Below are 120,252 nucleotides of genomic sequence, written 5' to 3'. Positions count from 1 at the left end.
GCTTCTTCTGTATGCCCTCTGGGAAAGAGCCACTGAAGGGCTTGGCACGTTTTAGCATCAAGAGTTAGGCCCAGGAGGAAGGGGCAGCCAGCTCAGATGGAGTGCTATGATCATATCCTGGTATGCCAAAGACTATACCTGCCTAAGTGGCCTATGAACATGTCCTTGTCGTACATCTAAGGTACCTGGTAGGGCCTTACCCATTTCCCAAACAAGCCCAAAGATTGAAACCTCCTCAGAGAATTTTTCACCTTTAGGGCTAGTGAATGGAGCCCTAAGCTGGTCACATAGCCAACTGAGTTCTCACAAAGCTCATAATAACCCCCACCCAAAAGCAATATTGAATAAGGGATACAATTCTGATATATCTTTGCCTCATATTTTTATTGTTAGGAAAGTGAAAATAAATTGATATTTATGTGTATATGTGTGTATGTGTGTGTCTGAATGACAGGGAAATTTGTTTAAGAGGAAAACTTGTGAAAGTGGGATCTGCACAGGGAAATGCTTTCTTTTTGACAAATATCTCCTAGGATATACATAGAAAGCAATAAAAAAGACACAGAGACTCTGCATACATCTATGTTATTATTTATGGTCAAGGAAACTGTGAAGCAAGAAGAATCAGCTGCTACACTGCTAAGGAGGGACAAGAGGCCCAGTAATGTTCAAAGTATGATGATGCCTATAAAAATGAATAAAAAGAAAGCTCAAATAAAATAAAGCCAGGAGAAGTAGGAGCTCTCACACCCTACAACCACAGCCAAAAGGAAAAGGAAGAGGATAAGACTTCCTCTTTTTGCCTGGTAAGTGTTCAGCCAATGAGAAGCCACTATACTTTGACCTCTCAATTCCTCCAATGAACTCTTCGTTTACTAAAACCCTCCAAACTTCCTTTTCCCCTCTATAAATGAGTTCTTTGTTGTGAAAGACTTGTATGTGGCTTTAATAGAGCAAGAGAATTAATACAAACAATTTCAAAGCAATCTTGAAAAGAAGAATAAAGCTGGAGGCATCATGCTTCCTGAATTCAAACTTACTACAAAGCTATAGTAATAATACACTGGAAGGAATCAATAGCAGAATAAATAGGGCAGAACAAATAAATGAGCTGAAAAACAGACTGATGGAACTCACTTCCACAGAACAAAGAAAAAGAGTTAAAAAATAAGGACAATCTAAGAGATCTCTGGGACAACATTAAATGTACCAAAATTCACATTATTAAGGATCCCAGAAGGAGAAGAGTAAGAGAAAGGGACTGAGCAAGTATGTGAAGAGATATTAGCCAAAAACTTCCCTAACATTGGCAAGGAAACACTCACTCAAGTCCAGGAAGTGCAGAGAGTCCCATACAGGATAAATGTAAGAGAAACATGCTAAGACACATATAAATCAAATTGACCAAAATTAAAGACAAAGAGAAAATATTAAAAGCAACAAGGGGAGTTCCCTGGTGTCCTAGTGAGTTGAGGATCCAGTCTTTTCACTGCTATGGCTCAGGTTGCTGCTGTGGCAGAGGTTTGATCCCTGGCCCAGAAACTTCTGCAGGCTGTGGGTGTGGCAAAAATAAATAAAAATTTTAAAAAACTAATAATATACAAAAGAATCCTCGTAAGATTACAGGCTATTTTTTTTTTTTTTTTTTAGCAGAAACTCTGCAGGCCAGAAGGGGGAGTGCAGAGTTTAAAGTTATGAAAGAGAAAACCCCACAACCAAAATTTCTCTACCCAGCAAGGCTCTCACCCAGATTCAATGCAAAGATCAAAAGCCTTACAGACAAGCAAAAGCTAAGAGAATTCAGCACTACCAAACCAGCTTTACAACAAATGTTAAAGGAACTTCTCTAGGTGGAAAAAAGGCCACAGCTAGGAACAAGAAAATTATGAATGGGAAAACTCACCAGTAAAGGCAAGTACACAGTAAAGGTAGGAAATCATCCACACACAAATATGATATCAAAACCAGCAATAGTTAGGAGAGTATAAATGCAAGATATTGGAAATACATTTGAAATTAAAAGACCAGCTTCTTAAAACAATCTTGTATGTATACAGACTGATATGTCAAAACCTCATGGTAACCACAAAACCAAAAATCTACATTAGATACACAAAAAAGAAAAATCAAACACAACACTAAAGATAGTTATCAAATCACCAGAGAAAAGAACAAAAAAGGAAGGGAGGGAAAAAGACCTACAAAAATCCAAAACAATCAACAAACTGGCAGTAAGAACACACATATCAATACTTACTTTAAATGTAAATGGATTAAATTCTCCAACCAAAAGACATAGACTGGCTGAATGGATACAATATATGGTAAATCGATTTCAAACAATCTCCATCTCATAACCTGTACATTTTCACACTTCGCAGATAGGCTACTGCCCCTTCTGTAGGTAAAATCCTTTTGGAAAACATTATCCCTACCTGGAGAACTCTTCTCTAACTTCATGGTGATTGAGGAATCAATTTTACTGGCCAGGTACTTTGGTAAGTCTGCACTGTTTGACCAATTTTACAACATTTTCACTGCACTTACCACTTTCAATCTTCTGGCTTAGCTGAATGCACTAATAGCATTATTAAGACTCGCCTGGCAAAATTTGTAGAGGTCCTTCAAACACCTTGGCCAAAAGCATTGCCATTGGTCCTTCTAAATCTCAGATCCACTTCTTTTGGAACTCATAAAACTTTCACTCTTTGAGATAGTCACAAGATACCCGATGAACCTGCCTTCTGCATCTTTCAATCCACAATTGATAAAAGTAAAAATAATCCAGTATTACAAAAAGGCCTAGTTGCTTCTATAAAAAATAACCACGTTCAGAGCAATCTTTTTACAGTGCACTCTTAGGAGACAAATAGTTTAAGCATCACACCTTGCTTGAAAAAAAAAAAGGTATCTCCACAAGGACTCTCTTCAACCTTGCTGGAAAAACCCCTAATGGGTACTGCTAACCAACTTTTGTGCTGCCAAACTCCAAGGCATAGACTCTTGAATTTGCCTGAACCATCTAAGAAAGCACCAAAACCTGGATAGACCTGCACATCATCTGATGACTTGAAAGTAAAGATTTCCCAGGACTGAAGCAAATGACATCTGATGAGAGATTCCCAGATTTCTGGACCAGGCTTGTTGGAAGTGTATCACCAAACTTTCGATAATTATATAATGCTTCAATGCCTATGCTCTTGATAAAATATGTACTTTAGATAAGAAGTGCCTGGGAGTTCTTCCTTCTATCCCTTTTTTTACTCAAATGTGCTTCTCTGACATGGGACATTACACCGAGGGAGGGTCCTTCCTGGCTTTAAGGGACAAAACGTTGTTGAAACCAGAAAACCTGACTCTTGACCAGTGATACTTTCAGAGAAAGATCTTGATCAAAAGGGAGAAATGTAAAAAAATTAATAAACAGAAACCTCAATTAAAATAAAGTTAGGAGACCAGAAGGGGGAGCTCTTATGCCCTGTAGTGATGGTGGAAGCCAACAAGGAAGACCTCTTCTTCCCTGGCAATAACTCAGCCAAAGAAAAGTCATGGGCTCTGTTTACTACAGGCTTCCCAACATCCTTTTCTCCTTAATAAAAGAGTTCTACTTCCCTAGCTGTGTGGGGGACTTGTATGTGACTTGCCATGGTTGTACACCCTTAATTGTAATCCTCTGCTGAATAAACCCATTTTTTTTTTCCCAGAGAAATAACCAACAGCCTATTTTCAGTCAACACAATTCAGTGACATTTAGTGCAATCATCTCCACTATTTAGCTCCAGAACATTTTCATGATTTCCCCAAGAAAATCTTGTACCCGTTAAACAGTCACTCCCCATTCCTCTGTCCCCAGCCCCTGGAAACTGCCAATCTACTGTCTCTTGGATTTTCCTGTTCTGGGTATTTAGCACAAATGGAATCATACCATACATGTTCTTTGTGTCTGACTTCTTTCACTTAGCACAATGTTTACAAGGTTCATCCATGTTGTGGCATGTATCAGCACTTTATTCCTTTTTGTTTCTAAATAAAACTTCATTGTATGAGCATCCTACATTTAAAAACCATTCATTAAGTAATGGATACTTGGGTTTTTTCAAGTTTTGGCTACTTTAAACGGTACTTTTACGAATAGTTGTGAACAGTTTTTTGTGTGAAAAAATGTTTAGATTTTTTTTGGAGCTGAGCTTCCTGGTCTGTTGTAATTATGTATTTAATACTACCAAACTGTTTTCAACAGCATCTGTACCATTTAACATTTCCACCAGCAATGTGCAAGGGTTCTAATTTCTCCACACATTACCAATATCTGTTATTTAAAAAAATACCCATCCTAATGGGTGTGAAATGATATCTTATGGTGTTTTTGACTTGCATTGCTTGCATTATGACTAATAATGTGAGACATCCTTTCATTTGGTTATTGGCTGTTTGTGTATTTTCCTTGGAGAAATGTCTATTCAATTATTTTGCCCCCTTTTAATTAGATTATATTACATTATGAGTTTTTTTAAAAAATATTTCAGATATGATCCTTTTAGAAGATATTTGATTTGCAAATATCTTGCTCCATTCTGTGAGCTGTCTTTTTAACTCTCTTGATAGTGTCTTTTGATACATACAATTTTAATTTTGATGTCCAATTTATTAACTTTTCCTTTGTTTCTTTCTATTTTATGTCATATCCAGGAAAATGCTGCCTAATTCAAAGTCATGCAGATTTTCACCTATGTTTCTGAGAATTTTACAGTTTAAAAAAATAGTTTTAGTATTTACATTTAGGTTTTGATTCACTTGGGGTTAATTTTTGTATTCATTATGGGGTAGGGGTCAAGATTCATTCTTTTGCATGTAGATATCCAGTAGTTTTAGCATAAGTCGTTGAAGAGATTATTCTTTCCCCATTGAATGGACTTTTTACCCTTGTCAAAAATCAATTGACTGTATTTAGGCTCTCAATTTGATTCCATTAAGCTCTAAGTCCATCTGTATGCCAATATTGACACTGTCTTGATTACTCCAGCTTTGTAATAAGCTTTGAAACTGGGAAGTGTGAGTCTTCCAAATACGTTCTTCAAAATTGTTTCAATTATGTGGGATCCCCTGCAACTGCATATGTATTTTACGATCTGCTTTTCCACTTCTGTGAAAAAGGTATTAGAATTTTGATAGTGATTGCATTGAATTTGTAGATCATTTTGGGAGTATAGTCATTTTTAACAATATTTTGTCTTTCAATCCATGAATGTCAAATGTCTTTCCATTTATTTAGGTCAAGGAATTCTTTAATATATTTCAGCAATTTTGTAGTTTTCAGTGTACAAGGCTTAGACTTCCTTTGTTAAACTTAAGTATTTTATTCTTTTTGATGCTACTATGCTATCATATTTGAAATTGCTCTACTTTCCTTTTCAAATTTTCTTTTACTAGCATATACAGATAAAACTGATTTTTGCATATTGATTTTGGACCCTGAAACATTGCTAAAACAATTTACAAATTCTAATTAGTTTTTGTTGGTTGCTTTGCTTTTCTACATATAAAGTGATGTCATTTGCAAATTGAGAAAATTCTTCCTTTCTAGTTTAGATGCCTCATTTCTTTTTCTTGGCTACCTGCTCAGACTACAACTTCCAGCACAGTGTTGAAGAGAGTTGGCAAAATCAGGCATTGTCTTGCTCCTAATCTTAAGGGGAATGCTGTCAGTGTTACACAATTCAGTATGATGTTAACTGTGGATTTTCACTAATGTACTTTATCAGGTTAGGGAAATTCCCTTCTATTCCTAGTCTGTTCAGTAACTGTATCGTGAAAGGGTATTGGATTTTGTGAAATGCTCTTCCTGAATCAAAATGGTTCTGTGTGTTGTTCTGCCTTCATTCTACTAGTACAGTGTGTTATATTCATTGATTTTCTTATGCTGTACACAACTTTGATTTCTGGGATAAATCCCACATGGTCATGGGGTCTTACTCCACTAGATTTATGTTAACTTGGCTAGGAGTTGGGCAACCATAGGTTCCAGAGGTTTCAAATTGCTCTAGTATCCTTGTTTTTGTCTCCACTCTTGACTTTAGGCTTCCCTAAAACACTCCTCAAGGAGAGTGTGTACCTTGTAGCTCTTTCTGCTATAATCTAGTATCGGTATTGTGGCAAGCTGTGGGAGTGGGAGTAGGGATAGATTCTATGACCTAATTACATCTCAGTCTTAGTGGGCCTATGTCTAAAGCAAGTGTTTCTTTAGGGATACAGCTTTTTGCCAGGCTTCTTGTCCTGTTTCCCTTCTCTGGTGCAGCATTCCCAATCTATTTCCTTTAATCCATCCCCACCCCTTTGACTATGTTTTCTCCTCCTTAGTTAGAGGGGACTAAAATGAGAGGAATGTTCTTACCTCAGCTAGAGTGAGATTCTGATAAACTCTTTCCTCCAGGAGAGTAGGCAATTTTGGTGGAGAAGACTCTGGGAGTGTTTCACAACAATTACCCTTCCCCTGCTTGAGCCCTGAGGGAATATTTCTTAGGTTAACACCATGAAAATCCAAAGGGGTTTCTGGATCCAATGGCAATGGAAATGTGGGGGACCTCTTAAGACTGTGGCTGCCCAGGAGTTTCTCATTCTCAAGCCAGGCCACACCCAACCTTCAGCAGTTTATCAAAATGACTATTTAAAAGTTCCTACCGGTTTATGGATCCAGCAGCTTCTATTCCAGGTAAGCAGATCTCAGCAATAACTCTGGATATGCCTGTCTCTCCATATTTCAGTGTGGCAATTTGCCCAGCAACCTCTGTTCTCAGGAAGATTAAAGAAAAGGGTACGAGTGACCACTTCCAAGTTGTTCACACGTTGTAGCTGAAACAGGAAGTCCAAACAAGTTTTTGAATGCTAAAGAATTGAAGATTATGAAATGTAAACAAAATCACAAAAATTCCTTAGCTGCTCAAATGTTTAAATGCTCAAGAAATGCAACAATTTCACAATAATTACTCCAGTCTTCAACAGAAGAGATGTCAGATATCTGTGCAGGATTATGCAGAAATGCAGACTATGGGCAGGGGAGCCAACAGCTTGCATAGAATCCATTATACTTTGATTCAGCTTTGAATAAATTGTTTGCACAAATTTGCGTTTGTATGAGATAATGAAAACAGTACATCTCTCATTAACTCAAGTGAGTTTCTACAAAAATTTTATACTGTTTCTCAGGTCTCATCTGGAAGAGGTTTTACTTGCAGTAGTCTTAGCAAGACTTTTTCATGAGAAAAACATTATGCAAGCAAAGGGAAAATTTTTTCAGTATTGTGATTACTTCCACCTTGGGCTATGTTGTAAAAAGATGAGGAATTTCAGATCTTTAATAATCTCTGTAACAGTAAATAGAACTATTACATTTTAAAATTATTGCAGGAGTTCCCGTCGTGGCGCAGTGGTTAATGAATCCGACTAGGAACCATCAGGTTGCGGGTTCGGTCCCTGCCCTCGCTCAGTGGGTTGAGGATCCAGTGTTGCCATGAGCTGTGGTGTAGGTTGCAGACGCAGCTCGGATCCTGCGTTGCTGTGGCTCTGGTGTAGGCTGGTGGCTACAGCTCTGATTGGACCCCTAGCCTGGGAACCTCCATATGCCGTGGGAGCGGCCCCAAAGAAATAGCAAAAAAAAAAAAGACCAAAAAATAATAATAATAAAAAAAATAAAATTATTGTGGTATTTTATCCTGACATTTAAAATTTTAGAATCAGAAAATATTCCTAGTATGTTTGATCAGTCGTTTGTGCTAAAAAGATTGATGATGATGATATACAGTGTGGACAATCATTACAACTTCTGCTGTGGTTATTTTATTTTCATTTGAATTTGTTTTAATCAGAAAATTTGATACTTTATCTGTTTATAGCTATATCTTAGGTTTAGCTGTTAGTAGATACTGATTTATATCTGACTTTCTATCATTTTTTATTTGGAATGAACAGTTTCATACTGTGGAAAAACTTGCAAAAGGATTTTTTTCTCATTTAATAAATACCCAATATTCTGAAAATTAATCATCAAATTTATGCTGCACTTGGGATTCAAACACTCAAATAAAAAACAGATGATACCAATCACCTTAGGAATCAAAAATATTGAATGTAATAGTCTTATGGCATCATTAATGCATTTATCCCTCACTAGACTTAAGTCATAACAGTAAATTGGGCTGAACTGTTGAAGCAGTTGCAAATTAACAAATTAAACTCTGACATGTGATGCAGAAAAGGTGAACTTCACGTCTGGCTGCAAATGTGAGCTGTATTTGCAAGGAACAACCTCCCCAAAGAAAGCCAGAGCTGACCTTATACAAGGTTTTGGGAAGCTCGGTCCAAGGCTTGGTGGATTTTCTGAAGCAGAAGTGTTTATGGACTGACGAACTTAGAACTGTGTTAAGAGTGATCACTGGAATAAGGCTGTTATTGGCTGGCATACTTTCAGAAGTATGGTCCTGGAGTGAGGCATTTGCTGATTGACCTGTTTACAGGCTTAGAACTGTCACCAGTTTGCTGACTCTCAGAACCTGCAGTCTGTCATTAACTTACTTTTAGAAGCATGGCTGTTGTTGCTGATTTTCAGAGCATGTGTACTGATTCACTTATTTCTAACTAATGATGATTACTTGCTTGCAACTTGAGACTTTGGCAAAGGAAGTTTTTCCCTTTCTTTAATATGGAAAAGATTTTCAATTCTCAGTTACCACCCCTGGCTTTGGTCTTTCTTCAGTCAAATATATAGAAGACCCTAAAGAATTGTTCAGATCTTTGTGGAGATACAATTTTCGACTACTGCTGCATTTCAGTAATTTCAGTGCCAACTACTGAAGAAAAAAAAAAAAAAAAAAACTCCAACTGTTGAAATTGTCATTGGAAAGAAACAGCTGATTATATTAAGGGTAACTTGACAAACTCAATACAGGATGCAGTTCAAAATCATTCCAGTACATACAGGATATCTAACAATCCTACCTTCTTCAGCATAGCCTTCTTCTCACTCACCAACCTCATTCATTTGCATATGAACACCATGTCATATTTCTAATACATTATCTTGTCTCCTATTCCCCATATATGCAGTCTCTGCTTGAGTTTGTAACTTTCATCCATCATTTGAGTCACAGTGGCCCAGACTTCTAGGCATCAGTCTATACAGATTTATTCAACACCCTAAACACAGCCTCTAGACATTGTTAACAAAACAATGTCCCTTGCCTACTGTTTTTAATTGAAAGCATCAATTTCAGGATAAAATCCAAACTCCTTAGCATGGCAAATAGGCCTTTTGTCATCTGGCCTGTGCCTTCTACTCAAACTTTAATATCTGCCATTCTCTTCCTCATTAGTTCTACACTTGAGTCTCATATTACCAAGTTTCACCTTCTTATTTGGAATGCTTGCTTACCTCATCCTCTGAAGAGTTCCTATTATTCTTTCAAAACCTGATTCAGTTATCACTGCATTTAGAAGGCTTTCTCTGAAGTCACCAGATTTCTTTGGTTAGGTTCAACCTTTCTTCATTGTGTCCAAATCTCTACAACATGCACTGCAACATACTGTCACAACTATTTGCCTGTTAAACAAAACAAACACATTTACATATGGTGACATAGCAATTTGCTTTACTCATCCGATGGTCCCTCAACTCCATCCTCTTTCCTCCATTCATAGCTTCTTAAAAGCCTGTGTCTTTTTTCTTAAAACTCCCAGTGTACAGGCTAATACCTGCCCTAAAGCTGAGCCAAAAAACAAGAAACTGAGTTGTTATAATTATTCCTTTTGTTTTTGTGAATTGACACTAAAGAACAGTGTCAAAGTAGGAAAACCATACTTTTTATTTCATGAAATGACTGATGTACCTTTCAATGTTTTGGCACACATTGGATTCATTAAACAAATTTTTTTTTTTTTTTGCCATATCTGTGGCATGTGGGAGTAAAACCTCCAACAGTAGTGACAACACCAGTCCTTAACCTGATGTGCCACAGGGGAACTCCTCATTAAACTCATTAAATTACTTTTGATAGCTCCTTCCATTGTGAATTTAGTATAAAATATTTATTTAAATAGCTTTAAACTTGAAAACTTGCTTGCTTTTCTGTTTCATATACCTAAGAAGATATCTCACAGTGTATTGCAGGTATACTTTCATAATAAATGACTTCAGAGAAAAAAATTCTGAAAATAGTATTAAGAATTGAGTAGAAATTTTACAACTTACAGAAATTATTAGAAGAACAAAGAAAGATGAGAACAGACTTTTATTTCTATTTTTAAATGCTATCCATGCATAAAGTTTGACATCAGGTCAGGAAAAGGACAAACCCCATAAAGTGAGAGGTAGTTTACAGTTCATCTTTATTTTTTATTTGGTCCTTTTCTCTAAAAAAATGTATAATCTCTTAAACAACATCTTTTATATGCTATTATAATGTTAGTTATAAAAAAAGTGTTAACAGTCTATAGTTTATTTTAATGATAAATCCAGTGCACACCTCCCCTCATCACTCAGATATTTATAACAATTACATATGATATGTAGCATACACTGCAGTAGAGAGAACACAACTGTTTAACAAATGCCCAAAGTCAATGTCTCCAGCCATTAATTGTTCATCTCAGGTTATTATAAAAGTGTCTGACAGGCTTGAACACTTTTCACTTTCCTCATTATTACATAATCAAGATTTATCCTTGGAATTTAATACTTGATGAGGACTAAATTATAGAAAGGTTTTTCATATACATTACACTTACTACATCACTCTCATGTATTCTGATGAACTTTGGTTTCAGGCTTTCACACATGCAAACCTACTTTCTAGGGGTTCTCTTCAATATGAATTTTATAATGATTAGTAAGTGATGATCTGTGATTGAAAAGTTTCCCACATGTGTTACATTCATAAGGTTTCTCTCCAGTATGAATTCTCTGATGGGCAATACGTGACGAGCTTTGCCTAAAAGTTTTCCCACATGTGTTACATTTGAAGGGTTTCTCTCCTGTGTGAATCCTCCGATGCTGAATAAGAGCTGAACTTTGGCCAAAAGATATCCCACATTCTTCACATCGATATGGTTTCTCTCCTGTATGAATTCGCTGATGATTGCTAAGAGATGAGTTACACCTGAACGTTTTCCCACACTCATTACATTTATAAGGTCTTTCTCCAGTGTGCATTCTCTGATGTTGAATGAGCGCTGAACTTTGTCTGAAGGCTTTCCCACACACTTTACACTTACATGGTTTCTCTCCAGTGTGAATTCGTTCATGAATAATGAGTGTTGAATGGGAACTTAAGGCTTTACCACATTCATTACAATTATAAAACTTCTCACCAGTATGAATTATTCGGTGTCTATTAAGTCGTGAAATAGAAGTGAAGCCTTTTCCACATTCATTACATCTATAGGGTTTTTCTCCAGTGTGAATTCTTTCATGCTGGATGAGAGAGGCACTCTGACTGAAGGCTCTCCCACACTCACTACATTTAAAAGGCTTCTCTCCTGTGTGAATTCTCTGATGATAACGAAGAGATGAACTAGACTTAAAGGTGTTGCCACATTCATTACATAAATAGGACTTCTTTCTGGAATGAATTCTCTGACATCCAGGAAGGGATGTGCTGCAACTGGATGCCTTCCGACCTGGGTTATATTTATAGGGATTTTCTCCAGCATGGATCTTCTGATGTATAAAAAGGCCTGACCTTCGGCTGAAGGATTTACCACATTCTTTACATCTATAGGATTTTTCCACAGTATGTGTTCTTAAGTGCTTATAAAGGGATGTACTGAGAGTGAAGGCTTTCCCACATTCTTTACATATATAGGGTTTTTCTCCAGTATGAGTTATCTGATGTTGAATAAGAGCTGAACTTTGGTTAAAGGCTTTTGAACAGTCTTTACATTTAAATAATTTCTCTCCACTATGGTTTTTCTCATGTTTACGAAGAGATGAAGTATTGATGAAGGTTTTCTCACACATACTACAGTTATACCGTTTCCCTGCTGTGTTGTTTTTTTGTTGATTAAGTAAATTTGAATTCTGTTTGAAGCTGTTTCCTTGTATTTCACATTTTGGTGGTGTTTTTTCTCTGGGAACCATCTGTGGCCTAACAGGGACTGACTTTGGGCTGATGTTTTGGCCAGATTCAGTATTTTTATGTTTTCTTTCTACAGTGAGGATTTTATTTTGAGTAGCTGAAACTATCTGAACACTTTCTTTTTTCTCCTGCTTTTTCTCTAATCTGTCTTCGTATATACAGGGTTTTTCTGATTTTAAGTCCCAGGGTCCATTCCTTTTGGATCTTTTCATTATCAGCTCCTGAAATGAAGAATCTTGTGTCTGAGTTGACTTTGTAGTTTTATAACTGCTCTTCCATCCTAGAGGGGAAAGAAGAAAACCAAAGATGTTTCATGTGAAATGGCATTTGGCTACCGGGACTAAATGTACAGAATGAATATTGATGGTATTTAAGTAACGTCTTGGTATCTGGCCAAAAAAATAGCGAATAGAAAACTTAGGAGATTTAAGCAGTACAGTGAAATAATCAACAGGAGAAGATTAAATAAACCCATTCAAAGAGGGTGAGTGTAAGAGTGACAAGGAGAAATGGCTAATGGAGAATAAAGAAAAGAGATAAAAGGGGAGCCATGAATTAGAAAAGGCAATCTGGAGTCAGAATCCAAAGTCCATGATAAGTATATTTATGTTATTTCTCTTTGTGTTATCATTCCTTATCTGAAGAGTTTTTTTAATCTCTTTTCCCTCATGCCAAACTCCTCTGTATCCTTCAGATTCAGTTCAAAAATAAACTGAGTCCTGTCTTTTTTTTTTTTGTCTTTTTGCTATTTCTTGGGCCACTCCCACAGCATATGGAGGTTCCCAGGCTAGGGGTCGAATCGGAGCTGTAGCTGCCAGCTTATGCCAGAGCCACAGCAATGCAGGATCCAAGCTGCATCTGCAACCTACACCACAGCTCACAGCAACGCTGGATCGTTAACCCATTGAGCAAGGGAAGGGATCAAACCCGCAACCTCATGGTTCCTGGTCGGATTTGTTAACCACTGCGCCACAACGGGAACTCCAACTGAGTCCTTTCTTGACTGTGAGTTTCCAATAGTCGATTCTTCTTATTATAGACACTTACCATAGGGCTAAAAATACACACACACACACACACACACACACACAAATATATTCTGTACTATATATGTAATTATATTTATCTATAGTTAAATACATTTCACTTTCCTTTTCTACCCTAAGTGTTTTTTGCAAGCAGATAAGCATACTCTATTAACCTAGAGATCCTCCTAATGGCAATTGAACTACACACAAAATATGTGTTCTATTAATCTTCCTTAATTACTTACATATTCTTAATTTAAACAATAAACAACTCTCAATTACTTATATGTTAACTTCACACACATACACACACACATACACAACTCACATAGAAGTTGCCTTCTAGGACAGTACATTACACAGATAATGGGACAGTTTCAGAGTTAGTATGAAAAGGAAGGCATTACTGAATTTATCTACAGAGGTGCCACAGGTAGGCATGACATCAAAAGTTGCAAGACAGGAAAGCAGCCTTGCTCATGAATCAAGCAAGCAGGGTAGAAAAGAGTCAAAGATCAGCAATATCACAGGCATAAATATAAAAAGAAAAAAAAGGGCTAAAATAACAACATGGTAAAGAACAGAATTAAATTCAATAAATATTAAAATTGGGTAAAGATAGGATTCACTGATTATTAAATTTGGCCAGGGGAATATGTGTGTGCATACATACAGTTTGGCATTTTCTTCTGCACTAGAGGTAACCATTTAAAGGGACCCTTTGCATCTCATTATATTTGAGATTCCTATATGATAGTCACTTTTTACCTGTGTACACATTCCCCATGCTTGGGAATACATAATATATTCTGTTTTTCCTTTTTCTTCTATCAGTGTTAACATCTCAGTTTCCTTCATAGATAACTTCTTCTGCTCCCCCTTAAAAAAATTGGTATTCCCAGGGGATGTGCTTGGGTTATGGGATGGAAATCCTGTGAAACTGGACTGTTATGATTATAAAAAAAAAAAAAAAAAAGATTGGTATTCCCTAGAGTTTGAGATCCCCCCAATTCCACCCTCACCTTTGACTAATTTTATATGCATTCATCTTTACTATTTTTTCTGTTCAACACTTTCCTAGTTCCTTATCTATCTAATTCTTGGTAAACAATCAAGCTTCAATAACATTATTTGGGCAGAAGTATAGGAAGCAGTCATAAAAATGGAGTATTTTCCCTGTGAACATCAGTCATTTGTTCTAGGTTACTAGATGTGCTGGGAAGAGAACAGCCAAGATTCCAAAATTTTGGACTGTAGCTTAAAAGGCAAAGTTAGAGACTCTGCCTTAGGCTTATATGTAAAGACTGCAGTTTTGTTTTTTGTGTTTTTTTTTTGTCTTTTTGCCATTTCTTGGGCCGCTCCCGCAGCATATGGAGATTCCCAGGCTAGGGGTCAAATCGGAGCTGTAGCCACTGGCCTACGCCAGAGCCATAGCAATGCGGGATCCAAGCCGTGTCTGCGACCTACACCACAGCTCACAGCAACACCGGATCGTTAACCCACTGAGCAAGGGCAGGGACTGAACCCGCGACCTCATGGTTCCTAGTCGGATTCATTAACCACTGTGCCACGATGGGAACTCCTGACTGCAGTTTTACAACCAACAACTTCACTAGAGCTCAGGTACTGAGCTCAAGAACCTAAATGGTACTCTGTTTCTCATGCTTTACTGTTTCCTCTATGGTCTCCTAACTAATCTCCCTGCCTCAAGTCTTGCTCTCTGCCAGTTCAGTCCCCACCCTGTAAGCAGAGTAATCTTTCTATTTTTTTTTTTTTTTTTTTCTGGCCTTGTCCACAGCATGCTGAAGTTCCTAGGCCAGGGATCAAACCCACGCCAAAGCAGTGAACCAAGCCACAGCAGTGACAGAACCAGTGCTTCATCACTAGGCCACCAGGGAACTCCTGCAGGTAATCTTTTTAAAATCTACACCTTACCATGTTGCAAACTTCTTAAGATCCTCCACCTTATCTTCGATGACTCACATATAAGGTCCAGAGTACTTAATATAGTGAATAAGGTATTTGACCTGGTCTGACCTTTGTCCACTCTGCAGTCACCTCCCTCCTCTGGCTTCTTGCCAGGCATGCTGAACTACACACAGTTTCTGGAGTATTGCATGTTTTTATCTTATTCTTTATTTCTGCATATACTGGAGACATTCTTTCCATTCACAAATATTTACTATGTGCCTCCTGTGGGCCAGGTAATATTCTAGGGAATGCAGAGAATGTGATGACTAAGACAGAGTTCCAGCCTTTAAGGAGCATAGACCTTGGTTCTGTGTGTGTGTGTGTGTGTGTGTGTGTGTGTGTGTGTGTGTGTGTGTGTGGTAGGGGTGGGAGGGACAAAGTGACAAATAATAAGTAAATGAATTAAAAAAAAATACAAACATGTGAAGCAAGAGCTTCCCAGGCAAAGGAAGCAGCAAACACAAAAGTGTGGTGACTTAGAGTACACTGAGCAAAAGAAAAAATAGCAAATAACACTGGAGCAATAGATAGAGGCAAGTCATATAAGGCCTCATAGGTCATGGTAAGAATTATGGAATTTTATTCTAAATATGATGGGGATTTGCAGGGCAATTACATGCTCACTCAAGTTGGCTACAGTGTACAAAATAGATTGTTGGGGCACAAGTGGAAGCGGGGAATGGAGAAACCACTTAGGCTCCTGTGGTTACGTAGGTGAGAAAGGGGGTAGAGGTATATGGTGACTGCATCTTCACCATATACTAACAGAACTGGAAATGCTGGTAGACTGTATGTGGGGTGCTGAGAAGAGGGAATAAAAGAGTTAAGGATTCTCCTAGGTTTCCAGCCTGAAAATGATGAATGCTGATACAAGTCACTGAGAAGACTAGGAAAAAAGGCAAGTCTGTGGGGCTGTTCTGTTTCAGATGTTTGTTATGGCTAAGATGACTTAATAGACACTGAAGAAAATATTGAAACAGTCAGTTGTATATATTATTTGGAGATATTTTTAGATTACTTTGGAAAAGCTTAGAACTACATTTAGGTATTTAGGAGTCAAAGCTGTCAAAACTATAGTTAGGTATTTATTTAAAGCTGAAGAACTGAAAGAAATCACTTAGGCACTGCAATATTAGGGTCAAGGAAAGGAAAAAAAGCACAACTGGAGTATGGTGTTCCAGAAGCCAAAGGAAGAAAGTACTTCAGGGGGTGTAAGTAATCATCTTTGGCAAATAATTTAAGAACTAAAACTTCAGCCCTGATTGTGCCAAGCTAAAGACTGCCTGGGATTTAATAAGTACTTTTCATGGCATGGTAAGGAAGAAAGCCCCCAATGGAGTGCACAGAAGAAACAATGGGAGGTGAGAACATAGAAATATCAGGTATAGAAAAGCTTTTGAAAAGTTTTGTTTAAAGGAGAAGAGAGAAATAGGACATAGGGAGTTTATATTTTGTAATGGAAGTGTTAACATACCAATACTGGGAGACTCACCTCAACTCTGCTTCAAGTGCCAATTCCTTAGTCCAGAATTCATGTTTCCCAGTGAAGGGGACACGAGTCTCGGATTGTGGAATCCTAACTGTTCCTTCTGATTTCTTTAAAGTTTTCTACAGGCCTACAAATTTGTCTCCTGTAGTTCAACTTCTGCTCTGTCCCAGAATCAAGTCTGGGCCTGAGCTACCTCATTAACAAAGTTATGACTTAGGTCAGAAGTTTAGAGACCAGGTGATCTTGCCAGTGACCACCATACCTGACTAGTTCCTGTAATTAGATCTAGATTTTCCTTTCTTGGTGCTTATGACACCCTGGGAGTCTCCTTCAATCTTCTCTCCCTAGATGATTTGATCCACTCCCACACCTATCTGAATGACTATCCTGCTCCCCTCAAAGTACAGAGCTTTTTTTCCCAGCTGCTTGATAGACTCTCCAAGTATCTTTCTTTTTAAATTCAGTTCCTCCAAATGTGAATCCATTGCCTTCCTTTCAAACTTCTTCCCTGTGTATTCCAGTTCAGAATTATATCATAATCACTTCAACTCCTGTGCCATAAATTCTTGGTTTCATCTCAGAGTCTTCTTTCCCCTGCATTCCAAGCCTAATCAGTCATCAAAATCTCTTAAATCTCATCACTAAGATGTCTCTAACAATCATTATTAATATATCCAAGTTCAGGATCTCCTTACTCTATAATGACTATTGCTACTGACCTTCAATTTGATCCTTTGACCCCAATTTCTCACCTTTCCGTATTATTTCCCATCTAATTTACCCTTCTTGCTATACAGAACTCCTCTTATTATTTCAAAATTGATCATTCCTCATTTAATTCACTCATTGGAATATTTAAAAAGCACCTACAACATGTCAGGCTCTGTCCTAGGCGCTATGATCCATAAGACATTCCTGACCTGGTAATGAAAAGAAGCAGTTAACTTCCTTAAGAAGTTCAGGGTTTGGCATTAGAGACAAAAAAGGAGTAGGCAATCACATCATGATGTGATCATTTCTAAAACAAAAACAGACAGGAATGGATGCAAATGTGAGCTTAGAACAGCACCCAAACTACTCTCAGATAGTGGCAGGTGCAAGCAGGGAAGATTTATGGGTGGTGATCAAAATTTGGGGGAAGAAACATCTAAAGTGAGATTTTAAAGGATTAGCCATAGATTAGATGGTAAATTTAAGCCAGCTTTATAGATCTACATGTTCCCCACCATATCCTATAGTTGGGCAGATTCAAAATTATTCCTATAAAAACATCACATGCCTTTGCATGTCTCACAAGATCTTTCAGAGTCAGAAAAGTGAGGGAGCTACAGGTTGAGAATCATACATAAGCCTCCAACTGTGAGATAAACTTGTTGTTTAAAGCCACAAAGTTTGTGGTACTTTGTTGGAGTGGGCTGAGAAAACTTACACAACTCGCTTACATCTTTTCCATTAGAGTATGCTAAAGTAAATTCTGTATTACCTCATCAATAAACATTTCAGAACACATCTATCAAAGAACTCTACTTGTAAACATAACCATATACTTTAATTATACCCACCAAAATAAACATTAATTATCTGAGGTTATTTTTGCCTATAAGATATTAAATGTCCTGTAACCAATTCCAATATGAGGATGTTCTCCACATCAATGATGAGCAATTCTTAGACACCAACCAAGTATCCTACAATTCAGCTCAATTCTGACACTATCAGTGTCAGATCACACAGGTTAAGGGCTTAGTTCTACAAGACTGCCCCCTGCCTCCTTTAGACACTAGCAATAAGCCCAGATTATCTGTACTTCTGAACAACTGGCTATAAATCAGAGGTTCTCACAACCCCTTCCTTAGGTTTGATTAATTTGCTAGAATGGCTCAGGGGACTCAAAGAAACATTTTGCTTACTAGTTCACCAGTTAATTATAAGAGGATATGACCTAGAAACAGCCAGATGGAAGAGAGGCATAGGGCAATGTACAGGGATAGGGTATGGAACTGTTAAGCCCTCCCCCAGTGCACCACTCTCCCCAAATCTCTATTACATTCATCAACCCAAAAGTTTTCTGAACCTGTCCTGGGTTTTATGGAGGCTTCATTACATGAGCATGATTGATTAAAACACTGGCCACTGGCAACTGGAGGTCAAGGGGTGGGACTGAAAGTTTCAACTTTTGGGCTGCTCCCGCGGCATATGGAGGTTCCTGGCACCCCCTTGCTGGAGGTCAAAGGGTGGGACTGAAAGTTTCAACTTTTTTTTTTGTTTGTTTGTTTTTTTGCTATTTCTTGGGCCGCTCCCACAGCATATGGAGGTTCCCAGGCTAGGGGTCGAATCAGAGCTGTAGCTGCCAGCCTATGCCAGAGCCACAGCAACACGGGATCTGAGCCACGTCTGCAACCTACACCACAGCTCACGGCAACGCTGGATCCTTAACCCGCTGAGCAAGGCCAGGGATCGAACCTGCAACCTCATGGTTCCTAGTCGGATTCGTTAACCACTGCGCCACGACGGGAACTCCTTAACTTTCTAATCATATGATTGGTCCTAACAACCAGCCCCAAGGCAGAGTCCAAAAAAAACTTCATAAATACAACAAAGACATCTTTGTAGCACTCATCACCTAGGAATTTCTAGGGTTTTAGGAGCTCTGTACCAAATACATATTTATTACAGTCCTAATATCATAGATATAAACCACTAAGGATCTTTATTCAAACTACTGTGATTTAAAGGTATTTGAGATAATTCTTCTTTATGTGACTAAGCTACCAATCTGAAACACAATTAGGGTCATCTGTTTCCTTTTTCTTTCAATATTTATGGAAAACTTTTTCATTTTACTCAATCCTGTTTTATAATTTTATAAAATATTTTATGGTTTCGTAGTCAACATTATAAAAACTAAGATACCTTATAAAATTCTATATTCTATCCTTGTTCTCTTAATCATTTTTCTTTTTCTTCCTTCCCTTATAGGTAACCATTCTTATTGATCTGCTTTTAATTTTTATTTTTAAATATAAGCAAATACACACCTTTTCTTTTTTGGTATCTCTTCCTTTCTTAGATAAAAGTACTGTTCTCATTGTCCTGTTTTGCACTTTTCCCCACTTATTAATATATTACGCCACGGTGGAATTTATAGAGGTGCTCCTCATTCCTTACAGTTGAAAAGAATTCTATTGTGTGAATGTACCTCACTTTATTCAACCAGATTCCTTTGACAGGCAGTTGGATAACTCAAATATTATATGGGTACATGACAAAGGCATAGCCTTTTTTTTTTTTTTTTTTTTTCTGTCTTTTGTCTTTTCAGGGCTGCACCTGTGGCATATGGAGATTCCCAGGCTAGGGGTCAAATCAGAGCTGCAGCTTCCAGCCTACTCCACAGCCACAGTGATGCCAGATCTGAGCCACCTCTGCAACTTATACCACACTCTCAGCAACTCCACATCCTTAACCCACTGAGTGAGGCCAGGGATTGAACCCACAACCTCATGGTTCCTAGTTGGATTTGTTTCCACTGTGCCACTATGGGAACTCCGACAAAAGTATAGCTTTAAACCAATATCCTCATTGCTAATTAGCAATCATAGTGTTTATAAAATTCTAGCCTAAATTAAATCCATTGGGCTAACATCATCCAAAGCCACATACAACCAAAATCATCTCTCATCTGCAGCCAAGAAGAGAGGCAGCTGAAGGCCTTAGAACTACTCCTTAGAAAGAGAGGAGGTTCATCCCATCCAGAAGGTCAGCTGTGATGTCCTTACTAACTCCAGACACCCACTCGGAGTTATTCCTTCAGGGATAAACATGAGCAGGACTCAACACCACCACTAGGAGGCTTCAGGGTCGCTCTGGACAGCTGTGGGCTCCAGGCATACTTTCTACTCTACTGAGCCCAGGAAAGGGGATCCCCATGGATCTGAGGCTCCCCGAGGGGAAGGGAAAGGGAACAATTCTTCCTTCTCTTCCTTGGATCTTTCACCCAGACTCAGCCCACACCTGACAGGCTGTGACACCCCACTTCCTAACCCTTCACTGCTTCCAGGCTGCCCGTGTCCTCGGTGCACTTTGTGGTGGTCACAGCCGTCCCCACAAAATCAGCAGAGTTCTCCCAAAACTCCCAAAATCAGCAGAGATACCCAAGTATGGCTCCCCCCTCACCTTGTACGGGGAAGAAAGTGCTCCCCTTCACAGATGGAGACAGCCTGGTCCCAGACTCTCTGCTGGGCCCACATCGGGAGAGGCCATCACTGGCTCCTCTGGACCCCACGACAGCCTCAGACAAGCCCTCCCACATCTGTGCCAACTGGCTCCACGCTGGCTGCAGGCTGATCCTTGCAGAACACACCTGTGCCTGTGGTCAGGCAATCTCAGTGCCTCAGAGGCTGTGCCCGGCTCTCAGGCACAGACCAGGTGCTGTGACCGGGTTCCTGGCTCAGGGGGATCTGGTCCCTGCCTCCCTCTCCCTGCTCCTGTCTCCCTGTGGCTTCCTCCCTCCAGACTCCGACACACACCCTTTCCAGTGTCTGAAGGCTTCTCACATCCAGGGAGCTGGCCCGTCCTCAGGGAAGCTTTGCCCACACCCGCCCTCCTGTTCCAGGTCCTCACGGCCCTGGGGCCCTCCCCTGAGGTCCCCACCACAGTCTGTCCTTCCACACCCCCTGTGCCCTCAGCTGGGCTCCAAAAGGGCAGGACCTGCGTCCTTCAGTCCAAGGCGGCACCACCAGTGCCCGGCCTGGAACTCGCTCCCCATTCATCACAGGACAGGAGAGCAGTGGGTGGGGGTTCGAACCTGGCTCCCCAGAGCCCAGGCCTCCCCGATTCAACACCTCTCAGCCCCATCTTCCCGAAAGCCTCTGCCATTTCTCTCCTCTGATGGCTTCTTCTTGGGATCAGCCACAGATTCCTCTTCCTTAACCCACCTTGTAAACCTTGAGGTTTCCTGGGACTCTGTCCTCTGCTCGTTCCCTCACCTGCTCAGCTCAAGGCTTCAAATGTACATCTGCACTGAGGGCTCCCTGACCTCCTCATCGAGTTCCAACCCCGCACACCCTCCGGAGCTGCCCACCGGCACCTCTACCCACATTCCACTCACCCCTCAAATGAAACCCGTTCCACTCCCAACTCATCCTGTACCCTTAACAAGGGGCCCTTCCCCTGCCCTCCTGAACCCGCTGCACTTTCCTTCCTCCACGCCTGGGTTATAGCATCTTGCCTACATCATGCAACAATCTCCACACGGTTCCCACCTCTACTTTTTCCTCACTTCAAATCTAAGCCCAACGATGTGACCATTTTTACTAAATTCAAATTACACAATAAGGACTTCAGGAATATATTTTCGGTGGAAATTTAGAAACATCCCATGTAAATAAAGTCCCTTTTCATCACTCCCGTTCTGGACTTCATTCTTTCTACACGTAAGTAGTTACCAGCTTAGGTGTCCCCTGCCTTTCCTCTTAGCACTTACACACACAGTATGCATACAGACAAACACCCACGAGATTTTCTTTACACAGAAATGGTGACAGGTCATAATAAGGCTCCCTAACTTGCTTTAGTCCTTCCCATGCCTTGGAGTTCCGCCCACATCAGGGCTCTTCTTTCTGACAGTGGCGCTGTGTGCAAGACTAGGGGTCCTCAGCTTCATTAGCTATGCCTTTACTCAAGGACATTTAAAGTGTTTCAGACTCAGACCAATTTTTCTAAAATATCAAGGACCATACAATTCTGTTTAAAATCTGTGAATTGTTTCCTGTCATCCACGGATAGTTCACATCTTCAAGAACTGTACCAAAGCACTTCACAGTATTCCTCCACCCCCCTGCCCTGCCCCCCCGCCCCAGCTTTCTAATTTCATTTCCCTCCTCATCTCTTTCCCACATACCCTGTGCTTCAGTCAGGATGAATCATCTCCAATTCCTTAAACGCACTATGTCTGCTGAATGAATACATGAAAATGTATTCTTTCTCTGAAACAACAGGAAAGAAGGAGAAAAAGTCCTGAGAGAACCACTTGTAAATTGATTACCAGAGACCAAGAGGAGTCTCATGACGGGACCTAAGCGTGCCTACTCCACCACTTCCTGAGGACCTGCAGAAACGTCCCTAGCAACACCTCCAAGCCGCATCCCAGCTCCTTCACCACCCTCTGCCTGCAGAGTCCTCACCCACTCACCTGGGGAGAAGCCTCCAGGACTTTCTTTCTCTACCTTCCAGGGATCTTCTCCTTGCTGCAACAGGGAGATCACCTTGGGTTTGGAAAATGGGAGTCCTGGTCACAGTGAAAAAAAAAAAAGGAAAAAACGGACTTGATTTTGCTTTGACACTAAGAGGTATCCAGATCTGAGTGGAAAACTCAAAGGACGATACAAAGAACTTCTGTGGGGTGCCCAAGCTGTGCCCCTACGATGTGAGGCAGTGTGTCAGGGAAGAGCTAGGAGTGATATAACATTTAATTGTATGTTAGTGAAATATGGTAAACATACTCCCTTGATTAATAGAGTGTCATAAGCTTTCTATAGAAGAGGAAATACTTATAGACTGTCAAATGTTGTTAAATGTATAAAGTATATTAATATGTGTAAACAAGTATCTATGGAAAGGATTATGTACCAAGTAGCTTGTTAAAAATGAGAAAACAATATCTGACTCCCTTTGAAAGATGGCAGCAGTGAGCAAAGTATGGGACATAGGCTAAATCTAGGCCACGGTGTGTTTACATATGACCCTTGAACAAAGAATTGTTGAAAAAAGACAGAATATGTTACAGAGACCATATGTGTCCACAAAGCCTAAAATTTTACTCCCTGGCCCTTTACAGAAAAAGTTTGCTGAGCCCAGAAAAAGAGAATTGGAAAAGGCAAAAGAAGAGAACAGAGGAATGTTCTCTGCTGAGATGAGCAAACACATCACAGAACAAGCACAGTGCAAAGATGCTGCCTGAACCAGGAAGGAATATCTCACGTGCAGCTCTGTGCACAGTCCCTTCCATGGGCCAAATCTGTGCCTATCGGGGGAAAATATTTGGCAGATTTATTCACGAGAGCCAATCTGTACCAAGTTAAGGCAAAACTCAGCTCAAGTTTTGATGCCCCACAGCTTTCATGTAGGGAACCAGGTGCTGAGTTATCCCCATCTCCGAATTCTGTACCTACAGGGGAAGCATCCTTACCCAGTGAGACCAGGTTGCTATAGTTCTCCAGCATCACGTCTTGGTACAAGTTCCTCTGAGAAGGACCCAGCTTTCTCCACTCATCCCGTGAGAAGAGCACAGCCACGTCCTCGAACGTCACTGTCACCTGCAGAGACAAGCCATCCCAGCTCACCCAGGACCACCCACAGGGTGAAGAAGGTGGCAGTGGGGAGGAGAAGGGCTACCATGGAATGCTTCTCTATTATCCTAGCTCCTGAAGGTTCCAGGCCATTTGCTGAAGGAGTAACTGACCTGTGATGAATATATATTGCGTAGCCGGAAGGATGAACCAGGCCCTGTGTTAATCACTTACAAGAGACATGCGCAGGTATTAAGCCCATTAGTAGGAGTGTTCATTAAAATCACTCTTCTAATGGCAATTTGATAATACACATTGAAACCTTTAAAATGTGCATATTCTTTAACTCTCCAATTGCAATATTTGTTTTATAATGAACCGTGCACAAACCCGCATACGCAAGGACATTTATCATGATGTTAGTAGCAGTAAAAAACCAGAAACAACCTAAATAATCACTCACAGAGGCTAGGTTAAATCTGTGTGCTCCCTGAAACGTGAGGACAATAATAATGGAAACTAAATAAATAATAATGGAAACTAAATAATGAGAAATTTACTCACTTATTGAATGATATCTTTAGGCCAAGTAATATTCCTAGAGCTTTACATTAATCTTTAGTATAAATTTTTATTTTATCTTTACAACAACCCTAAGAAGGTACTACTGTTGTCACCATTTTACATAAGAGAAAAAGAAAAATTTATCCAAGTCGTACATCTAGTATGAAAGAAAAACTCACTCCTCCTGTGGGTCTCCTTTCTCTCTTCCCTCCCCTGTTTAAAAAAAGTTTAGAGCTTCATCCGGGGGATATGGAAGTTCCTGGGCCAGGGACTGAATCTGAACCATCACTGTGACCTATGCCTGCATTGCAGCTGAGACCCACATTGCAACTGTGGCAATGCCAGACTCTTTAACCCACTGTGCCAGGCCAAGGATTGAACCTGAGCCTCTGCAGTGACCAGAGCCACTGCAGTTGGATTCTTAAACCACTGCACCACAGCAGGAACTCTTCCTTCCCTTTCAATTCGATATTACTTCATTTCTGACACCAGATGTGGTGGGGGAGGGGTCCTTCCACACACCAAGCAATTGGGTGACACCAGCTGGGTTCCATAGTTAAACTCAATTCTGACATCTGGAAATGTGTCAGATCCCACAGATTAGGGGCTCAGTCCCCTAAGACTAGCTGCCCTTCAATGCCAGTCACAAGTCCAGGTTGTTAGCTATGCTGCTGACTGCTGACTATAAATAGGAGATTTTCAGGACCCCTTCCTTCTGATTAATTTGCTAGAGTGGTTCACAGAACTCAGGAAAACATTTACTTACTAGATTAATGGTTTATTATAAAAGAATGTAATTCAGGAAGTGGCAGATGAAAGAGAGGCACAGGGCAAAGTATGTGGGAAGGGGAGCAGAGCTTCCACACTCTCTCAGGATTCGCCACTCTCCCTGAATCTCTACATGTTCATCAACCTGGAAGAACTTTGAACCCTTTGGGTTTTTATGTAGGCTCATTATACAGGCATGATTAATTCAATCACTAAACATTGGTGATTACTCAACTTCCTAAGACAGTGGTGGATGGGTACCAGGGGGTTAACAAAAGGGGGTAAGACTAAAAGTTCAAGCCCTCTAATCAGGGTTGGTTCCCCTGGCAATTAGTCCTGGGCCTTAGGTGGGATCCAAAAGTCACCTAATTAACATAAACTCTGATGTGGATGGAAGAGTTTTTTCATAAATAACAAAACAACCATTTTGCCTTTATTGCTCTGAAGTAATTTCAGGAATAAAATCCAAATATTACTAATCACTTAGGAAATCACAAGGGTTTTGGAAGTTATGTGCCAGGAACAGGGACAAAGACCAACTATAGATGTCATATTATAAATCACAGTATCACAGCTAGTCAGTGGTAGAGGTGGAACTCCAGTCCATGGACCATCCAAGGCTCCATTCCTAACCACTCTGCAAAACTGCCTCTCAATGCCTACCTCACAGGGTTGAGAAATAAATGAGATAATCCATACAATGGAGATGAACAGTAGTGGTAGTAGCACAATGTTAATTTAGTGCCAATGAATTATATGCTCAAAAATGGTTAAAGTGGTAAATTTAATCGTATGTATTTTTTATCACAATAAACAAGTTAAAATGGTAAAATAAATACATATCTATCTACTCAAGTAAATAATAAAGGCGTATAGAAAATTATCTTGAGGGCTGAATACCAAAGGTAGGACCATGATTATCTCAAGATGCTGGGGAAGAGTGATTTTACTTCTTTATATATACATATTTTTTTATTCTCTGTAATTTTTAATATTAACATGCAATACATGCATAATAAAATAACTTACTGGCATACTTCGGGAACACAAGAAATGATCTTGGCCCTCAAAAGAATTTATAATCCAAATGGCAGACAAAAAAAATGCATGAAATAATTTGAACAACTAAAGAAAAAAGTGTTGCTGGACAGGACCATCTATCATTTCCAAGTTCAGTCACCTCTTTAGAGATGAGGAACACAAGGTCCAAGGCAGTCAAGACACCGGGTCACATACTTTATTAATGGCAGAGACAAGACGCTAAGTTTTAACTCAGTACTTGGTGGGAATATTCTTCCTCTGGTCTTAAATCTTCTGTCACTGAGTTTTACACACAAGTCGATGTGGTACTCACATATGGGCAGCAGGTGAGGTTAAATAAATACATATAGGAGAAATGTCATATAGGTCTTACATGTAGGGATGGAGAAGATTCTGGGCGAGAGAGCAGCCTGGCTTTGTTGGAGTGGAATGAGAAAGCCTTAGGAAAGAGCAACCCAAAATGCAATGGCAGGTCTTAGCCACAGTCTCAGAATATCAACCATCACGTTTCAAGTGTCCAAAAGATACACAACATCACACTGCAGAAGAGGTCCAGTAACACCGGGGCTGGGCCTGCCCTGTGTTCTGAATGATGCACCAGAGGCATGGCTGGACGATAACCAGCATGAACTTAGAGGCCAGACATACCTGGGTTTGATTTCCAGTCACTTGACTTCTTTGAGCCTCAGTTTCCTCAAGTGTAAAATGGGGGTAATAACTACTGCTTTGCTATGAGAGTGAGAACAAATATTCCTGCGCAACATTAACCATTACTGTTAGATGGAGATGAGTAAAGAAATGATAGTATTTTCTTGGTCCTAAAAACACTGTACAGTAATTCCTATCTACCAACAGTATTGTATTATGTTCTACAATGACATTGTTCAGCTACCACAACCACGATATATTGAATGTCTACTATGTGCTTGACCTTGATGGAAATACTCTGGATGTACTAACTCATGTGACCCTCTCATCTACCCTATGAAGTAGGCAGGGCTTTTGTTTTCATTTTACAGATGAGGAAACTGTGGCACAGAGAGGTGCAGCTGCCTAGGGCCCATAAATGACAACAGAAGATATGGGCACAAACCCGGCCATCTGGCTCAAAAGCCCCACTTAGTAACCCCCGTATACAATGCCAGTATCCCATGAAACTCTCCCTGCTGCTTCCTTATGAGTCTTCTCTCTGCCCCTGGAGTCAAGTGACCTCTCCATCTATGTCCTCTCCAACATGGCTACCCTTTGTTCACACACTGGCTCATCTGGATGGGGTCCCCACTCATTTTCCCAACATAAAGATGAAAATTATGGGTCGAAATCAGTTTTCAAAAGAGTGGTAAGAGCAAAGCACATGATCCAGAATGTAAAGAGGAAGAAAACAAAACAAAACAAAAATATGGACTAGGAACAGCTTGATGAAGATATCATGAAGTTTCTCAGGGGTGGAAAGAAAAAAAAAAAAGCATTCTGGCCAAGGGTTGGTGGGGGGACATGAGTAAGCAAAGGAGGCAGGTCAGAAAGGAATTCTGCCAGGAGTGCATGTTTGCTTGTTCTGACCCTACATGGTATAAGACATGTAGCATCTTATTTGTCAAATCAGTAATCATACAGTGGATTGAGATTAATGAATAAAAGAGTGCCTATTAGGAAGATAAAAGAGAAACACTAGCCAAAGGGTAAGGGGTGGGCTGGAAACAAGCATTTCCTACAGAACCCACCATCTACCAGATGAGCTAACTCTTCAAAGGGAAAAGAACCTGGGCTCCAAATCCTGGCAAAAATGACTGGGTAGGGGAGTTCTCCTCATGGCATAGCAGAAACGAATCTGACAAGGAACCATGAGATTACAGGTTTGATCCCTGGCCTTGATCAGTGGGTTAAGAATCTGGCATTGCTGTGAGCTGTGCTGTAGGTCGCAGACTTGGCACAGATCTGCTGTTGCTGTGGCTCTGGCGTAGGCAAGCAGCTGTAGCTCCGACTGGACCCCTGGCTTGGGAACCTCCATATGCCGTGAGTGCGGCCCTAAAAGGACAAAAAGCAAAAAAAAAAAAAAAAAGACTGGGTAGAAAACATTAGTTTGAGGGAAAAAAAAACAAAAAAACCCAACTGTCCCTAAGACCTGAGATGGTGACAAACTCACCTGAGACCTTGCTTTGTTCTGTTCAGTAGCCATGTTCTCTTTCTGTCCTTTCCCCTGAGAATGGGCAGTCTCCAGAAGCCAGACCTGAGAGAAAAAAAGGGAGCCAAGAAGACGCCCCTTCTGCTTTCCACCCCTCAGAATCAGCAATTCTGAAATCCTTACACCATCTGAGAATGATGTCATGTGCCCTCAGGGAGGTAAGCTGGAAGGAGCCAGGAGCAGACAGGACCAGAGAGAAGGGCTGGACCAACCTGGCTCTCTCCCAGGCTCAGAGGAAAAGAACCTAGGACTCTATCAGCTGCAGTAGCGATTCCCTGAGCTTCACCAGGTCTCAGGCATGGACCACATCTTCAGTCCCACAGCACAGCTGGCACTGTGCTGTGGGACTGAACTGAGTAAAGAAATGATAATATTTTCTTGGTCCTAAAAACATTGTACAGGAGTTCCTGTAGTGGCCCAGTGGTTAAAGAATCCGACTAGGAACCACGAGGTTGTGGGGTTCGATCCCTGGCCTTGCTCAGTGGGCTAAGGATCTGGTGCTGCCCTGAGCTGTGGTGTAGACTGCAGACACGGCTCTGATCCCACATTGCTGTGGCGTAGGCTGGCAACTACAGCTCCGATTAGACCCTTAGCCTGGGAACCTCCACAGGCCACGGGATCGGCCCTAGAAAGGGCAAAAAGACACAACAAAAAAAAATTGTACAATAAGTCTTATCCTCCAAGAATATAGTATTACGTTCTAGAATAACATCGTTCAGCTACCACAACCACAGCCCCATTTTATAGATCAGGAAATTGAGGGTACTGTGGGAGCCACTAGCCCCGGTTCACACCGTCAGTTAGGGTGGCACCAGGATTCCAACTAGGGCAGGCTCCAGAGCACCTGCTCTAACCTGCCTGTGCACCTGTGACAACTTTTCTCCACCTCAAGTCTTTCCACCCAAGTCTTCTTCCCCCACCCCCCGCCTCTGAAAGGAAATAATTTTCAGATTTTTACAGAAAGCTCCTTTATAAAGGAAAAACAGCTCTTCTGTGGCGGGGAGGGGGCTGCTGTTTTGACCGGGAACAGAAACCAAAGACCTGGGTTCCAGTCCCGGCTCTGCCAGTGGGGGAAGCCGGCGACTCACTTTCCGTTCAAGACATCATTACGCCTGTCACCCAAGAAGGCAGTTGCGATGGTAAGGGAAAGCAGTGATTTTCTCACGTTCACTGCCGGCCGGGAGCAAATTCAAACGCCTGCCGGGGCCGGGAGGGTTAGCGCGCCGGTTACAGGTCGGGAGGAAGCAGGAGAGTGGCTGTGCCCGGCCAATGGGGAGGAAGCGCCCAATCTGCTGAGTTCCGGGACGGCTGGTGGGGGACAGGCGGACAGGGGCGGGGGTCCCCGGTTCTCCGCCCGCCAGCGCCCACAAAGGCCCCGCTCGCGCCTCTTGGGCCTGTGCCCCGCGCCCCGGCGCTGCATCCTTCCGAGGCCCGGTTCTCCCTACCGAAACCCTCCGACCCTCCGCCGCTCACCTTGCCCAGACCTCGGGGATTCCGGGAGGCTCCAGAACTGCCCTTGCTGGACAGCAGCTTTGGGTAGGGACCCCTCCCCGGGTGTTGCCCGGGCAGACCTTATACCGTGAAGCCACTCACACCAGCGGCAAACACCCGGCGCCCCACGCAGGTCCGGGAGGGGCGGGTGTGGGAGGCCGCTAGGCCCTCTGGGAAAAGTAGTCCACGCGAGAACCCCCAAGAATTCTGGGAAGTGTGGTTCTCCGCGCATGTCTGAGAGGAAAGGTCCTGCTGAGCCTGTCACGTGTCCAAAACACATTCTGTGATCGCCTCGAGCTTTCTGAGCTGCCAAGTCTTGGGTACTTGGTTCTCCTGGAAGGAAACGGAGGTTCTCCGAGTACAGTGTCTTGTAGCTCTGCATCTGCGTAATTTATAGAAAGGCAAGTAGACAACCAACAAGAACAAACCTGTTTCCCCTTCGTTCTTTCAACAAAAGTGTATGGAGTACCTGTTAAGGTGGCAGTCCCTTATTGTTAAAGATTTGAAATACCTCTGTAAAGCAGAGATCATTGCTCTGGAGAACTTTTTTGGGAGATAGGGAGCAGACAATAAGAGGCGAACGTAATTATATAACTTTTTAGGAGGTAAGTGTTATGAGAGAAAGCTGAAAGGAGAATAATGTGGGAATTTGGGACCCCTTTGCGAAAAGTAAGTCGGCCCCTGACAGACCTCACTAAGAGGGTGAGAATGGAGGGAGCATGCCAAGGCAGGGCCGCAGGGGATGGCCATTCCAGGCCCTGAGAAGCCAACAATTTTTCTTCTTCTTTTTTTTTTTTTTTTGGCAGAGAAACACAGGTTCTATATAGAAGGTTTGATAAATACAGATAAAGGGGGGAAAATGCCACCACACAAAAATAAATGCTTAACATTTTGGTAAACATGTTTTAACAGCCCCTTGTACTCCATATTAATCTCTCCTACAGTCACACCAATCTGGTTTTAACGAAGTGGAATATTGCAGACAGCAATTGCGACCTATTTTGGTTTTTTTACCCCCTTAAGACCATGCCTTGAGTATTTGAACTTGCCAGTAAATATTCTCCCTCAGTAGTGTTTTCAATGACTTCAGTACCTTCCATTGCATTTAATTAACTTTTTTAATTAAATATATTTGTTTATTTATTTAAATATATTTACCTAATATTTTACCCCTACTGTTATATTATTTCTAGTGTTTTGCTCCATTAATATCTTCATAGCTATATCTTTGAAGATTCTTTTCTTAGTTTAAGTTCCTTGAAGTTGAATTTCTGGATCAAGAACGGTAGAATTCTAAGTACATTACTGGTTGTGTTCCTGAAAGATTTTACAATTTATATTTCCATAAGCAGTTCCTGACACTTATGCCTACTCTGGGTTTTTTCTTTTTAATGATTTAAAAAAATGCTTTTGGAGTTCCCGTCATGGCTCAGCAGAAAAGAATCTGACTAGCATCCATGAGGAGGCAGGTTAGATCCCTGCCCTTGCTCAGTGGGTTAAGGTTTTGGCATTGCCATGAGCTGTGGTGTAGGTCATAGACACAGCTTGGATCCCGCATTGCTGTGGCTGTGGCTATGGTGTAGGCTGGCAGCTGCAGCTCTGATTTAACCCCTAGCCTGGGAACCTCCATATGCCATAGGTGTGGCCCTAAGAAGACCAAAAAAAAAAAAAAAACTAAGATAAAATAAAATAAATTTTTACATGTTTTTGTTTACTTAATAGAACAATTTTTATAGCTAATTTGAAATTAAATATAATGTCTTATTTATTGAACCATTTAGATATTTTCTAACAAGAAGGCCAGAGAAGAGGAACAAAAGAATGAGAAGCATGGAACAGAAAATAGAGTTAAATAAAATCCTTTCTCTCTCATTAAGCAAATGGCTCATAATAAACACAATACTCAATTTCAAGGTAGGTTTATTTTTCATTTTCAGGTAAGAGTCATAATAGCTTTAAAATACATGCTGCTGTAATAAGCCAGTCACAAAAAGACAAGTATTGTATGATTCTACTTATATGAGGTACTTTGAGCAGTCAGAATCATGGTGACAGTAAGGTGGTTACCTGGGGCTGGGGAGAGGGGCAGTGGGGAGTTATTGTTTAATGGGTACAGAGTTTTAGATTTATAAGATGAAGAGTCCTATGGATGGATGATGGTGATGGTTGCACAACAACGTGAATGTATTTAATACCACTGAACCATACACTTGAAAGTGGTTAAGATGGTAAATTTTATGTGGATTTTACCACACTAAAAATTTGGGGAGAAATTGCTGCTGATGTACCTCTTCATGAGTTTTTCAAAGGTTTGCAGGTGCCTGTGGATACATTAAGCCTTTCTCGGAAGTGCATAATTACTGATAGTTTTAAGGGAGTGAATGTTTAGGGCACAACTTCCATTTGTGTTCTCCTGAGCAAGGAAGGTTCTCATCTCTTTTCATTCCCTTCAAAAAGCTCTCTACCGCCTCACCAGAGGACTCTTAAGTTGGTCCATTGCCCAAAAGTGTAGCTCTCTGGGGTTTCACACTCTGGGACAACTGACATGAGTCTTTTCTAGGAAGACTCCTTTCCTGATTAATGAAAGACCCTACACATGGGACTTCTCTGTTTATATTAGTCATATTTCTTTCTTTTTTTTTTTTTTTTGTCTTTTTGCTATTTCTTTGGGCCGCTCCCATGGCATATGGAGGTTCCCAGGCTAGGGGTCGAATCGGAGCTGTAGCCACTGGCCTATGCCGGAGCCACAGCAACGGGGAATCTGAGCCGCGTCTGCAACCTACACCACAGCTCACGGCAACGCTGGATCCTTAACCCACTGAGCAAGGGCAGGGACCGAACCCGCAACCTCATGGTTCCTAGTCGGATTCGTTAACCACTGTGCCATGACGGGAACTCCTATATTAGTCATATTTCTGTTAGAAATGGGATACACGGGCCCTTAAAAGGCTCTAAAAGCAAATACAAAACAATGTCCAAGTCATGGTAATTTAATTGTCCTTGCTCATCTAGTCAGCAAACACTGTTAAATAATGTACTGCTTTTGAGAGAGAGGATATGGTGAGAACAAAGCAATTTAGGCTCTGGTTAAAAAAAAAATTATGTATATATATGTGTGTGTGTATGTATAACGCTTAAAATGGCATGTACACACACATAGTTTTTAAAAAGTAAGCACAATTCTTCTAGAGATGATGTGAAAAATACTTCAAAATGGATGCCAACCCAGAGAATCTTTTTTCTTTTTCTTTCAATTATAGTTGATTTACAGTGTTGTGCTAATTTCTGTTGTACAGCAAAGTGACTTAGTTATACACATATATACATTCTTTTGTTTGTATTCCTTTCCATTATGGTATATCCCAGGAGATTGGATATAGAACCCTCTGCTGTGCAGTAGGACCTTGTTGTCTATCCATTCTAAATGTAATAGTTTAAATATACTACCCATACATTCCAAGTCTATTCCTATTCCTCCCCTTTCCGCCTTGGCAACCACAAGTCTGTTCTCTTTGGCCCTGTGTCCATTTCTGTTTTGTAGGTAGTTTCATTGGTGCCATATTTTTGATTCTATGTAAGTGATATCATATGGCATTTGTCTTTCTTTTTCTGACTTACTTCATTTAGTATGGCAATCATTAGTGTATCCATGTTGCTGCAAATGGCATTATTTCATTCTTTTTTATGGCTGAGTAGTATTCCACATATTTATGGGCTTATTCATCAATGTCAACTTTGCCTTCAGCTCTGCTCAATATTCATCTATCCACAGGAGGGTGCATTAAATGTCCAACCTGTGTCCTTCTGCTCTTCCTCCCCCCCACTTCTTCCTTCCTTCCTTCCCATTCCCCTAACATACAGAAGTTCCCACGCCAGGGATTGAACCTGCACCATAGCAGTGACAATGCCACATCCTTAACTTCTAGGCTAACAGGAAACTCCCCCAATCTGTGTTTTTTCTACTACTGCTAAGCAGTTAACTCAGTTCTGACACTGTCTACCTGGAGATGGCATAAGATGCCACAAGGTAAGGGCTCTTTCCCACAGAACTTCCGCCACCACTGGCCCCACCCCCATGTCAGACACCAGTCTCAAGTTCAGGTTGTTATCTATGTTTCTGACCTACTGGCTCTAAATTAGAGGTTTCTACAACCCCTTCCTTGAGTTTGATTAATTTGGTAGAGCACCTCACAGAATTCAGGAAAACATTCTACTTACTAAATCAGCAATTTGTTATAAAAGGATATAATTCAGAAAGGGCCTGATGGAAAAGATTCTTAGGGCAAAATATGGGGAAAGGATGCAGAGCTTTCTGGCTCTCTCTGAGCACCACTTTCCCAGCACCTGCACAGATCACCAACCTGGAGGATCTTAGAACTACAGTCATTTTGACACTTTATGGAAGCTTCATTACATGGGCACAGTTGATTGAGTTATTGGCCATTGGTGATTGGACTCAATCTCCAGCCCCTCTTCTGTCCATCAAAGGTAGGGGAGTGGGGCTGGGGCTTCTTTCAACACTGTCATCACATGGTTGGTTCCATGGCCACCAGTCCCCATTCTTAGGTATTCTCCAAAAATTATCTTATTAGCATAAATTCTGGTGTGGTTGAAGAGGGTTTGATGTGAATAGCAAAAGATACCTTTATCACTCTTACCACTTAGGAAATTACAAGGGTTTTGGGAGCTCTGTGCCAGAAACTAGGTGAAGATCATATATATAGTTCTTATTATAAATCGCAATATCAAAAACTGGCCAAAACAGCAACTTTATTTTCTGTTCATTTTTTAAAAATTTATTGACGTGTAGTTGATTTACAGTGTGTTAATTTCTGCTGTATGACAAAGTAATTCAATTATACATATACACATATCCATTCTTTTTCAGACTCTTTTCCCATCTAGGTTGTCACAGCATATCAAGTGGAGTTCCCTATGCTATACTGCAGGCCCCCATTAGTTAACCATTCCATATACAATTATGTGCAATAATGCCAATCCCAAACCCCCAGTCCATTCCTCCCCGCCCCCCACCTTTCCCATCTGGTAACCATAAGTTTGTTTCTGAAGTCTGTGAGTCTGTTTCTGTTTTATAAATCAATTCACTTGTATCATTTTTTTTATATTCCACATATAAGAGATAGCATTTGATATTTGTCTTTCTTTGTCTGACTCACTTCACTTAGTATAATAACCTCTAGGTCTACCCATGTTGTTGCAAATGGCATTATTTCATTCTTTTTATGGCTGAGTAGTATTCCATTATACATATGTACCACATCTTCTTAATCCATTCATTTACTGATAGACATTTAGGTTGTTTTGTGCCTTGGCTGTTGTGAATAGTGTTACAGTGAACAGAGGGGTGCATGTATCTTTTTGAATTACTGTTTTCTCCAGATATATGCCCTGGAGTGAGATTGCTAAATCATATGGTGGTTCTATTTTTAGTTTTTTGAGGAATTTCCATACTATTTTCCACAGTGGTTGTGCCAATTTACATTCCTACAAACAAGTGTAGGAGGATTCCCTTTTCTCCATACTCTCTCCAGCATTTATTTTTTGTAGACTTTTTGAAGATAGCCATTCTTACTGGTGTGAGGTGACACCTCATTGTAGTTTTGATTTGCATTTCTATCGTAATTAGTGATGTTGAACATCTTTTCATGTGCCTATTGGACATCTGTGTGTCTTCTTTGGAGAAACATCTATTTAGATCTTCTGCCCATTTTTTTGATTGGGTTGCATAATAGCAACTTTAAATAGTCATGTTAATAATGCTTCTTGTTTTATTTTCCCCCAATACTCTTTTTTCAATGCACATTTTTAAATGTACATTTTCATAAATGTTGATAAATTTGTTTGACCTCAAATAAAACATGGACCATTCTCATCATCCCCCGAAAGTTCCCTAAAACTATTTCCCACTCAAAACCACCCACCCAGAAGCACCCACTGTTCTAATTTCTTTCTCTATAAATTAGTTTTGTCAGCTGTAAAATGTCGTATAAATGGGCATATGGTATGTACTTTTGGTGTCTGACTTTTCACTCAACATATTATTTATGAGCTTAATTCCTTATGTTCTGTGTATCAGTACTTCTTTCCTTTTCATTTCTGTGTAATATTTCATTGCACAAATGTATGGCAATGTTTATTTATTCATCTGTTGATAGACATTTGGATTGTTTCTAAGTTCTTATGAATAAAGCTGCCATGAACATTAGCGCACAGATATTTTGGTGGTCATTGATTTCATTTCTCTAGTCTCCTAAGACTAGAATGACTGGTTGTGGAGTAGGTGTATTAGTCTGCTTGGGCGGCTATAACAAAATACCACAGACTGGGTGATTTAAACAACAGAAGTTTATTTCTCACAGTTCTGGAGGCTAGAAAGTCCTGAGAAGTTCTGAGAAGTCTAAGATCAAGGTGCCAGCAAGGTGGGATTTCTTTTGAGGCCTCTTCTCTTGACTCATAGGCAGCTGTCTCCTTACTGTGTGCACATATGAGCTCTTCTTTGTGAGTGCAGGAAAGAGAGAGAGCTCTCTGGTATCTCTTCTTATAAGGGCTCTAATCCTCATCTAGTCCTGATTCCTTCCCAAAGGCATCTTATTGCACTTGTAAGTTGTGTTTCCTTGAAGAATAATGATTTTGAGCCCTTTTTCATGTGCTTGTTTGTGTATCTTTTGTAAAGTGTCTGCTCAAGTCTCTTTTAAGTCACTATTACAGTTTTCAAGGTCTCTGTGAAGTATGATTTCTTTGGTACCAAAGGATACAAACAGGTCTGAAGGGATTCGAGAATTGCAGTGATGTGAGTTGCCCTCCATTAGAGCTGTTTTTCTTATTGTCCCATAAATTTAAATTCTATTAAACTTCTAGAGACCATATAAACTTAAACTGTCCCTTAGTCTTTTGGCCACATTAACTTAATTTAGCTGCTCTTAGACTTTCCGTGGCCAATTTAGTTGTCTCAGCAGTGGTTCTGCCTGTAGGGAATGCCTCTGAAAGGCCTGACTGGATTTTATCAAACTCAGGTTGATAAAATTAATGTCAAAACTGATACCAGACTCAGTTTACTTATTTCATGCTGTTAACAACTTTTATCCTGAACTCACAGGATAAAAGTTGGTTATAAAAGTGTGGTGCAGTGGGTTAAGAATCTGACTGCAATGAGATATCACCTCACACCAGTCAGAATGGCCATCATTCATAAATCCACAAATAACAAGTGCCGGAGGGACTGTGGAGAAAAGGGAACCCTCCTGCACTGTTGGTGGGAATGGAAACTGGTACAGCCACTATGGAGAACAGTTTGGAGATACCTTAGAAATCTATACATAGAACTTCCATATGACCCCGCAATCCCACTCTTGGGCATCTATCCGGACAAAACTCCACTTAAAAGAGACACATGCACCCGCATGTTCATTGCAGCACTATTCACAATAGCCAGGACATGGAAACAACCCAAATGTCCATCGACAGATGATTGGATTCGGAAGATGTGGTATATATACACAATGGAATACTACTCAGCCATAAAAAAGAATGACATAATGCCATTTACAGCAACATGGATGGAACTAGAGAATCTCATACTGAGTGAAATGAGGCAGAAAGACAAAGACAAATACCATATGATATCACTTATAACTGGAATCTAATATCCATCAGAAATGAACATCTCCTCAGAAAAGAAAATCATGGACTTGGAGAAGAGACTTATGGCTGCCTGACGGGAGGGGGAGGGAGTGGGAGGGATCGGGAGCTTGGACTTATCAGACACAACTTAGAATAGACTTACAAGGAGATCCTGCTGAATAGCATTGAGAACTTTGTCTAGATACTCATATTGCAACAGAAGAAAGGCTGGGGGGGAAATGCAATTGTAATGTATACATGTAAGGATAACCTGACCCCCTTGCTGTACAGTGGGAAAATAAAAAAAATTATTAAAAAAAAAAAAGAATCTGACTGCAGGGGCTTGAGCCACTGCAGAGGTGTGGGTGCCATCCCCACCCAGCGCAGTGGGTTAAAGAACCCAGCATTGCCACATCTGTGGCAGCTTAGATTAATCCCTGACCCTGGACTTCCATATGCTATAGGTGCACCATTAAAACAAACAAACAAACAAAGTCTCTGCTTTTATCCTGAGAAGAGACTCTGCATTCTCACTATATGCCTTGTTTGTCATTGCTCAGCTATGCACCTGAGCTGTGGCACAGCTTTGTGTTTTCAGATGTTCAGGGGTCACACTGCACATCATGCCCATGATTCCAATACTAACATCATTATCTTTAAACTTTTTCTTATAATAAGTTTAACAGTAATTGCCTAATAACATGGCTTATATTTGTAATTAATGCTGCATGTCATTATACCTATACCAATTAATAACTAATTGAAATCCAAATCTAATATGTTATACAAGACTAAGATTATTGGTTATATTTAAAGCGTGCGTATTTTTAAACATTTACAGTTTATCCAGTTCTAGAAAGTAATCCACACTTACTCAAGTCTAATTCATGTTATCCATGACATTATATTAATACTTTTATTTCTTGGTGACTTAGTGGTGCAAAGATCAGCAAACCATTCTAGTTTTAAGTCACCTCTAATAATCCTGTGGGTGGCACTCTTTCAATCTTAGCCACTTCTAGTACAAGAATGATATTTTCAAGAAGGAAAATTCAGAAGCATCTTAAGAGCTCCCCTCATTAACAAAAATCAAGTAGTAATAACTTGTTTAGCAAACATCAAGTAGCAGCAAAACTGTGGCTCATTAATCTCTTGCTTCCATAGAATATATTTTTTAAAGATTCAAGGTATCCCTTATAGATTTCCTCCTGTGCCTAAAGCAGTGTGTCCATAAGGCCTGTGATTCTGTGCAAGAGGTGATTTGTGATTCTGTGTGTTCTAAAGGCCTCTAGACACCAGGTAGCAATGGCCTGCACAGAAGGACAAATCTGAGCTTGCCTGTAAGTTGAAGTGAGTATTTTCTGTCCCAAGAGGGAAAGGTCAAAAACATGATTAATAGACATACCCATATACCCATTGTATTGGTACATAGAAAAGTTTAGATCTTACATCTTCTGTCCAAGAGCATATAGCTAAGATTAGATAGGCCATCATCCTCCTGACCAAATGTCTGTAAGTATCTCCTGATCCAGCAGCCGTAATTTTACCTGGATTCACACCATTATATTGTTTCATTTTTATTTGTTTTGGATAGATACAAGGAGCACAAGCTGGTCTTTGTCAGACATTTCTCCTCAGTGGGAATGGATTTTTCACAAGTGCATACAGCTATTCAGCATCTCTTTCCTCTGATGTTTCAGGTGACAGCTGTTCAGCATCTGTTTCCTCTGATGTTTCAGGTGATATCTTAAGTACAGGGACTCAAGACTCATGACGGCTTTGAAGCCCTAGGCCCTGTCAGATCTAATGTATCTGCAACAGCCTATGAGCATAACTTTGTTTCCAAGGTTCCTGCAAGGGACTGGCCCAGTCCAATCAGGAGTAATTTTTACCTTAAGCAATATTGTCTAGTAATGCAGCTGATGAATCTTTTTTAGCAGGTTACCAAGGCAATCAGAACCATAAATAAGATTTTTTAGGAACACAGTTGACATACTTTCTTGGGTGGTTACCAGGGGAACAGAGCTAGAATGCTAATCCAAGGTCAAATTCTTTCACAGAGAAAAAGAATTTTGTTAGCTCATTGCCTATTATCCATTCCCTTGTTATTTTTTTAAATTAAACTGTATTTAGAAATAATTATCAATTCACAACCAAGTGTAAGAAATAACACAGAGGTCCTGTGTATACTTCAACCAGTTTCCCCAATGTCAACATTTGCAAAGCTGTGGTACAATAATGTGCTTATAAGCTTTTTTAGACAAGTTAGTATGTACCTGGTCACCAGGACCTATATTGTAAAGTGGGGACCATCAACAACCAATTTATTTATTAAATAACCAGGTGATTTTTAAATCAAAATAATTTCTTAGTATCCCTAGTATTTTTATAGGCAATTTTCTACCAAATAACTGTATGACAATACTTAACACACCAAACATAGTGTTAATTGACAGAGTTAACAGTGTTGCTTTCATCCTCTCAGCAAGTGTCTCTTTCAGTATCTCAGTTTTAGTATGTTTTAAATTGTGTATTTTATCTTTGCCAGACCGGTTTTACCAACATGTTTAATAGACTTAACATTTTTGCCGTCAGTGTTAGGTTCATAGCAAAATTGGGCAGAAAGTGCAGAGAGCTCCCATGTACTTCCTACCTCCCCCTCCATGTGCACAGCTTCCCCCCCCCCCCATTAAGATCTGGAACCCGAGTGACACATTTGTTACAATTGGTGTAACTACATTGACACATTAACATCACCCAAAAATCTAGTTTATAATAGCATCCATTCTTGGCATTGTCTCACATTTAAAAGTCTCAGTTAATGGCAACTCCATCCTTTCAGCTGCTCAGATTAGCAATTTCAGATTCTCTTTAGTTTCTCTATTCTTTCTCATATCTCGCACTGATCCAATAATAAATTTAGGACTTTTCCAAATCTCACAGCACAACCCTGCTTCAGTCACAAAAGAATAAAATTAGTGCTTTCTGATTTGGATTGTTGAAATACCCAATATTTTTATTGCCTCTCAAGTAGCCTCCTTAATCGTCACACTTTAGGAAAGCTTTGTTTTTCTTAGTCTGCATCCCCAACATTTTCACTTAGATTATAGCACAGATTATTGGTCAGTTTCTAGTATAGGTGTAAGTTAGCAATGAGCTTGTACAGCCTTGAGCCAACTTTGCCAGTGGCCGATTTTGTCAATTGTCAACTTGACGAGCAGCTCATGGTTCCCCTCTATCCAGGCTGAGACACCTTTGCAAAGGTTTCTACCTGTGATGTCAGGGTCACATCAAGCTGATGTTTGTGTATGGCATGAGGTATAATTGGTGTTCACTTTTTTCCATGTCAAAATCCAGTTGTTCCACCATCATTTGTTATAGGGACTTTCTTTTTCTCAGTGAATTGCCTTGACGTCTTTGTCAAACTTGGAGAAGAGACTTGTGGCTGCCTGATGGGAGGGGGAGGGAGTGGGAGGGATCGGGAGCTTGAACTTATCAGACACAACTTAGAATAGACTTACAAGGAGATCCTGCTGAATAGCATTGAGAACTTTGTCTAGATACTCATGTTGCAACAGAGCAAAGGGTGGGGGAAAAAATGTAATTGTAATGTATACATGTAAGGATAACCTGACCCCCTTGCTGTACAGTGGGAAAATAAAACAAACAAACAAACAAACAAACAAAAAAAACCCCATTCAATTCTAGTCAGGACAGAGTAACAGAGACTCAATTTATCTTCCTGCTAAAAAATGGATGAGATCTAGATCTGAGCACTGAATATGCTTATTTATATTGGAATAACACTGCTTATAGCCTCTTTCAGTAGACAGAAGAAGGTAATAAATGTGTGTATACTAATGCTATCTATCTATATTTAAATTAACGTGAGTTCATACTGACATCTCTAATTTTAATCTAGCACTGTAGTGTTCATTCTAGCCTTCCTCCCAACCTCTGTTTATTTATAACTTCTTTACTTGACAGTGAGGAACTTTAATTCCATCACCTACAATTAATTTGCTTATTGTTCATGCCCAACATGCAGGTAAGGTAGTTTCAGAACTGCTAATTTGTCACCCTGTAAGAAACAAATTTACTAATTGCAATTCCATGTTAGTGTACAAATCCTGTTTCTTTAGCCTAGTAATATGCAGATAAAATACTGTTTTCTAGAGTTACTTAGGACAGCTCTTTTTCCCCAACCCTCTTCTGTGTGGTTATATCATATTTGTAAGACACTTAGATCTACTTGTTAGGTTGCATTCCATCCTATAATCCTCTGAATCCTTGTGGTTATTTTTTTTTTAAATATTGCAAATAGTAAGTGTATTTGTTAGTTAGAGCTGCCATAACAAATACTACAAACCAGGTGGCTTAAAAAATAGAAATTTATTTTATCACAGTTCTGGAGTTAGAAGTCCATGATCAAGGTGTCAGCAGGGTTGATTCCATTCTGAGGCCCTTCTTCTTGGCTTGTAAAGGGCATCTTCTCCCTTTGTTTGCACATGGTCTTTCCTCTGTTCATGCACACATCTGTATGTCCTAATCTTTTTTTTTTTTTTTTTGTCTTTCTGCCATTTCTTGGGCCGCTCCCGCGGCATATGGAGGTTCCCAGGCTAGGGGTCCGATCGGAGCTGTAGCTGCCGGCCTACGCCAGAGCCACTGCGACGTGGGATCCAAGCTGTGTCTGCAACCTACACCACAGCTCACAGCAATGCCAGATCCTTAACCCTCTGAGCAAGGCCAGGGATCGAACCCGCCACCTCATGGTTCCTGGTCAGATTCATTAACCACTGTGCCATGATGGGAACTCCTGTATGTCCTAATTTTTTTATTATAATGACACCAGACATTGTCCTCATTTTACCTTAATTATTTCTTTAAAGGCCTTATTCCAGATACACTCACATTCTGAGGTCCTGGGGGTTAAGAATTTAACATATGAATTTGGAGGATGGGCACAATTCAGCCCATAAGAGTAAGGTTCACTATTTGTGTTGTATATTCTATAGGTTTTTGATGAATACATGATTATGTCTTTGATCCATTTTCAGTTAATTTGGTATAAGGTAGGGGTCCAGTTTACTTCTTTGACATATGAATATACAGACATCCTTTGTTCTTTCCTCAGTGATCTTGGAAGCCTTGTTTAAAAAAAAAAAATCGGTTGACTATAGACAAGTTCTATAAAAGGGCACAAAGGGCCAACCTTGTTTTGGCTGCTCCCCCATGGCAGCCCTTTTGTGTCTGATGGGGGCAAGGAGTCTGATAGAAGACATACAAAGTGCTGAGGAGGCAGTGGCCCAGGAGAGTGATTGAATGCAGAAAGCAAAAAAAATGTTAAAAATCAATTGATTATATGTATAAGGATATATTTCTGGTCACTCTGTTCTAGTCCATTGGTCCATACATCTGTTGTTTTGCCAGTACCACACTGTGTTTATTATTGTAGCTTTGTAGTGACTTTGAAATCAGGAAGGATGGGTCCTCCAACTTTCTTCTTTTCCAAGATTGTTTTGGCTCTCCAATGTCCCTTAGAATCCCATATGAATTTGATGATAAATTTATATGAATTAGCTTTTATATTTATGCAAGAAAAAAAACGCTATTGGAATTTTGATAAGCAATGCTTTGTAGATCACTTTGGTCATATTTTCTTCTTAATAATATTGTTACCAAGTCCAAGTTCTTACTGCTTTCTTCATGTTAGGCCAAAAATCAAGAGACAAGGTGTTAGGGCAAGGAATACTGACTTGATTTTCAAAGCCAACAGACTGAGAAGATGGCCAGCTAGTGTCCAAAGAACTGTCTTATCTGAGTTAGAATCCAAGCTTCTTTTATACAAAAGGGGAAGAGGGGTAGCTTGTCGTTGCATTCTTCTTGGTACCGACCAGAAGGAGATGTGATAATCCTTCGTTCTTAGAGCAGCCCCACATAGGTCTGCTCATTGATGTTCCTGTAAACCTCCAACAAGACAGTTGTTATTTTCTTTTCTGCAGCTTTTAATCTCTATATGAATCTTACTCTTTTTGATGCCATTGGAAATAGAATTTTCTTAATTTTCAGACTGTTCAAGGCTAATGTATAGAAATAAAACTGATTTTTGGTGTTGATTTTATATTTAAATTTGATCTTGTTGCAACTTTGCCAAATTAATTTATTATTTCTAACAATATTTTGTGGATTCCTTGGAGATATCTGCATATAAGATCATGTTATTTGTCAACAAATATATTTATACCTCTTTTTGTATGATTTCAATGCTATTTATTTCCTTTCTTGCCTAATTGCTTTTGCTAGAACTTCCATGATCATAGAGTGGTAAAAACTGCTATCCTTGTCTTCTTCCTGATCTTAGGAGAAAGCATAATTATTGCATATGATGTTATCTTTAGCTTTTTCATATACGGCCTCTGTCACGTTGAGGAATTTCTCTTCTATTCCTAGTTTAATTAGTGTTTTTATCAGGAAACTGTATAGGATTTTGTCAGTTTTTTCTTTTTTTTAAATTTCTCTTTATTTCTATCACTTTTTAAAAATTTCTCTTTATTTCTACCACTTTTTTTATTACTCAAATGAATTTATCACATCTGTAGTTGTATAATGATCATAACAATCTGATTTCACAGGATTTCCATCCCACAGCCCAAGCACATCCCCCCAAGTTTTTCCTAAACAATTGAAATAATCATGTGTTTTTATTCCCCCTTAATTATATTAGTGTGTACTTTTACTTTGATTGGTTTTTATGTGTTGACCACTGTAGCATTCAGAGGATAAATATCAGTCGATCATGATGTATAATCCTTTTTATATGTCGTGGTATTAACTTGCTAGTATTTTCTTGAGAATGTTTGCGTCTATACTTATAAAAACATTTGTCTGTAGTTTCTTTGTAGAGTCTTTGTCTTTAGTATCAGGGCCTTAGAGAATGAATTAGAACATGTTTTGTTTTGGTTTTTTTCTTTAGTGTTTTGGAAAAGTTTGAGAATTGCTGTTAATTTTTCTTTAAATATTTGGTAGAATTCACCAGTGAAGCTCTGGGATTCTGGGCTCTTTTTTAGGAGGTTTCTGAATACTTATTAATCTCCTTGCTTGTTATAGATCTAGTCAGATTTTCTGTTTTTTCTTAAGTCAATTTTAGTAATTTGTGTGTTTCTAGGAATTTGCTCATTCCATTTATGTTATCCACTTTGTTGGCATACAATATTTCATACTATTCTATATATTCTCTTTTATTTCTATAAAATTAGTCATAGCGAACCCATTTTCACTTCTGATTTTATTAATTTGTGTTCTCTTAATGTATCTTTCTCAATCTAGCTAAATGTTTGTTGAAACCATACCCTGTGCCTTACACACTCAAGACCTATAAGATAGGAACAAAGTAGAAACAAAATGATAACACCAAGAACACCAAGCTTGTTTTGCAGAATACAGGGGAAAATTCAGATATGGAAACAATTGGTAGATACCCTCTCCAACTGAGCATCACATGAGCTCTTTCAGAGACCAAGATAGTGAACTTTCAGAGACTGATTGTGAACTTAAGACATCAAAGACCAAAAATCCACTGCATGCAACATATAGAACCCCCAGTTATTTGCCAAGACCCATAAAGAGGCATGAAAAGTTGAACCTATGCAGAGAACTCTTGAAACTTACAAATTGCTCTCCACCAGTCATTTCTGAGCCCCTTCCCCATCTTTCCACTTTCACTATAAATAGCCTACTTGATAGCCAGTCAGAAGACAGATCCAGCATTGCCTCTTGTCTCATGCTTGGCTGCCCTGGAATAAAGCCTTCTCTCTTTCTGAGAAAGACCATTGCCTGAGTACTTGGTTTTTCCATTGCATCATGGGCAGCAAGGCTCTTTCTTGGTTACATTGTCAATTTTATTGATCTTTTCAAAGAAACAGTTTTTGCATTTGTTGATTTCTTTTATTTTTAATGTGTTCATTTTGATATAATCTTTATTATTTTCTTCCTTCTAATAGCTTTGGGTTTAATATGCTGTTCTTTTTCTCATTCCTTAAGGTATACAGCTAGATTACTGATTCAAGATCTTTCTTTCTTTTTTAATACAGGTGTTTACAGCCATCCATTTTCCTCTTATCATTGCCTCTTCATTGCATCTGGTAAGTTTTTATATGCTCTGTTTTCATTTTCATTCATCTCAAGATGTTTTCTAGTATCCCTTGTGATTTCTTCTTTGACCATTTGGTTGTTTAAGAGTGTGTTCTCGGATTTCCCTAGCGGCTCAGCGGGTTAAGGATATGGTGTTGTCACTACTACAGCCCTTGTTACTGCTGTGGCTCAGGTTCAATCCCTTGCCAAAAAAAAAAAAAAAAAAAAGTGTGTTATATAATTTCCACATACTAGTGACTTTTCCAGTTTTCCTTCTATAATTGATTTTTAGTTTTTCCCTGTTTCAATCAGAAAAGAGCAAAATGTTTTTTTTTTTTTTTTTTTTTGGCCACACCTGCAACACATGGAAGTTCCTAGGCCATGGATGGAACCTATGCCACAGCAGTGACCCAAGCTACTGCGGTGACAGTGATGCACCACAAGAGAACTTTAACCCGCTGCACTACGAGAGAACTCATAAAATGATTTTTTCCCCTGGCTTATTCAAGTTTGTTTTGTGACCTAACATGTGGTCTATACTGAAGAATGTTCAAAATGCACTTGAGAATGTCTGCTCTGCTGCTGTGGGTGAAGTGTTCTGCATGTGTTTGTTATATCTAATGGTTTATAGTTTTATTTGAGGTCTCTGTTTCCTTATTAATCATCTAACTGTTTGTTCTATCTGTTATTTAATGGGGGTCTTGAAATCTCCAATTACATGCAACTCAGAGATATTGTGGATTTGGTTCCAAACTACAGCAATAAAGCAAATATTGTGAATTTTTTTGTTTCCCATGCATAAAAAAGTTTTGTTTACACTATACTATAGTCTATTGGATATGTAATAGAATTATGTCTAAAAATGTGTACTTACCTTAATTAAAAATACTTTATTGCTGAAAAATGCTAACCATAATCTGAGCCTCTAGTAATTCACAATCTTTTTGCAATAGTAACCCCAAGAGTCACTGATCACAGGTCACCATAACGAATGTAATCATAATGGAAAAGTTCAAATTTGGCAAGAATAGCCAAAATGTAACACAGAGACAAGAAGTGAGCAAATGCTGTTGGAAGAATGCTATGTGTTCAGCACAGGATTGCTGTAGACCTTCAATTTGTAAAAAAAAAAAATGCAGTATCCGTGAAGTACAATAAAGCAAAACACGATTGAGGCTTGCTTGTATTAGTATAGAATTGTATATTTTTCCTTTCAATTCTGTCAAATTTTGTTTCGTATACTTTGCAGCTCTGTTGTTAGGTATGTGTACATTTAAAAGTATTAGATCTTCTGGCTAGATTGAACCTTTTATTAATGTTTAATGTCCTATTTGTCCCTTGTACCTTTTTTGACTTAAAGCTGATTTTTTTTTTTTGTCTTTTTAGGGCTGCACCCACAGCATATGGAGGTTCCCAGGTCAGGGATAGAATTGGAACTCTAGATGCCAGCCTACATCACAGCCACAGAAATGCCAGATCCAAGCCTCTTCTGCAACCTACATCACAGCTCATGGCAATGCTGGATCTTTAACCCACTGAGCAAGGCGAGGGGTTGAACCCACATCAATGTGGATACTAGTCACGTTCATTACCACTGAGCCACCATGGGAACTCCCTATATATTTCTTTTTCTGTTTCTTTTCCATTGCAGGTTATTACAAGATAATGGAGAGAATTCCCTGTACTGTACAGTAAATCCTTGTTGTTTATCTCTTTTGTATATAGTGGCATATAGTGGTTAATACAATATTGCTAATTTATGTCTACCCATAATTTCCCCTTTGTCAAGCATAAATTTGTTTTCAATGTCTCTGAGTCTGTTTCTGTTTTATAAATAAGTTCATTTGTATTGTTTGTTTAGATTCCACATATAAGTGATAGCATGTGGTATTTATTTTTCTCTCTCTGACTTCCCTCACTTAGTATGATAATCTCTAAGTCCATCCATGTTGCTTAAAATGGCATTATTTCATTTCTATGGCTGAGTAGTATTCCATCGTATATATATCTTCCTTATCCATTCATCTGTCAACAGACATAAAATCCAGTTTTCAGATCTCAGTTGACCAGGCCCTTCCTGATCTGGTTCCTGTTTACCTCTCTGACTGCCTCTGCTACCAACCACATGGGACCTCATACACTGCCTGTGGTCTCAGGGTCTTTGCACTGGCTGTTCTTGGCCTGGCCTTCTCTCTGCCTAGACCTAGGCTGTCCTTGTATCTTGGAGTTTGTGATGTGGGTTCACCATGAGGCTGTGCCCTGCTGGGAACAGGGCATGTGCATCCCATTCACTGCTAGGTGCCTAGTGCCTGGAACAGTACCCAGCAATGGTCAGTGCTCAATAAAGCAGTGAAATAAAAGAATGAACTTTCACAAAGATACTGCACACCCAAGTCATCAGTGTAAAATGAAGACCCTGTGTTGGATAAGAAGTGTTTTGTGATTAATGAATGCATTTAAAACAACAAAATTGTGACTTCAAGCATGAAATACAGGCTTTTCTAAGGGAGCAGAGTGGAGAGGAGGTGGTGTCATCATTGTCAACATGGGTGCTGTACCAGTGGGAATTTCCTGGACTGTATGAGTAAGGAGGAGGAATTGTGTGTTTGGTCCATGTGACCCAGGATGTGTGTCTGCTATAGACTAGAGGGGGCCATCTGGCTCCTGTGAGCCAGGTGCAGCCTGCAGGTATACTTGGTTTGGACCCTTAATATTTTATGGAACATTTCTTATTTGCTGACTTTTTAAAAAATTTTATTTTATTTTTTGCTGACAATTTTAGAAATAAACAATTTCATGTAAAATCTGGAATTATACCTCCTCTAGAAAAGTTAGCAGAACTGGAGCCTTTGGACTCCTGTTGTTGAAGGGCAGCAGTCAGCTGGAGAAGGAGAAGAGCTAATACTCACTGACCCTGCACTCAGCCCTGGACCAAGATGCCCAGGGGTCTCTCGGAGCCTCCCTGTGCAGTCAGGGTATTCATGTCCCCATTCACATGAGGCAGGGGCTGTGCAGAGGAGCAGAGTAGTGGTCCTACTCTCTGGGCTGCCCCTTGTCATCTGGTTTTATGGTTGTTGTCGCCTCCTGGTCTGTCCTCTGGAATCCCTTGGGAAAAGTCTACTCATTTCCCATCCTCTGTAGTATCTGCTGGAAGCTCTCACTTCTCAAAATTTTCTTAGCCCCAGACAGTCTAAACTGTGAAGGAGTTTTGACATCTGGAATGAAGAATTTGGGCAAAGTTCTGTAGGCTATGAAAATCTGACTTTGATTTTAGGTACGGAGTTATTCAGTCTAACTTTGAACAGAAAGCCAAATAAAATATTTAACGTAACATCACCAGTATTACACACCACCCCTGTCTCCTCCCTCTTGATCCTCTACTCGACAATAATGTAGTAATAAGTCATTGACTTAAGCTGTTTGGCTTTGAATGATTTCTTGACCAAAATATAGTATTAGATATGATTCCTCAAGACTTATTTGTTTATTTATTTATTTATTTATTTTGCTTATTATGACAAACTTGAAGTGTCCAGATGAATTTATTTATGATACAATTTCTTGAAAGAACTGGATCACTAGGCAGTTCCTTATAGGTGCTATAGAGAGTTTGTGTTGTCATCATGTTTTGTATTGTGGGATTTGATCTGCATCATCAAGTCTGAATTCTTAAGGGACATTGGCAGCCACTTTCATGTAGCAAAAATACCCCTCTCATCCTTCCTGGCAAACAGAGTGACAATATAGGGACAGGTTTGTGCTTAAATATCAGTTGTATCTCACATTTAGAAATTACGATGAGCCTGAACCAGTAGTTTTTGACTCACAGCATGATATGTCTGAAGTTTAGAATGGATAGAAGATGGCCTGTTTTGAAAATGGGTGTGGCAGTACACTGAATACCTCTGTATGTCTCACACATGAAAAGTTTGTCTAGGTAACCATATTTATTAGGAGTCATAGTTCATCAATTAGACGACATCAACTTTCAGTAGTCAGGTGATGAAAGGTCAATATTAAGAACAAAGTCGTCTGCTGAAGGCCAGTTGACTCTGTGAGAGATAAAGTCCACATGAGGTTTAGCTTTCTGCCCTCACACCTGGGGAGACAAGATATTCCAGGCAGGACAGTCAGAATCTCTACGAGGCTGCATTATCCAGGGAATGGCAAGAAGAGACGCTCATGAGCGTCAGCGCTGGGCTCTTCTGGAAGGCTCCCTGGCTGGCATGGCCTTGGAACAGATGCTTGAAGGACAAGTTAGAAGGAAGTGGTCCCATGTACTTTGAAAATACCGGCAGTGGCCCTGCCATGGAGCAACCCCTGCTCCCTCCAGGGACAGCAGTGCCTGGGGAACTGTCAGGAAGAAGGATGAGTTTCTGCTTCAACTTTCACTGAGCTGAAGTCAAACTTTTCTCCCTAAGTGGTTTTACTTGGCTCACAAAGAACTGTCCCCATTGGTTAATTAGTGCTGGATGGAAGTTGCCTGTGGGGAAACGGAGGGGGTGCCTTTGGGGGAGTCCCAGCTGCAGAAAAGGGGCCCCTGACCAGGTCTCTGCTAACTCGGGCCGTGGAGGGTGAATTCCCAGACCCAGTCCTGATTTCCTGGCTGTCCCTGGGGAGGGTGCTGCCAGCCTGTTCTGCTTCTAGAGCAAGAGGGCACTAGAGGCCCCACGTGATGCTGAGCTTTAATTTATGATCAGTGCATGTCCTCTGAGTACTTCCCATGCAGGAAACCACAGCAAAGGCTGATTCAACCTGGGCCCCTGAAGTAAACTATATATATTCAATTATGTCTTTGTGTGTGTGTGTGTGTGTGTGTGTGTGTGTGTGTGTGTGTGTGTGTGTGTTAGGGCCACACCAATGGCATATGGATGTTCCCAGGCTAAGGGCAGAATTGGAACTGTAGCTGCCGAACAGCGCCAGAGTCACAGCAGTGCGACATCCAAGTAGTGTCTGTGACCTACACCGCAGCTCACAGCAGTGCGGGATCCTTAACCCACTGAGTGAGGCCAGGGATGGAATCTATGTCTTCATGGATGCTGGTCAGGTTCATTACCTCTGAGGCACCACAGAAAATCCCTCCAATTTTGTCTTGTCCTGAGTTTTTGCGGCCTGCTAAATGAATGTTTTCGTATCACACTTTTATGTAGATGACTACTTAATGGTTATATGAATTATGAGCATCTGTCATACCAGCTTCATATTGAAAAGCACAACTATAATCACATATCATTTAATTAGAGGGATAGTCATGGGTACGTTTACACCTACAGGAACTCAGTGTCTCTGTTTTTAAAATGAAAAAAAATGTATGCTATCCAAGAGTCCTCCCTGCTCTAAAATTTTTAAACTATTGAATCTGATATTAGTTTCCTTAAAGCTCTCTTCATGTCACGATTTCTCAGGCTGTAGATGAAGGGATTGACCAGGGGAGTCACCGCAGTGAAGATGACAGTGGCCACCACGTCTTGTACTGAGTAGGAGGATGAAGGGCGCATATAGACCCCCAGGATTGCCCCATAGAAGAGGGAGACCACAGTGAGGTGGGATCCACACGTGGACAGGGCTTTCCTTACTCCGTGAGCAGATGGCAGCTTCAACACATTAGAGAAGATGAAGGCATATGAAACAATGATGCACGTGAATGGTGTCATAAATATCAGTCCACCCACAGTGAGGACCATTAGGTCATTGATGAAAGTATTAGAGCAAGACAGCTTTAGAACTGTATAGGGATCACAGAAAAAGTGATGGACAGCATTATTGGAACAAAACATGAGCTTCCCCATGAGAAGAGTGTGTAGGAGAGCATGCAGGTGGGTCACGACCCAAGAGGCAGCCACCAACAGGACACAGAGCTTGGGCCTCATGATCATGGTGTAGTGGAGTGGGCAGCAGATGGCAGTGTAACGGTCATAGGCCATCACACTCAGGAGGAACCCGTCCATGTTGGTGAAAGTGATGAAGAAGTAGATCTGGGTCATGCATTCTGCATAAGAGATGGACTGGCTTCCCAGGATGTGATTCACCAGCATCTTGGGGATCGTGACTGATGAAACGCAGATGTCCACACAGGAGAGGTTGGCCAGGAAGAAGTACATGGGCGTATGGAGATGCCTGTCACAGCCAATGGCCAGGACGATGAGAAGGTTGCCGATGATGGTGATCAGGTACATGCACAGGAAGAGCCCGAAGAGCACCTCCTCCTGCTCTGACTGCCCAGAGAGTCCCAGGAGAAGGAATTCTGTGACCCTGGTCTGGTTGTCTCTGCCCATGTCTGCAGGGGAGAAAATGTCATCGCAGGGTAGTAGGATCATATGCAAACAGGGGAGCCCATTTCATATTCTGGTACGGTTTATTCATTTGGTTGAGAATTACCTGCAACTGAAACATCTTATGGAGTCTTTGTAGAGAAAAGGCCGTGTTAATTTCAACAGTGTTTGATGACCAGAGGCTTTAGTTTTGTTTATTCTAGTCTGGTTTGCTGGGTCGCATTTGTAGATACTTTTGTGTATGGTATTTAACTTGGTCCAATAATTTGAGGTGTTTGTTGTATTTCACTTTGCAGATGAAGGAACTCAGGCTCAGGATAAATCAGTGATGTTTCCAAATCACAGACCAGTCAAAGTTAGATATCCAAGCCAGATAAAATGCTTTTGTCTGTACACTCTTTTTTGACTCGCTGGTAGTTATTAATTTACAACGTATTAACCAAGTGGCAGGCTCTGTGTTAAGTGCTGAATTAACGTACCTGTGAATTTTCTTGGGCATTTGTATTTTCCCAGAATGTGTAAACCCTGTGGGTTTTGCAAGACCTTCTTGGCGGTTCGCCCTCAACATTGTAATGACCTCGTGTCCACTGTGTAGTTGTCCTCTCACCATAGGTGACCGCTGTTGGGAGGGCTGACCTGAGCATGCTGTTCAGGTTTCCCTGTGAAGCATTTTTTTGCTTTCTGCCGGTCAGAAAAAGAAAGACAGTCAGGCAAAACATCGGGATTATGTTCTGCTGTTGGACACAGGGATCTCGTGAAGGCTAAGGAACAAATTCAGGTGGTACACCCAGCAGATAACCCCAGGACTAAGAAATCAGTCTAGGCAGGAAGTGGGGGGCGGGGGGGAGGTCAGTCAGGTAAAGCCATGTGAACACGATGCTCCTGGAATAATGTATGGTACCTGGTAGTAAAGGAGAGGAGGAGCATCCCCGGTGAGATTAAAGGGCTGAGGAAAAGGGACGAGAAAGAGGCAGGCACCTGCTCTGTGAAGTGGCCTGAGTGGGTGGGGCAGGGGGTATTGTCAGGAATATGTCTAGGAGGTTGGTTGTAGCATTTTCATAAGATGAAGGCAGGTATTTGTGCATCAGTCACTGAGAGATTTAACTTAGTAAAATTCAGGGGAAAGTGCTGAGATTTGACATCATTTCCGCCCCCCCCCCCCCGCCCCCAGGACCATTTCCAAGAACAAAGGTAGGTAGAGTGCTAGTCGACAGAAGCTAGAAGATGCTCCAGAAGGAGACGCTTAATGTAGAAGCTGACGATGAGGGAGGTTTGTCATCAAGACCAACATGAGAGCAGCTGTCCAGGTAGATGTGATTATTCTGGTTCTAAAGAGAAGTGGTTCCCTGGAGTGGAAATGAGGAAAAGCTGAAACAGCATGACAAGTGGGCTATCTCTTTAGATGTCTGTGAATTGCTGCTAAGGCCAACTGTGGAAGACCAAAGCTCAGAGTATCCCACAGCCCCTCGTTAGAGAGTCTGTATCAGGAGAACGAACAGATTGGGAGGGTCAGTTACAGGAAAAAATGATATAACTTCATGGGTAAACCCCCAGGGTTGAGACGCCCAAGGAAACCAGCGACCTCTGTCACACACGTCATTCCCATTACTCTGATTGGCTAGTCACCACCCACCTCTAAGTGTTAATGCCGCTTCCCATGCTGCTTCCTTACAGGGGGAGACTGCTCTTCCAGTCCCCTTGGAATCGTGTTTATTTTATGAGATGAACGTGCGGATACCTGGCTTCGAGCATGAATCTCTTGTGCGTCTCTTTAGTACGTGACCGTCTCTGAGACATCTGACATACCTGCAGCATTGATTGTTTGTGTTCCTGGACCTTTGCCCTGAGGGTGCTTAGTGCCTGGACCCGACCCCATGCTGACTCCCGTCGCTGGGGCTCCGTGTGGCATCTGAGCAGCCTCCCTGTGGGACACCTCTGTTAAGTGGTTCCAGACCACAGTGAATGAACACAGCGAAGCACCTGGCAAAAAGGTGTGGCGATTAAGGGAAGAATAGGAGGGTCTTGAATGTCTGACACAAAAGAATGAGGCTCTTTGGGGGGGCAGGGAGGGTGGCTCTGGGCTCTGGGCTTCTGGCCAGGATTTCTAGGAGCCTGCAGTCACTGATCCTGGCACCACCACCCTTCGTCAGCCCCTTCCTTTCCCACTGCTTCCTCTTCTGTCTCCAGCTTGGAAACATGCTTGCTCTGTCCTGCAGTGGGCAGCACGTCCTGAAAGGGGAAGGGCTTGGCTATGTCAAACCAAGAGATGTTTGCCCTTTGAACTGGGTGAGATGCAGCAGGATTTAGTGTGTCCAATTTTCCCAGTGTAAATGTATGTGTTTGTGTCCGTGTGAATCTGTCCGTTGTTGGAGGCAACCATACCCTCACCTGCTTTCCCAGCTCTTCTTACCTGGCTGCTCTCTGCTGGGAGATGCTGTCATGGAACCCCCATCTCCACTGGCTCCTTGCGTGACCTTGGATGATGGGAAGGTCACAGCTAGCACCGAGGCTTGAGGAAGCTTTTCTCACTGGAGGAGAACACTGAGATTCAGACACTGTGCCTTTCTGGGTCTGTCTTGAATGATTTGGAGGAAATGTGTAGACCTCCCTTCTCTGGAGATTGGGGCTTTCATGGGGATCACGGTAGCAATAGTTGCCACGTCTGGGTGTCCCTAGGGTGGATTCCCCACAGCTTCTCATTAAAGTCATACTTACTAATTCTTCTTTGTTTCTATCCTCTCTGGACACAGATATCTCGGTCTAAAGGGAACTAGTTTAGTTCTCAAACTTGCTGCTTCCCGCTGCCTCAAGTACATCTCATGCTCACAGCACAGACAAAATATATCTGGTCCCTTGCTCTGTGCTCAGAATTGACCTGAAGAAAAATTGTGACGACAGTGAAACTGGCCCACAGACATTTAATGATAGTTCTGTTCTGAACACTTTGCTCCTATACTGTCTTCCTTTGGTAAAATTCTTAAGCCTTTTGGATCCTTCACTCTTTCTTCTTCCAAAGGCAAGGTTTGATTTGACAGTTTATAGTAAGAAAGTAATGACGGAGGAAGACCAGAACCTCAGTTCTGTTTTAATCTAGGTAAGAATTTCTGTGTCCCTAAAATATGAAACCAGAGGTAGCACTTAGATACGCTGGCCTGAGAACAGGGTTAAGGAATACTGGGTGTGGGGTATGTGTGGTAGTCATCTAAATACTCACATCTGGAGTTCCTGTCGTGGCGCAGAAGAAACAAATCTGACTAGGAGGTTTCGGGTTCGATCCCTGCCCTTGCTCAGTGGGTTAAGGATCTGGCATTGCAGTGAGCTGTGGTGTAGGTCGAAGATGTGGCTCGGATCCAGTGTTGCTGTGGCTGTGGCGCAGGCTGGCAGCTGTAGCTCCTATTCTACCCCTAGCCTAGGAACTTCCATATGCCACGGGTGTGGCCCTAAAAAGACAAAAATAAATAAATAAATAAATAAAAATAAATAAATACTCATATCTATGGGCTATTGGAACTTGAGTGTGGATTTCTAGCCTTCTATTTGTGTGCATATACAAAGCAAAATTGTTACAAGGAGAGTTTTAAAACCCACATTTAAAAAAAAAGAACACGAATATGAAATTGGGCAAAGATATGTTTGGTAAGTGCAAAAATTAGAAAATAGAGTTGGCATTATTAATTGCGAACAAAGCAGTAAAATGGAGTTCCCGTCGTCGCTTAACGAAAGTGAATCCGACTAGGAACCATGAGGTTGCAGGTTCAATCCCCGGCCTCGCTCAGTGGGTTAAGTATATGACATTGCCATGAGCTGTAGTGTAGGTTGCAGATGTGCCTCAGATCTGGCGTTGCTGTGGCTGTGGCATAGGCTGACAGCTGTAGCTCCCATTAGACCCCTAGCCTGGGAGTTTGCATATGCGGCCCTAAAAACAAACAAACAAACAAAGCAGTAATTAAACTGCAAACATTAACCACAAAATAGGAATATTCTATGATAATAGAGGAAAATTCCTAGACCTTAGTCACACTTATAAAATATAAAACAAAACAATGTAGCAATAGTTTTCATTAGGAAAGATTGTTTAAAAAAAAATTAGGGAGTTTTCAGTGTGGCTCAGTGGGTTAAGAACTCAACATTGTGTCTGTGAGGATGTGGGTTTGATCCCTGGGTTTGTTCAGTGGGTTAAGGATCTGATGTTGCCCCAAGCTGCAGGGTAGGTTGCAGATGTGGCTCGGATCTGGCGTTGCTGTGGCTGTGGTGTGGGCACACATTCTACCCCTGTCCTGGGAACTTCCGTATGCCACAGGTGCAGCGGTGAAAAGAAAAAAAAAATGTTTAAAGAATTTGATTAAATTAATACCTTAATGTTTGTTTGTTTGTTTTTTGGCCACAGCATGATGTGGGATCTCAGTTCCCAGTTGAGGGATCAATCCCAGGCTACAGCAGTGAAAGCACTGAGTCCTGAGCACTAGACCACCAGGAAATTATCCTTAATGACAAAATGTAATATATAATTCCCAGAATTTGATAACATTGTTGATTTTTAAAATGACAGAAATTTTGTCTAAACAAGAAATTTGATTTTAAAATGTTTGATTGATTGATTGATTGTTTTTTAGAGCTGCACCTGTGGCATATGGAAGTGCCCAGGCTAGGGGTCAAATCGGAGCTACAGCTGCCAGCCTACACCATAGCACATGGCAACACCAGATCCTTAACCCACTGAGCAAGGCCAGGGATTGAACCTGCATCTTAATGGTACTAGTCGGATTTGTTACCAATGAGCCACAATGGGAACTCCTGTATGTTCTTACTTTAAGTGCAGGGCATAATTTATTAATATTGGCCATTTTCTTGGCTACAATGAAAACTTTAAAACAGAGTCCCTAAACATTGATTTCATAGGATACATTATCTTACAGGCTTCATCACAAAGCCAAAAATTGAAAACCAAAAGCCAAAATGTAAAAACAAATGTTCAGTTGATAAAATTTAAAGGTGTTCTCCAGGGGAGTTCTTGCTGTGGCTCAGTGGTTAACGAATCCAACTAGGAACCATGAAGTTGCGGGTTCGATCCCTGGCCTTGCTCAGCGGGTTAAAGATCTGGCGTTGCCGTGAGCTGTGGTGTAGGTTGCAGATGCAGCTCGGATCCCGAGTTGCTGTGGCTCTGGTGTAGGCCGGTGGCTGCAGCTCCTATTCGACCCCTAGCCTGGGAACCTCCTTATGCCTCAGGAGCGGCCCAAGAAATGGCAAAAAGACAAAAAAAAAAGTGTTCTCCATAATTCCCATAGCAAAAAGAAAATTAAAAGCAGATAATTTATAGATTAAAGAAAAATTAATATAAAAATCTATGGGAAATACAACCTTAAATGCTTTTATCAATAATAAAGAATATAAGAATATAAGAACTGAAAAAAGCAAGCATTTAATTAGTCAAAAGCATATCTTTGAAAGTTAAGCAAGTCTTTAAATGAGAAACCCAGTCCCCTACCCTTCATCGATCCACCCAAGTCCCCCTTCCCAATATAAAGGGGGCTACAATGAAAACTTTAACTTTATTCTAAATAAACTTTATTTCTAAATAATATGCTTATAATGCTATTTTTTATCATTCATTTTTTTAGGGGGGCACACCTGCAGCATGTAGGAATTCCCAGGCCAGGGATCAAACCGGTGCAACAGCAGCAACCCAAGCTGCTACAGTGACAATGCCAGAACCTTAAGCCACTATGCCTCAAGGGAACTCCTGGTCATTAATTTGCAATCTGATTTACTCTCTTCCCATTTTGACAGGTGATGAGTAATAGCAATTCACCATCCCATTTTCTCTTCCCGAAATCCTCCTATTATAAATACATCACAATTTGGGAGGATGTTGGTATTTATTATTGACATCCTGACTTGGTTATATACTATTGGAGTACCAATGTTATTTTTGTCTGGTACAACTTTTGGATGTTCCTGAAGTTAATAATTGCTTATTTTTTTCATATGCTTAAGTTTTATGCCTTTATTGTTCCCATATTCCAAAATTAATTTTTATAGGTTTTTATTTACAATTGAGAGACAATACTCATTACCCATTTAAATGTACACTTTAATTTTGATAATCATGTAGTCATGTAAGATGCTACAATAGGCATACATATTATAAGATGCTACAATACTGTTTTTGCAAGATACACAACAGTTTCAACATCCTAAAAAGTTTTCTTGTTTCCCTTTGTAGCTAGTACCCTCCAGTGGCTAGGTAGTCACTAATCTGCTTTCTTCCACTACAGTTGTGTGTTTTCTAGAATTTAATATAAATAGAATCTTACAGTATGTGGTCTTTTATGTTTCATTTCTAGCATACTGCTTTTGGGATTAATTAACCTATGTTGTCAATGTATCACAAATTTGTTTCATTCATTAACCTTATGTTTTTACTTATTCCTGTACAGTATGCCGTAGTAAGGAGATTCACAATTATCATAACCATTCAACAGTTGATGAAAATTGGTTTGTTTCCAGTTTAGAACAATTATGTATAATATGTATGCATATCTCTATATAATGCATATGTAATACCACCGTGTATATTTCTTTATAAATTTGTGTGTGGCTATATGTTTTCATTTTTCTTGGAATGTGATTTTATGATAAATGTATTTTTAACTTTATAAGATGCTACAATACTGTTTTTGCAAAAATGGTTATACAGTTTGCGTTTCTCTCAGCAACATATGAAAGTTCTAATTGTTACATATCCTTATCAACACTTAGTATTGTCAGTCTTTTTAACATTTGCCATTCTAATGGATGTATAATATCTCACTGTGGTTTTAATTTGCATTTTCCTGATAACTAGCAATGTTGAGCATCTTATGCTTATTTCCCATTCATATATCTTCTTTTGTGAAGTTATGTTCAAATATTTTGCTCATTTTGCGGGGCGGGGAGTTGTATGCCTAATTTTATTGAGTTATTTTTCTTCTCCTTTTTGAACTGTAAGATTTTTTTTTTAACATTCTGGGTTCAGTGATTTTTGTCAGGTGTAAATTTTGCAAATATTTTGTCTTAATTTTATTAACTATGCTTTATAAAGAGAAAAAAATTTAATTTTAATGTTTCCCACTTTCCCCCTTAAAGTTATGCTTTTTTATGTCCTATTTATGAAACTTTTGCTTAAGTCAGTGTAACAAAGACTTTGTAGAATTCATCATGTTCCAGTAGAATTTGTCTTTGTGTTTAAGTATGTGATTTGTTTTTAGTGACTATATGAGTAGAGTGTGAAGTAAAATTAGATTTAGTTTTTATCTATACAGATAACCAGTTGTTCCAGCATCACTTGCTGAAAAGGTTTCTGATTTCCCTGTTGAATTGTGTTGAAAATCACAAATTACATCTGTGTTGAAAATCAGTTCAGCATGTGCGTGAACATCTATTTCTGGAATTTTTGTGTGTTCCATTCATCTCTATTTTAATCTGACACCAGTACCACACTTGTCTTGATTACTGAATCTTTATGTTAAATATTGAAATCAAATAGTGTAAGTGATCTGACTTTGTTCTTATTTTTCAAGATATTTTGTCTGTTTTAGGTCCTTTGCATTTCAATATAAACTTTTAAATCAGCTTGTCGATTTCTTGAAAAATATGTCAGGATTTTGATTGGGATTATAATCAAATTGTGGATTAATCTGGGGAGAATTAAATTTATTTCCAGCCTTTTTACTTTTTAATGCGATTTTAAAGTATATTTTTAAAGATTTCTTTTTCTTTTTCTTTTTTTCTTAAGGGCTATACCTGTGGCATATGGAAATTCCCAGGCTAGGGGTTGAATCAGAGCTATAGCTGCCAGCCTGCACCACAGCCACAGCAACACAGGATCCAAGCCTCATCTTTGACCTCCACCACAGCTCACAGCAATGCCGGATCCTTAACTCACTGAGCAAGGCCAGGGATCAAACCCACATCCTCATAGATACTAGTCGGATTCGTTACCATTGAGCCACAACCGGAACTCCCTAAAAGTTTATTTTCTAATCTTCCATTGCTAATATATAGAAACACAGTCAATTTTATATATTGACCTTGTACTCTGAAATTAATTTACCAATTCTAGGAATGTTTCTGCAGATTCCATCATATTTTCTATGTATATAAATATGGACACTTAAGCAAGAGACAGCAAATTTTTACTCTAAAAGGCCAGATAGTGAATACTTTAGATGTTGCAGGTTTCTGCTGTAATTTCGTCTCTGCCACCGTAGTGGGAAAGCAGCTACAGTTAGTAGTAGACAAATGATGATGGTTATGTTTAAGAAAACAATAGACAGGAAGGAAAGAAAAAGAAAGAGGGAGGGAGGAAGAAAGGAAAGAAAACAAGCAAGCAAGCAAGCTAACTGCTATGAACATTCAAGTACAAAACTTGGTTTGGATCTATGCTTTTACTTGGATAATTAACTAGAAGAGAGATAACTGGATCATATGGTAAGTGGATATTTAAGAAATTACCAAGCTATTTTCAAAGGTGATTTTATTGCATATATTTCTTGGTGAATTATCTGTCCAAATTTTTTGTACTCTTAAAAATTGCATGTTTGTTTTTATATTCTTGAATTTGTATATTGTGCATCATTGTCCTTTATCAGATATATGAATTAATACATGTTTTTATCAGATTCATTTCGCAGATATTTTCTTGCAGTATTAATATGTACCTTGTCTGCAGAAGTTCCCAGACCAGGGATCGAACACTTGCCACAGCAGTTACCAGAGGCACTGCAGTGACAACACCAGATCCTTAACCAACTGAGCAACCAGGAAGCTCCTGTAAATTTGTCTTTAAATTCACTTATCAGTGTCTCTTTTGAGGAGCAGAAGTTCTTAATTTTTATATTCAGTTTATCAATTTGTTCTTTTATGCATGGTCTTTTGGTGCCATAGCTAAGACATGTTTATGTAATCCAAACAATCCAAGGTCCCAAGGGTTTTTTGAACCTATATTTTGGAAGTTTTATAATTTGGGATTTTACATTCATATCTGTGGTCCATTTTGAGTTAATTTTTTTTTTTGTCTTTTTGCTATTTCTTGGGCTGCTCCCGCGGCATATGGAGGTTCCCAGGCTAGGGGTCGAATCGGAGCTGTAGCCGTTGGCCTACACCACAGCCAGAGCAACACGGGATCCGAGCCGCGTCTGCAACCTACACCACAGCTCACGGCAACGCTGGATCTTTAACCCACTGAGCAAGGCCAGGGATCAAACCCGCATTCTCATGGATCCTGGTCAGGTTCATTAACCACTGCACCACGACGGGAACTCCAAAAAAACCAGTTGACATTTTATATGTGGGTCTATTTCTGAATTCTGTTCTTTTCCATTGATATATTTGTCTATAATGATGTCAGTACCATCTGTCTTGGTTATTATATTTTCATAATAATTCTTAGATTTGGATAGTGTAAGTCCTCCAACTTTGATCTTTTTCAAAGCTGTTTCTGCTCTGCCAAGTTTTTTGGTGTGGTGTTTTTTTCACTGTCCAAATTATTTATTTATTTTTTGTTTTATTGAAGTGTAGTTGATTTATAATGTGATAATTTCTGCTGTACAACAGTGATTCTGTTATACATATACACACATCTGTTCTTTTTCAGATTCTTTTCCCATATCAATTATCACAGAATATTGAGTAGAGTTCCTTGTGCTATACAACAGGTCCCTGTTGGGTAGTCATTCCATATACCTCAGTGTGCATATGCCAGTCTCAAACCCCAGTCCCTCCCTTCCCCCACATGTCCCCTTTGGTAACCATAAATTTGTTTTTAAAGTCTATGAGTCTGTTTCTGTTCTGCAAACAAGTTCATTTATATATTTTTTTAAGATTCCATATACAGGTGATATCACATGATGTTTGTCTTTCTCTGTCTGACTTACTTCACTTAGTATGATAATCTCTGGGTCCATCCATGTTGCTGCAAATGGCGTTACTTCATTCTTTTTATGGCCGAATAATATTCCAGTGTGTGTGTGTGTGTATATATATATATATATATATATATATATCTCACATCTTTATGGACTTATGGTTTTCTCTGGCTATATGCCAAGAAGTGGGATTGCTGAATGGTATGGTACTTTTACATTTAGTTTTTTAGTTTTTTATTTTTATTTTTTTGTCTTTTGTCTTTTTTTGTTGTTGTGTTGTTGTTGTTGTTGCTATTTCTTGGGCCACTCCCGCGGCATATGGAGGTTCCCAGGCTAGGGGTTGAATCGGAGCTGTAGCCACCGGCCTACGCCAGAGCCACAGCAACGCAGGATCCGAGCCACGTCTGCAACCTACACCACAGCTCACGGCAACGCCGGATCGTTAACCCACTGAGCAAGGGCAGGGACCGAACCCGCAACCTCATGGTTCCTAGTCGGGTTCGTTAACCACTGCGCCACGACGGGAACTCCTATTTAGTTTTTTAAAGGAACCTCCAATCAGGCCATTTTGGATGGCTGACCAGAGTTCCTTTGTAGGGTTAGGGTATCTTGAGTCAGCAAGAATACCGGAATTCAGTGTTTGCTTGTGGGTCCAAGTTGACTCCATGGATCTTGTGAGGTCAGGGCTGTCATGGGGCTCAGGCTGTTCTAGAAGGTCACAGTATACTCCGGGGTCAGGGGTGAGGGGTTGGCATCTTGAATCAGTGCTTCTCGACTTTAATGTTTTTATGGAATGTATGTTTGTGGCTTAAATATGTGTTGAAGCTCTAACCCCAACGTGGTGTGGTGATAATTTGGAGATGAATAGGGTTAAGTGAAATTATGAGATTCAGGCCCCCATGATGAAATTACTGTATGAGAAGAGGAAGAGAGACTAGGGGGCCGTAGTCTCTCCACCTCATGAAGACACAGGGTGGCTGCCTGCAATCTAGTTTCCTAGAGCTCTCAACAGAAACTGAATCAGCTGGCACCTTAATCTTGTACTTTCCAGCCTCCAAAACTGTGAGAAATGAATGTCATAATGTAAGCCATCCAGCCTTTGGTATTTCGTTATGAGCTGATGAAGGCAAGCATAGAGTCAGTTCTACTGGGGGGGGTGGTCTTGTTATGAAGCAGATTCTGAATCAGCAGGGTTGGGGGCAGGGGCAACATTCTGCATTTCTGACAAGCTCTGATGTGCCACTGATGCTTCTGATCCATGCCCCATGTTGTAAGCATCATGGTCCTAGAGGATTACCACGTTTCTCTGTCTTGAATTGTCAGGATGCTATTAGAGGATGTGCGTGAAGGGTTAACGTAACCTTAGCATAACCTTGGGGGTCAGCTGTCCTCAGTGTGCTCTGAGGGGATTGGGGGTGCTCATTGATTCAGTGTGTTCTGAGACTTACAGAACTTCATGGTGGTGGCAGCAGGGATCTCCTAGTAGAGGAGGAATATTCCAGGTTTCAGTGTGTCCTAGAAGATCCTAGAGTCTAGGGTATTGGGTTGTCTTGAAAGGGTCAGAATGTCCCAGGGATGTCAGAACGTACCTCAAAGATCTAAGTCACCTCAGGAAGCAGTAGATTTTGGGTGTCAGAGTGTCCCGACTGCTCAGGGATGCTGGGTGTCTCAGGGTTTCCCTGAAGAATCAGATGTCAGGATGTCAAAAGAATCTCAGTCTCCTGCAGAGTCCTGAGTTCCAGAAGGATCAAGATGCACTCAGAATTCAGATGTTCTTGAGGGCCAGGCTTTTCTGAAGATCTGAGAGAAGGCCATGGAGTCCTGGGGGCTTCAGGGTGAATGAGGAGGTGATGTTTGGGGGAGGAAGGCAGAGAATACCTGACAACTATGATATCTAGACGTCTCATCCTATGGTTCAGGTTGTCCTAAGGGGGTGTCCAGTGCATTCGGAGAATCAGGGTATCTAGAAGGGGCCAGAAGGCACTATGTCTTTTAGTTTCTTAGATTCCTGGAAACAGGTCTTTGGGACCCCCCCACATGCTGAGATGCCAGGCAGGCCTAACTCCTGGCCCCCATCTGCACCCCTTCTCCCCCTCCTCCCATGACGGGTATCTGAGGAGGGGGTCTCAGGAGGAATGCATTTTCTCCTCCTTCCCCTGCCTGCTCCCAGGAGGGGATTTAACAGGACAAAAGCATTTGGTCTTCTGGGAATATGAGCTCTTGGCCCCAGTCCCCAGACCCTCCAACAGCACACCTTTCCCTCATCCGGCTTGTGATCCTCCCCTGATGATGGGGGGCTCTGGTGACCAGGCAGTGATTGGATGGGCCCACAGGGGCGAGGAGGAGGTCACTCCTCCAAGGCTCAGGGAGAGAGGGGTGGTGTGGGGCTGCACACTGGGAAAGTAGGCAGCTGAGAGCAAAGGGAGAGAGGCGCATCCCAGAGGGAGGGGCTGGGAGAGGAAAGTAGAGACTAAAGCGGAGAAACAGGGTGAGGACAAGGCAGACAGTGAGATGATACTCAGCGAAGGAATGGGGAGTGAGGAAAACTAGAAAAAAGGAGAGAGAGGGAAAGATGAAGCTATCTAACTGTATCTATGCAGAGAGAGAGACTCTGAGAAAAATTTAAACGGGGGAAGAAGGAGCCAGATACCAGGCACAGAGGGGGAGCAGAAACAGGAAGACTGATCCACAGTCAGAGCCTCAGGCACGCGGGACTGGGCGTCTCTGGTCTTTGCCATGGAAGCAGAAGGGAGGCGTGAGCAGGGTAAGCCAAGGAAGGGGCGAGTTTGCAGCAGCCTTTGGCCAGAGGGCTACCCAGCTGCTGGGACTCTGACCGCCAGAGTGGGTGAGTGAATCTCCGGGGAGTGGCCCCCAGGGGCTGGCAGGCATGCGGGCTCCAGGCCCAGGCTCTGTGGGGGCAATGGTCTGCCACGAGGAAGGTGAAAGAGGAGAAACAAAGAAGCAGAATCCTAGGATGTTCAAAATGAGGGATGCTTGGCAAGCATAGGGCAGTCCACCTCCCTTGCTGTGGGGAACCAAGGCCCTGGCATTGATGAGCAGCACACGCTGCAGTGGGGCAGAGGCAAAGCTGAAAGCTACCTCCTCGCTACCTGACCTCAGAGTTCCCCCACCGCTCAGCCTTCTCTGGGGACGGAGCTGGAGGGGCCAGGGCTTTGGATCCATGGAGAGCAGGGGGCCAAGGTGGACAGTGAGCACTGGGCAGGGACCACCCCTGTGGGTCCCCATGGGGATGGCTGCCTCTCTCCAGACATCTTTTCTCCACCTGTGCCTTCCAGGTGTTTCCTTTCGCTCCTGGGTCTCTCTCCCCCAGCTGGCTCTCAGACTAATTAGTGTGGGGGCTTTAGTGAGCCTGGAGGGAGGCGAGGCAAGCCTTTCCCACGAGCTCAGATTCCTGCAGGCTGGTGGCCGGGCCAGGGCAGGGATAGGGGAGACGATGAAATGTATGTGTGGGGAGGGCGTGTCTGCACGAAGACGGAGGAATGTCTCATCTTCCCAGGTGAAGGGTGTGGGACGAGGGGACCAATATAAAGGTTTAAGCTGAATGTGACCACGAGAGCAGGGAGCAAGTAATGGGGGTCTTAGGGAGCTGGGCAGTTTGTTAGGGTGTCAGTGTGAATAGGAGATCCACGGAGTGGGACCCAGGAAGGTGGTATGTGTGCTCAGAAGGGCAGAAGGCTGTGGGTGGGGCGTGCCTGACCTGGGGACACAATAGGGATGTCATAGGGAGAGGGTACCCCATGCGGAAGTAGGGGAGACAGAGCGTAAGGGCCCAGGACAGCTGAGGCTGTGGGGAGGCCTTCACGTGGAAATAGCAGCCTGGGTGAGGGGCCTCAGAAGTGAGGTGGGGCTGAGGCAGAGCTGGGTTCAGCTAGTTATGAAAGCTTAAGAGTTTCTGGTCGGAGCAGAGCATGCAAGCAGCACACCGGGCCCTAGTAGAATCTGGGGGTTCCAGCGTGTGTGGTCCGGGATGGATGGATGGATGGATGGGTGGGTCCATTTGGCAGCAATCTCTCTCCCCCCTGCCCTTCAGACATAAGCACTCGACCCTACAGAAACCTCTCTGGCGTAGGAGCCGGGAGACCACGGCTTTCCCCGCAAGGAGGACAGAGGGGTCGCCCCCACTCCCGGCGCCGCCACCGCACCACCTTCAGTCCAGCGCAGTTGGAACAGCTGGAGTCAGCCTTTGGGAGGAACCAGTACCCTGACATTTGGGCCCGAGAGGGCCTCGCCAGGGACACAGGACTCAGTGAGGCCAGAATCCAGGTGATGGCCCAAGATCCACTTCCCCGACCTTGGGAAGAAATGCAGATTTCGTGCCCAGGAACCACTGGGGCATAAATGTTCAGGGCATTATAACCCTAACCCAAATGTTCACCAGAACAGAGCCCCAGCCAACAGCCAACATAACCTCATCTGCATCAGGATTGTCCCTTGAGTTGAATCTTAGTGCTCACCTAATCTAACTTGAATTTCAGTGTCTACACCAACCTCAATATGTGATGTGAATTCCAAGAGAAAATTCAGTTCTAACCTTGTACCCAACCATGGCCTTGGAGCGCAATCAGCCTGATGCTCCTTCAGTCCTAACCAGAGAGTTAATTAATCTTCAGTATAAACCCTAACCTAAATCCAACCTGGTCTGTAACAAAATCATCCATAGTCTTAATCTCTAATAACCCTAGAGGAAATTTCCCATTCTCCAGGGAGGCAAAATGCCATCGTGTCACATTTATCTCTTTCTTGTTGGAAGCTGACTTTTCTCACTCAGAGCTGTAGCAGGGCAAATTTAGACACGGATGGGGGCAATGGTGTGGGCCTGGCTTTGTCTCTAGGCCTGGCTCAGCCGAGCTTTCTGCAACAGCTTTACTTCCTCTGGGGATGTGGGAGAGGCTAGCGCCTGGTCCCTGTACCTTCTGTCATTGGGGGAGGAGGGGTCCCATGTGACAATGCCATCTGTTTGAGAGAGGGGCTCTGATGTGGGTCTTCTCCCTCCTCCTCAGGTCTGGTTCCAGAACCGCAGAGCTAAGCAGAGGAAGCAAGAGCGGTCACTGCTCCAGCCACTGGCCCATCTGTCTCCTGCCACCTTCTCCAGTTTCTTGCCCGAGCCCCCCGCTTGCCCCTACTCCTACCCAGCGCCACCCCCACCAATGACCTGCTTCCCTCACCCCTACAATCATGCCCTTCCCTCTCAGCCCTCCACGGGCGGCTCCTTTGCTCGACACCCCCAGTCTGAAGACTGGTATCCCACCTTGCACCCAACCCCCCCGGGTCATCTGCCCTGCCCCTCAGCCCCACCTGTGCTTCCCCTCAGCCTTGAGCCACCAAAGTCCTGGAACTAAGGTTAAACAAGTGCCCACAAGATACTTTCCCAGCCCTCATGAAACACAGAGGGTGGCTTCCTTTCTTTCTAAGGGTGAAGTAGAAATATGCTGAGGGGAGTTGCAGCACAATGGGATCAGCAGTGTCTCAGGTTCAATCCCCAGCCCAGCACAGTGGGTTAAAGGATCTGGCATTGCCACAGCTCTGTCATAGTCTGGATCTGATCCCTGGCCCAGGAACTCCATATGCCGAGGGGTGACCGAAAAAAAGAGAAAAAAAAAAGAAATATAGTGAAGGGCAGCTCAGAGATTGGGAATTGAAAAATAGGAGCTCCTGATGGAGGTTTACTGAGGTGTTTCATTGAGTGAATTCGGGGAGGTGAAATTATTGGAAGACACAGGTAAAGAGCCCCAGTGGAGGTGACTGGTAGAAGGATGGCATTGATGGAAGCAGTGGTTGCCACTGGTGAGTGGAAATGGTTGAAGGGAGTAGAATGGGGGGGCTTCACTCATTGAGATCACAATCGAAGATCTTCATCCCTGTCGTTTCTAGCTGATTTCAGTAAGGCTTTGGCTTTAAAGTCTACCTGTACATCCTTTTCCCCTCACCACCCCCCAAATCACTCATTAATGTGTGTTCCTTCCTTCCTAGAAATAGCTCTTGAATTTATTCTTCTCTTTTCCTTTCCAGCAGACACTTTCTTTCTGGCCCCACATTTTCTAATTAATCCTTCTCCTTCGTTCCCTTAGTTCCAGTCTTTCCCACTGCCAACAGATCTTGCCAATCCGATCATCGAAGAATGGCTCTCCGATGTCTTACAAAAATAAATAAATGATATCTAATTTGCTTGGCTTGTCTTCAGCGTTGTCTTCAACCTAACTGTAAGTCAGCTGCATGTTTTAACATATGTGGTTTTGTTACCGAGCAAGGGCTCCTGTGCCTGCAGCACAGAAAGCCAAACTCTGACAATAGTTTTGTGTTTACTGCAAAGTAAGGGTTTCTTGCAGGCCGCCAAACAAAGGCATGGGAGACCAGCCTCAGATCCACTCCAGCGTGGTCTTTGAGTTGAGGGTGATCTTGAAGGGGAAGAACAAAGACACTGGGATTCATCATCATCTTGTGACATTTCTTTGACATTTCTTAATCAGAGTTTCAGGAGTCAAGGTGTCTCCCATTTAAATTCTCTGGCCAGGTGGTCCACAGCTTGGTGAGGGGGTTGTGAGCTCATCTTACTCTGGAGAGACCACCTGAGTTTGTGTGTTCATGATGGTGTCTATAATGGCAATTTTAGTACATTAACTGTTATCAAAAATAGCAATTTTAATTATCTAACTGGTTGATTGGTACACATTAGCACAGGATTGAGGTCAGAAGGGACAAGCCAGGGGATAAAGTTTTGAATAGAGAGATTCATCATAAACTCGGTTTTAGGGGAGCTCAGTTTCAGTTTCTGATAGAGGAGAAATGATTTGATTAAGGCAAAACTCCTCCAAACGCAAACCAAGAGTCTTGAGGCTCATAAGAGGTCATTTCGAGGAAAGAACCTGCTGTGAAGTGTCTCCCAACAGACACATGGTGTGGCCTAGTTGGTGGTGCCATATATATATCATAATGTTTATAATCCTTTTATTTTACTAATTTACTTATTTATATATAGGCCTACCTCACTTACTGGCAGGTCCATAGAAGAATTCTGAGTAAACAGACCTGTAAGAGTTTTATTTGTAGTTTTTTATATGTTTTTTTTTGGGGGGGCCACCCCACAGCATACAGGGTTCCCAAGCCAGGGATCAGATCCAAGCCACAGTTGTGGCAATGCCATATCCTTTAACCCAGTGTCCAGGCTGGGGATGGAACCTGTATCCTGGAGCTGCAGAGATGCCGCCTATCCCCTTATGCCACAGCAGGAACTCCTATATGTATTATTTTTAAAAGTCTGGAATCAAAACCTCTGTGATATACAATTGTACTTCCATGTAATTATCTCCTTGGGCCAGACTGATTTCCAGAAAGATAATACTGGTTTGCACACCCTCAAAAGTATCAGTGTCAAGTTCAGCACCTCCTTATCGACCTTGATCGTTTTGGACAATTTGTTAACTGAGAGTGATGTCTCCTTGTTGGTTGTTTTTTCAGTTTTCATTTAATTGATTGCTAGTGGAAGTTAAAAATAGTTACATGTTAATTGGCAATTTATATCTTTTCTTTTTTTTCATTTTTCGGCCACACCCAGGCATGTGGAAGTTCCCCAGCCAGGTATCAAACTTATACCACAGCATGGCGCAGGTTGCAGACTCGGCTCGGATCCCGCGTTGCTCTGGCTCTGGCGTAGGCTGATGGCTACAGCTCTGATCCTATCCCTAGCCTGGGAACCTCCATATGCCGTGAGAGCGGCCCAAGAAATGCCAAAAAAAAGACAAAAAAAAAAACTTATACCACAGCAGCAACGCAAACTGCTGCAGTGACAATGCCAGATCCTTAACTGGATGTGCCACAAGGGAACTCCTACTTTCTTTTCTGTACTGCTTCTCTGAGTTATTTGTGTATTTGAGCATTGAGCTAATCATCTTTCATTAGTGCTTGAGAGCTCTTTGTGTATTAGGGATCTGAATCTCTGTTCATATATGTTGCAACTATCTTTCACCATTTGTTATTTGTTTTTTAGCCTTTCTAAACAAGGGTTTCCTAAGAGAATTCAGCCTTGGTGCTGTAGATACCAATTGTTTGCAATGAGTTAGCTTCTGTTTTCAGCTTCTAAAATGGTACCAGTTATATAGAATTGGTAGGACTGAGAAAGTAATCACTCAGTTCATTTTCTGCATTCTGTGGTTCACATGAGGAACCCCAGGTGAGAACTCTCCCCTTGTTTTCGCTGTCTTCATCCATGTTTTCATCATTATTTGGATCAAAATATTATACCTTGAGTCATCTGAAATTTTAGTTTGTGCAGTAAAATAGCTATCTAATGAGCTAGCTAGTTTTTCCACTATAATTTATTTAATAGTCTGACATTGATTTGTAAAAACATTTCTTCACATATTAAGTTCTCATATGGGACAGCTGTAGACTCCTAATTCTTTTTCACCAATTAGCTTCTCTAGTCTGATACCAATACCATAGTGTCTTAATTACCAAAAATGCGGGATTATTGATATTCTAAAATGGTAAATTTTCTTATCCAAATATAAGGTATATCCTGTCATTTGTTCCAGACTTCTCTCACGTCCCTCAGGAAGGTTCTTTGTTTTTTCTTTTTTTTTTTTTTAATTTTTTTTCTTTTTTTTTCATTTTTTTATTACTCAAATGAATTTATCACATCTGTAGTTGTATAATGATCATAACAATCTGATTTCACAGGATTTCCATCCCACAGCCCAAGCACATCCCCCCACCCCCCAAACTGTCTCCTCCGGAGACCATAAGTTTTTCATTGTCTGTGAGTCAGCATCTGTTCTGCAAGGAAGTTCTGTCTGTCCTTTTTCCAGATTCCACATGTCAGTGAAAGCATTGGATGTTGGTGTCTCATTGTATGGCTGACTTCACTTGGCATGATAATTTCTAGGTCCATCCATGTTGCTAAAAATGCTGGTATTTCGTTCTTTTTAATGACTGAGTAATATTCCATTGTGTATATGTACCACATCTTCTGGATCCACTCTGTCAATGGACATTTAGGTTGTTTCCATGTTTTGGCTATTGCATATAGTGCTGCAATGAACATTGGAGTGCATGTGTCTTTGCGAGTCGTGGTTTTCTCTGGGTAGATGCCCAGGAGTGGGATTGCTGGATCAAATGGTAGTTCTATGTTTAGTTTTCTGAGGAATCTCCATACTGCTTTCCACAGTGGTTGCACCAATTTACAATCCCACCAACAGTGTACTAGGGTTCCTTTTTCTCCACACCCTCTCCAGCATTTATTGTTTGCAGACTTTTGGATGATGGCCATTCTGGCTGGTGTAAGGTGGTACCTCATCGTGGTTTTGATTTGCATTTCTCTAATAATGAGTGATGCTGAATATCTTTTCATGTGTTTTTCGGCCATCTGTATGTCTTTTTTGGAGAACTGTCTGTTTAGATCTTCCGCCCATTTTTGATGGGGTTGTTTGTTTTTTTGGTATGGAGCTGCAGAAGTTGTTTATAAATTTCGGAGATTAATCCCTTGTCAGTCGATTCATTTGCGAAGATTTTCTCCCATTCTGTGGGTTGTATTTTTGTGTTGTTTAGGGTTTCCTTTGCTGTGCAGAAACTTAATAAAACAAATCTAAGTAGGAGTTTTATAAATTCCCAAATTATATATGCTCTTTGTAACAAGCCAAATCAAAAGAAAATTTTATATCATATAAGACATATATATATGAATATGTATTTATATATATTAACCTGGATCAATCACAAAAACTTCATGTTGAGCAAAAAGTTTTTCAGAAAAATACCTTCAATATAGCATACCATTTATATAAAGTTTTAAGTACACAAAATAATTTTAAAGTAAAAAATTTTAATATAGTTTTGCATATTAAATATTAAAATGCATATATATATTATATGTATATATATAGTAAAATTTGAGAACATGCAGTTTCAGGAAGGAGAAAGTACAGTGTGATCCGGAAGATACACAAAGGGGCCTTCAATTCTTCTGGGATAAACTTGGGTTTGTTATATTTATTAGTCCTAAGACTTTTTTGAATATCTGAAATATTTTATAATTGTTTAAGTTAAAGACCTTGTCCATCAATCCCTATTCAAAGCAACATGAGATAAATAAACAACGTTGGTAGTATATATATCTGTCTACAACTTATTATGCTTATAGAAAAATATACAAATACACAGTAATATATTTTTCCTTTTTAAAAATAAAACTGAGATCCTACCATATATAAATATAAGATACAAAAATATCTTTAAGGTGGATCACATAGATTTTATTGTTTCCATCCCGTTAACTAGCAATTCCAGGAGCCACTTAACCGTTCCCCTATCCTTCAAGCGTCAGAGCTGGTTTGAATATTTTGTCGTGTTTTACTATCACAAATACCACTGCAGTTGTTTCATTAAAGGATAATTCTTTTTTAAAAAAAAAAAGTAAAATCAGGACTCTCATAGATGTATTTAACTATTAGTAAGGCAACAATAAAGATGTCAAAGCCAGTTCAAAGGACAAAGGAAAGACATTTGTAGATGAGGAACAGTGAAATGAATGCTTAAATGGAGGCAAAATTGGCTTCTTTCCTAGTTGAGAAGTGGAGTTTTTTAACCCTCCAGAGGACAGGATTGATTCAGTGTCTATATATAAGACCTGTTTTGCATTGCTCTCAGTTATCTACAATATATAAGAGGCAAAGAAAGCCTCAGGGCCCACAATGAATCAAATAACCTGGAAAAGTGGTCCCTAAATCCTGCACAGCTTTCCATTAAATCATATTTCCCCCTACAGTTTTCTTACTTCTGGGACACGTGCTTTTTACTTCTGTAAAACAGCTGTCCCAAGGTAGGATTGCTGTTAAGGGTTATGTACATTAACAATTTTAAGAGATACTACCTGATAGATAGTTTACCAAAAAGTGTAGCATAGAAAGATGTCCTGTGCAGTTTTTTAAAAAATTTCAAGCGTAGACAAAACTTTCCCAACATTTCTTGAATGGTTTTGATTTTTTAATCTAAAATAAATACGGAATCTATTTTTGTATACGCTGAGAATCAAGGGACTGAGTTTCTTCTGGATTGGCTGTCAAATATACCAGCACTATCTATTAAATAAAGTACCCTTCTTGTTGAATCAAATTGTTACCTTTATCATATATCATAAATTTCCTTAAGGTTTAAAAATCTATTCTTGGTTCTCTATTGGAGGGTTGGTTCTCCCAGTAGCTTTTTCAGGCGCATGCAGGCAGCGGCACACACCTGGGGTTCCCCTTCATCCTCCTTACACCCGCCGGCGAGCTGGCAGATGGGCGGTCAAGTGCCTTTCATTTCCGCCTTCCCTAGACCCTCTCAGCCTCCTGTCCGACGATCCAGTCCCCGGACCCGCTGCGGAGAAGGGGAGGGGAGGGGCAGGGGAACGGGACCAGAGGGTAGGGTGCAGAGGAAGGCAGAGGGTGTTTCAGCGCTGCAGGTCTCTTCTTGCTGTCAGCCTGCACGGTTCCTGGTGCCTATGGGGCCTGGGACTGAACTGGCGGGATGGGCCCGGCGAGGTTAACAAGCCATCTCAGCGTCCATGCAGGTGATCTTAGCCCAGGGGGCAGAGTAGGGTGTACCTCGACTCCTCCGGTTCCCTTGCCCTTCCTTCTCGGGAGAAGAGATACTCTTACCATTAAAACTGGTAGAAGGTTGGAGTCTGCCCCAGTTGAGATTTGGGGCAAAGCAGAAAAAGAACTTTCAAGCAGCAACATTCCCTCCCTCATCCCCACCAACCAAAGGGGAAATGCAGCCACATGAGGGTAAAGAAGTCACGAATTCATCTTTGCGTTGGGAAATCTAAATCGCTGGTTTTTCAGGAAGATCCTTTCCCAAAAGGATTCAAATCTGAGTTCGGAAACCGATCTTACTTGGAGCCCAAGATGGGTGTGCACGGTGTAGGGGGCAGGTGCTCTGGGGTGCCACAGCCGGGCGCACGGCTCCAGCCTATGGAGCGATTTAGGGCGCTGGGGTGCGCTACTGAAGACCGAGGGCCTGGACCGCAGAGTAGGTTGGTTGGCAGAGAGGGCGGGAGGCGTGGTGCTGGAGACCCTACGGATCCCGGCCGGGAGGGCGCGGGGGCGTGCGCGCTGCCAAGAGGGCCCCGGCAGCTGGTGAGTTTCTGCGCAACCTAGGCGGCCGTGATCTCGTTGCGCGACGGAGGAAAAACAAAACAAAACAAAAAAAACAAAAAACCCCACCAAACCAGGCCTAAGAAAACGGAGTTAAAACATTGAGATTCTGTGAGAAACCTCAATTGCCAAGAACATTCCATCGAGGGACCGGCTGGAACTTGCAGGGGCCTCTCCCTCTCCCGTATACCTGAGGACTCCAAGCCTGGGCCGCTTCCAACTCTACTAGCTTTACCTTCCCGCGTTTCTAATGTGCTTCAGGCACACATCGATCCCGGAGTCTGGCTCCTCTCCGGGCCTCAGGCTGCCTGCCGAATGGAAATGGCACCTGTTTCCTTCTTAGTGGCAGGACAAGCTCTTCAGGTTCTGGGCTTGGGGCCCCAGCAACCTGGCTGGGGCATCATGAACAACTTAAGGATGTTGAGAAAGACTCCCCTCCCTGCGCATCTCCGGTTTTTCCTCCTGGCTACTGAGACTGGCAAGAGAACAGGTGAAGACTCTTACCCACTGCCTGCCTGGAGGTGTCTCTGTGCAGCCCCTACTCCCTCCTTTCCTAGAGAGCTCTCCTGTTCCCAGTTCCCAGACTGGACATCTAGGCGAGATCAGCTCCACCCACCCACACAGGTTTAAATAATAAGTCAAAAGAGGAGAAGAGAAATCAAAGTTAAAATCATAAAGACAGGAGAAGAGGGGGAGAAAAAAGACAAACTGAACAAATAGAAAATATTGAGCAAGAAGATAGACTTTAATCCAACCATATCAATAATCACTTTAATGTGAATGGCTTCAACATTCCAATTAAAGACAGAGATTGTCAGATTGGGAAAAGAAAGCAAGACCCAACTAAATGTGGTCTACAAGAAACACAATTTAGGATTTCTCTTGTGGCGCAGCAGGTTAAGGGTCCAGCACTGTCACTGCTGTGGCTTGGGTTCAACCTGTGGCCCAGGAACTTCCACATGCCTCAAGTGCAGCAAACAAAACAAAACAAAGGAACAACACCTCCACCCCAAAAAAACATACTTTAAATAAAAAGACAAAGTTTAAAACAGTAGTTATAAAGGGGAAGTAGGGTAATTTGAACAGGACACAGGAATCAACAATACCAGGGGGGCCTGGTTCCCCTCTCTTGGCTGATGGGGAGTCTTATACTGAAACTGCAGGCTGGATACTCTCTTCCATTGTACCCATGCACCCAGAGATCTCCAGAGACAACTTGCTGCCTTTAGATTTCATGAAGCATCTGAGGAGTCAGGACTGAAGTGAAGTGATGATGCTCTGCCCCAGGCTTGGACTTTGATGACCGGGGGGCCAGGGACACCCACCTCTTTCCCACCTTTTCCTCGGGGACCTGCAGGAGGCACCAGCGGCCACCAGGGGACAGCAGTGAGATCAATGGGCTGGTGTGTCTGCAATGAGGGAGGGAAGGCTGCCTCAGGTGGGAGGGTAGGGCTCCCACTAAGCCCACAGAGGATCATTGTGGGTGGTTCTGAGCTGTCAGTGTTACCTACACTCAACCTCATCAGAATAAAAGAGACATCAAATTCCCAGTTTCTTCCTCTCTCTGCTCCAATCTCTTTTTCCCTGACCCTGAGTCTCCTTTAAAATGTAGTTTTTCTCACGTCATTCAAGAATCTGCAGTGACTCTCTACACATAAAACGCTGCCAAGTTATTTCCATGGCACATCAGAAACATTCACTGGCCCATCCAGTCAGCCAGAGTACAGGACTTTTTCCCATGGAAAACCTAATACATTCAAGAAGTTCAAGTAGTTTTGCCTGTAATAGAATGCCCCTCCTATTTCTAATATTCAGCTGAGAAACTTTAATATTTTTACAAAGAAAATGTTTTTAACTCAAAGAACTGTTACAGTTTTACTGAAAATGTTTTATACTGAAATATAGAAACAATTTCCCTGACATTTTCCTTAAGCTTGAAAGCTGAACACAGCATTTCCTCATATATCCTCATATATCCTTGACATAGCCCTAAAAACCTTTAAAACATTGTCAAATCCACCTACCCCTCCAGAGTAAGTTATTCCCTAGCCCTCTTCTCAATCTGCAGGGATTCTCATAAAGCTCTTCAGTTTCTCAAGGAAGGGAAGAGAAAGAGAAGGAAGGAAGGAGGGAGGAGGGAAGGAAAGAGAAAGACAGAGAGGGAGGGAGCGAGGAAGGAAGAAGGAAAACTCCTGGCCTGGTGTTCCCAGTGTGGCTCAGTAGGTTAAGAACCCAACATAGTGTCGATGAGGATGCAGGTTTGATCTCTGGCCTCCATCAGTGGGTTAAATATCTGGCATTGCCACAAGCTGTGGCACAGGTCAGAGATGTGGCTCAGATCCAGCGTGGCTGTGGTGTTGGCTCCAGCTGCGACTCCAATTCCACCCCTAGCCTGGGAACTTCCATGTGCCGCAGGTGGGGCCATAGAAACAAAAAGAGGAGTTACCATTGTGGCGCAGTGGAAAGGAATCCGACTAGGAACCATGAGGTTGTAGGTTCGATCCCTGGCCTCGCTCAGTGGGTTAAGGATCCGGCGTTGCCGTGAGCTCTGGTGTGGATCACAGACGTGGCTCGGATCTGGCCTTGCTGTGACTCTGGTGTAGGCCAGCGGCTACAGCTCTGGTTGGACCTCTAGCCTGGCAACCTCTATATGCCATGGGTGCAGCCCTAAAAAGACAAAAAAAAGAAAAAGAAAACCCTGGCCACTTGGACCCTCTTAAAGCCTGACACTCTCAGTGTTTATTTCTCATTAGGACCTCTAGAACTACTGATGCTCAGGCCTCACCCTGGATCATTATAAGATCACCTCTGCAAAAGGCCCTCATCAGAATATTAGAACCTCTCCAGGTAGTTCTGATCTGTACCCCAGGTGTGACTCACAGTTGCCAAAGCCCCCACCTCCGCAACACACAATGAGGTGGGGAAAGACCCAGGAGACACGCCCATCTCCCCCACTCACCCTGACCCTGGCAGGCAGGGGCAGCTCATGGCAAAGCTTCTGCTGTCCCTCAAAGGCAGTAGATCTCATGTGAGAATCACCCAGGAAGCTTGTCATAAAGCCCTGAGTCCCCATCCCACCTCAATGACATCTGAACCCCGGGGTTGGCCTTTGAAATGTCTTCCAGCTGATCCCCTGTAGAATCTGGACTGGGAAGGTGTTCTATAGCTGAATCCACTTGCAGATAGGACTCCTGGTGTCACTGAGCTTAGAGACCCATGGGAAAGCTAGACTTGACCCAGGAGTTACAGGACTTAGGCTAAGTTTGAATGGAGTTTGAGGACTGGAAACGGGTGGCACCTGTGAGGGGTGTCACTGTCTGAGAAGACCTAACAGACCTCTGTGAGGACTGCGAACCAGCTTAATGAACAGCTTTGGGGTGGGGGGAGGTCGTGAGAGAGGAGCATCTAATGGAAGGAGCAAAGACTCCAAAGCAGGCACAACATTGTAAATCAACTCTAATTAAAAAAAAAAAAAAAAAGACTCCATGGAAGTTCCCGTCGTGGCGCAGTGGTTAACGAATCCGACTAGGAACCATGAGGTTGCGGGTTCGATCCCTGGCCTTACTCAGTGGGTTAAGGATCCGGCATTGCCGTGAGCTGTGGTGTAGGTCACAGATGCGGCTCGGATCCTGTGTTGCTGTGGCTCTGGCGTAGGCTGGCCGCTACAGCTCTGATTCGACCCCTAGCCTGAGAACCTCTATGTGCCGCGGGAGCAGCCCTAGAAAAGGCAAAAAGACAAAGACCCCAAAGCAAATTTGCACCCCCGTATTACCAAGGACCCCATGAAAATGCTGTGGCTGTTTTCTGTGGGAGTAACCCTTAATGCCTGGGCTATTGTAGATCCAATTTGGGGAAAAAAAAGATTAATTTCATATATATTTAGATGTTGGGTCTGAGGCATTCTAGTGAAGCAGATACCGGGTGAGGGAAAAAAGGAAATCAGGAATTGGTCTTTATGACAAGAGGGGCAGTTGCCCCCACCACGTGATCTCCATGGAGCATCCCCAGGACCTGGCTGGGAGCCCTGCACCCTGGAATCCCTGGTACCACCCCTCCATGGTGTCCTAACATGTGTTTCTGGCTTGCTCCCAGAATCAGAGATGTGCATTTGTAGAGATGGGACAACTTATTTTGCAGTTTGGGTGATGGGGCCTAGAATCCTAAAAATCACTGCCCTAGTTGAGGTCAGGCACACCCTCTCCCAATTATCCAATCAAACACTAGTTTACATACAGCTGAAGGGATCTGGCCGATGTAATCAGCAATCAAAAGGATGATGTACTTGTTTAATCTGATTCAATCACTTAAAAGAGTTAAGTCCCCACTCCCCCTGGTTTTTTTTGTTTTTTTTTTTTTGTTTTTTTTTTTTGTCTTTTTGCTATTTCTTGGGCCGCTCCTGCGCATATGGAGGTTCCCAGGCTAGGGGTCAAATCAGATCTGTAGCTGCCGGCCTACACCAGAGCCACAGCAATACGGGATCCGAGCTGCGTCTGCAGCCCACACCACAGCTCACAGCAATGCTGGATCGTTAAGCCACTGAGCAAGGGCAGGGACCGAACCCGCAACCTCATGGTTCCTCGTACGGATTCGTTAACCACTGTGCCACGACGGGAACTCCCTCCCCTCCCCCTGTTTAGTGGAAGATGAGTAACAGAGCAGGACACCTTGGGCCTTCCTGGGACAGAAGCCTCACCCTTATCCTCTGCTTTAGCTCCTTTCTGAAGTACCTAGATAATAGTATCTCATGTGCATTTCTGGAGTTGTTTTATCATTGCTAAAACCCCCATCAAGTGGTTCGATCCCTGGCCTTGCTCAGTGGGTTAAAGATCCGGCATTGCCGTGAGCCGTGGTGTAGGTTGCAGGCGCGGCTCGGATTCCGAGTTGCTGTGGCTCTGGCGGAGGCCGGCGGCTACAGCTCCAATTAGACCCCTAGCCTGGGAACTCCATATGCCTCGAGAGCAGTCCAATAAATGGCAAAAAGACAAAAATAAAATAACCCCCCCCCCCCAAATGGGAGAAGTTAGCTATTTGATGACCCTGAGCACCATAGCTTCCCAGACCTACTGGTGCTTAAGGACTGAGTTTGTTAACCCCTGTGACACCGCCCTGTTATCTCACCATCAACCAATCAGAATTGTGCACGAGCTGGTCACACACACCCTGTGACTCAGCTCCCTCACCTGGCTTTGTTGAAAGCCATAAGGGAGTTCAGGCTTTCTGAGCATTAGCTGGCCTGGAATCTTTGGCGTCTTACAATAAATGCTGCACTTTCCTTCCCCACAATCCAGGTGTTAGTAGATTGGCTTTATGGCACACAGGTGAGCAAACCCAAGTTTGGTTCCATAACAGATGCAAGGACTCAGAACATAGGCTGTGCCCAAGATCACTGAGCAAGTGGGAGTGCCATGGATTTAGTACTTTCATTGAAACCCAGAGCCTTGATCCCCCATGCCCACAGTGGGTGGTGGCCAATTCCTAAGTGTTGTTTCTGCCCCTAGGGGCTCCAGGTCCCCTCTGAGATGTGTCTGTTTCCTGTGATAGGGATAGAGCAGCATAGTTACACAGGTGGTTTTAGAAATCCAACCAGGAGATTATAGATAGAGACGAAACTGACAACACTTATGACCTGAATCTAGTCAGAAGCCAGATCGGGACTTGAACCCATGGTTTTTTAAATGAGAATCACTTCCTGGTGTCTGGGTTACTGAAGTTCAGGTTCTTTGTGTCTCAGAGCAGAAGGAAGTCAGTGAGCGACAAAGTTATAGGCAAGAAGTAGATTTATTAAGATAGGATGCTTGTGAGGGATACAAGCAGGCAGGCAAAGAAGCACTGCCCCTGAGAATCTGGTGGGCTACATTTTTATAAGCCAAGGAAAGTGGGGAGGGGAAAAGACCACCTCTTCCTCTTTCTCTGAGTAGACATCAAGCTTATAGCACTAGCTCCACTTTCGTGTCAGGCTTACAGCACTAGCTCTTCCTTTGTGTTGATAAGAGAGTACTTGACCCCATGGGGTCAAACTAGGACTGTCATGGTGCTTATTCAAATGAGCAGAAGGGTGATAACCTGTGCTAAAATACATTGAATCATCTCAGGTTTTGTATAATGAGGGTCTCCTACTTTGGACTGCCACCTTACCCTTAAATTCCTGTCATGGGTCCTAAGGACCATTGTCTTGTTGAATTTGAATGCAGGCCACATTTTATCTTTCACTTAATGACCTGAGGCATCTCCTGTTTTTTGTTTTTTGTTTTTTGTCTTTTTGCTATTTCTTGGGCCGCTCCCGTGGCATATGGAGGTTCCCAGGCTAGGGGTCGAATCGGAGCTGTAGCCACTGGCCTACGCCAGGGCCACAGCAACATGGAATCCGAGCCGCGTCTGCAACCTACATCACAGCTCACGGCAACGCCGGATCCCTAACCCACTGAGCAAGGGCAGGGATCGAACCCGCAACCTCATGGTTCCTAGTCGGATTCGTTAACCACTGAGCCACGACGGGAACTCCTCCTGTTTTTATTTATGGTTTTATAGTTAAGCAAGGCTGCTTCATTCTGATGGCTTTCCTGAGCGATTATTAATTTCCAGAGGTCTCCCAAAGTTCCTTAGGTTTCCCTCTGAATCCATGGTCCCCTACTGGGATTCCTACAATTACCTGTGTAACTATCCTACTCCATCTCTATCAGAGAGGGAACTTTGGGAGAACACTGTTAAGTTAATCATCACACAGGAAAGCTATCAGAACATCGTGAAATGAAGAAGGCTTAACAATAGAGCCATAGGAGTTCCCGCTGTGGTGCAGCAGGTTAAGGACCTAGCATTGCTACAGGTGTGGCTCAGATTCAATCCCTGGCCTATATGTAAAATTTTCTTTTATCACACGCAATGGAATATTTTGCAGCCATTGGACATGAGGGAGTTCTAGATATACTGTCATGAAAAGATCTTTGAGATATGTTGTTAAGCACAACCAGAAAGCAGAACAACATCTAGTTTCTGTGTTTTACAAAAAACTGGAGGTTGGGAGTTACCGTTGTGGCTCAGTGGGTTAAGAACTCATCTAGTAGCAGCCCCAGAAAAGGCAAAAAGACAAAAAAAAAATTTAAAAAACGAAAAAAAGAACTCACCTAGTATCCATGAGGATGTGGGTCCAATCCCTGGTCTTGTTCAGTGGATTAAGGATCCTGTGCTGCCACAAGCTGCAGAGTAGCTTGCAGATGTGGCTTGGATTAAGGGGTGTCATGGCTGTGGTATAAGCCGGCAGTTGCAGCTTCGAATCTGGAAGGAAAAAAAAAAAAAAGAGGATGTCAAGAATTTTTGCTGGAGCTTGTCATCAGCAGAGGAGCGAAATAATTCAGGATTTGTTTCTGCATTTCTGTTTCACAAACAGCCTGGGCAAAATTGGCATTTACACAAAAGGAGGAGCCCTGAAAAGGAGTTGACTTGGGAGTAATGCTGGTGTGGGTATTCTTAGTGGAGGTGATGGTGCCTGAAGCTGATATGTGCCTGCAACAAAATGCAGAACTGCACCCTGGAGAGGAATATTAGGTGTTTATTAGCATTGGGGGAGGGGTAACATGGTCAGATTTTTGCCTTACATAGTGCTTTGGCATGAGGCTGAGTTACAGAGGCCTGAAGTGGGAAAGTGGGAATCACGGTGTCCAATTAGGTGTTTTCCTGATCATATGGCATCTTGAAATGAAGTGTAAAATCTGTCTCTGGAAATGAAGAGTTATTTATATGATTTTTTTTTTTTTAGGTGACATGGAAAGAATCAAAGATGACCCTGGAGCCAGTTCACAGAGCTGGAAGTGACTTAAGATGGTACCACTCAGTGTATATGCCCTCCCCTGTCTTATGATACAAACACCATAAATCTGAAGCAATGGGTAAATTCGTGGATGATTCTTATATAGTTTCCAAGATTCAAAATTAATTCTCAGTAAGGTCCATAGTAGCCTAGACTACATCTGAGATGCTAAGGGCAAAAAATCCCAGGCATTCTTGATGACAATCTATCCTAAGCACCTTCCTTCTCTTCCATCCTTAGTTGCTCCATTTATAAGCCCCCAACCCCCCCCCCCATGCCCCTCCTTCAGCATAAACAGGTTTCTAAAAAATTTCCTCTTATAAAGAGAAAAGCTCTGGTCTCCCCTTCCCCTCCCCTCCCTAAACTAAGTCTTTCATGGAGGCTCCTTGTATCCCTCTCTATAACCCATGACCACCCCACCAGCAGAAGCCCCTAACCCTCCACTGAATCCACCCTCTGCTTGATACACATAGTCCCTGGGCCAAACCCAAAGGGCTCCCCTGACCCCCTAGTTCTAACTCATGGAGGGGAGGGTGATACATTTGTAGAAGTCACAACCTCTCACTTTGCCTTTGAGGACATGAGACCGAGAGATCCTTGGAGTCAATAGTGGAGTCAATTCAGTATTAGTCTCTAGTTAATCCTATCCCTGTTATCCAATCAAACTGTATTCCAGGTGCTGCATTAAAGGGGTTTTGCAGTTGTAATAAAAGTTGTAAATTAGTTTATCTTTGGTTAATCCAAAGGGAGTATGTTGGGTGGGTCTGACTCGATCACACTCAGGATATTTAATAGCTACCAGGACCTCCAAGGGCTTCAGAGACTGCCAGAAGCAGAGAGGAGCAGACACATTTCAGGAGACCCCCGATCTGAAGATCTGAATTTCAGCAAGTCCATTCCAGCAAGGGTGAGAAAGTGCCAGCTCTCTTCAGGCCTCGGATTAGGCCCTGTTGGTGCAGGGAAAACTTGAGAATAAAAATGGAGGTAAATTGGAGGGAAGCAGTTTCCTGTGTGTTTGTGGAAGTATGGTTGGGTTGTCTTTTATTTTATTTTATAAGTACCTTAAAAGGGGAGTTCCCGTCATGGCGCAGTGGTTAACGAACCCGACTAGGAACCATGAGGTTGCGGGTTCGGTCCCTGCCCTTGCTCAGTGGGTTAGGGATCCGGCGTTGCCGTGAGCTGTGGTGTAGGTTGCAGACGCAGCTCGGATTCCGTGTTGCTGTGGCCCTGGCGTAGGCCAGTGGCTACAGCTCCGATTCAACCCCTGGCCTGGGAACCTCCATATGCCGTGGGAGCGGCTCAAAGAAATAGCAAAAAGACAAAAAAAAAAAAAAAAAAGGTATGCTTGGGGGTTCCCATTGTGGCTCAGCGGAAATGAACCACTTCCTATCCATGAAGTGGTTCAATCATGGCCTGGCTCAGTGGTCAGGGACTCCGAGTTGTGCTGTGGCTGTGGCTGTGGCTGGCAGCTACAGCTCCGATTGGACACCTAGCCTGGAAACCTCTATATTCCGAGGGTACAGCCCTAAAAAGCAAAAAAAAAAAAAAAGAAAAAGAAAAAAAGATGCCTGATTTCTTCTCTGTTCTTTGCAAATACTCATTTAATCCTCAGAGCAAGCCTGCTGGAAGGAGTTATGACTATAGTCATTTCACAGAGAGGGCACAGAGGCACAGCTCAGTCCACAGTATTTCGTTCATCTCTAGCCATTAGGCTGTTTGTATCTTCCTGTTATCTCCTTATGTGCGTACTTCCTCTCCATGCCTTGACCACTTCTGGTGGCTGCTTTAAAGTCCTTCTCTAAGAATTCTACTGTCTGCGTTATTTCTGGGGTCGATGGATGGATGTTCTGCCAGTGATGAACTGTATTTGTTTTGCTGCATGCTGGGTAATTCTAGGTAGGAGATGAGCACTGTGCATTTTTGGGTGCTGGATATTCTGTGTTCCTTTAACCACTTCTCTGGCTCTGTTCTGGCCCAGAGAAGGTACCTCAGAAACAGTTTAACTGAGCCTTTTGAGGATTGTTTTGAATCCTTGTTAGCCGGGGCCAGAAGAGGCTCCAGTCTGGATAATTTGGCCCCACTACTGAGGCAATACCCTTTCTGAGCACTCTATATATGAATCCCCTTGGATAAGGATTTTTTGTTTTTGTTTTTGTTTTTTCCACTCTGGCTGCAGGGGGAAAAGATTCTTCTTTGCCTGAGTGACCCCAGGGATTTCCCAGCCTGTTCCCTTCCAGTGGCTTTTACCCAGTCCAGTAAGTTCCTGCCCACTCATGGGCTCATCTGCCCTTGGACAGGGGACCTCCCTGTAAGTCTTTAGAGTTCCCTCATCTCTCTGTTTCCTGTGCAGCTTCCTTGTCCTGTCCTTGTCATTGTAATAGGTGATATCCAGCAGCCTTCACTCCTCCAAAATCTCAGCCTGGTCACCCAGGCTCTGTTTGGATCCCTCCCCTTGCTCTAAGGTCTGGACACCCTGGGGCACTCTGCTGTGGCCCTTGTAGATCCCCCTTCACTTGGGTTTTGCTTTCAAACCACTGTCCTGTCTTGCTGTTGTCCCTTGTCTGAAAACCTTTGGTTAAGTAGTTCCTCCAGCTCTCTCCTGGTTCAAGGCAAGAGAGAAAAAGAGAGCACACTGCCTGGGTTTGAAATAACTCCTTGGGGAAGTTCCCGTCGTGGCGCAGTGGAAATAATCCGACTAGGAAACAGGTTTCGTGTTCGATCCCTAGCCTTGCTCAGTGGGTTAGGGATCTGGCATTACCGTGAGCTGTGGTGTAGGTTGCAGACATGGCTCAGATCCCGCGTTGCTGTGGTTGTGGTGTAGGCCAGCAGCTATAGCTCCAACTGGACCCCTAGCCTAGGAACCTCCATATGCCTCGGGTGTGGCCCTAAAAAGACAAAGACAAAAAAAGAAATGACTCCTTGGTTAACAGCTTGCAACTGATGTTCTCTATCATTGTGGAATATGTTTTCTAGATCTGCTCTTAAGATTTAAGATGGTTTGATTTTTATTTTCAATGTTGTGATTGGCTACTTTTTAAGCAATCACAGGTAAGTGGGTAAGAATGACTTACTATGTCAGTAGTCATCTTTTTCTCTTTTTTTTTTTTTGTTTTTTTCATTAGGAAGTGGCATCTCAGACTGAAATTGCTATCCACCCTGAGGAAGTGGAGAAGGGAAAAGAAACCCAGGGAGCAGAAAATCCCTCAGGTGCCTCAGGTTCGGTGCTCTCAGTCATGTTTAAATAGAGAAAACCTTCTATCTATTCTGCTTCCTGCATCTTCCCCAGTCTGACCTGCTCATCTCAGACCCCAGATGGGGGCAGTCCCAATGAGGGTCCTGGGAGCTCTCTATCCCCTGTTCCGGCCCCCATCCCTGGGACCCAAAGCAGTAAAAGGCCCCATTGGGGGTGGGAAGGAAGTGAGCCCCTCTTCAAGACAGCCCCTCCCAGGCAGTAAATGAACCATTAAAGCCCTGTCAATGTTCTCTCAAATAACTTATGCAACTGGAACAGCGTCAAGCCCTCCAGTGCTTCCAGACCCATTCAGTGACTAAATGACTTTGGCATTAGGACTCAGGTTGGTGATGAATGCCTCAACTTCTCTGTAAGGTTCTGTCACCTCCCATAAACTGGATAAAGTCATGTTTGGACCTGTCAGTGCCGAGGGAGGGTCTCTGAGAAACCCCTCAAGTATGCAGGTAAGTTGTGCCAAAGTGCATTTACATTCCTCTCGTTTCCAGACCAGTGTTTTAAACCTTGGAGTGACTATGAGATCAGGAGTTTCCTACAAGAATGGGAGTTGCTTGAATGTGAGAAGTTGAGGAGGAATTACCACAGAGCATCAAGAATAATTGCCAGGCATCTCAAGCAAAGAGGCATTAATAAAGGCAGGAGAAAGTGTCTCCAGATGCTCATAAACATGCATGACTTATACTGGACCATTCATGAAGCCAACCAGAGACCAAGGCATGAACCCTTGCCATGTCCTTTTGGAGAGACCCTTCACAGGATCCTGGGGCACAGAGAAGAGGACAAGAACTCAGGTTTGTCTCTTAACATACATCTTCCATGGTTCTTGAGTAAGTGGCATCAGCTAGCCCAGACACTGCACTGTCTCCTGAGCAGCCAGCATGATGGGACTGGTCCCTGGTTACAGGTTCTCCCTGCACACAGCACAAAGGACTCAATGCTCTGAGCACTCACCTACCTGTCCTTTTCTCCTCTCTGTCCTCAAAGCAGTGACTTTGAGGGACTTTGCTCATGGCCTGGTTTCGAATAGACATGGACCCCTGGGGAAGACTAGGCTACAAAGATTCAGGAGGAGGGTTGGTGATGTCCTTGTGATGTTTCTCATGTGTATCTCTCATGTTCTCCCTGTGCAGAAGAGGCCAACTTCCTACCTCCCGAGTACCAGCGCCCCACCTATGAGGAGATGCTCTGGGCTCCTGCACATGTGGTCTACGTAGAGCATCCTCAGGTACCCAGATGGGAGCCTTGGCACATGAACCTTCCACAGTCAAGTCCATGGCTGTTTCCTGCCTATCTCCCTCCAAACCTTGGCCCCCAGCCACAGTGGTCAACCTTCTCTGCCACTGAATCAGTTGGTGCCCCTGAATCAGTTGGTGCCACTGAATCGGTTGGAGAACAACTAAATCCCGTTAGTTAGAACAGAGGAGATAGTTAGAACCTGACTTCTTTCTTCCCAGCCTAATGTAATGAAAAAATTTCTGGTGCAGAAATTAACATTGTTAAGTCAAATATACATCAATTAAAAATAAAAATAAATTTAAAAATCAAAGCTGGTGTCTCTTAAACTGGGAGATAGTTTTAGTTTTTGCATATATAGATTTTGCAGGGCAAAATCACGGGTGTATGTGGAATTTATCTCCCCAGAGTTCCTTAGTAGCTCAGCAGGTTAAGGATCGGGCATTATCTGTGGCTCTGGTTACTGCAGCAATGAGGGTTTGATTCCTGGCCCAGGAACTTCCACTGGTGCAGCCAAAAAAAATTTTATCTCCCTACATTTCTTGGTATTCTTTTTTTAAAAAAATAAAGGAAACAATGTAGTTTCACATGTTGGTGTAATTTACCTGTGAGATGCAAGAAAGGATCAACAGACACAAATCACTAAGTATGATAACACCACATTAACAGAAGGAAAGATAAAAATCATGATTATCTCAATAGATCCAGAAAATGCATTTGACAAAATATAACATCCTTTCATGACAATCTCAATAAACTGGGTATAGAGAAAACACCTCAACATAATAAAGTCCATTAAGTGAAGGCTACAGCTAATACCATACTCAACAGTGAAAGGTTTCCTTCTAAAATTAGGAGCAAGACCAGAGTTCAACTTTCACCACTCCTATTCAACACAGTAGTAGAAATCATAGACAGAAAAATCAGACAAGAAAAAAGCCACCTAAATCTGAAAGAAGTAAAATTGTTTGTAGAATATGCGACCTTGCATATATATGCAAAATCCTAAAGATTCAACAACTGTTGGAACTGGAGCTCCAGTGGTAACAAACCAGACTAGTACCCATGAGGACTGGGTTCAATCCCTGGCCTCTCAGATCTGGCATTGCTGTGGCTGTGGTATAGGCTGTCAGCTGCAGCTCCAATTCCACCCCTAGCCTGGGAACCAAGAATCTCTTTCATAATAGCATTCAAAACAGTACCTAGGGGGAGTTCCTGTCGTGGCTCAGCAGTTAACGAACCTGACTAGCATCCGTGGCCTCGCTCAGTGGGTTAAGGATCCGCTCAGTGGGTTAAGGATCTGGCGTTACCATGAGTGGTGGTATAGGTAGCAGAGGCAGCTTGGATCCTGCGTTGCTGTGGCTGTGGTGTAGGCTGGTGGCTACAACTCCGATTAGACCCCTAGCCTGGGAACTTCCATATGCCGCAGGTGTGGCCCTAAGGAGACAAAAAAAAAAAAAAAAAACAACGAAGCAAAACAAAACAGTACCTAGGAATAAAGTTAGCCAAAGAAGTGAAAGGTCTGTACAATGAAAACTATAAGATTTTGGTTAAAGGAACTGAAGACACAAACAAATACAAAGATACTGGTGTTCATGACCAGAAGAAAATATTGTTAAAATATTCGTAACACCCAAAGCCATCTATGGATTTAATGCAAACTTTATCAAAATTCCAATGGTATTTTTTTCACAGGAAACCCCCCACAATGTTACAATTTATATGGGACCAGAATATACTCCTAATAGCCAAAGCATCTTGAGGGTTAAGAACAAAGCTGGAGGCATCACACTTCCTAACTTCAAACTGTATGACAAAGCTAGAGTAATGAAAACAGTACCATATAGCATAAAAATAAAAACACACTAATGGAACAGAACAGAGAGCCCAGAAATAACTACCACCACCCCATACATGGTCAACTAATATTTAACGAAGACAAGAATAGTCAAAGGGGATGGGATGTTCTCTTCAACAAATGATATAGGGAAAACTCTGTAACCACAGGCAGAAACATGAAATGGGAACTCTACCTTACCCCACTCACAAAACTTAACTCATTATGAATTAGTGACTTACTCTTACTTACCTGATATTGTAAACCTCTGAGAAGAAAACAAAGAAGCTAATTGAGATTAGTCTGGGCAATGTTTTTTTGGTTTTTGGTTTTTGAGGGGTTTGTTTTGTTTTGTTTTTTTGCTTTTTAGGGCTGCACCTGCCGCGCATGGAAGTTCCCAGGCTAGGGGTTGAATCAGAGATGCAGCTGCCCGCCCACACCACAGCCACAGCAACAGGGGATCTGAACCACATCTGTGACCCACACTACAGCTCATGGTAATGCTGGATCCTTAACCCACTGAGTGAGGTCAGGGATCAAACCTGCATCCCCATGGATACTAACTGGGTTCGTTACCACTGAGTCATGACAGGAACTCCCAGGGAAATGGTTTTTTGAAAAGGTCGCCCAAAAATAAGAGCAAAAATAAACAAGTTGGAATATTTCTCTTTTTTGTTTTCATACTGTATTTTATTACTGAAACAACATCGTCCTACCCACCCCACCCCACAATAAAAACCTCACCCAGATCTCCCATCCTTTCTCCTCACCCCCACTCCCCACCCCCAGCAAGCCCTGCACAAATGCTCCTGGATTCTCTGCCCACTGCCCCATTTTGGAGTGTGTCCATTTCCATTGCGTAGCCATGTGGAAAACACCTAGGGCCTTTGTGGAGGAAATGGAGGAGGGGGGAGAAGGAGCCCCAGGAGAGGTTTATTTGAGGGCCTTGGCCACTTGCTCGTAGGCCAGCTCGATCTCCTCATTGTCTTGACAGGTGGAGGCAAACTCTTCCCGAGCATAGGCATTGCGCAGGTATCGAGGCACTCCACAAAATGCATCTGGAATGGAGAATCCCTGGTAGTTCTTACAGACCACCTGTACTATGTGGAGCTTTGGCAACAGGTTGCAGTCAGCCAGAGTGAGCTCATTGCCATCCAGAAACTTCCTCTGAGAGATTCCCTCATCCTCAGCACTGGTCTCATCCACTTCTTCTGGGAGAGGGGATGTCAAGTAATTGTCTAAGACTTTCAGGGCTTTCAGGAGTCCCTTCTCCAGGTTGTCATTGAGAACTGGGTTTGAATTCTTAATGTAGGCAGAAAATTTAGCAAATATGTCCAGCCCAGCTGTGTTGGATTCAGGGTTCAGAGCTGCCAGCTTGGGGTACCTGGGAGGGCATAGCACTGCCTCCAGAAATTCCTCAATCTTGTTGGTATCTGTGTGCACTTCAGTGCTGTACAGCAGGAAAGGGAGCTGTCCCCCTGGGCATAGCTTCTGTACCATCTCAGTCCGTCTCTTGGTATCCACAGTGGTGACACTGAAGGTGACTCCCTTGAGCCAGAGCACCATGAACAGTCTCTGGGAGAAGGGGCAGTTTCCGATCTTGGCCCCATCACTGCCAGCCTTTACGAACAATTCGACCTGAGGTTGTTCTTCAGCCATAGTTGCGACCAAGAGCCAAGTGGGAATATTTCAAACTAAAAAGCTTCTACAGAGCAAATGAAATGAAAAAAATGAAATGGCAGCATATGGAATAGAGGAAAATATTTGCAAACCATGTATAGATGCTCCTCGACTAATGATGGGATTACACCCTGATAAATCCATCATAAATTGAAATTATAAGTTTAAAATGCATTTAATATCCTGAACGTACTGAGCATAATAGCATAGCCTCACCTATCCTCACCGTGCTCACAGTATAATGTAGAGTATCGGTTATTTACCTCCGGATTGGTGACTGACTTGGGAGTTGCAGCTCACTACTGCTGCCCAGCATCCTGAGAGAGAATTGTGCCTCATATTACTTGCCCAGGAACAGATCAAAATTCAAAATTTGAAGTACAGTTTCTACTAAATGTGTTTCGTTTTCATATCACTGTCAGGTCAAAAAACTAAGCTGAACTGTTATTAATGCAGGGACCATCCGTATGGGTCAAGAGGGTAATACCCCAAATTACAGTGGCATATTCTTCAGTCATGAGAAAGAAGGAAATCCTGCCATTTGTGACAACATAGATGGACAATGAGGGCATTCTACCGAATCTAAGTAGTCAGACAGTGATATGATATCACCTGTATGTGGAATCTAAAAAAAAAAGCCAAACTCGTAGAAACAGAGAGCAGAATGGTTGTTCCCAGGGGCTGGTGGGTGGCTGGGTGAGCTGGGGAGATGCTGTTTAAGGGTACAAACTTGAAACTAGAAAATGAACAAATTCTGGAGATCTAATACACAGAACAGTGACTACAGTCAACAACATTGCACTATAAACTTCAAAGTTGCTACAAGTCTAGATCTTAATTATTCTCACAACCAGAAAAAAAAAAGATTGTGTGACGTGATGGAGGAATTCACTAATGCCACAGTGATGAAAGAAATCGAAGATGACACAAACAGATGGAAACATACACTGTGTTCTCGGATTGGAAGAATTAATATTATTAAAATGACCATATTACCCAATGAAATCTATAGATTCGATGCAATCCCTATCAAAATACCAATGGCATTTTCACAGAACTAGAAAAAAAAATTTGTATGGAAACACAAAAGACCCCAAATAACCAAAGCAATCTTGAGAAAGAAGATTGGAGTTGGAGGAATCAGGCTCCCTGACTTCAGACAGTACTACAAAGCTATAGGCATCAAAATAGTATGATAAAAAAAATAGCAAAAAAAGGAAAAAGAAGAAAAAACAAAACAAAATGGTATGATACCTCCCCAAACAGATACATGGATCAATAGAACATGTTAGAAAGCCCAGAAATAAACCTATGCACTTATGATCAATTAATCTATAACAAAGGAATTCAGCAATCCCACTCCTGGACATATATCCAAAGAAAATTATAATTCCAATAGATACATGGACTCCTGTGTTCATTGAAGCACTATTCACAATAGCCAAGACATGGAAACAACATAAATATCCCATCAACAGATGAATGGATTAAGAAGATATGGTAGTATATACAATGCAAGGCTATTCTGTCATTAAAATAGAATGAAATAATGCCATTTTCAGCACCATGGATGCAACTAGAGATTACCATACTAAGTGAAGTAAGTCAGAAAGAAGAGGACAAATACCATATATCACTTACATGTGTAATCCAAATATGGCACATGAAGTTCCCACTGAGGCACAATGGGATTGACAACATCTCTGGAGTACCAAGATGCAGGTTCAATCCCTGGCCCAGGGTTAAGGATCCCAGGTCACCACAGTGTTGCAACTGCAGCTCAGATATGATCCCTGTCCCAGTAACTCCATGTGCCTCAGGATGGTCAACAACAAAATACAAAAACAAGCAAACAAAAATATGGCACAAATGAACCTATCTACAAAACAGAAATAGACTCACAGATATGGAGAACAGACTCGTGGTTAGTGGATGGACTGGGAGTTTGGGGTTAACTATACAGTACATCCATTCTCTTGGGATAGACCATGATGGGAAGCATTTTTAAAAAGAATGTATATAGGAGTTCCCGTCGTGGTTCAGTGGTTAATGAATCTGACTAGGAGCCATGAGGTTGAGGGTTTGATCCCTGGCCTTGCTCAGTAGGTTAAGGATCCGGCGTTGTCATGAGCTGTGATGTAGGTTGCAGATGTGGCTCAGATCTGGTGTTGTTGTGGCTCTGGCATAGGTCAATGGCTACAGCTCTGATTAGGTCCCTAGCCTGGGAATCTCCATGTGCCTCGGGTGTGGCCCTAAAAAGACAAAAAAAAAAAAAAAAAAAGTATATATGTGTATAACTGACTTACTTTGCTGTACAGTGGAAATTACCCCAACACTGTAATACTTTAGGAGTTCCTGTTGTGGCTCAGTGGGTTAAGAACCCAACTAACATCCATGAGGATGCTGGTTCGATTCATGGCCTTGCTCAGTGGGTTAAGGATCTGGTCGTGACACAGGCTGTGGCACAGGAGCAGACGTGGCTCAGATATAGTGTTCTTGTGGTTGTGACATAGGCTGGCATCTGAAGCTCCATTTCAACCCCTAGCCTGGGAAGTTCCATATCCTGCAGGTGCGGTCCTTTAAAAAAAACAAACAAACAAACAAACAAACAAAAAACTATAATTAAAAAAAAAAGTAAAAAACTGAAAATAGAGAATAGAGGAATCCTCTTGTGGTGCAGTTCTCAAGCATCTAGTGTCACTGCGGTGGCAATGGGCTGCTGCCATGTTATCTCTGGCCCAGGTACCTCCACGTGCTTGGGCATGGCCAAAAACAACACCAACACTAAAAATAGAGTTACCATATGATCCAGTTATCCTACTCCTTGGCATATAGTCAGTAAAGAAAAAACTCTAATTCAAAAAGAATCACGCACCCCAGTGTTCATTCCAGCAACATGGATGGACCTAGAGATTATCATGCTAGGTAAATCAGACAGAAAAGACAAAGATCTTATGATATTAGTTATATATGGAATCTTAAAAAATGATACAAAATGAACTAATTTTAAACAGAAATATACTCACAGACATAAGAAAACAAATTTATGGTTACCAACAGGGAAGTGAGGGAGGGATAAACTGGGAATTTGGGTTTAACATATACACACTACTATATATGAAATAGATATACAGAATCTTACTTGTATACCACAGGGAACTATATTCAATATCTTGTAATAACCTATAATGGGAAAGAATATGAAATAAATATATATACATGCACTATTGCTGACAATGAGAAATGGTGCGGTCATTGTGGAAAATAATATGGTGGTTCTGCAAAAAATTTAAAATAGAATTACCAAATAATCCAATAACTCCACTTCTGGGTATATACATTCAAAAGAATTAAAAGCAAATACTCAGAAATATTTGTACACCCATGTTCATAGCATCATTATTCATAACAGCTAAAACATGGAAACAATGCAAATACCCTTCAATGGATGAACGGAAGCAACATGTAATATAAACATGCAATGAAATATTAATCATCTTAAAAAGGGAAGAAAATTCTGCAATATGCTACAGCATGATTGAACCTTGTGGGCATTATGCTAAGTAAAAAAAGATCAGTGATGGAGTTCCCATTGTGGCTCAGTGGAAAATAATCTGACTAGTATCCACGAAGACTCAGGTCCAATCCCTGGCATAGTTCAGTGGGTTAAGGATCTGGTGTTGCCATGAGCTGTGGTGTAGGTCGCAGATATGGCTCAGATCTGGCATTGCTATGGTTATGGTGTAGGCTGGCAGCTACAGCGCACCCTCAACCCCTAGCCTGGGAACTTCCATATGCCGTGGGTGCAGCCCTAAAAAGACAAAAAAAAAAATCAGTGACAAAAAGAAAAATGCTGTATGATCCCACATATATGAAGTGCTTAGAGGAGTCAAAATCATAAGGAGTAGAGAGGTAGTTTCCAGGGGTGGGGGAGAGGAGTGAATGAGGGATCATTGTTTAATGGGGGATCATTGTTTAATGGGGATAGGGTTCCAGTTTTACAAGATGAAAATCGTTATGGAGATGGATGGTGGTAATAGTTACACAGTATTATGAATGTATTTAATAATGACCTTTACACTTAAAATGGTTAATTTTATAATATGTGTATTTTGCCACAACAATAACAAAAAAGAAATGGAGAAAAAAGACCAAAAAAAATTATTGAGGTATACCAAGCTGGGGACATAAGTGATACAAAGAAGGAAGTTCTGGGCTCCTATTTCTAATTAGCTGAATTGAAGAAACAAACATGAGTGTTGCAGTTTGCTGCAGGCACTGCGATGAGAGCTACTGATGAGTCATTTCTAGTTGTGGTTTCCCATATGTGAAGGGAACAGGACATGCACTGATCATAAATTAAAGCTCAGCATCACGTGGGGCCTCTAGTGCCCTCTTGCTCTAGAAGCAGAACAGGCTGGCAGCACCCTCCCCAGGGACAGCCAGGAAATCAGGACTGGGTCTGGGAATTCACCCTCCACGGCCCGAGTTAGCAGAGACCTGGTCAGGGGCCCCTTTTCTGCAGCTGGGACTCCCCCAAAGGCACCCCCTCCGTTTCCCCACAGGCAACTTCCATCCAGCACTAATTAACCAATGGGGACAGTTCTTTGTGAGCCAAGTAAAACCACTTAGGGAGAAAAGTTTGACTTCAGCTCAGTGAAAGTTGAAGCAGAAACTCATCCTTCTTCCTGACAGTTCCCCAGGCACTGCTCTCCCTGGAGGGAGCAGGGGTTGCTCCATGGCAGGGCCACTGCCGGTATTTTCAAAGTACATGGGACCACTTCCTTCTAACTTGTCCTTCAAGCATCTGTTCCAAGGCCATGCCAGCCAGGGAGCCTTCCAGAAGAGCCCAGCGCTGACGCTCATGAGCGTCTCTTCTTGCCATTCCCTGGATAATGCAGCCTCGTAGAGATTCTGACTGTCCTGCCTGGAATATCTTGTCTCCCCAGGTGTGAGGGCAGAAAGCTAAACCTCATGTGGACTTTATCTCTCACAGAGTCAACTGGCCTTCAGCAGACGACTTTGTTCCTTTTTTTTTTTTTTTTTTTAGGGCTGCACCAGCAGTATATGGAGGTTCCCAGGCGAGGGGTCAAATCAGAGCTGTAGCCGCCGGCCTACACCACAGCCACAGCAACGCAGGATCCAAGCTGTATCTGTGACCTACACCACAGCTCCCGGCAACGCCAGATCCTTAACCTACTGAGCGAGGCCAGGGATGGAACCTGTGTCCTGGATGCTAGTCAGATTCATCTCCACTGAGCCACCATGAGAACTCCCAACAGACGACTTTGTTCTTAACACTGACCTTTTGTCACCTGACTATTAAAAGCTGGTTTTGTCTAATTGATGAACTCTGACCCCTAATAAATCTGGTTACCTAGATGAACTTTTCATGTGTGAGCCACACAGAGGTACTCAGTGTACTGCCAAAGTGATTTTCAAAACATGGAGTTTACGTCATGGCTCAGCGGTAATGAACTTGACTAGTATCCATGAAGATGAGGATTCCATCCCTGGCCTCCGCTCAGTGGGTTAAGGATCTGGTGTTGGAGTTCCCATCATGGCTCAGTGGTTAACGAATCTGACTAGGAACCATGAGATTGTGGGTTCGATCCCTGGTCTTGCTCAGTGGGTTAAGGATCCAGCGTTGCCATGAGCTGTGGCATAGGTCACAGACGTGGCTCAGACCTGGCGTGGCTGTGGCTGTGGCCTGCGTTTACAGCTCTGATTTGACCACTAGCCTGGGAACTTCCATATGCCACGGGTGCAGCCCTAAAATGACAAAAAAACAGAAAAAAAACCCAACAAAACTATTTCGTCTTTTTAAACAAAACAAAACAAAAGTTCTCCTGGTGTAGTGGAAATGAATCTGACTAGTAACTTTGAGGTTTCGGGTTCCATCCCTGGCGTCAATGAGCTGGTTAAGGACCCAGCATTGCCATGAGCTGTGGTGCAAGTCGAAAACACAGCTCATTGATCTTGCGTTGCTGTGGCTGTGGTGTAGGCCAGTGGCTGTAGCTCCAATTTGAACCCTAGCCTGGGAACCTCCATATGTCATGGGTGCAGCCCTAAAAAAAAAAAAAAAAAAAATTAAAAAAAATTTTAAATAATAAACCCCACAAAACTAGTCACCTATTCCTCAGTCTTGGCCGACTGAGTCTGTGCTACAGCAGACCTTTACTAATTAACTGGGTTGCTCTCAGTCTAGGGACCAGCAGGAAGTGAAAACATAAGACCCTTAGGTCTTTTCTGGGCATGTATCTTGAGTGGATCTTATATTTTTCCAGCTGCTTTTAAATGTTTTGATTTCTCACAGTCTCACCCCAACTCTCCTTAGGTCTTCATATGTTTTTTGTTTGGGAACTCCTTAATGATAATTATTTTAGTTGATTATAGCCATGACAGTTGAACAAGAATTTACGGAAGAATACTTACTCTACATTACCAATATTTAGTTTCCTGCTACTTTAACAGCATATTCATGACTATTCCATGCTGCAACCTGCCTTTGCACCTAGACTCTTTCCACCCTGCTGTCTTTCTGCTTTTCCCCCATAACACTTATTTTTTAAAATGCTATATAATTATGCTCACGGCTTATTGTCTGCTCTCTACCTTCTCCCCTCCCCCCATCAAAAAAAAAAAAAAGTTCTGAGCAATGATCCCTATTATGCTCTTTGAGGTATTTCAAAACCCTTTACATTAGGGATTGGCGCACAGGAGGTGTTCGATACACTTGCGTTGAAAGACAAGGGGAAATAGTCTGTTCTTTGCGGTTGTCCACTTGCCTTATTACCATTTACGCAGGGGCAGAGCTACAAGACACCAGCCTCAGCGAACACAGTTTCTTCCAGAACAACCGGGAACCCTGGAGCCCGCAACCCACGGAGTGGGGCGACACGAGCTGAATGACGTTCCGGGCACGTGATAGACTCAGTCTGGCCTCCCCACCGAGACAGGTGCGGAGAACTACACCTCCCAGACCCCTTGGAGGTTCTCGAGTGGACTACATTTCCCAGAGGGGTTAGCGGCCGCCCCACAGCCGCCCCCCTGCCCGCCCCTCCCCGACTTGTGTGGTGCCCCCGGCGTTTGAGGTTGGCTTGAGTGCTGTCCGCGCGTGAGATGCGCCCAAGCATTATTATCTAGGGAGGAGTCCCGACCCGAGGCTGCTGTCCTACCAGGGCTGTTCTGGAGCCTCCCGCCTGCGGCCCCCCGAATCCCCGAGGCCTGGCCGAGGTGAGCAGCAAAGAGTTCGCGGGTTGCGGGAGGGAGGACCGGACCCCAGGATGTTGCGGCGGCGGGACGCGGGACACAGGCCAGAGAGGCGCGAGCGGGACCTTTGTGGGCGCTGGCAGGCGGAGGGCCGTGCATCCCCGGCTCTGTCCTCCTGTGCCCCACCAGCCGTCCCACAGATGCGCCCCTGAACTCGGCAGGTCGGGCACTTCGTCCCCATTGGCCGAGCCCAGCCACCCTCCTGTGTCCTCCTGACCTATAGCCATTGTGCTACTTGCCCGGCGCCTGCCGGCGTTTGAATTTGCTCCCAGCCGGCGGTGAACATGAGAAAATTATTTCCTCGCCTTACCATCGCCACTGCCCTTCCCGGGGACAGGCATTATGAAATGAGTTGCAGGCTTCTCGAAATGGCAGAACCCAGGTCGTTGGTTAATGTGCCCGTTTTCTTTTTCCGAAGCAGCTTCCTCTAAAAATCTGGAAATTGTTTCCTTAACAGGAGAGGGTTAGAATTGGGTGGGAAAGCTTGAGGTGGAGAAGTGTTGTCACAGGCACGCAGGCAGGATAGTGCAGGTGCTCTGAAGCCTGCCCGGGTTGGCATTCTGGTGCCATCCTCACTGGCTATGTGAACTGGAACAAGTGGCTCCCACAGTACTCAGTTTCCTGCCCTCAGTTTGCTCATCTATAAAATAGGGTTACTGACAGTGCTACCTGTGCTGTGGGACTAAACGATGTAGGCGGTGCCTGGCACGCAATGAGACATGAGGAGTTGCTGTGTAACTCATAAGATTCCTAAGTCCTTTTCCTGAGTCCGGAAAAGAGCTGGGGCCTGGACCAGCATGGCCCAGCCCTTCTCTCTGGTCCTGTCGGCTCCTGGTTCCTTCTGATTTATCTCTGACGGTAGGCCATTCTCAGATGGCATAAGGATTTCAGGGCTGTTGATTCCGAGGGGTGGAGAGTAGAAGGGGCTTCCTCCTGGTTCCCTTTTTCTTCTCTCAGACCTGGCTTCTGGAGACTCTGTCCATCCTCAGGGGAAAGAGCCCAGAAAGAGGACATGGCTACTGAACAGAGGGAAGCAAAGTCTCAGGTGAGTTCATTGCTATCTCAGGTCTTAGGGACAGGTGGGTTTGTTTTTACCTTCAAACAGAGGTTCTCTCCTCAGTACAGTCTTCTCCAGTATTTGGAGCCCAAGTCCTTTAACCTTTGAAGAGTTGGCCCACCCTGGTGGATGGTCGATTCTGTTGGAATGCTTGCCTCCAACCACACATCCCCATCTATGACTAGTGTTTCTTTTCCTAATAGACACTCTTTTATTCATTAATCTCAATTCACTGTATTACTACTAATTTGACAGGATGCCACATGTCTTGGGGTCAGAACAAACAAACATGCACACTTGGCAGAGTTTCTTTCTAACCCGCCTCCTTCACTCACTCATGTCCCCCCACCAACCTTTGGCCAGAATACGTTTCTTTTCCTTACCACCCCTGAAAATCCTCATGTCTTCCCCAGGCTGTTCCCAGTTCCATCGTTTTTAGTTTTTTCTACATAGTAACTTCCTGGATTGTGCGCCTTGCTCCTGCCATTCTGTTGAAAACTGATTTGAACCTGCCATTTGTATCTTTACTTTGTGGGGATGAGTGTGGGGATACGGTTGAAGAGGTCTCTTGACTCCAGGGGCAGAGAGAAGACTCCTCAGGAAGTGGCAGGGAGGATTTTGTGGGATATCAGTAGTGGAGAAGAGGGGTATACAGGGTGTACAGTTAGAAGTGGGGCTCTTGAGCCTTATGGCCAAGTTTGTTTTTTTTTGTCTTTTTTGTCTTTTGTCTTTTGTTGTTGTTGTTGTTGTTGTTGCTATTTCTTGGGCCGCTCCCGCGGCATAAGGAGGTTCCCAGGCCAGGGGTTGAATCGGAGCTGTAGCCACCGGCCTACGCCAGAGCCACAGCAACGCGGGATCCGAGCCGCGTCTGCAACCTACACCACAGCTCACGGCAATGCCGGATTGTTAACCCACTGAGCAAGGGCAGGGACCGAACCTGCAACCTCATGGTTCCTAGTCGGATTCGTTAACCACTGCGCCACGACGGGAACTCCCTCATGGCCAAGTTTGAACTCCTCTGTTGCCATTTATGGGCCCTGGGCAGCTGCACCTCTCTGTGCCACAGTTTCCTCATCTGTAAAATGAAAACAACAACGCTGCCTACCTCATAGGGTGGATGAGAAAGTCACATGAGTTAGTACATGCAGAGTGTTTCCATCAAACCCAATCACATAGTAAATGTTTAATATATGGTGGTTGTGGTAGCCGAAAGATGTTATTCTAGAACATAATACTATTACTGTTCATGCATAGAAGTTACTATACAGTGTTTTTAGGACCAAGAAAATACTATCATTTCTTTACTCACCTTCATCTAACAGTAATAGTTAATGTTGTGGGGGAATATTTGTTCTCACTCTCATAGCAAAGCAGTAGTTATTACCCCCATTTTACACTTGAAGAAACTGAAAATCAAAGAAGTCAAGTGACCAGAAATCAAACCCACGTATGTCTGGCCTCTAAGTTCATGCGGGTTATCGTCCAGCCATGCCTCTGGTGCATCATTCAGAACACAGGGCAGGCCCAGCCCCAGTGTTACTGGACCTCTTCTGCAGTGTGATGTTGTATTTCATTTGGACCCATGAAATGCAGTGGTGGTTGATCTGAGACTGTGGCTAAGACCTGCCATTGCATTTTGGGTTGCTCTTTCCTAAGGCCTTCCCATTCCATTCCAACAAAGCCAGGCTGCTTTCTTTTCTTTTTTTTTTTTTTTTGTCTTTTTGCTATTTCTTGGGCCGCTCCCATGGAATATGGAGGTTCCCAGGCCAGGGGTCCAATCGGAGCTGTAGCCACTGGCCTACGCCAGAGCCACAGCAACGCAGGATCCGAGCCACGTCTGCAACCTAAACCACAGCCCACGGCAACACCAGATCATCAACCCACTGAGCAAGGGCAGGGACCTAACCCGCAACCTCATGGTTCCTAGTCGGATTCATTAACCACTGCGCCACGATGGGAACTCCCAGGCTGCTTTCTTGAGCAGAATCTTCTCCATCCCAGAGTTCCCATCATGGCTCAGTGGTTAAAGAACCTGCCTAGGAGCCCCGAGGTTGCAGGTTCAATCCCTGGCGTTCCACAGTGGGTTAAAGATCTGCTGTTGCTGTGAGCTGTGGTGTAGGCAGGTGGCTACAGCTCTAATTGGATCCCTAGCCTGGGAACCTCCATATGCCCAGGTGTGGCCTAAATAGACAAAAGACCAAAAAAAAGAAATCTTCTCCATCCCTACATGTAAGTCCTATATGACATTTCTCCCTAACCTCACCTGTTGCCCATATGTCAGTACTGTGTGGACTTGTACGTAAAACTCAGTGGCAGGATGTTTAAGACCAGAGAGAGAGGGAGTTGAGTTCTCATCATGGCTCAGTGGTTAATGAACCCAACTAGTATCAATGAGGATACAGGTTCGATCCCTGGCCTCGCTCAGTGGGTTGAGGATCCAGTGTTGCTGTGAGCTGTGGTGTAGGTCACAGACACAGCTCATATCCCAAGTTGCTGTGGCTGTGTCATAGGCTGGTAGCTGTAGCTCCAGTTCAACCCCTAGCCAGGGAACCTCCATATGCCGTGGGTGTGGCCCTAAAAAAGCAAACAAACAAAAAAAGACCAGAGAGAGAATATAGCTTCCAAGTGATGAGTTAAAAGAAAACTTTAGTTGTGGTCCTATTTCTGCCATTAATAAAGTATGTGACTTGGAATCTTGACTGCCCTAGACCTTGTGTACCTCATCCCTGAAATGGTGCAGTAGGTGAAGAATCTAGTGGTGTCACTGCAGTGGTCTGGGTCACTGCTGTGGCACAGGTTCACTCCTTGGCCCAGGAACTTCCACATGCCTTGTGCATGACCATAATAATAATAAATAAAATGAGGATTAAACTAGGAAATGGTGTATGATCCTATCCAGCTACACATTTTTCTTTTATGTTCAAATTCATGCATTTTTCTTATCTGCTTTGAGTACAAAGATCATTTCTTGTATACCCCCCAATGTGCCAATAATTTAATGCTTTTACTTACAATAAAAGTATTGCATGATCTGGGTGTTCCCTTTGTGGCTCAGCAGCTAACAAACCCGACTAGGATCCATGAGGTTACAGGTTTGATCCCTGGCTTTGCTCAGTGGGTTAAGGATCTGGCGTTGCCGTGAGCTGTGGTGTAAGTCATAGATGTGGCTCAGATCTGATGTTGCTGTGGCTGTGGTGTAGGCCAATGACTACAGCCCTGATTCGACTTCTAGCTTGGGAACCTCCATGTGCCATAGGTGCAGCCCTAAAAAAAAAAAAAAAAAGAATCAGAAAGAGAATGGATATGTGTACATGTATAACTAAATTACTGAAATTATCACAACATTGTAAATCAACTGTACTTAAATAGGAGTTCCTATTTAAGGTGGTGCAACGGGATTGGCAGTGTCTTGGGAGCGCAGTGATGCAGGTTTGATCCCTGGCCCGACTCAGTGCGTTAAGGATCTAGTGTTGCCTCAGCTGCAGCTTAGGTCAAGACTGCAGCTCGAGTCTGATCCCTGGCCTGGGAGCTCCATATGCTGTGGGGTGGCCAAAAATGAAAAAAATAAAAATAAATTAAAAAAAAAGGAAACTATACTTATATAAAACTCTTAAAATGAAAATAAATAAATAAAAAATTTTAAATTAAACAATATTGCATGAACATGGCAAGAAACTTTAGACAATAAAATAGGCACATATGTGTGTACATGTATGTATGTACATAGATCCTTGCCTGTATTATATTTGTGTATGTATTTTTTCCATACATGGAAAAGAAAGTCAAGTCACCCTAAATCCCACCATCTGGAAATAATTGCTGTCAGCCATTGGTTATACGTCTCTCAATATCATTTTCTTTTTTTTTTTTGTCTTTTGTCTTTTTTGTTGTTGTTGTTGTTGCTATTTCTTGGGCCGCTCCCGCGGCATATGGAGGTTCCCAGGCTAGGGGTCGAATCGGAGCCATAGCCACCGGCCTACGCCAGAGCCACAGCAACGTGGGATCCGAGCCGCGTCTGCAACCTACACCACAGCTCACGGCAACGCCGGATCGTTAACCCACTGAGCAAGGGCAGGGACCGAACCCGAAACCTCATGGTTCCTAGTCGGATTCGTTAACCACTGCGCCACGACGGGAACTCCTCAATATCATTTTCTATGTACATGTAAATTTTTTTACAAAAATGGGAGCAAACAATACATACTGATATACAACCTGGTTTTTTTTATATTTAACATTATCATGGCTGTCTTTTTAAATCAACAGTATTGGCTTTTACCACCAATTTTTATGATTGTGTGGTATTTTATATTGATATGATAATAGGTTAGATCTGAACCTTTACTATGAGTCAGGTATGGTTTTAAATACATTGTATGAAATATCTCATTTATTTATTAACTGTTTGGTAGCTTTTGAGAGGCAGTTTCACAGAATGGTTAAGGGTAGAGCCACAGACACCCTCCTGGAATTAGAATCCCAGAATTACCTCTAACCACTTGTGTGCCTTGAGACAAATTTCTTATCCTCTCTGTGACTTTTTCTCTTGTGTAAAATGAGGACAGTAATAGCACCTTTTACTCTAAAGATCAGTGGGAAGCTCTGAGAATAGTACTTGACCCAAAGAAGGTGTTCAATGAATGATAGATATTTTAATTTCCATTATTACGCTCTCCAAGTTTCAGGGAGCTCAAAGTAACCTAAGGTACTTTTAACCTAGCCTCCATCAGTGATTATTTAAGTTGTTGCCTTTTTTTTTTTTTTGCTGTTATTAACATCGTGATAAATGACCTATGTGTGTGCATTTCTGTGCATTGCTCTTTGTAAAAATATCGCAGTTAAAGAATATGCACATTTTAAAGTTTTTATTATGTATTATCAAATCACCATTAGAAAGGTGATTCTAATTAACACTCCCACCAATGGGCTTAGTACCTCCACGAGTCTCTTAAAAATAGTTAGCACAGGGCCTGGTTCATCCTTCCGGCTACGCAATATATATTCATCACAGGTCAGTTACTCCTTCAGCAAATGGCCTGGAACCTTCAGGAGCTAGGATAATAGAGAAGCATTCCATGGTAGCCCTTCTCCTCCCCACTGCCACCTTCTTCACCTTGTGGGACAGGTGGTCCTGGGTGAGCTGGGATGGCTTGTCTCTGCAGGTGACAGTGACGTTCGAGGACGTGGCTGTGCTCTTCTCACGGGATGAGTGGAGAAAGCTGGGTCCTTCTCAGAGGAACTTGTACCAAGACGTGATGCTGGAGAACTATAGCAACCTGGTCTCACTGGGTAAGGATGCTTCCCCTGTAGGTACAGAATTCGGAGATGGGGATAACTCAGCACCTGGTTCCCTACATGAAAGCTGTGGGGCATCAAAACTTGAGCTGAGTTTTGCCTTAACTTGGTACAGATTGGCTCTCGTGAATAAATCTGCCAAATATTTTCCCCCGATAGGCACAGATTTGGCCCATGGAAGGGACTGTGCACAGAGCTGCACGTGAGATATTCCTTCCTGGTTCAGGCAGCATCTTTGCACTGTGCTTGTTCTGTGATGTGTTTGCTTGTCTCAGCAGAGAACATCCCTCACTCCTCTTCTTTGACCCAACACTTGCCTTTTCCAACTCTCTTTTCTGGCCAGGTGAACATTGTGTAATCCATCTTTGAAAGGGAGTTGGATAGTATTTTCTCATTTTAAACAAGCTACCTGGTACATAATCCTTTTCATAGATACTTGTTTACAAATGGTAATTTCCTCTGTACAGCTAACGTATTTTCTCTTCTATAGAGAGTTGACGGTACCCTATTTCAAGGCTGTGTGTTTACCCTGTTTCTCTAACATACAACTGATTCTTACATTGTTATGCTCTACGGATCCCTTGCCTTTTCCTTAACACACCGTCTCACCCCATGGGGGCACAGCTTGCACACCTCATACAAACTCTTTGTATCATCCTCTGAATTCTCCACTCAGATCTGGGATACCTCTTTATGTCAAAAACAAGTTTGTTGTGGTTTTTATTTTTTTGATTTTTGTTGTTTTTGCCTGTGAGCAGGACTCCCATTTTCCAAACCCAAAGTGATCTCCCTGTTGCAGCAAGGAGAAGATCCTTGGAAGGTAGAGAAAGAAAGTCCTGGAAGCTTCTCCCCAGGTGAGTGGGTGGGGACTCTGCAGGCAGAGGGTGGTGAAGGAGCTGGGGTGCGGCTTGGAGGTGTTGCTGGGGACGTTTCTGCAGGTCCTCTGGAAGTGGTGGAGTAGGCACGCTTAGGCCCCGTCATGAGACTCCTCTTGGTCTCTGGTAATCAATTCACAAGTAATCACTCTCAGGACTTGTTTTTTTTTTGTTTTTTTTTTTTTTGTTTTTGTCTTTTTAGGACCACATCTGAGACATACAGAGATTCCCAGGCTAGGGGTCCCATCAGAGCTGTAGCCACTGGCCTACGCCACAGCCACAGCAATGCCAGATCCCAGTCACACCTGTGACCTGTACCACAGCTCACAGCAATGCCAGATTCTTAACTCACTGAGGGACACCAGGGATCGAACCTGCATCCTTGTGGAAACTAGTCGGATTCGTTTCCACTGAGCCACGATGGGATCTCCAGGACTTTTTTTTCTTATTCTTTCCTGTTGTTTCAGAGAAGGGCTACATTTTCATGTACTCATTCAGCAGACAAAGTGCATTTAAGAAATTGCAGATGATTTATCCTGAATGAAGCCCAGGATGTGTGGGAAAGAGATGAGGACAGAAATCAGATTAGAAAGCTGAGGGGCAGGGGGTCAAGTGGAGTGCTTTGGTACAGTTCTTAGAGATGTAAACTGTCTGTGGATGATGGAAAACAATTCAATGATTTTAAACAAGAATCATATGGTCCTTGGTATTTTAGAAAAATTGGGGAATTCCCCTCGTGGCTCAGCAGAAACAAATCCAACTAGTAACCATGAGGACGTAGGTTCGATCCCTGGCCTCACTCAGTGGGTTAAGGATCCGGCATTGCTGTGAGCTGTGGTGTGGGTTGCAGATGTGGCTCGGACCTGTGTTGCTGTGGCTGTGGTGTACACTGGCAGCTTCAGCTCCAGTGTAACCCCTAGCCCAGGAACTCACATATGCCACAGGTGTGGCCCTAAAAAAAAAAAAAAAGGAAAGAAAGAAAAATTGGTCTGAGTCCAAAACACTTTAAATGTCCTTGAGTAAAGGCATAGCTAATGAAGCTGAGGACCCCTAGGCTGGCACACAGCGCCACTGTCAGAAAGAAGAGCCCTGATGTGGGCGGAACTCCAAGGCATGGGAAGGGCTAAAGCAAGTTAGGGAGCCTTATTATGACCTGTCACCATTTCTGTGTAAAGAAAATCTCGCGGGTGTTTGTCTGTATGCATACTGTGTGTGTAAGTGCTAAGAGGAAAGGCAGGGGACACCTAAGCTGGTAACTACTTACGTGTAGAAAGAATGAAGTCCAGAACGGGAGTGATGAAAAGGGACTTTATTTACATGGGATGTTTCTAAATTTCCACCGAAAATATATTCCTGAAGTCCTTATTGTGTAATTTGAATTTAGTAAAAATGGTCACATCGTTGGGCTTAGATTTGAAGTGAGGAAAAAGTAGAGGTGGGAACCGTGTGGAGATTGTTGCATGATGTAGGCAAGATGCTATAACCCAGGCGTGGAGGAAGGAAAGTGCAGCGGGTTCAGGAGGGCAGGGGAAGGGCCCCTTGTTAAGGGTACAGGATGAGTTGGGAGTGGAACGGGTTTCATTTGAGGGGTGAGTGGAATGTGGGTAGAGGTGCCGGTGGGCAGCTCCGGAGGGTGTGCGGGGTTGGAACTCGATGAGGAGGTCAGGGAGCCCTCAGTGCAGATGTGCATTTGAAGCCTTGAGCTGAGCAGGTGAGGGAACGAGCAGAGGACAGAGTCCCAGGAAACCTCAAGGTTTACAAGGTGGGTTAAGGAAGAGGAATCTGTGGCTGATCCCAAGAAGAAGCCATCAGAGGAGAGAAATGGCAGAGGCTTTCGGGAAGATGGGGCTGAGAGGTGTTGAATCGGGGAGGCCTGGGCTCTGGGGAGCCAGGTTCGAACCCCCACCCACTGCTCTCCTGTCCTGTGATGAATGGGGAGCGAGTTCCAGGCCGGGCACTGGTGGTGCCGCCTTGGACTGAAGGACGCAGGTCCTGCCCTTTTGGAGCCCAGCTGAGGGCACAGGGGGTGTGGAAGGACAGACTGTGGTGGGGACCTCAGGGGAGGGCCCCAGGGCCGTGAGGACCTGGAACAGGAGGGCGGGTGTGGGCAAAGCTTCCCTGAGGACGGGCCAGCTCCCTGGATGTGAGAAGCCTTCAGACACTGGAAAGGGTGTGTGTCGGAGTCTGGAGGGAGGAAGCCACAGGGAGACAGGAGCAGGGAGAGGGAGGCAGGGACCAGATCCCCCTGAGCCAGGAACCCGGTCACAGCACCTGGTCTGTGCCTGAGAGCCGGGCACAGCCTCTGAGGCACTGAGATTGCCTGACCACAGGCACAGGTGTGTTCTGCAAGGATCAGCCTGCAGCCAGCGTGGAGCCAGTTGGCACAGATGTGGGAGGGCTTGTCTGAGGCTGTCGTGGGGTCCAGAGGAGCCAGTGATGGCCTCTCCCGATGTGGGCCCAGCAGAGAGTCTGGGACCAGGCTGTCTCCATCTGTGAAGGGGAGCACTTTCTTCCCCGTACAAGGTGAGGGGGGAGCCATACTTGGGTATCTCTGCTGATTTTGGGAGTTTTGGGAGAACTCTGCTGATTTTGTGGGGACGGCTGTGACCACCACAAAGTGCACCGAGGACACGGGCAGCCTGGAAGCAGTGAAGGGTTAGGAAGTGGGGGGGGTCACAGCCTGTCAGGTGTGGGCTGAGTCTGGGTGAAAGATCCAAGGAAGAGAAGGAAGAATTGTTCCCTTTCCCTTCCCCTCGGGGAGCCTCAGATCCATAGGGATCCCCCTTCCTGGGCTCAGTAGAGTAGAAAGTATGCCTGGAGCCCACAGCTGTCCAGAGCGACCCTGAAGCCTCCTAGTGGTGGTGTTGAGTCCTGCTCATGTTTATCCCTGAAGGAATAACTCCGAGTGGGTGTCTGGAGTTAGTAAGGACATCAGAGTTGACCAGCATGTGCATTTCTCTGGGTGGGATGAATCTCCCTTCCTTATTCAAAGGTGACCATCAGTTGGGGCATCCTGGGAGTGCTGGTATGTGGGTGTGTTCCTCCCGTACACCTGGGGAGTCTCCCATCTGCCTGGACTTACGTGCCCTTAGGGAGTTAGCGTTGTGGCTCAGTGGGTTAAGAACCTGACCAGTGTCAGTGAGGATGCAGGTTTGATCCCTGGCCTTGCTCAGTGGGTAATATCCGATGTTGCCACAAGCTGTGGCACAGGTCACAGATGCGGCTTGGATCTCAGGTAGCCCATGTCTATGGCTGTGGTGTAGGCTGGCTGTTGTGGTTCCAATTTGACCCCTAGCCTGGGAACTTCCATATGCTGCAGGTGTAGCTCTAAAAAGAAAGAAAGAGAGAATGAATGAATGAATGAATAAAGTGCCCTTACTCCCTGCGAGCTCAGGGTGCTCTTGGAAGTACCTCGGTGATTAACCCCAGACAACCAAAAAGCAACCCTTTGAACAGCCAATGACAGAAAGGCTTATGCTAGAGGGTAGGACTCCAAGTGTACATTTAAAATAATTAATTTCACTTCCAAACTATTCACAACTAGGAAAGATAAAACAAACAAAATAGAGAAAAGAAACTGTGTCATCCCTGGATCTGTGTGTTTTATATTGAGAGATGGGAGGAAATGGCCCCAAAAGGGTCTGCTTCCCATCTGCGTCTCTTGCTTAAGAAATGAGCCCAAAGTCTCATAGTTACAATAAGAATGATGTGTTTAAATCAACTTATGCACCTCACGAGTTCAGTTTACACCCAATGTGAAAGTATTCTTGAAATCAAAAATTAAAACATCCAGGGATGATCTAGGTAAACAATTACTCCACTGAAAAAGTGTTTCTCTGTCCTTGTTTTTTTCTCTTCCTTTGTTATATTAATGCAAGAATTCAGGAGTTCCCGTTGTGGCGCAGTGGTTAACGAATCTGACTAGGAACCAAGAGGTTTCGGGTTCGGTCCCTGCCCTTGCTCAGTGGGTTAACGATCTGGCGTTGCCATGAGCTGTGGTGTAGGTTGCAGACGCGGCTCGGATCCCGCGTTGCTGTGGTCTGGCGTAGGCCGGCGGCTACAGCTCCAATTCGACCCCTAGCCTGGGAACCTCCATATGCCGCAGGAGTGGCCCAAGAAATAGCAAAAAAAAAAAAAAGAATTCAGAGTGGACTGAACTTTTCAGGGTGATCCACTGAGAGAGTGCCTATGGGCTGCCATTCACTTACTGAGATTTGCTGGGGCTGCATCTGCCCAGAGGGCAGGGGTCATTTTCTAGTTTGCAGAAAGGTGCTGCAGGGGTTATAGCAGCAGCCTGATGAAATTGCATGCAGTGTTTTGGGGGGTTTTTTGTTTTTTGTTTTTTTTTTTGGTTTTTTGTGTGTGTGTGCCTTTTTAAGGCCACACCCACGGCATATGGAGGTTCTCAGGCTAGGAGTTGAATTGGAGGTGTAGCCTCCAGCCTACGCCACAGCTACAGCAACACCAGATCCGAACCATGTCTGCAACCCACACCACAGCTCATGGCAATGCCAGATCCTTAACCCCCTGAACAAGGCCAGGGATCGAACCTGCGTCCTCATGGGTGCTAGTCAGATTCGTTTCCACTGAGCCAAGATGGAAACTCCACATACAGTGGTTTTAAAGATTGGATTTCTCTAGGTGAAAGTGAAGCACAAGTGCTCCGGGCTCTGTTTAATGTGTTTGAGTCTGTTCTGCTCTCATCCCCTGCCATCCTTTCCTGCCACCAGTATCTGCTCTCCTTGTAGCTGCCAGAATAGTCTATTTGAAAGGTAAATCAGGGGAGTTCCCACAGTGGTGCAGTGGGTAAAGCAGCCAGTGTTACTGTGGTATAAGTCACAGCTGCAGTTTGGATTCAAACCCTGGCCTAGGAACTTCCTATGTCATGGGTGCAGCCAAAATAAATAGATAGATAGATAGATAGATAGATAGATAGATAGATAGATAGATAGATAGATAGATAGCAAATCAGGTCATCTCCCTCCCATGCTCAAAACATGCTCTGGCCCTACCCACCTCTCCTGCCCTGCCCTTCATTTGAGAATTATACTGGCCACCTTGTTGTTCATGAGATAGGCCAAGTAGGCTCCCACCTCAGAGCCTCTGCAGGTCCTTTTTCTTCCCCTGAACCATTCTTCCTGATTCATGAGCCTGCAAGACTCAGTTCCTCACATTGCACAGGTTCCTGCAAAGATGGCACTTTGTCAATTAACACAGCTTATCTAAACATGGCCCTTTGTCTTCCTCATTCTTTATTCCCTCATCGTGCTTTGTTTTCTTTTCTTTTTTTTTTTTTTTTTTGATTTTCATGACCACACCCTCAGCATATGGAGGTTCCCAGGCTAGGGGTCAATCTGAACTGTAGCCACTGGCCTACACCACAGCCACAGCAATGCCAGATCAGAGCCATGTCTGTGACCTACACCACAGCTCACGGCAACACCGGATCCCCAACCCACTGAGCGAGGCCAGGGAGAGAACCCGCAACCTCATGGTTCCTAGTCGGGTTTGTTTCCCCTCCACCCCGAGAGGAACTCCCATGCTTTATTTTCTTTCAGAGTACTTATCACTAAAAAAATATACCATGTATTTACTTATAATCTGCTCTTCCCTAGATTATAAACACCCTTATGCTAGGTTGTCTATATCATTTGTTTATATTTTCTGGTAACTAAAACAGTATCTGGTCAGAGTTGGCTTCCAGTTAATGAATACATGAATGATTTGGCTAGGTTAGTTGTAATGGAGACAGAAAGAGGGGAAATAGTTTCAGAGATATTCAGGAGACAAAAGTAGCAGGACTTGGAGGTGGATTAGATGTGGAAGTTAAAGGAGGCAAAGTTGTCAAGGATGCTTGCTTGGTTTGTGGCTTGTTCTGGGATGGACATGATATCATTTACTGGGATAGTGGTGCTAGGAGATCAGATTTGGGGGGATGATACAAGTTTGAAGTTTATCTAAAGATAATTTTACTTTTAAAAGAAATTTTCATTTTAGAACAATTGTAGATTCACCTAAGAAGTAGTACAGAGAGAGATCCCATTGGTCCTTTACCTAGTTCCAAAACTATAGTACAAGATATTGATGTTGAGTGTTCCCATTGTGGCACAGTGGTTAACGAATCCGACTAGGAACCATGAGGTTGCGGGCTCGATCCCTGCCCTTGCTCAGTGGGTTAAGGATCCGGTGTTGCCGTGAGCTGTGGTGTGGGTTGCAGACGCGGCTCGGGTCCCGAGTTGCTGTGGCTCTGGCGTAGGCTGGCAGCTACACCTCCGATTTGACCCCTAACCTGAGAACCTCCATATGCCACGGGAGTGGCCCAAGAAATGGCAAAAAGACAAAAAAAAAAAAAGGTACTGATGTTGATACAGTCAAGATGGAAGAATTCTTCTGTCATCATCATAAGGATCCTTCCTGTTAAGCATTTTTAGACACACCCACTTTCCTCTGTTCCCTGTCCCTGTTCCCCACCTCTCCTTGTTCTTAACCCTTGGTAACTACTAATCCATTTCTATAATTTTGTCATTTCAAGAATGTTATTTAAATGGAATCATATGCTGTGGTAAGGATCTCAGGGGCGGCTGGGGTCACTGCAAGGTGTTCAATCCTCAGCCTGGAGCAGTGAGCTAAGGATCCAGCATTGCCACCATAGTTGTGGTGTGGGTCACAGCTGCAGCTTGGATTCAGTCCCTTGCCCAGGAACTTCCATAGATCCTGGGGGCAGCCAAAAAAATTAATAAAATAAGAGTTCCTGTTGTGGCTCAGCGGTTAATGAACCTGACTAGTATCCATGAGGACATGGGTTCGATCCCTGGCCTCACTCAGTGGTTTAAGAATCCAGTGTTGCCATGAGCTGTGGTATAGGTTCAGATCCCGCATTGCTGTGGCTGTGGTGTAGGTCAGCAGCTGTAGCTCTAATTGAACCCCTAGCCCTGGAACCTCCATATATTACAGGTGTGCACCTAAAAATAAAATAAATAAATAAAAAGTAACGTAAAATAAAACAAAATGAATCATAGAATATGTAACATTTTAAGATTTTTTTCACTCAGTGTAATTCTCTAGAAATTTATCTAGGTAGTTTAATGTGTCAATATTTCATTCCTCTTGATTGCTAAGTTGTTTTTCATGACATGCATATACCACAGTTATATAACCATTCACTCATTGATGGACATCTGGATTGTCTCCAGTCTCTGACCATTTTATAAGTAACAGCTATAAACATTTGTGTATAGGTTTTTGTGCAGAAGTAAGTTTTCATTTCTTTGTGATAAACACGCAGGATTGTAATTGCTGGGTCATGCTCTCATTGCGTGTTTAGTTTTTGAAGACAGAGCCAAATTGTTTTCCAGAGTGGCAGTACCAACTTTCATTCCACCAGCAATGCAGCAGCACATATGTGATCCAGTTTCTGTACATCCTTGCCACCATTTGTGTTGTCATTACTTTTATTTTAGTCATTCCGGTGGGTGTACAGTGATATACACTGTGATTTTAATTTGCTCGGATCTGGCGTTGCTGTGGCTGTGGTGTAGGCCGGCGGCTATAGCTCCGATTAGACCCCTAGCCTGGGAACCTCCATGTGCCGCAGGTGCGGCCCTAGAAAAGACAAAAAAAAAAAAAAAAAAAAACAGAAGAAAGTTAAAAATAAAAAGATTCCCTGGGAGTTCCCATTGTGGCTCAGTGGATTAAGAACCTGACTAGTATCACTAATATCCATGAGGATTTGGGTTTGATCCCTGGCCTATCTTAGTGGGTTAAGGATCCGGCATTGCTGTGAGCTGTATAGGTTGCAGACTCAGCTCAGATCTAGCGTTGCTGTGGGTGTTGCTGGCAGCTGTAGCTCTGATTGAACCACCCCCTCTCCGCCCCCTTCCCAGCCTGGGAACTTCTATATGCTACAGGTGCAGCAGCCCTAAAAAGCAAAAAAAAAAAAAAGCGATTTCCCTTGTGGCACAGTAGGTTAAGAATCTGGCATCGTCACTGCAGTGGCTTTTGTAGCTGCTGTGGCAGGGATTCGGTCCCTAGCCCACAAACTTCCACATGCCAGGGGAGTGGCAAGGAAGGAAGAAAAATAAAATTTCAAGTATCATGTGTTCAGCAGGTGGTCACAATTTGGGGCTAGGCACACAGGCTAAAGCCAAGAAGATAGGATCGCCATCTTTCTTTTTTTTTTTTTTTTTGTCTGTTTTACCATTTCTTGGGCCACTCCCTCGGCATATGGAGGGAGCAGTAGCCACTGGCCTACACCAGAGCCACAGCAACGCAGGATCCAAGCCGCATCTGCGACCTACACCACAGCTCACGGCAACACCGGAACCTTAACCCACTACGCAAGGCCAGGGATCGAACCTGCAACCTCATGGTTCCTAGTCGGATTCGTTAACCACTGAGCCACGACGAGAGCTCCCATCTTTCTTTTTTTAAAAAAGTCATCTTATTTTTTTTGGCCATGCCCATGGCATACAGATGTTCTGGGGTCAGGGATCGAACAGCAGAGTAGTGACCCATGCCACAGCAGTGACTAATGCTGGCTTAGCCTACGGAGCTACCGGGGAACCCTACTATCTTTTTTTTTTTTTTTTTTTAATGGCCACACCGTAGTCTAATGGGCCAGGGGTTGAATCCCAAACAACAGCAGCAACCTACACTGCAGCTGCAGCAATGCTGGATCCTTTAACCCACTGGGCCTCCTAAGTAACTGTGACCTGAACTGCTACAGTCAGATTCCTAACCCAGCAGGCCACACTGGGCTCTTCTACCCTCTTTCTTAATGTTTACATTTCAAAAAGATGGCTCCTGGGCTCTGGGAAAAAACAAAAAACAAAAAAACCCTTTCTGGTTCATAGTGCTAGCAGAGGCTTTTAAAGTTTACATACATATCAAAGGCTCAGAGAAAGGATTTACCAATACAAATTTTCTCAAAGAATGTTCAAAAAAAAAAAAGAAGAAGATTGGAGTGGGGAATGTCTTTCTCTTTTAACTACAGGGGAGATTCAGTTTTTAACTTTTCATTAGCAGACTGCTAATACCCTACAATCCTAGAAAACTGTAACCACCACCTACATCCTCCACTATCCAATGATAGTTTAGATACTATTCAAAGCTCACATTTCCTTCTGTTTCTCTTTGTTTTTGTTGCAGAAATGGTCACACTGTATTGTGATTGCTTGTTGAATTCTTTGTCTCTGATGTTAAACTAGGCTCCTGAAGGAAACTACTCCTTTTCATCATTGGACCCCTGATGTCTTAGACCAGTGCTTAAAACAGAGCCTGACACATTGTACAACACAATAAAGATTTGTTGAAGGAATAAAGAGTAATCACGTTTGTTTAAATAACAAGATGTGATAGGCTAAATAATGACCCCCTAAAGTTATCTGGGAACCTGTGATTGTTACTTTAATATCCCAGAGAGACTTTCCAGATGTGAATTAATTAAGGATTTTGAGGTGGTGAAATCCTGGATTATCCAGGGGGCCTAAACGTAATCACAGTCGACTTTATATGATAGAAACAGAAGGAAATCTGACACAGAAAGCAGAAGTAGTGTAATGATGGATGCAGAGAGAAATTTGTGGGGTTTTGTTGTTGTTGTTTAGGGCCACATCCACAGCATATGGAGGTTCCCAGGCTAGGGGTCTAATCAGAGCTGTACCTGCCAGCCTACACCACAGCCACAGCAACTCGGGATCCAAGACGCATCTGCAACCTACACCACAGCTCGTGGCAACGCCAGATCCTTAACTCACTGGGCAAGATCAGGGATTGAACCTGTGTCCTCATGGATGCTAGTCAGTTTTGTTAACCACTGAGCCACGATGGGAACTCCAACAGATATTTGAAGATGCTGTGCTGTTGGCTTTCAAGGTGGAGGAAGAAGCCACGAAACAAAGAATGCAGCTCTAGAGGCTGGAAGAGAAAGGGAGTGGATTCTTCCTTAGAGCCCAACACCTTGGTTTCAGCCTAGTGAAACTGACTTCAGACTTTTGGCCTCTAGATAGTAATTAAGAGAGTTAAATTCATTGTTTTACGCTGCTAAATTCATGATACTCTGTTACAGCAGCCACGGGAAACTAATACACAAGATGAGTTCTCTGAGGATAAAGTCAGTGAAATAATACTGAAAAGGTAGGAAACTGGGGTAGGAATACAGTAAAAGTTAGTAGCAGTAATTAAAGAATAATGAGACCCTCAACTTAGGCATATTTTAGTGATGGCTGTTGAGACATTTCGGTGATGGAATTTAATTAAGAGCATTTGGTGACTAGGCTTGGAATGCAGGGGACAGAAAGTTTTGAGATGAAATTAAGAATTTATGGCATGAGTTCCCACCGTGGTACAGTGGTTAACGAATCCGACAAGGAACCATGAGGTTGCAGGTTAAATCCCTGGCCTCGCTCAGTGGGTTAAGGACCTGGCATTGCCATGAGCTGTGGTGTAGGTCATAGATGCTCCTTGGATCCTGCATCCAGGATCCAAAGCATCCTGTGTTGCTATGGCTCTGGCATAGGCTGGCAGCTACAGCTCCAGTTGGACCCGTAGGCTGGGAACCTCCATATGCTGCAGGTGCGGCCCTAGAAAAGACAAAAAAGAAAAACATATGGCAGAGCAACTATAAGGTTATGATGACTTTCTGAACCAGGGAAAATGGTAAAAAGATTTGAAAAAGCATTTGCCGGGTCCATATCTGGACAGACAGAAGTATAAAAAAATACTAGAATGGAGAGTTCCCACTGTGAGGCAGTGGGATAAGAATATGACTTCAGTGCCTCAGGTTGCTGCAGAGGTGCAGGTTTGATCCTGGCCTAGTGAGGTCGGTTAAAGGATCTGACTTTGCCGCAGCTGAGACACAGGTCACAGCTGTAGCTCAGATTCAGTCCCTGGCTTGGGAACTTCCATGTGCCATGGATGCAGCCATAAAAAATAATAATAATAGAATGGAAATGCTAGTAAGCCGTTAGAAATACCATGTAGGAGTTCCCGTCGTGGTGCAGCGGTTAACGAATCTGACTAGGAACCATGAGGTTGCGGGTTTGATCCCTGCCCTTGCTCAGTGGCTTAATGATGCAGCATTGCTGTGAGCTGTGGTGTGGGCTGCAGACGCAGCTTGGATCCCGTGTTGCTGTGGCTCTGGTGTAGGCTGGCAGCTACAGATCTGATTTGACCCCTAGCCTGGGAATCTCCATATGCCGAGGGAGTGGCCCAAGAAATGGCAAAAAGACAAAAAAAAAAATACCATGTAAAGTATTTTGATAAAAATCAGGACAGTCATTCATGTATCAGATGTTGGAGTGGATGAATCACCTAAGGAGAGAAGAGGTTGAAGATTAATCTCAGAGTCCTGAAGTTCCCATCTTGGCTTAGTAGAAACAAATCTGACTAGCATCGATGAAGACTAAGGTTTGAATCCCTGGCTTTGCTCAGTGGGTTAAGAATCCTTCGTTGCCATGAGCTGTGGTGTAGGCCAGCAGCTACAGCTCCAATTGGACCCCTAGCCTCGGAATCTCCATGTGCCAAAAGACAGAAAAGAAAAAAAAAAAAAAGAATCTCAGAGTCTTGAGAGCCAAGGAGAATCTAGACCTAATGACAGAAACTAACCATGCGCAGAGGACTACTATTTGTCATTTGTTAGACCTTTTGCCACCTGGCAGAAGAGAGGATGTGATGTTGAATCGGGGCTTGCTGCTCACCACTCACAAAATCAAATTCACAGATGTGGATAGAAAGAAAAATTGTCTTTAATCATGTGCTGGCAATCTGAAGAGATGGTGGGTTCGGTGTTCCCCATAAACCACCTCTGAAGATTCTGCTTAGCCATGAAATCCTTTAAGGGAAAGGAGGAAAGTAATCTTAGTTAATCATTGAGATGGGAGGTCAGAGTGGTCACCATCCCCCACTGCATGTAGGCTTGTTGACTTCTTGTGATCTTCCTCGAGGCTTATCTTGTTCACACAGTTTGTTCATGAAATTACTGAAGGGAGGATATCTGGTCATCTGTTAATTACTTATTCTTCATTTCTACTTCTTTTATCTATGGAAAGAAACCAACAAGCTAGTCAAGGAATTATGTGATTAAAAGATTTGAAAGGTGTGCTTGGGTCAGAGATGAGTAGAGCATGGGTGTGCCTGGCTAAAAGTTAGTTGCAATATAGCTTTGCTAGACTGACAAGGGCTTGTTGCTGAGGGCAGTTTCCTGCAAAGAGCTGCTTTCAATGAGTAAGATCTTTCTGGTCTCTAAACTTCTGACTAGTTCTTAGGTAGCTCAGGACCAGGCTTAATTGGTCTAAGACAGACCAATGTGTGAGTTGCACTTCAGGAGGTAGGTCTATAGGCCTTGCTAAAACCAAAAGGAAGAAAACCCTAAACTGTTCATAAGGAACACGTGGGAGGGCCACGGTTCAAGGCTTTTCTTTTCTTTAGCAGGCAGCATGAATTTAGGACTGAACTGTTGGCACTTTATGACACTGGGATGAGTACAACTGATATGGCCCCATATAGCTATAGGCTTACAAGGTAGTTATCCTCAGCTGCAGATCATGAGTTGTTTTTGTTTTGTTTTGTTTTGTTTTTTTGCTTTTTAGGGCTGCAGATGCAAGGAATGGAAGTTCTCGGGTCAGGGTCAAGTTGGAGCTGCAGCTGCCAGCCTAAGCCACAGAAACCCTGGATCCGAGCCAAGTTTGCAACCTACACCACAGCTCATGGCAATGTTGGATCCTTTAACCCACCGAGTGAGGCCAGGGATCCAACCTGCATCCTCATGGACGCTATGTCAGATTCTTAACCCAGTGAGCCACAGTGGGAACTCCACCTCTTGCAGGTTTTGTTTTTGGTTTTGTTTTTGTTTTCTTTCTTTGCCACAAAGCAAGCCCTTATTTAGATAGCATTAAATTTATTTCTTCTACACGTTTAGTCTCATCTAATTATGTGAATTGTTGGCAATTTCTCTCTTCCTTCCTTCCTTCCTTCCTTCCTTCCTTCCTTCCTTCCTTCCTTCCTTCCTTTCTTTCTTTCTTTCTTTCTTTCTTTCTTTCTTTCTTTCTTTCTTTCTTTCTTTCTTTCTTTCTTTCTTTCTTTCTTTCAGGATGTAAGAGCAGTCCTAAAACCACAAAGTCAACTCAAACTCAAGGCTCGTCATTTTGGGGGCTGATAAGAAAGAGACTCAAAAAAGATGAACCCTGGAACTTCATATCCCAAAACCCTTGCAAATATGAAGACAAAATAAAGAAGCAGAAGGACGAAAATGAAAGTTTACAAATTATTTCAATCACCCATACAGAAATCCTCACTATAGAAAGAAGCCATAAAAACAATGACTTTGGCCAAAACTTCAGCCTAAAATCAGTGTTTATTAAGCCACAGAGGCTTGCTAGAGAAAAAATACCATCAAAATATGAAATGCAAAGAAATAGCTTTAAACAGAATTCAAATTTACTTAACCAACCAAAAATGAAGACAGCAGAAAAACGCTATAAATGTAATATATGCGAAAAAGCCTTCATTCACAATTCATCCCTTCGTAAACATCAGAAAAACCATACTGGAGAGAAATTATTTAAATGTAAAGAATGTTTGAAAGCCTTCAGCCAAAGCTCAGCTCTTATTCAACATCAAAGAACTCATACTGGAGAGAAACCCTATATATGTAAAGAATGCGGGAAAGCCTTCAGCCATAGTGCATCCCTTTGTAAACACCTAAGAACCCATACTGTGGAAAAATCCTATAGATGTAAAGAATGTGGTAAATCCTTCAGCCGAAGGTCAGGCCTTTTTATACATCAGAAGATCCATGCTCGAGACAACCCCCACAAATATAACCCAGGTCGGAAGGCATCCAGTTGCAGCACATCCCTTCCTGGATGTCAGAGAATTCATTCCAGAAAAAAGTCCTATTTATGTAATGAATGTGGCAACACCTTTAAGTCTAGTTCATCTCTTCGTTATCATCAGAGAATTCACACAGGAGAGAAGCCTTTTAAATGTAGTGAGTGTGGGAGAGCCTTCAGTCAGAGTGCATCTCTCATCCAGCATGAAAGAATTCACACTGGAGAAAAACCCTATAGATGTAATGAATGTGGAAAAGGCTTCACTTCTATTTCACGACTTAATAGACACCGAATAATTCATACCGGAGAGAAATTGTATAGTTGTAATGAATGTGGTAAAGCCTTAAGTTCCCATTCAACACTCATTATTCATGAACGAATTCACACTGGAGAAAAACCATGTAAGTGTAAAGTGTGTGGGAAAGCCTTCAGACAAAGTTCAGCGCTCATTCAACATCAGAGAATGCACACTGGAGAAAGACCTTATAAATGTAATGAGTGTGGGAAAACGTTCAGGTGTAACTCATCTCTTAGCAATCATCAGCGAATTCATACAGGAGAGAAACCATATCAATGTGAAGAATGTGGGATATCTTTTGGCCAAAGTGCAGCTCTTATTCAACATCAAAGGATTCACACAGGAGAGAAACCCTTTGAATGTAACACATGTGGGAAAACCTTTAGGCAAAGCTCATCACTTATTGCCCATCAGAGAATTCATACTGGAGAGAAACCCTATGAATGTAATGCATGCGGAAAACTCTTCAGCCAGAGGTCATCCCTTACTAACCATTATAAAATTCACATTGAGGAAGACCCCTTGAAAGTAGATTTGCATGGGTGAGATCCTTAAACCAAAGCTCTTTAGAGTACACTTGGCCCTGTGTATCTGTGGGTTCCACATCCACTGATTCAAATAACCACAAATTTTAAATATTCAGAAAAAAAAATTCCAGAAAATTCCCCAAAGCAAAACTTGAATTTACCACACACCAACAACTGTTTAATAGCATATACATTGTATTAGGTGTTATAAGTAATTTAGAAATTATTTTAAGTATCTGAGAAGATATGTGTAGGTTATATGCAAATTCTACACTATTTTGTATAAGGTACCTGATCATTCTCAGATGTTGGTACCTGATCATTCTCAGATATTGGTATCTGTGGGGGTCCCATAATCAGTTCCCATGGATACTGAGGGACAACTCTATACACACTTGAGAATGATTTAATAAATGTAATGAATAAGAAAAAAAAACTTCTATTTTAATTTAGTCCTCATCAGATATTAAATTCTAAGGATAAACCTTGACTGTATAATAAATATGTGGAAAACTTTCATACCTGTCAGTCACTTTTTAAAATATCCTGAGACAAGTAAATAACAATAGCAAGTATTCATTTTCACCATTTTTGAGTTAAAGGCAAGGTTTTTCTATCTCTTTATATAGCATTGTACACTATATGCAATATGTAAACAGAAAAATTTGGGTGCACATTTGCTGGATTTCTCATTAGAAAGACACCAACGGTAAAAGCTAATATAGCATATTTATTATAACAAACATTTTATATAGCAAACAAAATCTTAAAATATGTGCATTTTTAGAGCAAAAGACCAAATAGCAGATTAAAAACAAACTACCTCAGTGTTTGGAACTTACCTTTTCCTAAACTGTTGTCAAATTTTGTGCATGGTTTTCATTAAAAAGGCAAAAAAAAAAATCCTCTGTTCTTCCTTTACTTTTTAAAAAAACTTATTGGAGTATTGTTGACTTGCAATGTTGTGGTAGTTTCAGGTGCACAGCAAAGTGAATCAGTTATATATACATATATCCATTCCTTTTCGAATTCTTTTCTCATATAAGTTATTACACAATGTGGATGAAATTTCCCTGTTCTATACAGTGGGTCTTTGTTACTTATCTATTTTATATACAGTAGTGTGTATATGTTAATCGTAACCTCCTAATTTATCCCTCCCCCTAATGTTTCCCATTTGGTAACTATAAGTTTGGTGTTGAAATCTTTGAGTCTGTTTTGTATGTTCCTTGTATCATTTTTATTAGATT

At 42.7% G+C, this 120,252-nt stretch overlaps 5 protein-coding genes and 1 long non-coding RNA gene across 10 annotated transcripts; 3 read left to right on the top strand and 3 right to left on the bottom strand.

The window, feature by feature from the left end:
* Positions 1-10,263: 10,263 nt before the first annotated feature.
* Positions 10,264-30,112, bottom strand: LOC125126027 (zinc finger protein 354A). 3 transcript variants are annotated; one of them, XM_047777930.1, is made up of 5 exons: positions 29,928-30,112; positions 28,416-28,499; positions 23,800-23,926; positions 22,804-22,899; positions 10,264-12,405 (listed from the first exon to the last, which is right to left on the bottom strand). In XM_047777930.1, exons 2-5 carry the CDS (start codon positions 28,446-28,448, stop codon positions 10,841-10,843), a joined length of 1,821 nt encoding a protein of 606 aa, XP_047633886.1. In that variant the 5' UTR covers positions 28,449-28,499; positions 29,928-30,112; the 3' UTR covers positions 10,264-10,840. The 3 variants fall into 3 exon arrangements, with proteins under 3 accessions (XP_047633886.1, XP_047633885.1, XP_047633887.1); XM_047777929.1 differs by lacking the exon at positions 29,928-30,112 and having other exon boundaries at positions 28,416-28,881; XM_047777931.1 differs by lacking the exons at positions 22,804-22,899; positions 23,800-23,926; positions 28,416-28,499; positions 29,928-30,112 and adding an exon at positions 13,922-14,058.
* A 20,949-nt stretch (positions 30,113-51,061) lies between these two features.
* On the bottom strand, positions 51,062-51,991 carry LOC125124693 (olfactory receptor 1361-like). Its single transcript, XM_047774724.1, has one exon. It carries the CDS (start codon positions 51,989-51,991, stop codon positions 51,062-51,064), a length of 930 nt encoding a protein of 309 aa, XP_047630680.1.
* Positions 51,992-64,326: 12,335 nt separating this feature from the next.
* PROP1 (PROP paired-like homeobox 1) lies at positions 64,327-68,038 on the top strand. The gene is made up of 3 exons (XM_047774460.1): positions 64,327-64,738; positions 65,945-66,177; positions 66,915-68,038. The coding sequence occupies exons 1-3, from the start codon at positions 64,630-64,632 to the stop codon at positions 67,251-67,253; spliced, it is 681 nt and encodes a 226-aa protein (XP_047630416.1). The 5' UTR covers positions 64,327-64,629; the 3' UTR covers positions 67,254-68,038.
* Positions 68,039-84,980: 16,942 nt separating this feature from the next.
* On the top strand, positions 84,981-86,403 carry LOC125124312 (uncharacterized). Its single transcript, XR_007134260.1, has 3 exons — positions 84,981-85,065; positions 85,588-85,890; positions 86,230-86,403. It is a non-coding gene; the product is annotated as an uncharacterized LOC125124312 (long non-coding RNA).
* Positions 86,404-88,849: 2,446 nt separating this feature from the next.
* On the bottom strand, positions 88,850-89,856 carry LOC125124311 (chloride intracellular channel protein 1-like). The gene has a single exon (XM_047774459.1). It carries the CDS (start codon positions 89,826-89,828, stop codon positions 89,103-89,105), a length of 726 nt encoding a protein of 241 aa, XP_047630415.1. The 5' UTR covers positions 89,829-89,856; the 3' UTR covers positions 88,850-89,102.
* A 7,025-nt stretch (positions 89,857-96,881) lies between these two features.
* On the top strand, positions 96,882-119,843 carry ZNF354B (zinc finger protein 354B). Of its 3 annotated transcripts, none has more exons than XM_047777927.1 (5): positions 96,882-97,085; positions 98,111-98,166; positions 103,341-103,467; positions 104,232-104,327; positions 117,436-119,843. In XM_047777927.1, exons 2-5 carry the CDS (start codon positions 98,134-98,136, stop codon positions 119,019-119,021), a joined length of 1,842 nt encoding a protein of 613 aa, XP_047633883.1. In that variant the 5' UTR covers positions 96,882-97,085; positions 98,111-98,133; the 3' UTR covers positions 119,022-119,843. The 3 variants fall into 3 exon arrangements, with proteins under 3 accessions (XP_047633883.1, XP_047633881.1, XP_047633884.1); XM_047777925.1 differs by having other exon boundaries at positions 98,079-98,166; positions 117,436-119,841; XM_047777928.1 differs by lacking the exon at positions 117,436-119,843 and adding an exon at positions 113,496-113,668 and having other exon boundaries at positions 96,884-97,085; positions 98,079-98,166.
* The last annotated feature ends 409 nt before the right edge of the window (positions 119,844-120,252 follow it).

The sequence above is a fragment of the Phacochoerus africanus genome, chromosome 4, assembly GCF_016906955.1.
Source record: "Phacochoerus africanus isolate WHEZ1 chromosome 4, ROS_Pafr_v1, whole genome shotgun sequence".
In the NCBI taxonomy this organism is placed as follows: Eukaryota; Metazoa; Chordata; class Mammalia; order Artiodactyla; family Suidae; genus Phacochoerus; species Phacochoerus africanus.
The sequence above is the reverse complement of the archived record's forward strand: the minus strand, read 5'-3'. Positions and strand labels throughout refer to the sequence as shown.

Bases quoted from the DNA above. Each gene is read 5' to 3' on its own strand.
- LOC125126027 (XM_047777929.1), bottom strand. From the start codon at position 28,598: ATGACATCATTCTCAGATGGTGTAAGGATTTCAGAATTGCTGATTCTG. The intron at 22,900-23,799 runs GTAAGGATGCTT...CACTGTGACCAG, and splicing joins TAGCAACCTGGTCTCACTGG to GACTCCCATTTTCCAAACCC. The intron at 12,406-22,803 runs GTGAGTGGGTGA...TTTCCCCTCTAG, and splicing joins TCCTGGAGGCTTCTCCCCAG to GATGGAAGAGCAGTTATAAA.
- LOC125124693 (XM_047774724.1), bottom strand. From the start codon at position 51,991: ATGGGCAGAGACAACCAGACCAGGGTCACAGAATTCCTTCTCCTGGGA.
- PROP1 (XM_047774460.1), top strand. From the start codon at position 64,630: ATGGAAGCAGAAGGGAGGCGTGAGCAGGGTAAGCCAAGGAAGGGGCGA. The intron at 64,739-65,944 runs GTGAGTGAATCT...CCTGCCCTTCAG, and splicing joins GACTCTGACCGCCAGAGTGG to ACATAAGCACTCGACCCTAC. The intron at 66,178-66,914 runs GTGATGGCCCAA...CCTCCTCCTCAG, and splicing joins TCAGTGAGGCCAGAATCCAG to GTCTGGTTCCAGAACCGCAG.
- LOC125124311 (XM_047774459.1), bottom strand. From the start codon at position 89,828: ATGGCTGAAGAACAACCTCAGGTCGAATTGTTCGTAAAGGCTGGCAGT.
- ZNF354B (XM_047777927.1), top strand. From the start codon at position 98,134: ATGGCTACTGAACAGAGGGAAGCAAAGTCTCAG. The intron at 98,167-103,340 runs GTGAGTTCATTG...TTGTCTCTGCAG, and splicing joins AGAGGGAAGCAAAGTCTCAG to GTGACAGTGACGTTCGAGGA. The intron at 103,468-104,231 runs GTAAGGATGCTT...GCCTGTGAGCAG, and splicing joins TAGCAACCTGGTCTCACTGG to GACTCCCATTTTCCAAACCC.